Source organism: Molossus molossus, unplaced genomic scaffold (assembly GCF_014108415.1).
Source record: "Molossus molossus isolate mMolMol1 unplaced genomic scaffold, mMolMol1.p scaffold_m16_p_13, whole genome shotgun sequence".
Taxonomy (NCBI): Eukaryota; Metazoa; Chordata; class Mammalia; order Chiroptera; family Molossidae; genus Molossus; species Molossus molossus.
The window spans coordinates 85564223-85708401 of NW_023425348.1; the positions used below are offsets into that span (position 1 = coordinate 85564223).

The 144179-nt window shown below is 42.5% G+C and overlaps 3 protein-coding genes across 3 annotated transcripts; 1 reads left to right on the forward strand and 2 right to left on the reverse strand.

Annotated features, from left to right (window-relative positions):
* The first annotated feature begins 8018 nt into the window (after positions 1-8018).
* Positions 8019-59691, forward strand: CTNND1 (catenin delta 1). Its single transcript, XM_036258346.1, has 21 exons — positions 8019-8233; positions 32344-32465; positions 33692-33981; positions 36001-36072; positions 37055-37207; positions 38636-39171; positions 42786-43249; positions 44564-44747; positions 45618-45735; positions 46199-46352; positions 46779-46796; positions 47233-47301; positions 48295-48422; positions 48518-48668; positions 50177-50369; positions 50727-50841; positions 51339-51426; positions 54621-54683; positions 55857-55960; positions 56379-56465; positions 56751-59691. The coding sequence occupies exons 3-21, from the start codon at positions 33787-33789 to the stop codon at positions 56760-56762; spliced, it is 2904 nt and encodes a 967-aa protein (XP_036114239.1). The 5' UTR covers positions 8019-8233; positions 32344-32465; positions 33692-33786; the 3' UTR covers positions 56763-59691.
* A 13147-nt stretch (positions 59692-72838) lies between these two features.
* On the reverse strand, positions 72839-73798 carry LOC118627537 (olfactory receptor 1052-like). Its single transcript, XM_036257755.1, has one exon. It carries the CDS (start codon positions 73796-73798, stop codon positions 72839-72841), a length of 960 nt encoding a protein of 319 aa, XP_036113648.1.
* Positions 73799-106238: 32440 nt separating this feature from the next.
* On the reverse strand, positions 106239-108898 carry LOC118627507 (olfactory receptor 8U9-like). Its single transcript, XM_036257684.1, has 3 exons — positions 108840-108898; positions 108505-108513; positions 106239-107184 (listed from the first exon to the last, which is right to left on the reverse strand). Exons 1-3 carry the CDS (start codon positions 108896-108898, stop codon positions 106239-106241), a joined length of 1014 nt encoding a protein of 337 aa, XP_036113577.1.
* Between the last annotated feature and the right edge of the window lie 35281 nt (positions 108899-144179).

Below are 144179 nucleotides of genomic sequence, written 5' to 3' on the forward strand. Positions count from 1 at the left end.
GCCAGGATACGTCATCCCCATTGGCCAAAGGCTCCTGGGACAGCCAATCACAGGAGGAGGAGCGCTTTGGGCGGGAGGCTGGCTCGAGGCTCCTGAAAGCTGAGGGGAGAAGGTCGGCCGGCCGGCCGCGAGAGGTGGGGTCCGGGAGGCGTTCCGATGGCAGTGGGCTTCCCCCTCAGCACTGGGTGAAAAAACTCCGTCCGAAGACAGGGCCAGGACTCTCCAGTGGGGCAGGCGGCAAGGCATTTAAAGGACACCTCCGTTTCTCTTTGAGGAGGCTGCAAATGGCGGCAGCCCTGCCAGGAGAACTCTAGCTTAATGGAGGAAAGCGTCTGAGGATGGCTCTCCTCGCACCTCGTCCCCCGGTCTGTCCTTCAGACAAAGCCTAGGGCCAGGAACGTTCCGGAACAAGGCCACGGGGCTCGTTTCTGAATTCAGGCCTTTCCCAGATTCCACTCGAGCCCCAGATCTTGGCGGGCTGGGGACGAGCGGGGGTGGTTGCAGGACTTCCCGTCTGGAGTGTTGTGCGGTCTTTCCAGGGATGGTTTGTTTAGAGCACTTCCCGACCGGAAACAGCTGTTTTCGGGGATGATATGAAAAATTAAATGACCCCGAGATCGTACACTTTTAGCGAGAATGCCAACCCACGTTATCAGTGCGGACAGCGGGTCGTGCCCCTGTGTCGCAGGCCCAGGGTCCCTGGCTTCGGTTAGAGCCGCCTGATGTCCAGACCCGGCCGAGCCCACGGCCGCGGTGACCGAGTGTGCTGAGGTGAAACCGGCCGCCCCCGCTGGGGCCCCCTGGAGGCAGGAAAGAAGCCCAAGAAGGGGACCCTGCAAAGGGACAAGAGGTGGAGGGGTGAGTAATACAGTACACTCAAATATGTGTTGGTTTTAAAAAATCCTCACCCGCGGATAGTTTTCCACTTACTTCAGAGAGAGTGGGAGGAAGGGGGAGAGAGAGGGAGAGAAACGTCGACTTAAGAGGGACACGTGGACTGGTTGTCCCCCACACGCCCCGACCAGGGCTGGGGGCCAGCCACAGCCGAGGTGCATGCCCGTGACTGGATCGAACCCGTGGCTCTTGGGTCTGAGGGCCTTCACGTCAACTGCCAAGCCAGACCGGCCAGGGCTTCAATACTCTTCATTGGTATCTAATACTTTCTCAAAAAAGGATTCGAGGTAGTTGATTGAACTACGGGTGGGATGTTGAGCATTTTCAAGTCAGGAAATATTTTCCCTAGTTTGAGGCCTGTGCTCCTTTAAAAAACATTAAAAAAAGTTTTTTTCCTTGATTGATTTTAGAGAGAGAGGACAGGAGAGGGAGAGAGAGAGAGAAACATCGATGAGAGAGAACATCGATTGGCCGCCTCCTGCACGCCCCTCCCTGGGGATCGGGCCCACAACCTGGGCATGTGCCCTGAGGGAATCGAACTGGCGACCTCTTGGTGCAGGGGTGGACGCTCAACCACTGAGCCACACCGGCGGGGCAAGGCCTGTGCTCTTATGACAGAAAAAGAAAGGAGAGCCCTGGCCGCTTTTGCTCAGCAGTTGGAGCATCAGCCTGTGGACCAGAGAGTCCCGGGTTCGGTTCCTGCTAGGGGCACGTACCCCCCCAAAAAAAAGTGAAAGAAAAAGAAAGGAGAACAGGAGACATTTTCCGGTGCAGTTGTCATATTTTGAAGAGGAAGCAATTTGTGAAAGGACATAAAACAACAGAAGGACATATTTTAGATATTGTTCTGCACAAGAAAAGCAAACAAGTGCGTGCACGCACACACACACATACACACAAAGACAATACAGAACAATTCTTGTTTATGGCATCTGTTAGTGTGGAATCAGGATGGGATTAGGCAGTGGGGTACCAGTACACTTATAGGTGATTCTGTGGAGTTTTTTTTTTTTTAAACCCGAGGACATTTTTCCATTTTCTATTCAGATAGAGTGGGGGGGAGAGAGAGGAAGAGAGAGAGAAAAACATTGACGTGAAAGTGACACATCAAGTGGCTGCCACCTGCACAACCCAACCAGGGCCAGGGACAAACTGCAACCGAGGTACGTGCCCTTAGTGGAAACCGAACCCGGGTCTCTCTGGACTGCAGGCAGGCCGACACTCTAACACCCAAACTGGCCAGGGCAATTCTATGGAGTTTTATAACAAATATATAAATATTATATCCCCTCATGAATATATTGTTATCAGGATTAGTAGAGAGGACTCACTTCTTGTTTATTTTTTAAATCCAATATCATTTTAGTTAAATCTTGTATTCATAGAATATCTAAAGAGAATGTTAAATGGCCATTCTAACTAGGGCTTCAAAAATGTCAAACTTTGGATGGTAATGTGTAGCCACAAGAGGGTAGAAAGGGGTAACAATATTTTGTTTTCCTCTGTATAGATAGCCAGTGTTTTCTTGGAATTGATTTTTTTTTCATTTCTTCTTGACATTTATACTTTTAGTCTGTTTTAGAAGTAGAGTCATCACAGCACAGCACTCTGCCCCATATAAGAATTTAATACTTCTTTTTTTAAAAAAATATTAGGTGTTTACAACTTTAATCCTCACCCGAGGATATTTTTCTATTTATCATCAGATAGAGTGGGAGTGAAAGAGAGGGAGAGCAAGGGGGAGAGAGAGAAACATCGATGCCAGAGAAATACATCACTGGTTGCCTCCTGCATGACCCAGACCAGGGCCAGAGACGAACCGCAACTGAGGTACATACCCTTGGCCTGAATCGAACCCGCAATTCATTGGTTCTCAGGTGACACTCTACTGCTGAGCCAAACTGGCCATGGCACGACGTTTTTATTTTATTTTTTTAAATATGTTTTTTAATTGATTTTTTAGAGGGAAAGGAAGGGAGAGAGAGAGAGAGGGAAACATCGATGTGAGGGAGAAACATTGATCTACCGCCTCCAGCATGACCCCCACTAAAGATCGAGCCCTCAACCTGGGCATGTGCCCTGACCAGGAATTGAACTGGGACCTCTCAGTCCATAGGACGATGCTTAATCCACTGAGTCATGCTGGCCGTTCTAATGTTTCTTTTAAAAATAATATTATTTTGCCCAGCTGGTGTGGCTCAGTGGATTGAGGGTTGTTCCAGGAACTGAGAGGTCCTGGTTCAGTTCCCGGTCAGGGCACTTGTCCAGGTTGTGGGCTTGATCCCAGTGTGTGTGGGGGGTGTGTGTGCTAGAGGCAGTCGATCCATGTTTCTCTCTCACATTGATGTTTCTCTCTCTCTCTCTCTCTCTCCCTTCCTCTTTCTCTAAAAAAATCAATGAAAACATTTAAAAAATAAAATAAAATAAATACATTATTTCCCAGGTCTTCTCTAATCTTTCACCATTTAATGTTATCTTGTTTTTCTTTGTGTGTAAATTGTGATGAATATGAGTGGGAAAGTTAAACTTAGAGTTGTAAAACTGACCACTGAATAATATTTCATGCATAAAAAAAAAAAAGGAAAGAAGGAAGGACAAAATTCCTACAAACAAACAAACAAACAAACAAAAAACACAACACAAATCTAAACTGTCCGCAATTAATTGACTTCTCTCCATTTTTACTGCTACCACTGTAGTGAACTGTTTATCACCATCACTTGACCTTCAAACTAAATTTCCTCGCTTTCACTTTTTTTCCTTCTTTAATCCATAGTTAGCCTGATCTCTTAAAAATGTGAGTTAGAACACATCATTATGCTGTTTAAAACCCTCACAGGCTTTCCCCTACCTAAGAATAAAATCAGACTCCTTTCTCTAACCTTAGAACCCTTTGTATTCTGATTCCTGCCTATCCCTCCTTCCTCATTTGCAACAGCTCTGCTGGATCCAGTGTGTTTCAACCCCACACTTGAGAGCTTTGGCATTAGTAGTTACCATGGCTCATATCTTCTCATGGTTGGCTGCTTGTTACCATTCAGATTTCAACTTAAATGTCACTTCTACAGGGAGTTTTCCCCTAATATCCAATCTAAAACAGATCACAAGTCATTCTCATCACTCTGTTTTAAATCTCTGCATAGTCCTCCATCGGACATCTTATTTATAAATCCTCCCCTTGCTAGAATGTAAGCTTTTTGAGAACAGGAAACGTGTCTAACTCATTCTTCTTTTTTTTTTTTTAATCCTTACCCGAGGACATCTTTCCATTTTTTGTTCAGATAGAGTGGGAGGGAGAGAGAGGAAGAGAGAGAGAGAAACATCGATGTGAAAGGGACACATCGAGTGGCTGCCTCCCGAACGACCCAACCAGGGCCAGGGACAAACTGCAACCAAGGTACATGCCCTTAGCGGGAACCGAACCTGAGTCTCTCTGGACTGCAGGCTGGTGCTCTAACCACTGAGTCAAACCTCATTATTCTTGGACTATCTCATTATTCTTGACACTTTACTGGCTCACAGTAGGTGCTTAAAATAACCCAAGTATTACTAGCCTTTCTATTTTTTATTAATTGAGTGTAAACAGTTTTTCCCTAGTGCATACTAATCCTTGAGATGCTTTATTTGAAGATAGCTGTTTCAGATGATTTTATTTTTTTATTTTTATTTTTATTTTTTTTGTATCCTCACCTGAGGACATTTTTCCATTTTTTGTTCAGACAGAGCGGGAGGGAGAGAGAGGAAGAGAGAGAGAAACATCAATGTGAAAGGGACACATTGAGTGGCTGCCACCCGCACGACCAACCAGGGCCGGGGACAAACTGCAACCGAGGTATGTGCCCTTAGCAGGAACTGAACCCGGGTCTCTCTGGACCGCAGGCCGACGCTCTAACCGCTGAGCCAAACCGGCCAGGGCTGATTTTAAAATTTAACAACTTTTTCACCACTATCTCTTTTTATTTGTCTATAATTTTATTTTGAATGTAATCTACAAATTCATTACTGTTGAATGACTTGTCCAGGATTACATAACTAGTAAGCCAAGAGACTTTATTCACTCCATGTGTTGATATAAGGCTGAGCTTTTGGGATATACCAGAACTAGAAAGACACTGTGCATGCCTTCATGGAACTTATCTTCTGGTGGGGGAGACAGGAGAAAAAACACACACACCTACACACAATGGAAGGCAAAACACTTGCATGTTGTCAGTGGTGGTGTGAGGGAAATAAGACCAATCCACTTCTAGAAAAATCATACAATATTTAAATACGTTTTTGTTGATTTTTTTTTAGATAGAAACATCTATGTGAGAAACATTCATCAGCTGCCTCCTGCACGCCCCCTGCTGGGGATTGAGTCTGAAACCCAGGCATGTACCCTGACCAGGAATCCAACTGGGACCTCTCAGTCCATGATGCTCAATCCACTGAACCACACCAGTTGGGCTTAAAAAGTATACGATATTTAGCGTATGGCTCTGAACTAGGAACCAGTGAAGTCAACAAACATTTCTGTGTTGATTGTTTTCCTTTGGCAATCATTTTTGGCTTTTGAACTTGCTATGGAGGAGCAGGAATAGATGAAAGTAGAGGTAGAAGATGTGATGAGGTAATAGGAGATGATTCTTTTTATTATTTAAAAAACATTTTTTCCCTTTATTGATTTTTAGGGAGAGAGGAAGGGAGAGGGAGAGAGAGATAGAAACATCGATGAGAGAGAACATTGATCGGCCACCTCCTGTATGCCCCACACTGAGGTTCTGGCCTACAACCTGGGCATGTGCCCTGACCAGGAATTGAACTGCTGACCTCTTGGTGCATGGGTCGACACTCAACGAGTGAGCCACACCAGCCGGGCAGGAGATGATTCTTAGATAATGAGAGTTAAAGTCTGTTCATTTCTGTTACATGTATTCATTTCCCATTCTAGTTTGTTTAAAGCCTGTGAAACAAGTGCTGTGATGCCTGTTTGGTCTTCCAGCACTTCTGAGGGAGTCTTTTTTGGACACTTTAGAGCAAACATGAGGGCGTGAATAATGGCTAGATCAGCCTGATTAGAAGGGCACATTCATGCTGAGGAGGAGTGGAATTGGAATTCCAGTTTAGATAATAAGGAAAGGTCAGATTAGGGTTAATAAGTGTTACTTTAATGTTTTAAATGAATAAGTGTGGCACCTTTAAAGCAGATGAGGAACTGGCCTTTTTTCACAGTGTAAGGCGTTGGGAAGAGCATGCATGGGCTTTGGAGTCAGACTGATGAGGGGTTCACTTCTTAGCTGGGTGAGCTCAGGCAAGTTTCTTAATCTTGCTGAGCCTTGATTTCCTCATCTGTAAAATGGTGGTAATAGTATCTCTACTGTGGCGTTTTAGAAGTTACAGATCATGAGTGCAAAGTGCTTCTTCATCATTGGTCGCTATTATTGGGCAATGGTGAGCTAATGAAGGTTTCTTGGCAGGGTAGATACTGATAATAAAAACCCATTCTTAGTGAGTTTATATGATGCCATGCATTGCCTTAAGAACTTTATGTGTATTTTAATTCAATAGTCCTATGACAGAGACATAGTTATGATCTCTCTCTTTTTTTGGTACGTGCCCCTAGCGGGAACTGAACCCGGGACTCTCCGATGCTCCAACCGCTGAGCCAAACCGGCCAGGGCTGATCTCTCTTTTCTAGTTAAGGAAACTGAGGCACTTGGAGATGATATAATTTGTCCAAGGTCACATTGTCATACATTTACTTGAGTAAGTGTACTGAGAAGGTTTGAAGCCAGGTAGTCTGAAAACTTTATGAAGATTCATTTGGCAGCAGTCTACAGGATAGATCTTAGATTCTTCAGTAAGATAGAAAAAGGAAAATTTCAGTTTATCATCATCATCTTTGTTTAGTAACCAATGAAATACTAGTCTTTGTCAAGCATTTTTTAAAAAATCCAATCTCTGTCCTTTATGGCCTAACCTAAGAACATATTAAGATAACTCTTAATTTAGAAAAAGAATACCTGTATAATCTTTTTTTTTATCCTCACCCGAGGGCATTTTTGCATTTATCTTTAGATAGAGCGGGGGGGGGGGGGGGGGAAAGAAAGAGAGAGAGAGAGAGAGAGAGAAACATCAATGTGAGAGAGACACATCGACTGGTTGCCACCCACACGACCCCAACAGGGGTCGGGGATGAACTGCAACCAAGGTACGTGCCCTTAATTGGAACCGAACCCGGAACTCTTTGGTCCTCGGGCTGATGTTCTAACTGCTGAGCTAACAGGGATTATTATTATTATTATTTTTTAGGACAAGTGTAAAAAGAGGGTTTATGAGCTAGATCATCTTAAGCTTGAAGTTCACAAAGCTAATTTTCTTGATGTGAGAATTACTTTTTCTTACACATGCTATCTCTTATAAATATATTGCTTGTTTATTGGATTCCATATGTTCTGCCCCTCAAAACCACATTATTTTAATTTGGGGACAAATGGGAAGACAGTGATTTTCCTCAACAGCCCAGTGGATTCAGTTTCCTTCTAGTTGAAAGTATAGACACTAAGAATTGTTAAGTCCAGGCATTTATTTTTTCTAATTGGCTCTAATGCAGTTAAACCAAAACAATGAAACTCAGAGTTTATCTCAGATATCCTCTATCATCCCAATCAACACATTTATAGTCCTATTTTTGGATTTCTCTCTCCCTCCCTGTCTTTCTTTGGGAAAATGCTTTGGGGTAGAAAGCAATAAATCTAATAGCAGCAGGCAAATAAAATCAGCCCCTTTCTCTTTCCCCACCCAGAAAGCAAGGGAGAGGGAGCAAGAACCCCACCATCAGAGAACCCACTCTTAGGCATGCCATTCGAAAAAGCCCTGTTCCTTCGGGCCCCCGGAGCTCTGCGGTAATTCCTGAGAGATTGTACGGTCTCCACTTTAAATATAAATATATATATAAAACTTCCCTGTCTCTCTCCTCCTCTCTCTCCTTTTCTTTTTTTTTTAATTTCCTATAATAAAGTTTCCTATTGGATAAAATCTGCTCCCTGATTTATGCCTGGCTCCTATTGGAAGTTCTCAGGGGCTGACATCACTTAGGAAAGCGAGGGGGTAGGGCTGCCAGATCAGTTTGTCACCACCCAGGCTCCCTAGCCTTTGGCTGGGTGCAACTTCCATTTTAGGTGCTGGATCTGAGAGAAAAAAAAGAGGGAGAGAGACAGAAGACCAGGAAAGATCCTGAAAGGAGGAAGAGGTGGCGAAAAAATCAACTACCTTGCTGGATTTATCTGTCTCAACACATTGACGAAGCCTTGGGTTTCTTTCTTAAAGGACTGGTTTATAGAAGTCCACATTTGAGGTGTGTGCCTTTTTAAAAAATGTGTATTCAGACGGGTAAAGGAGGATAACCCAAGTCGAATTTTTGTCTTACGGTAACCAGAGGGAATTTAAAAACTAGAGAGTCTGCTATGTTGATGGGTGACTTTTAAGCAATTAATAATTTTTCTTTCTACTTACTTTGGGGTATTTTATTACATTAAAAAAGGTAAAATATTCAAGACCCAGAAACAAACTTCTAGGTCTCTGTAGTAGAGGGAGATGAATAGATTCAGAAGGGTGAGAGCAATTCCATAAATTTACATTTTGGTGTGTTCTTTGATTTTATATATTTTTCTGGACTAAGCTAACAAACTTGTGTTTTCAGAGCCCAAACCAAAGGTTGTTTTGTTTTTTTTTGGCATTTTGCGGTTGGGTTGGGAAAGGAATTTGTCCCAGTCGGAAGCTGGTTATACATATGGTTCTTCATATGTTTCAAAACTTTATTCCCCCTTTTATCATTAGATTTGTGGAAGTAGAAAGTTGCAGGGAGCTTTGCAGCTTAAACAGTGGTGTTTTTCCTCCCCAGAGAGTTTGAACGGCCCAGATCGGTTTCAGCTCTGCTATTCCTGGGTGGATCCCTCTTTTACTTTCCAGGTGTGGTGGGTGGGAGCCTCATTCTCCTGCTAGACGTTGCCTCCCTGATTTGCCTTATAAAAGAAAACAGATGGGTTGGACCATGATGTTAACTGAATTGTAATCCCCATTTCTTCTAAAACTTCATTTGATAGCAAAGATTTGTGGAGGTGTTGTATGTTCAGTCTATAAATACTATAACATTTGGTTTGTGTGCTGAAAGGGATAAGGAAATTCTAATCATGCTTTTTAGTTAACTGAGTAAAGTGGCAACACACCTGAAAATATTTTCAGCTTTGTGCTCTCTTAAAGGGCCATGGATTAAATAAAAAAACACTCATACAAACTTTAGTATTTATAGAAGCACAAGGGGAATTCTAATTTTAAACCACATTGAAAGTTCTTTTTTGAAGGTGAGTTTTTGTTTGCTGTGAAATCAGAAATCCGAAAGAGACGAAGGCCCATGACTGTGCTTTCATATCTTACATTTAATCTTAATATTTGTTTTGTTTTTGCAAATATGTTCTTGCAAAAATACTGATTCTAGATAATTATATAGCCAACTCATCAGTAGCTGAAAACCGAGTGTTCTCTTCCTTCTCCCTTTGAAAATGAGAATCAGTCTGAAAATTATAGCTGGATTAGATACTGCCCTAATTGTAACAAGATGGGCCGTAATATGTAAACTGTTCATTAGCTTTAAACTGATATGTGTCTATAATCTCTGATTTTTGTGGCCCCCCCCCCAATTCTTTTAGACTAGACTACTTCCTTGTATTTCTTTTCTAGAACTGAGAGTATTTCTTGTAAGATGATTTTTATACTTATGAGGTTGTGGCTTCATAGGAAGGAAATAACTTTGTTCCTCCTTTTAATAACATCTGTGCAAGGGCTACAGTAAGATTTTTAATATCTGGATCTCATAGCAAGTGCAATTAAAAAGAAAGAAAAAAGACAACTTGTATAGTCTGTTGGGCTGTAGTTCTTATTTAATATTTTCCAGTTTTTCTTTAAAATGTTCTCTGTCTTGACTCCAACCTAGGGAGGTTTCTTGGTGGATCTTTGAAGGGTTGGTCATGTTGCTGCCAGAGTGTCGGTTTCCCACTCAACCTTTAGGGGGAGGGATGAGGGAATCTGAAGAAGGAGTACAAAGGCAGTTTGAAAATAGGTTCTGGATGACTGAATGGTGGTGATTTGGGTCCAGCTTTAAATACTGGGCTTTGTGTAGCAGCAGTGAACATCTTAGTTAACTATCGTCCAGGACTATTTCTACGAACTGAGGCATTGTTTTGACTGGTATGTACTAAGAGCTTTTTGGATGATAAAATGGAAGATTGTCTTTTACCCCACCTCTACTAGTTCTCTCAGGAAATATAATAAGGGGTGTGAATCAGTAAATCTTTAAATTTTTGTTTTGCTCCTCATTTTGATTTTGGGATAAAAAAATGACAAGTAAGTATGAGTTGTGCACATTTTTCTTTCTTGTTTGACTCCTATACACTGTTGGTTTCTTTGTTATATGACTAAGGTATGGTCTGTGTTCCAGGTGGGGGTCTCTTGTGGGTGGTTAGAGTTGTAGTGCCTTTCTTAGGGTTCCAATTATGGAGAGTCAGAGGGGCTAGAACATGCTCTTTCAGCTAGTATAAAAATTGGGACTATTGGAAATCTTAAAAAAAAAAGAAAAAAAAAGGGAAAGAAAAGCTCCTAGTAATTGCAATTCATCCTTAGGTTTATGAGGTAGTTGCTCTCTAGGGATGGGTGCAAATATATTAAGCATAGATCACTATTCAGTTGGAATAACAAAAATGATTAGCTCTGTATAATTTATTGCTTTCTATTTTGCTACCTGATGGTCCCGTTACCAACTGCCAGCCCCTCTCCCTTTTTTCTCAGTATGCTAAGCATTTTGCATAAACTACTTAATTTCCCACAAGTTTTTTTTTTTGGTTTGTTTGTTTGTTTGTTTTTAAGGAATTTGAGCCTCAGAAGCTGAGGTTTGCTGAAAATATCACTGCCCATAAGAGGCCAAGGCCAGTATTGAACCCTGGTCTGAGTATGTACCAAATCCACAGACTTAACCACTAATACTGCCATTCTCCAGAGAGAATAGAAAAAAGAGCCAGAACTAAAATAAGCCATTGCTAGAGGCAAGGGTGTTTCATCTTGCAGAGGGTTGGTCAGCCCTCACTTAGATTTCCAACCCCCTCCCCGTTGGAATAACCTATGTAAAAAAATCCGTTTTCCATAAAGCCATGGTGGAGCTGGGTATGCTAGAATGGGTATTATTTCAATCTTTAGAACAGGGATCTTTCCATATGCACACCATTGCTGCCCCAATTTCTTAAACTTACTGGAAATGCCTCAAACTTCCTTTGACTATCAGTGAAATTTTTTCCAGAGAATTTTCAGGCACTTGGTTTGGAATGATATTGCCCATTTGCAGGGCAGAGGCTTATAGCGGGTAGTTAGAATGTTTATCACACTGTATTGAAATTGTCTATTTATTTTTGTCTTTCCCTCCAGAGTGTGAGCTGCTTGAGTGTAGGTACTGTCTTATCTCTATATTCTCTTTCCAACTACCTTAGTGTCTGATATATATGGAGGTGCTCAGTAATCTTTGGTTAAATAAGGTACTTGATGGAATGAGTGAGGGACCTTTGTGGGGAAGGCTGAAAGGAAATTGAGATAGGAAGCAATACCACCTAGATTAATAAAATTGCAATGTAATTTTGAAACTTTTACTGTATTCTGTAGTTTCAACCTTTGACGCATCTCCCACATTCCATTTTTAAGTCAAGTTTCTGAAAATATTGAAGATTTAAAATTTTAATTTTTCTTTAATAACGTGTTTCCTTTCTGGGCTAGCAGTCCAAAGAATAGTATAAAAAAATAAGGGTCATTTCAGTTCATTTCATAATGGAGTCAACTTTAACTTCAACCACAGAAATCTTAATGTAGCCATTTCTAGAGAAGAAGAACTGGTTACCTTAAACATATTAGGGTGGCACCAGGGAAGTATTGCTTTTGGCAGAAGTGAGTGGTTTGTATACTTGTTAATAAAAACATAAAAAGCTTGCGATGATAGTTTGAACATCAGTGTTTCAATGAAAGTGTGTTCTGATATCACTGGATATCACTGCTTCCTCCAGGAGATTTTGTTCACGTGTGTGTATTGGGCAGTTTATGAGTTTAAGAACTCAAATTTTCATGGATAATTTAGAATAGTAACTCCTGGCCGTTTTTCTCAGTAGTTAGAGCATTGGCCCTTGGACCAAAGAGTCTTGGGTTTGATTCTGGTCAAGGGCACATACCTTGGTTGCGGTTTGGTCCTCGGCCCTGGTCCAGGTCCTGTGGGAGGCAACCAGTTGGTGTATCACTATCTGTAGGTAAATGGAAAAATATCCTCAGGTGAGGATTTAAAAAAATAATAGTAACAAGAAACTTGCCTAAAGGAATGAATCTTAGGTAATCAGTGTGTGATTTCATGTTCTCTTTCCTCTCAAAAGGGATTAAGTGCCTGAGAAGCTGAAATAGGGATTGCTCTGCCTAAATGCAGCTGCCTTCAAGGTTTCCAATAGAGAGCATTGAGGTAGCCTGGCAGGGAGATTATTAGGATGGAAAAACAACTGTTCTGGTTAGAACTAACAAGGGGAAATAAGTATGGATTGATTTGTATTTCGTTATATTGTATAATGTATTTTTGGAAGAAATTTTTCTCTCTAATTTTACTTCGAATTGCATGTTGTTGATTATAAAATATTAAGCATTGAAAACAGGGCCAACATTTACTATTCTGGTTCAGGGACAGTGTTCCCCATTTTTAGGGCCACTTCTGCTCCAGTGAGCCCTTCAGTCTGACTTAAATGATATGGCCAATTTAGATCAGGCATGTAGTGGGGACATTATAAGGGTTCAGAGTTTTCTTTTTTAAAAGCTGCCTTTGCTGGCCAACAGGTAATATGGTCATTACTTTCACAAAACATGTCCCATTCTATGATGATAAAAGCAACTTTTAACTTTTAATTTAGAAAATTTTTAAACTTAAAGTTGCAAGAATAGTGCAATAATTCATTTACACACCAGTTAACATTTGGAACAGATGTTCTTTATTTTTTTATCAGTATGCTGACCACACAGGATTTTCCAATCTGAGAGTTCCATAAATATGGAGAGGCAAGACAGCATAGCATGGCAGTTAAGAGCATTGATGCTGGAGCCAGATTGCCAGGGTTCAAATGTTGCTCTGCCACTTACTAGCCGTGTAATCTTGGGTAAAGTGTTTAATTGCTCTATGCCTTGGTCTCCTTGTCTGTAAAATGAGGACAATAATATTAACCATTTCATAGGATTGTTGTGACGATTAAGTGATTTAATATATTTAAAATCTATAGAACAGTGCCCAGCTGATGGTAATACCTTGTAAGTGCCTCCTATTAGAATGGATGCTTTAAATGAACTCAAATGTCATTTGTCTGTTGGAATAAATGCCCTTTAAGGTCTCTTAAAACCTGGGGCTTGCCCGGCAGGTGTGACTCAGTTGTTAAGCGTTGACCCATGCACCCAAGAGGTCACTGGTTTGAAACCCAGTCAGGGCACATGCTCAGATTGTGGGCCAAATTCCTAGTGGGGGGCATTCAGGAGGTGGCTAGTCAGTTTTCTCTCTCATCAATGTTTCTCTCTCTCTCTCTCCCTCTTCCTTCTTCCCTGTCTAAAATCAATACAGAAAAAAACACAAAAAACCGAGGTTCTGTGGTGTATATGGATACTTATATTACAGAATAAATGGGCTTCCTGGATAGATAAGCTAACTTTTTTTTTTAATGGGAAAACAAGTATCTTTAGTAATAGGCAAGTTTGGGGAGCTGTGTGGGTGTGGTTGTCCAAAATAAGGGTGCTGTGGGGATGGATGGATAACTTTTAATAGAGTGCGGTATGAGTGGGGAAAGAACAGGTGGCAAAGCTTGAATATCTTGCAGTGATTTCTTCAGAGATTTGGATGCTTTAGGAAAAAAACAGCAATACAAGTTTCTCTCATCTTTTTGTATCTGTAAGAGACAACTCTAGCATCCTAGGGTAAACTTTAATTTTGGCAGAGAATGGATTGATAAAGCTTAGTTTGGGTTTATTACTTTTGACTTTGAACCAGATTCTTTACCTTGAAGTCTCACTTGTTCAACCAGGATTTTGTAGGATAACATTTCATTATGAGTGGTTGTACAGGAAACAATTACATAGAAATGAAGGCAGGCTTTTACTATCCCTTTTCTTGAAATAAAGCTTTCTCTTTTATGTTCAGGAAACATTATCTATTTCAATCCTTATTTATGGAATTTGTAAAACTGAGACATGTGGAAATTTCATCAGTGCTTCCTGTAAGAAGTGTGCTTCTAAGGAAGAGGTCTGCTTTTGCCCAGCCAGTGTGGCTCAGTGGATTGAGCATCGTCCCATGGACTGAGGGGTCCCCGTTCGATTTGGGGTGCCCAGATTGTGGGCTTGATCCCCAGTAGGGGGCGCTCAGGAGGCAGTCAATCAATATTTCTCACATCGATGTTTCTCTCCCTTCCTCTCTAAAAAATCAATAAAAAGAGAGAGAGATCTGCTCTCCCAACCTGTGGCCTGTGGGAAATATATATGTGTTAAATGTAGCCTTGCTTAGAAACTTCTCGGTTTCTTCCAGCCCTGTTTTTTTTCCTTTTCCTCATACTAAATAACCCATGAAACTAGAATTCCAAATAGTATTTAACCTAATTTCTACTGGCACTTCATAGCTTCCTGTCATAACTCCCCCACCCAACTCTCCACATTTTTTAACCCACATTTCCCTCTACTGATTTTCCTATGTTTTCTCCACTTTGTTTGCTTGCCCATTCTCTGGTGTCTGGTGTCTCCCTTTGCCTGCCCTATCTTTTTTTCCCCTTAGGTTGTTGATCTTTATGGTTGTTACTTTGCCTCACTAACACTTAATATGGAAAAAGTTTCTGATTTTTATTACAGAATAAATTGTACTCGTGCCAAAGGTACAAATATTAGGATACTGCTTCTGGTTTATTTTAATTTGATCTAGATTAGGATTAATTATTGTGATCTAAGAAGGTTGATCTCTGTCAGTAATTCAGATTCACTTTTATCTTTGATTTTTCAGATTTCATCCACGTTTGCTATTAATTACTCATTTTGGTTCATTTGACAGTAGAGCAAATGAAATTTACTTTTCCCAGAGTAAATACCAGTATGTGCATGCTTCCCATGTTCTACATTGGAACACAGTAGCACATTGAGAGTTCTTTGTGGAGTGAAAAGATTTTTGTTTTAGGGAGCTTGTATTTTAAGAAACCGAAATATATTCTGATGGTTGTGGACATAGGACATTGTTATAGAAACTAGGTCAACTTTTCAATACCTTTATCAAAGCACCTACAGTTCATTGCAAGTGAAATAAATCTCATTGAAATAAAGTAGCTGGTGTATATTCAGCACACTTTTAAAATAGAGTAGTCTATTTTAAAGGAGCAGTTGATGCCAATCTGATTTCTTTCCACTGTTTCTTTGTTGGAATGGGAGTTCTGTAACCCCTCTGCTGTTCTACTTTGTTAAATCAGGGCAGAGTTGGTTATTTGAATATCTACCCTCCTGAAGGTCAGCCAAATCTGCAGGTGAAGCTACAGGAGACCCCATTTGATGGGCCTAAGATAACAATTAGGAAAGAGTGTTATAGCAACAAAAATGGAGTAAAGTTGATATATTTTTCTAAAATTTAACTATTTGTTTTCATTAACAAAGTAAAACATCTTTATTCATTCAAAAGAAATTTGAGAGTTTGCTGTATGCCATGCACTAGAATAAACAGTATATGTACCAAAAGACCTCATGGAGCTTACATTCCAGTTGAAAGAGACAAATAAATAAGCAACAAATACACAGTATGTTATTGAGAAAAAAATAAAGCAGAATATGTAAGTTGGTGAATAAGCTCAAAGAGGGAATGTGGTCAGGGAAGGCTTCACTTAAAGGTATGTTTGAGAGAGACCTAAAGGAAATTAGGGCGAAGTCACATATATGAGTAGAAAGTACAAAGGCCCTGAGGCTGGTTTTTACCAGAGAGCAAGAGCTGTGGGAAGTAGACTTAATTCAGAGAGGTCCATTGGGTTTGTGTTGGGGGAGGAAAGGGTAGGATAAAATAGGACCTCATCATGCACTATACAGTACAAAGAAAATTGTTTTCTCACTTCAGACCTTGTAGACAGTAGCTGTTAACTTTTGTGTACTTGTAAGGAATTGAAGCAACATCTGACCTAGCTGCCATCTTTGTCCCATTGCAGAAGTTCATGTGAGTATAGTCAGCTAATAATTTGCAGAGTAGCAGATTTTGCATAGGTTGATGACCCTTGTCTTGGAGAATAATAGTAGGGCAATTACTTAAAATAAGCAGTTACTTAGAATAATGTATTTGGGAAGTGGGGTCAAAATTTTCTTCCCTAGAGAAATGTATTTCTCCATCTTCTTATTTACGTAGATTTCTGTGAATAGGAGAAGTAACAACCTAGATCCGGTACAGTTCCCTTTTGGATTGTTGTTGGTGTGGTTATGTGCTTTTAACCAAATATTATGCCTGCTCTACTTATCTGCTGTTTTTCCTTTGCTTATTTGACCAAAAGACTCCTGGTTCCCCCAAAGCCCTAATCACTGGGATATAATGACTTTCAGGGAGCGCTTTATTTATTCATTCATTCATTCATTTATTCATTCATTCATTCTGTAAGATGGCAAGGAGTCAGGGAGCACTTTATAGGTCACCACATCCATATTTCTGTCTTACACATTGGGGGAGATGGTCATTCCTGATAACTGTCTTTTTTTCCCTTTCCATATGTATGTTCAAGCAATAAAGGTTAATAAGCATATACTGAACTACTTGGCCTGGTTGACTTTGGTAGGATTAAGGAAGAAGCACCAACTAGTGATGTTTTGTGATAACCCCATATGAGAAAGTAAAAGGATTTTTTATTACCAGAGTACTTGTGTCTTTTTTTTTTTTAATCCTCATCTGAGGACATTTTTTCGTTTTGTTGTTGTTGTTCAGATAGAGTGGGAGGGAGAGAGAGGAAGAGAGGGAGAGGGAGAGAAACAGCGACATGAAAGAGACACATCGAGTGGTTGCCACCCGCACGACTCAACCAGGGCTAGGGACAAACTGCAATTAAGGTACGTGCCCTTAGTGGGAACTGAACCCCGGGTCTCTCTGGACCGCAGGCCGACGCTCTAACTGCTGAGCCAAACTGTCCAGGGCCAGAGTACTTGTGTCTTGAATCATCCATTTTTACTTTCCCTCTAGATTTCTGATTTAGCTAGTCGATCCCTCAGTAAAGGGGAGGTGAAGGAGTCTTCCTGTCTCCCTTTCTCTCTCTTGTTTAGAATTTAGCTCTGGAACTTGACCTTGTTTACCCTCTGTGCTTCCCTTTAATTATACCTATCTAGTTGTCGTCCTGTTACTTAATATCATCCTTGGGAGATGACCTCAATCATGAAACTACCCCCCCCCCCCTTCCATTTCCTTTGGTCAGGTAACTGTTATCATCTTGCATAGGAAATATTCTAGGCAATCACAGATTCCCCCAAATTTTGAAATTGCTTTAAAGTAACTGCTCGATATGTATTACATGACATATGTATTACATATGTCAACATTTATAGATGTTTTTAGTTGTCTTAAAGTATCTTATTCAGTGCCATTCTTCTCTCCTAAATCTTTTCTTTTCTTTTTTTTTTTAACAAATAATTAATTAATTTTTTGGTACATGCTCCTAGCAGGAACCGAACCCGGGACTCTCTGGTCTGCAGGCCGACGCTCCAACCACTGAGCCAAACCGGCCAGGACTTCTTTCCTAAATCTTTAGTGACACAGATGCATGCTACCTTGTAGGAAATATTTCTCTTTATGGTTTTTCTAAGAACAGTTTGATACTTACTTAATCTTACTCAAACCAGAAGTTAAAATGAATTGCTTGGATAAGTATCAAGGGTAACATTTGAATCCAGAGATTTTGGTTATTTCTATTATGTTGTCAGCTGGGCTAGAATTATCTAGGATCTTAAATGCTAGATTTAGAACTTTTGGACTTCTTTTGAGATGGAATATCAAATCAATCTTTCAAAAAGTAGTACAGCTCTTTGTTCCTTGGAGGAAAGTAAAACAGAGTGGTTTAAAAAACAATCTTTTTGCCCAATCTGCAATGTAAGTAGGGTTATCTTCCAGTATAGCAACTCAGGATTCCAAAGAAGGGAGGCAGTTTTTCTTTCTAGATTCTGAGTCTAGAATATAGGGTTTAGAATTGTGTCATTCCATCTATCCTTATATTTAAATCCATGCTTTCAAAGAGCCTCTAATTCAGATTTAATAATGACCTGAGCTGTCTGGTGAACACTAAAGCAGGCCCAAATAATGTATTTTATAACCATTGCCCTTTTTGCAAGAGGAATGTGGTAGTCAGAGGGTTGTCAGGGATAGGCCAGTATAGTGGTTCCCGACAGGTGACTATCAGAATCACTTTGAGGGCATTTAAAAAATATGAATTTCTGCCCTGGCTCAGCGGTTAGAGCGTTGGCTCACGGTCCAGAGAGACCCGGATTCAGTTCCCGCTGAGGGCACGTACCTCGGTTGCAGTTAGTCCCCGGCCCTGGTTGGGGTTGTGTGGGAGGCGGCCACTCTATGTGTTCCTTTTGAGTCAATGTTTCTCTCTCTCTCTTCCTCTCTTTCCCACTCTGTCTGAGCAAAACGGAAAAATGTCCTCAGGTGAGGATAAAAAAAAAAATATATATATATATATATAAATTTCCAGGCATTCTCTTTAGGTATTGAGGTATGGGGGATGGAAAGGTAGATTTGGGAGAGTTATTTATTTAATAAAATTTTTTTTTTTCTTTATTGATTTTAGAGAGAGAGGAAGGGAAAGGGAGAGAGAGATAGAAACATCTATGAGCGAGAACATCGATAGGCTGCCTCCTGCATGTCCCCCTACGGGGATCCGGCCCATAACCTGGGCATGTGCCCTGACTGAGAATTGAACTGGTGACCTCTTGGTGTATGGGTCGATGCTCAACCACTGAGCCACACCAGCCGGACGAGAGTTATTTATTTTTTTAAAAGCTTTCCAGGTGAGTTTTATTCAGGTTTGAAGACCACAAAACATAAACATTTGAGTTAAGCTACATATCTATGTGATTTCTTAGGTGGGTGGTCATTTTATTAGTATGAGGAGTAAAGAATAGCTTGTGGTAGTGGACATGGTGAGCAGGTAGCTAATTTTAAGTGTTCTATCACGGCATCCTGTGTTGTTTGGAATTACAGATGTTACCACCTGACTTGGGGGTTATGCCAGCACTTAGCATGGTATGGAGGACTTGCCTATTAGGGGGAAGGGAAACTTTTAGATATCTTATTTCCCCTCTCCATTTTGAAATTGTGGAACAAATTCAGGAGAGGATGTTAACATTGAAACTCAACTGGACAATTTGTTTAAAACTCAACAGGAAGGGCTAATGTTACTTCCTGTCTGTAAAGGAAGTTCTGGCTTCCTTCCCTTCCTCCTTGGCTAACTGGTCAACTTAGAATGTAGGTGGGGAGGGGCTGATCGAGTTAATACTTTTAACTGGCCACCCATGTTTTGAGAAATTGGGTTATCATTAATGTTCAAGTGTGGAAACATAATGTTTCCTCCCTTCTTTCCTTACTTGAAACGGGGAGAAGGGTGCTCTGTGAGCTCCTGTCTCCTTGCCCTTAAGTGGGAGCTCTGTACTAGGTTTGGCTGTTGCAGTCCAGGAAGCCTTCCAATCTCTCAGATATTATTTTACATTCAAACTTATACCTCCCTTGTATTTTCTGACATTTGAAAATAGATCAGGGAGTTGTAGAGAAGAAACTGAAATCCATTTGACACTGAGGGGTAGGTTGTGGAAAGGAGAACATAATTGGGCAGAGGGGAGTGGATGACAAAGGTTTCTTATTTTTAAATTGAGCCAAGAAAGCATTCCTTCTAAGTGGGGCCAGTTGGCACTCTTCCTGCTATTTTAGTCCAGGCTTCTCTTTCCTACTGGCCCGTCAATTGTATTAAGTGTTTGATGTGAGTTTGAACTGTGGTCTCTGGAGTTGGGGGGAGGGATAGTGGTGGAAACAGCTGGTGCCTTCATCAAGCTATCTCAATTACTCTTCTTTTCAGAGTGTGGCGGGTGGGGGATGGCGGGTGGCAGATAGTTTGGATGTGTGTTAGCAGAGTCCCAGCAACTCTCATATAGTGGGATTGGATTCTCAGGCACTCTTAATTCTATGCGAGATGTTGGCTAGTTGGAATGTAGCTAAACCTTTCCCAATAACATTCTTTTCTCTGCTTCCCCTCCCCCCAGTTCTTTCAGCTTTGGACCTAATTTGGTGAGAAAGGGGTATGTGGAAAGTTAGCAAAACAGATTCATGCTTTTCCAACCATTGAGTATTCAGCTTAAGTCTTTGGGCCCCTCCATTGACTTTCTTCTTACCCATTCATTATTCCTTTGGTGGGTTTTCCCAAATGTCTGCTAACACCTAGAGATACAATTAGAACCAGAACCTCTGGTGAAGTCATGCTGAATTGTAGTCAGTTGGCTGTACTGGGCTCCTTTCTCTCTCATACCCTGGGGTGACTGTGTTTCTGAGTCAGCACTCCTTTTCTGTCTCACCTGCTCAATTTGAGGCAGAGAACCTGTCAAGCATCCTTTTGGAGCAGCAACATTGATCTAGGTGTGTCTAGTTCTATATTTCTGGGGTGTGTCTTTTACATCTCTCTCTCTCTTTAAATATCTCAGAAAGCTCTCCTACTAGACTCTACTATTTTTATCTGCTTTTGTGTATCCACCTCCCATTATAGTATTAATTGACTGATTTATTTGGCCTGCTTTGAATGAGGGAGAATCTGATAAGAATACTAACAGTTGTAACTAATTTTTCAGTTGTTCTTGAGAGAAATAGGGAATTAGTCTGATTCAATGCCAAGTAAGAGATCTTAAACTATTGCTTTTGTGTGCTTCATTGATAAAGTTTGCAGTAGCTAGGACCTACTGTTGAAATTCTGTTCTAAAACATAGTGTTGCTAAATATTCTCTTTTCTATCTAGCCTTAGAATGGCTGACTCTTGTGTTATGTTCCTGTCCTATTTCTTTCTGCCTAGCTATATGAGATCCAGACATGGACTAATTTCTTCTAAGTTGTGCTGTTTTAGACTTAGTTCCTTTTGATCATGTACTGTCTAAGTCAGGGTTTAGTCCAAAGTACTTTTAATAGATCCAAGAAGGGGAAGGAATCTAGGAGAAAGGGAGGAGAAAAGATGATAGTGTATTACTAATCAGGTGCCTGGAATATCCCTCTGGTTGGAGAACTCTGCTGAGCCTTGTGCTGTGCTTTATGCCAAGGGAATTGAGCCTTTGGGCAAAGGATGTTATTTTGGATTTTAAGAGTCTCTGGCTGTCTGGTAGGTGTGGCTCAGTAGTTGAGCATCTACCCATCACCATGAGGTCACTGGTTGGATTCCCAGTCAGGACACGTGCCCAGGTTGTGGGCCCAATCCCCGGGGGCGGGGGCATGCAGGAGGCAGCCAGTCGATGTTCTCTCTCATCGATGTTTCTATCTCTCCCTTTCCCTTCCCCTCTCTAAAATCAACAAAGGAGGGGAAAAAATTTAAAAAATAAAAAGAATCTCTGGCTAACAGAATTTGACTTCTGTCTGTATCTTTGCATCTGGGGTTTTAGGGCTAACGTCCTTTGGGCTTGTACAAGATAATGGAAAAATGTATCATTTATCCCATTCTTGGAAGCAGCTGAGGACCCTTATTAGGAAGGGAGGCTTTCTTTTCTGGCTAGGTTCCGAATCTATGGCCCTTGACCCATTGTGGGGGAGTGGTGAGCAAAAAAAGCTCAAGTTGCCGTCTTGACCTCTTTGTTGCCAGGGCTACTGTGCAATTCTTAGTGGTCCTCTCATTCCCTAGGGGAGTAGGGAACTTTGCTCCTAGCACCTGCTGGTACCTATATATCCTGCCTCTTTGTAGGGTGGAGACTGCTGCCTTTGTTTATTCTTTGTGGGGCCTCTTAGGAATCAGCTTTATGTTTGTAGGAAAAAGTGTTTGAAAGATTTTGAAAACAGTGGAATTGGGTGATGGAGAAGGTGACAGAGGATGTGTCCTAAAGTAGTTCTCCAGGTGGGAATATTCCATTGACTGAATCCAGGTTGGAGATCAGATTGTCATGATGAAGCTTTCTTTGGGAGATATTACATGTAGCTGAGCTGAGTATAATAGCAGCAGTAGCTTTAAAATCCCCAGTGCAGTGCCTCCAAAGTGAAGAAACTTGCCAAGTAGGAATCTTAAAAATCCCCTCACCCCCTCCAAACCCTAGATCCATACACAATATCTTTCTGCTGATTCTTAAAGGCCTGAGCTTTGTCCTGTGCAGTGCTGGCTTGGGGCAGGGAGGAGGGTTGTTTTCCCGAACATGATAAGGAACTGAGCAGGGCAAAGTGGGAGCTCTGGCTGGTGATTGGTAGACAGGATGCCCTGGAATGCGGTTGGCCTGTAGCCCAGAATCCAGCACTTTGTATTTGTTTGTTTCTGGGAGACTGTGGTCTGGTGCTACTGTGACAGGAAGTGAGAAAGCTGGGAGTGGGGAAATGGAGAGGGGCGATGTCTTTGTGGTTCTCCTGTGAAATCTCTTTGTCCCTGGAGAGGAGCTCTGCTGCAGGACTCTACTGAGAAGAGAGCAGCCTTTGTGTGTCTAATGGGTCTCAGAGCATCTAGCTACTCTGAGGGATTAGGGAGTGTGAATTCTGACTGTGGCCTTTTGCATTTTAGCACTTGAGTTACATAAATGTCCTCCATCTCTTAGCATTGGGGATCTCACTGAGTTTTTGTGTGTGCTACTATTATTTATAGATCTCTAGGATTTAATTAAGAAAGGAATTCTAGAAGGAGATAGATGTTCATATAATTTTTAAACTGTATATGTTGCAGATAACTTTGTTGGGTCTGAAAGGCTTTGCTAGGGCCCTACGTTTTAGGGTCTCATCTTTTCAGTTGGCACCCTACTACATTCGGATCTGGAGAATCCTATCCATTCTTTGATTTCAGTATTGAGAGGTACTGGCAAGTCTCTGCACATAACTAGGGAATGGTTGGTAGTTTTCTGGGACTTTCTCCCCCACTGTCTAGATTGAAATAGCACCTGTAGCACTTCTCTGTTCCCCTCCTCCTTCCTTTTTTTCCCCTTGTTTTGTCTTTTCTCTTGCCCTCTATTCCAGCTGTGAAATGGGCATCTCTTCTCACCGTGGATTGGGTGGCTGAGTCCTTAAACTTCTTGCCAAGCTGGCTAGCCCCAGAGCACACACATACAAACCAGCCTTTGATTGCTGGGGAGGACAGCTGCCCTAGAGGCAGATTGCTAACATACCACCAGAACAATCCCTCCCCTCTGTTCGTTCTGATGCTGGCTAGCACAATCTTCCCTGCTTCTAGTTCCTTCTGTTTTCCATCTCAACTCTGATCTCTGTGTTTGGTTTAGTGAGATGTCACATTAAATATGAGAATAGGGATGTTTGTGATTAGATTTTCTTTTAGGGAATATGTCATGTAGCTAGATTTCTAGAACAGGACTTCCAGGAGAAAGTTAAGTGATTTTGTCCAAATTTTGTATCTGTACAAAGTAGTACTACTTTTGTCCCTCCCACCATCCCTCCTGAGTTCTTGTTCCTTATAAAATAGGAAATCTGAGGTAGATTGCAAGCTATTCTTCCCCAGAATTGAGAAAGGTCTTGCTTTTTATTTCTTTTATTTTTTCTATTTTTATGGGAGGGAGAGAGGGAGGAAGAGAGAGAGAGAAACATTGATGTGAGAGACATCGAGTGGTTGCCACCCATACAACCCTAACCAGAGCCAGGAACAAACTGAAACCGAGGTTTGTGCCCTTATGGGAACCAAACCTGGGTCTCTCTGGTCCATGGGCTGACGCTCTAACTGCTGAGCCAAACCAGCTAGGGCAGGTCTTGCTTTTTAAAGTGAAGGTAAGACCAAAGGTCTAGCTGCCTCCACCCCATCGTTTCTCACCTCCCTCTCCTCCTGTCTCAGGTTTACTTTTGGTCAATGCTGTTGGAGTTAGAGTGACTTAATCACAAGAAGCATAGAAAGTTCATACTCCTTTCACTCTGTCCAGGAGAAGGAACATGGACTTGGAATAGAACAGATTTTTTCCCAACACTTACTGCTATATGGCCTTGGGCAGGATACTGAATACTTCTGATATATAGTTTAAAAAGGGACCAATTAAAAAAAAAAAATAGCCCTAGCTGAGTAGGTCAGTTGGTTGGAGTGTTGTTCCATACACCAAAAGGTCACAGGTTCAATTCTCAGTCAGGGCACGTACCTAGGTTGCAGGTTCGATCCCCACTCTGGGTACATACAGGAAGCAACCAATGTTTTTCACATTGCTGTTTCTTTCTCTCTCTCTCTCTCTCTCTCCCCTCCCCCTTCCTCTCTCTAAAAATAAATAAATAAATAAATAAATAAATAAATAAATAAAAAAGGGGGGGCCAATATCACCTCAGAAGTTGCTGAGAAGATTATATATGATAACTTATAGGGAGAGATTAATAATTGCAACTCACAAGTTTTCTTCCCCTGTAAGGTCAGATTTTTTTATTTAAAGATACTGAGGCCCTGGCCGGTTTGGCTCAGCGGTTAGAGCGTCGGCCTGCGGTCCTGAGAGACCCAGTTCGGTTCCCGCTAAGGGCGCGTACCTCGGTTGCAGTTTGTACCCGGCTCTGGTTGGGTCGTGCGGGTGGCAGCCACTCGATGTGTTCCTTTCGCATCGATGTTTCTCTCTCTCTCTGTTCCTCTCTCTCCCTCCCACTCTACCTGAACAAAAAATAGAAAAATGTCCTCGGGTGAGGATTAAAAAAAAAAAACAAAAAACAAAGATACTGAGAAACATTTCCTTCAGCTCTCTGTCCTACAGATGAAATAGTACCTTCACACTTCCTCTGATTTCCTTTTAGACTAACACCTTCTTTCTCTTTGTTACTTGTCTCAGAAGGGAGCTGTATTCTACACCTGATAGTAGGGGTATCTTCTTGCTCTTTTCAAAGGGCTTTGAGGAAGCAGGACTATGTAAATATGACTCAGTTACATGCTTCTAACTTTTCCAAGTGATCATCAAATGATGGGCAAAGAGATGGTGGGAATGCCATAGATAGAAAGTAAAGTGGTTGGTGAGAATCTGCCTCTTTAAAAAAGGAATATGAGCTCACTCGAGTGATCTCTCTAGTAAAAACCCTAAGGTTAAGTTTTTGTTTTTTTTTCCATGAAAAATTTTTTTCTCCGCTAGGGTAGGGAAGGATATAAGGTGTCCTAGTTAATTTTAGGGTTTCTCTTTTATGACACAAGAGTCAAATAAATACCTTTCCATTTTGATTAGACTTTTTCTCATTGCCCATTGTGTTCCTGATCTCCCTCTTTTTCTCCTAGTAGGAGGGGAAAGGCAATTGGCCTTTCCCCTTCCTCCAGTCTGACACCTCCCTCTGTTTTTGCCCCTCCCTCTTATCTTTGTTTTCTTATCGGCCTCTCCCTAATGCTCTGCTTTCTCCTTATAAGGATAAGTGAGGCGCCTTTGGCAGGGTTGCAACAGGGATCCAGGTAAGTAATTTAGTGTGTCTCAGACTCTCAGGATTGAGAGAAAATTCTGTGTAATCTGCCCCAGTGGTGGGCCTTGGAGAGGCACGTGGGTAATGGGGGAGGAGAAGGAGGAGGCCTGGCCTGAGAGATCAGAGGACTTGTTAGACCAGTCCTGTGTGTGTCATACATGCTCTAGAGAGAAGCAGGTTTTGTTTCTTTTCCATACCCTTTCGGTCCTGGGCCCCCTCACTAGGTGAGAGCCACACCCTTCCTTTGCTTCAAAGCCAGTCCAGCATTTAGCCATTTTAGTATGTTACAGTTTGGGGGGTTCCCCGAATACTTGGGAGGCGGAAAGAGAGAAAGAGGAATATACCATCTGGTTTCCGAATTTAGGGTTAAGATGATTTTTTTTTTTAAGTCAGTAGTAAAACTTTAAATCCTGACAAGGTAACTTTGGGCCAGCTCAACCTCTTTAACAAGTAGTAGTTTAAAAACTTTTATGTATGGCTCTGGCTGGTTTGGCTCAGGGGTTGGAGCATGGGCCTGCGGACCAAAGAGACCTGGGTTTGGTTTCCGCTAGGGGCATGTACCAAAAAAACAAAACAAAACAAAACACTTTTATGTATGTATTTTCCTTCTTTTCTTTGAAACTACAATCAGATATAATGTATCACTCTTTGCCAGATGTCCTTACTCATCAAAGACACAGTGAGATCTTTGTAAGAGTGAAACTCCTTCAGTCAACCTTTTGGGTGCCCTTACCGGGAGAAGCAGGGCATGAAAGATCCACAAGGAAGTGCAGAAATTGCTAACATCCAAACAAGGCCATTTCCAGACTATCATTTTAGTAACTCTGAGAAGTGCTCAGTTGAAATGAGTTTGTACAGTGAGCAGAGTTTCCTTTAGTCTTAATGCAAATCATGCCAGGTTTTTAGGGTCAGTGCCGGAGTGAGACTTCCCAGCCAAGGGAGAAATACTAGAATTGTCTGACTGAGCTTCTGATGGTACAAGATCAGATGGTGGTGGTGAGGGGGTTACTTAGGCTTTGGACTGTGGTACAAGCACTCCTTGTGATAAGAAGCCATGGAAAAACTATTGACAAAATATATTTTATTTTAAGAGTGAAATGGCATTTTTCTCTGCGTGGTTGAACAAGAATAATTGCATTGAATTTTGGGGCAAATGCCAGTTAAGGCAAATTAATACTTTTTAGGTATCTAGAAGACCTACCTTTCTTGGCTTGAATGTTATGTAATACAGTTCTGTAGTATTACAGGTGCTATATTGGTCAATGTTCTTCAGTAGGAGGGGATCATTATGCTTTAAAAAATAAAACAATGCCCTGGCTGGTTTGGCTCAGCGGTTGAAGCATTGGCCTGCGGACCAGAGAGTCCCGGGTTTGGTTCCCACTAGGGGCACGTACCAAAAAAACCCCCCAAAAAACAAAACATTTAAAATCTCTAGGATGGCCCTGGCTGGTTTGGCTCAGTGGTTAGAGGTTACAGCGTGAGCTTGTGGACCAGAGAGTCCTGGGTTTGGTTCCCGCTAAGGGCACGTACCTGGGTTGCAGTTTGTCCTCTGCCTCGGTTGGGGTTGTGTGGGTGGCAACCAGTCGATGTGTCTCTCTCACATCGATGTTTCTCTCTCTCTCTCTCTTCCTCCCTCCTTGAATGAGGATTAAAAAAAAATAGTCATAAAATCCCTAGGATGACATGGAAGAGGAGTTTTGCTTATCATTGCTTTTAGAGGGAGAACATAACTTTGTGACATTGGTTTTGATTTCATAATGAATGAATAGGAAGAAAAGAGGAAAGCTGATTTTGGGGCTGGCTATGGAAGATAACATTTCTTGCCTAAGAACCCAAAGACTATTTTGTGGGGTTTAGAATTCTCAGGACAAATAATTTTTCCTCTTTTCTCAGTGGCTTGCTTGCCTAATTCTGGTCATGTCTTTGGATATACTTATCTGAATTGTATGGCGGTACAGAGAGGTTCAGAGTCATCCAGCCTAAAGTGTTATATGTATTAGCCTCAACTCTGGCTTTATATGTAAACCTCAACTCTGGAAAGTAATAGAAATGGAAGCTTACAGGAGTTATAACTTCTCTGTGTTCTCACAGCTAATTTTTGGCAGAGTCAATACTTGAACTCAGGTCTTTTGACCCCTTAGTCTGGAGTTTGATTTTGTTTTTCCCTTTGCATTTTTTTTATCCTCACCCGAGGATATTTTTCCACTTTTTGTTCAGATAGAGTGGGAGGGGGAGAGAGGAAGAGAGAGAGAGAGAAATATTGACGTGAAAGGGACACATCGAGTGGCTGCCACCCACACGACCAGCCTGGGCCGGGGACAAACTGCAACTGAGGTACATGCCCTTAGCGGGAACCAAACCTGGGTCTCTCTGGACCGCAGGCCGATGCTCTAACTGCCGAGCCAAGCCGGCCAGGGCCCTTTGCATTTTTTTTTAAATTCCTCACCTGAGAATATTTTTCTATTTATTATCAGATAGGGAGGGAAGGAGGGGGAGAGAGAGAGAGAAACATACATTGATGTAATAGAGCCACATTGACTGGTTGCCTCCTGCACGACCCCACCAGGCTGGGGACAAACCGAAACTGAGGTAGCTGCCCTTGACCAGAATTGAACCCGTGACTCATTGGTCCAAGGGCCGATGCTCTAACCGCTGAGCCAAACCGGCCAGGGCTTGTTTTTCCCTTTGAGAGTATAAAGAATTCCTGCAGTTCGGCCAGTATGGCTCAGTGGTTGAGCATCGACCCATGCACCAAGAGGTCACTGGTTTGATTCCCGGTCAGGACACATGCCCAGGTTGTGGGCCTGATCCCCAGTGAGGGGCATGCAGGAGGTGGCCAGTTGATGTTCTATCTCATCGATGTTTCTATCTTTCTCTCCCTCTCACTTCCTCTCTCTAAAATCAATAAAGGAACCCTGGCCGGTTTGGCTCAGTGGTTAGAGTGTGAACCTGCAGTCCAGAGAGACCTGGGTTTGGTTCCCGCTAAGAGGCATGTACCTCGGTTGCAGTTTGTCCCTGGCCCTGGTTGGGTCGTGCGGATGGCAGCCACTCGATGTGTCCCTTTCACGTCGATGTTTCTCTCTCTCTCTCTTCCTCTCTCTCCTTCCCACTGTATCTGAACAAAAAATGAAAAAATATCCTCGGGAGAGGATTAAATAAATAAATAAATAAAATCAATAAAGGGAAAAAAAATTAAAAAAAAAAAAGAATTCCTGCAGTTTACAGGACTACTGTAGATGGGAGAGTGGAGCATGTGGAGATGTGTTGTTTATTCAAAAGCCCTACCAACACCACCAAAACTTGAGTCCCTTGTGTTGCTATTCATAGTACTGTTTGTATTAGTAACAACACTAATAGCTTTCTGTGTGTCAGGACATTTTTCTTCGTACTTTATATGGATTGTCGCATTTAATTTTTACAACTACCCTATGTGTTATATTTCTCTCATTTTACAAAAAAAGAAACCTGAAGCTTAGATTGTGGTACTTTGCCCAAAGTCATATAACTAAAAAGCAATGGAGCTGGGGTTTGAACCCAGTCAGTTTGATTCCAAAGTCCATATGTTTTCTTTTTTATATGTTTTTATTGATTTTTTTTTTAAGAGAGAGAGGAAGGGAGAGAAAGATATCAATTGGCTGTCTCCTACATGCCCCCCACTGGGGATTAAGCCCACAACCTAGGCATGTGCCTTGACCGGAAATGGAGCCAAGACCTCTCAGTCCATGGGATGACACTCAATCTACTGAGCCACATTGGCCAGGCCAAAGTCTATATTCTTAATTGCTAAGAACTGTAATTCCAAATGACATTTCTACAGCCAGTTTATAGTAGAACAAATTATTACAGGGACGGTGCTACTGGCAAGTAATTTTTTTTTTTTTCTCTGCTACCTGATTGGCATTGTCCAACTGTTTGGTCTATCTGGGTACTTGAACTATTTTTGGTTTGGAATTCTTATAGAAGGGACTGAATTTTTACTATTGTCATTGCTTAAATGCTGGAGCCTCATAGGACCTATGACTTGTTAAGAATAAAACCAGTTATTCTCAGAAAATGTAGTCTTAAAGGAATAGCAAGCTTCACTTTATGTGCCCTGTCCCCCTTCACTATGGGAGTTAACCTTGGTGGGGTTTTTTTTTTTTTAGTGAGAGCAAGAATAATCTACTTGAAAATATTAAGTGGCAAACCTGGAAAGTGGTGTGTTGGTCTGGATTCATAAGACCTTCCTCACTCTAACCTCTGACTACCAAAGTCAGGTAATGGTTTGCAAATGTTGTTCTATAGTATATATCTGTATCTAGCTATAGCATATATATTTGATGTATATGACATGGAGAAGAATCTTTCCTTAAGTCTCTGAGCTATGAGTTACTTATATCTTGCCTAATTCCTTCATTCTCTTCCCCCAAGTATGCTTTCTTTTTCCCCCATTTATTTTCATTCTCACACTTATATCTTTTATGTAGACATGTGGATGATTCTTTAATCTGAAGATAAGTGGAAGCCTTTTCTATTTTTTCTGTGATGTTGGTAGAAAATCCTCTCAAGGGTTGTAGGGGAGAGGGGCTGGACTGTCCATCTTATGCTGGACTTATGTTTTTTGGACTTGACAGCATGCAGTAGAAAGAGAACACAGACTGTGCAATATAATAGATCTGGGATTAAATTAAAAAATTGCTTATTACTGAGACCTTGGGTAATTTCTTCACCTACAACCTGTTTTCTCATTTGCAATAAAACTTCATTAGGGTTGTTGTAAGGATTGCCAGGAAAATAAACATTCAGTCATTGTTAATTCTTTGCACCTTAACTTTCTCCTTGGTAATAAACTGCAAAGGCCTCAAATAAGAATTCAAGAACTTACAGTAAAAGTGTAAATGATGATGACTGCCAGGCCCTAGAGAAGCACCCTATGTCCCAGAAACACTGGTCTAGGTGGGACCTCCTGGTAAATAGAGTTGGAGTAGGGAAACCAGCTCATCCACTCCTTAGAACCCAGTTATGCTCTTGATTCAGTTAATTTCTTCTACTAGTTCACAAAATAGTTTTGGGCTGAGGCATTACCATTAAGTAATGTAATTGGAAGATAGAAACTACTTCTTGAAATAACTTAATATCTCATATTTGTATAACACTCATTATCTCATCTGATCCTTACAACAACTCTGAGTTAGACTGGGCTGGTGGTATTGGCATCTTATGGATGAGAACATGGCAGTGACTTACTGCCATTGTTGGCCAGTGGCAGAGCCAGCACTGGGACCAGATTTTTGAGTCCTATTCTTTTCCTACATAGCCTCTGCTTCTACCCTCTTCCAGGCAGAAAATCTTCCCATGTTTTTGACCTAGGAATCTGATCTCTTTCTACTTAACTGTGCTGTCATCTTCTCCAAATAAGAACCAAGTGGTCAGCTTTTAAAGCCATGAAGATAGGAAAAGAGACTGCTTCCTGACCTAGAGTCCTGGATAGTTTTCCTACTATTTTTCCTAACTCTTTATTGAGTTCAAGTTGTGAGGGCAAAAAGTGGCCATTTATGGCGGGGTGACAGATGATTTCTCGGTGCAGCGGGGAGTGTTGTCACTGTATGCCCCATAGTAGTGGTAGTTTGAGCTTTTATTAGCAAAGAAAATTACAGGGTGGAGGCTACCAGAGTGGTAACTGCAGTACAGGCCCTGTTGAAAACCAGAACTGGAAGAATGAATCTCTCCTGAACTCTGAACTCAGAGTCTTCTTGGTGTGGAAGGTTCATAGGTCATTGTACATAGTGGATATATGGCAAGGGCTTAACATGAAGAAATGAAGATGAAACAGGAGCAAAATTAGAAAAAAATAAGGATGCTTAGTAAAGACATTTGAGTATCCTGTTGGGATGTAGGGTGGGAATATGAGAAAGTAACAATGGGCTTTGGACTGAAAGGAAGGACAGGAGTGATAAGTGATTGTGGGAGCGCAGAGCTGGAGGTAAGGGGAATTTAGAAAAGGGCTACCACATACTTGGATTTAAGGACTGGATCCACTGGAAAGAGTCTTAGTGATGGAAAATTAATTAGGGAGTTTATTGGGCACCCATTTATCACTCTGGATACTCTTGTTTGCCGAATGCTCCATATACAGGTATACCTCATTTTATTGCACTTCACAGATGTGTTTTTTCACAAATTGAAGGCAAGACCCTCAACCAGCAAAAAGATTACAACTTGCTTTATTGCAGTGATCTGGAACTGAACCACAGTATCTCGGAGGTATGCCTGTATTCTAAGGCAAAGAGGCCCAAATGTGCTTGGTGGGGCTCTGGGGAGCGTGGGAAAGGGAACTGAAGCAAAGCCTAGGCTAGTCTCCACATGTCTTCCCCACTACACTATTGCACTGGTTTCTCAATATCTTTGTGGGCATGCTGGGACTGGGCTTTGAGGTTTCTGCCTTAGGGGTGGAAAGGAGGGGGAAGGGCGTTCCAACAGCATTTTTTCCCTCTTTCCAATTTGGTTGCTGAGAACAGGGGGTAACAGTATTTCTATTCATATTATAACCTGCTCCTGGTTCTGTATATAAGTACAAGTAGAATAACCTCTGATATGACAGTAGAATCCAGGTTTTAATGAAAGCTGCATTCAAGGACCAGGTATCTGAAAACAGAGCAAAGTCCAAAGGACATTTGTCATATTAAGCAATTCCAAATCATATTTTCAGTTATTCCCTTCCATTCCCAGATTGTCTTTCTCCCAATACCTGCCCTCACTCTTCTTATTTTTTAATGTATTGGGTATATTTATTTTTTCTCTCATTTCCATTTTTCGTCCAAATATTTCTGCAGCTCTCTCCTTCCTGCTTCCTCCTTGCTGTGGTGGTGGCTGGGATGCTTCTCCCATGACTTTTCGAATCTAGACTGGGCTGTTCTCTGTGTTAAAACAATCAATTACGACCTTCTCTTAACAGGTGTGTATGGAAATATGTTTATTAAGAATAAAAAAACTAAGTGTCTTTTTTCTTGAGGGGTTGATGAGAGGGTGGGGGATAAGGGAGAGGGTTTATTCTAAAACCTGCCTTTCAGCTTGATATATTTTGAACTGGCCATAAAGTCAGCCATAGCTGGTATTCAAGAGAGAAACCCCATTAAATCTAACAGTGTGACTACAATGACCCTCCCCTTTATTAGCCAACTTGCAGTTTATATAATAATGATATGGGGAGCTCTTCATTTCTATTTAACTGTCATTTATTGTATTAGTAGTGCATATAAACCTTGTAGGTATTTTGATATTACCCCAAGTTAGAATAAGAGGTAAAAATATAGTTGGTTTAGGGCTTCTGCAGGATAACAGAGGTGTAGGAAATTCTAGGGATTGATTGGAGGTTACAATATGAACTACTCTGAGGGACAGTTTCATAGTTTGAATCTAATGTTTCTTTTCATATTCCACAAAGAACTGAGGGACACTGAAAATTGTACCTTTTTACCCATAGAGGGTTTTTCTTTTGGTGTGGCTCTCTTGCTTCCTTATCTCTTTAGCCAAGGCACACATTTTATTCCCCAATACTGTAGTATAGTTTTGAGAAGTGGAAAGACCCCCTCATAAATATGTTAAATATGAGGGCCATAATTTTGTTTCCTGCCTTTTTTGGTAGGAAGTTTTTTTTTACTACTACCACTTCTATTGGTATTTTAATTAGCATATTAATTTAGCATGTTTTGCCACTAGTTGAACACTTTTAGTGTTCAGATTTGGGACAGATGTTAAGTAAGGTCTATAACTGTCCCTTTATCTTTAGAAGTGGCTTGCCCCTGCAGGATAGTAAGGGCTTGTTTGTACTACTCTGATCAAGTTGATGCCAGCAAAATTTTCCAGGGAAAAAGAATTTTAATCTCATGTCATGACTGCAGCCCTTAGCCACATTCTTCCTCTCCTACCTGCAGTGTAGAGACTTGAATCTAGTTGTACCTTTCCTTTCAGTAGTTATTTTTGGAGGAGTGTTAAAGAGGATAATGGGCAAAGGACCCTGCTTGAGCAAATATTGGTGATGGGTTCTCAGGCTTGGTGGTGGCTTGCTTTCTGCACCGCAATAAAACCACAAGAGGCCATCTTTGGCCCTGGAATGAATAATTCATCTGTCTTCTCTGACCTGTGATCTTTTCTCTCCTCTCTCTTACCTTCTCCCGGTAGTGTGAAGTGAGGGGGGCCTTCTCCCTCCTTCCTCCTTCCTCTGTGAGCCACCTTCCTTTTTACCCTGCCCTGCGGCGACTCTGCCCCTTACCTTCATGGACGACTCAGAGGTGGAGTCGACCGCCAGCATCTTGGCCTCTGTGAAGGAACAAGAGGCCCAGTTTGAGAAGCTGACCCGGGCGCTGGAGGAGGAACGGCGCCACGTCTCGGCGCAACTGGAACGCGTCCGGGTCTCACCACAAGATGCCAACCCACTCATGGCCAACGGCACCCTCACCCGCCGGCATCAGGTAACCCCTCTCTCCATCAGACCTGCAGGTAGGACTTTGGCATGGTCATAGAGAGGCTATGATTCTTCTTGGGAAACTACTATCCTCATGGTGATGGGCTTTCCAGAACCCATGCTTTATGATGAAAGTTTACAAGGGTAATAAATACTGATTAAGAGGGAATGTTGTCACTGTGCTGGGTTGGGTGGACTTGTCTCTAGAAGCATCCATCTGACTTCCTGTTTTGCTGTAGTGGGATTTCTGGGTTGGTACACAATTCTAGTAATGGTAAATCATATAGTTTGAAGCTGTACTCAAGTTACTCTTGTTTTCTCTGATTTTTTTCCCCCGGTATCAGAAATTCAGCAAAGCAAATGCCTGCTTGTGGTTGAGGAAGGTGGGCACCTTGTACTCTCAACTCCAGTTCAGTTTCCTTCAGGGAACAGCCTGTACTCAGGATGTGTGGCGGTGTCCATAGATTGTGGGTTCTTCCTCCATATTGTTCTTGTGTACTCTTTTAGTTGGCTGTACAAATCATGTCTTGGAGGAAGGGGAGGTAATTGTTAATTCTGTTGGTTAGAGTTGGAGAGGGAGCATCGCCCTGCTATTTAACCCAAATAACCACAGGAGCCAGTGGTCTCTGGGTTGGCTGACTCTGTGATGTGACTTGGGAGAATTGGTGTTAGAAATAAGAAGTATCTTGTGTTTCCTATGGTTTCTCTAGTCTGATTTTGCTATGATGTAATCTGTCTGAGGTTTTGTGTGTGTGTGTGTGTGTGTGTGTGTGTGTGTGTATGTAATCTCCCTCTAAGTATTGCCTGATAGACTGCATTATAAGAGATCTCTGGTGGGAACTAAGAACAGTGCTCATGCTTCAGTAGCCCTTTTTACTGATTTCTTAATTACTTTTAAGACAGAGACTGTCCCTCATGCTGAGGAACCTGTTCGGTGAGAGGACAGAATTCCATTTGGGGGATGATTAGGAATTTGGAGGCAGTGTGTTTGCAATGTTCCTAGGATTTTTATAGAAACCAGAATGGTGGGTTAGGGATGAGAGAGAGGTATATATTGAAAGGGGAGATCAAGATTGCTCAGGCTTGGAGGAGGTGGGGAATTCCAGGATTGATAACTACATGGTCTCTCTCTTTTATTTTTAACTTCTGCTCAGCAGTGAAACCACACCCTTCCTTCTTCCTGAAAATAATGTTTAACTTCCTCTCCCTGCAGCATTACACTCTCTATGCAATGGGAGTAGGGTTGGGGAGGAGTCTCCCAAGGTGGCTGGATCTCACTGTATTCTATTGGAAGAGGAGCAGTCATATGTATTTTTATGTAGTATACTGTCTTTAGTATATATCCCACTGTTTAAGACAGAACAACGTCAGGGTGACATTTTTTATTGTGTTCTGTGGCTTTAATAAGTGATGATGAAGATGCTGAGACATCTGTTTGCTTGAAGGGAGTTGGGGGTACTTATTTTCTTCCTACTTGGAAAGGGAGACTCATAGCTCTTGCTTTTTTCTTTAAAAAGCTGCCTGGTATGGGAGTTTCCAGTGGTAGTAGAGCATGAAGATGTGTGGAACAATAAAGAAGGCTTTTGGAAACTCCCCAACCCAGCCTTTCCAACTTTCCTTATGTTCTTATGGCTTTCCAAAAAGATTGTGTGCTGGGGAACTTATCCTTGCTATTTACTCGGCAAGTTGTTTTTGAGTGCCTATTATGTGCCAGGCACTGTTCATGCTACAAGAGGATATATCATTGAACAAACTGACTGCTCCACCAAAAACCACCTGCCCTCATGGAGCTTGTATTCTTATGTTCCAGAGACCAGTCTGCCAGAGTTCCAGGTCCGATTCCAGTTTTGATAAAGTGCTAAGACTAAGGAGTGATGTGGTTCTTTTATGAGTACTGACAGAGGGACTCCAGGCCACAAATATCTTCTTGAAAGCCCTTTTCCTGTTTGGAAAAAAAGATCATTTATGTTTGCTAGAGCAAAGGAAGGCCACAAAATGAATTGTCTTCTTGTGGGCTATGTTTCAGAACGGCCGGTTTGTGGGCGATGCTGACCTTGAGCGACAGAAGTTTTCAGATCTGAAACTCAACGGACCCCAGGTAAGTCTTTTGGCTTCAGATCTGGGTTGCATCATGCATATCTTCATACTTCCCCAGCCTACAGGAGCATATTGGTGTCTTGTAAAGTGTCTGGCACATTGTAAGTACCCAATAATTAGTTTCTTTTATTTAGGAAAATATAAGAGTGGAGCTTCAAAGAATATATATAGTTTTTATTTTGGAATGAATATTGATCCAGTATTTGAACCCTCAGTTACTGTATTCCCTTTCCAGAATGGATGTGTGTCTACTTGGTAGAAAATCCTACCTAAAATCAGGCTGGTCTTAAGCCTTGGGCAGAACCTGAAGGATAACACAGAACTAGTCAGAAGATGGCTTATTGGGATTTTCTGATTCATCTTAAAAGTTCTTTTTTTGGGTAAACTTTTTTTTTATCCTCACCCGAGGACATTTTTTTCATTTTTTTGTTCAGGTAGAGTGGGAGGGAGAGAGAGAGGAAGATAGAGAGAAACATAGATGTGAAAGGGACATATCCAGTGACTGCCACCTGCACGACCAACCAGGGCCGGGGACAAACTGCAACCAAGGTACATGCCCTTAGCGGGAACCGAATCCGGGCCTCTCGGGACCGCAGGTCGATGCTCTAACCGCTGAGCCAAACCGGCCAGGGCAGGGTAAACTTTTTTGAAGGATCACTCAGATGTAGATGTAGCTGCACTTAACACAGTTCATATTCACTTAAATGACCAGAAACGGGAAGTTAAATCTGCTGTCTCTGTCACTTGGTTGCTGACAGAGGTATAGTTAACTCAGTTCATATTTATTAGAACTGGGAAATTGTATCTTCTGCCTTTTTACATAAGTTAAAAATATGGGGACAGCCACCCCTCTAAAATCCTGGGGTCCATAGAAGACGCATGAGGAGTCTCTGTCTTTAGAGTGATAGTGTTCCTCATTGGGATAGATTGTTACTATATATGGCTTAATATTAACTCTTTTCTTTTTTCTCTTTTCCATATAGGATCACAGTCACCTTCTCTATAGCACCATCCCCAGGATGCAAGAGCCAGGGCAGATTGTAGAGACCTACACCGAGGAAGACCCTGAGGGAGCCATGTCTGTTGTCTCTGTGGAGACCTCGGATGATGGAACCACTCGCCGCACAGAGACCACAGTAAGCTTTGTATAAGGTCTGGGATGATGGAGGAGGTTTTCCTATGGTTTCTGTTAGGGGAGGGAGTTAAGCACTTAAGGTGGATGAAGGGCCACTGATCTATAGTGAGAGCATAAAGAAAGTAATCTTTGTCCAGACAGAGAAGATAGAAGAGATATGGGAAGATGTATTAGAATGCAGAAAAGAGAAGGTATATCAAGGTCTATAGTAGCTTTCCTTATAGGCATATTTACTGCAAGGTCAGTTGGCCTATCTGGGGACTTCCTATAAGGTGGAGAGAAAGGTAAATGATAGATTGTAAGATATTTCTGTGTAAAGTGAACTGGAGGTAGGGGTTTCTTTCTTTTCTTTTAAAAGATGTTTTATTGATTTTTTTTAGAGAAGCAGGTAGAGGGAGAGAGAGATAGAAACATTGATGAGAGAGAATCATTGATTGGCTGCTTCCTATACATCCCCTACTGGGGATTGAGCCTGCAACCTTGGGCATGTGCCCTGACTGGGAATTGAACCAGTGACCTCTTGGTCCATGGGTCCATGCTCAACCACTGAGCCACAACGGCTGGGCTCTTTTTTTTTTAATCCTCACCAAGGACATTTTTTCCTCCATTTATCTTTAGAGTGGGAGTGAGAGAAAGAGAGAGAGAGAGAAACATTAACATGAGAGAGACACATCGACCAGCTGCCTCTCTCCCAACTCTTAGCAGGATTGGGGATGAACCACAACCGAGGTACGTGCCCTTGTCCGGTATCGAACCTGCGACTCGGGTATGCGGGCTGACTCTGTAACTGCTGAGCCAAACTGGCTGGGGCGGTTTCTTTCTTTTGTTAGAGTGGTCTAGAATTTAAGTTTATATTGTATACTTCATTAATTTTTCTTTTTTTTTTAAACCTTCACCCGAGAACACTTTTTTTTTTTTTTTTTAAATTTTTTTTTTTTTTATCCTTATCCGAGGACATTTTTCCATTTTTTATTCAGATAGAGTGGGAGGGAGAGAGAGAGAGAAACATCAATGTGAAAGGGACACATCGAGTGGCTGCCATCCGCATGACCCAAGCAGAGCTGGGGACAAACTACAACCGAGGTACATGCCCTTAGCGGGAACTGAACCTGGGTCTCTCAGGACCGCAGACCGACACTCTAACCGCTGAGCCAAACCGGCTAGGGCCCGAGAACACTTTTTCTTTCTTTCTTTTTTTTTTTTAGAGAGAGAGAAGGGAGAGAGAAACATCGATATGAAAGATGAACACTGATTGGTTGCCTCTCAAACACGCCACAACCTGGGCTGGGGATCAAATCAGAAACCTGGGCATGTGCCCTGACTGGGAATTGAAACCGCAACCTTTCAGTGTACGGGACGACACTCCTACCAGCTGAGCTACACCGACCAGGGCTTTATTAATTTTTATTTTCTCTTGCCTTACTTGAAGGTCAAGAAAGTAGTGAAGACTGTGACAACACGGACTGTACAGCCAGTCCCTATGGGACCAGACGGGCTGCCTGTGGATGCCTCATCGGTTTCTAACAACTATATCCAGACTCTGGGCCGTGACTTCCGTAAGAATGGCAATGGGGGACCTGGTCCCTACGTGGGGCAAGCAGGCACTGCCACCCTTCCCAGGAACTTCCACTACCCTCCTGATGGATACAGCCGACACTATGAAGATGGGTATCCAAGTAGCAGTGATAACTATGGCAGCCTATCCAGGGTGACCCGCATTGAGGAACGGTATAGGCCAAGCATGGAAGGTTACCGAGCACCTAGTAGACAGGATGTCTACGGGCCCCAGCCTCAGGTCCGGGTAGGTGGGAGTAGTGTGGATCTGCATCGCTTTCATCCAGAGCCTTATGGTCTAGAAGATGACCAACGTAGCATGGGCTACGATGACCTGGATTATGGCATGATGTCCGATTATGGCACTGCCCGTCGGACTGGGACACCCTCTGACCCTCGCCGACGCCTCAGGTAGGCAAGAGAAAGATCTTTCCAAGATATGAAAAGTGATAGCTTTTCCTTCTAAGTGCTTTTTTGGGATTAAAGACACTTATGACCTCCTCTCCTTTTTTTTTTTTTTTTTAGAAGTTCACCCTGTTCTTTCCTTTTCTGATTTTACTAAGTACCAACTTGCTTTTTTGTCTTTTTTTTAAATTGTAGAAGTCATATATTCTAATTATAGAAAATGACTTGTGATGGTTATTGGTCTGTGTTCTACTAAACAGTGGTCTTGGCTTGCCAAGAGTTTTCTGGTTTTTTCTGCCTAATAGCAGACCCCCTTTTGGTGATAGGGAGCACTACAGGGGGCTTGGTACTTTGGGCTATGGAATAGTCATTCACTTGTTTCTGTGAATTTCGTCAGCTTCTGGTTTGGTATTAAGAACAGAGTTAAGGATTTTAGGCTTTCAGAGTCAGAATAGACAGATACAAGAACCCTTCCTGTCGAGGTTTTAATTTCAGGTTAAAAACAAACCTTGATCTCACAAAAGCCTTGACACTTTGCACTTAGGTTCTTGCATTTGCTTCTAAAGTGAAACCAGGAGTGGCATCCTTATAGGGTGGTACATTATTGACACTCTGAGAGGTCAGAAAGCAGCTGTCTCTTCTGACTTTCCTACTCATCCCTGTGGGATTCTTTGGTGATGTGAAAAAAGGTGTGATTGCTTTTTGGACTGGTAGGTAGATGGTTTGCCTTGAGAGAATGTGGGTTGGCAAACCTTTTCTCAAAAGGACCAGATAGAACTATTTTAGCCTTTGTAGGTCCTTTATAATTTTTGTTGTATATTATTGTGGTGGTGGTCTTTTTTTTTCACGTCTTTGTTTCATTTTAACCAATAAAATGTTGTTATTCCTTTGGAAACTGGTCCCAGAGCAGTGGCCTAGCTTCTTTTGTCAGGATTTTGGTTCCAGCACACGATACAATGGCTCTTGATATAGATATTAGTACTATAAATCCTGAAAAGTGTGGTGGTGTTCTTTATACGACCTTTTAAAAATATAAAAACCATCTGACCCGTGTGGCTTAGTGGTTAAGCATTGACCCATGCACCAAGAGGTCGCCAGTTAGATTCCCGATCACGATACATGCCTGGGTTGTGGGCCTGATCCCCATTGGGGAGCATGCAGGAGGGGACCAATTGATGATTTCTCTCATTGATGTTTCTGTCGCTCTCTCTAAAAATCAATCAATAAAGGAAAAAAAAAAAATATATATATATATATATAAAAAAATAAACTATTTGTAGTTCTGGGGCTGTACAAAAACAGATTTGGCCCATGAGCTGCCAGCCCTGCTTTAGAATAAATCAGAGATGATGTTTTCCAGTTAAAGAGAAATAAGAAGTAAAGGAGATTTATGGATGTCTTGATGGTAAGTATAGCCTAGCAGCTGTTGCTGAATTTCTGTATGAGGTCATAACCTTCTAAAAAATGCCTTGGTGCTCACTTTCCTCATATTAGGTAGCTCTGGCTAACAGTGAACTGGGTTGGGCCCAGGAGTATAGGCCCCATTATCTAAGCCTGAGTCACTCCCCTTTCAGGTAACTTTTGGACATCTAATTCAACTCCCATGTGACTCACCTTATATTCTTGGGTGTGAGGGTGGGGTAAGGATAGGGATAGGGGGTGAGGCAGCAGACCTCAGCTGGTACTACTTGGAGCAATGGTCTATAACAACTATCACCTAAGAAGACTGCCCAGGGTGTGGGCTCCTTCTGCTTACTGACAAGTCTGCTTTTTCTGACTTCCTTGTTAGTAGAGTGATTGGGCCTAACTGGGTGTGGGTGGCCAGATCATTCTCTGCTGTCTGTCGCTGTGGCAGTTGACATAGAGTTTTGGGCCTGGTTCTTGGGTTTGTTCCAGGGTGGCACTGGACTTGGAAACCTGCTTGACTAGAAAGAACATTTGCAACTTCCTGTTCCGGGCCTAGGAGAGTAATACAAGGTCAAACAAAAACAGTAAAGCATAATGATTAGTGGGAAAAGCAGTGAACCAGAAGATCTTAGTTCTAGTTGTGCCTTTGACACTGTCTGTATAGGCTCCAGCAAGTCATTTAAGTTTTCTGGGCACAGCTTTGTTATTTGTAAAACAAAGGAAGGAATGTCATGATCCACTGCTTCTAAGAACCTGTTTTTTTTTTTTTTTTAAAGGACCTGTTTCTTGAATGACCAAACTCTTGGTTATTGTAATTGATTATATAAAATAATAATAAAAGTTAAACATGCTCACTCTAAAATGAGAAAAACCCAGAAAAGCATACCATCCATTAATAAAGAACTACTGTTAACACTTCAGTGCATTTTTCCTTTGAGTTCTTTTTCCTGTGCATGTAAATGGACTCTTGACTTCATTTTTCTTCTACTAAAATGGAATCTTACTAATATACTATTTAGTATATTTCAGAATTTAGCTATATAAGCTTCATTTTGTTTCAGTGATATTAAAAACTGGTGATTTTTTACTAAATGCTTTGTTCATCTAAATCACTGTAGAGTGGTTGATGTTGACAGCTATGAGGCCAGCCCTCTGCTTAGGCTAACCTTGAGGGTTCGGCGACAGGGGGAGGGTTTTATGGAACAAACAACAGGCTTATTTGGAGGGTTCCACACAATAGATTCTCCTTTCTCCTGTGGGAGCCACAGAGTGAGATGAGCTCACAGATAATGGGGTCTGTTCCTTCCTGGTGGTTATGAATAAATGATAGTGTGACAGACTCACCCTCTAGTGGTTGTTGGTAGTACTGAAATAGGAATAATAATCTACCTTCAATTGCTTTGTCTGTGTTCCTTTTCTTAGTGACTGGCTATCTAAAATATAGCAGTGATCAATAATCTCTGTTTTGACAGAATTGGAGGTATTGTCTTTAGAACTTGGGGGCTGGAAATCATATTTCCAACCTATTTGTTGAGTAGTAGAGATGACCTTGGGATGAACTGTGAACATTAATGTTCAAACATATACCTCATTAGTTCTATAGCCAGGTCCTCATATGATGTAGAAATTCCTGTACTGTTTTTATTCTATCGTCTCCTCTTTTATAATTTCCAAAATAGGGTAAGGAGAGGCTTAACTATGAAGTGAGTTTAAGTGTCTTATCCCACCAGCTGTTTCCTGTGTGTAAATGCCTCATTTCCTGTTTAGCTATGGGCTTATAAGAACTGTTCTCAGACATTGTTTGCTGACTTCTCTGTAGTATTGGGTCAGTTGCTTTGGTTAACTATGCTGTCTGAAGGTTCATTTCAGTCTCTATCCAGAGAAATTAATAGCTGTCAGGTATCATTCATTGCTAAGTAGGATTTGTTTCTTTTGTGTGATTAATGTCTCTGAATGCTTGTTACTCTCCTCCAAGCTAGTAAACTTCACAGAAAAAAGTAATTTTAATCTAGTGCAGATGCCTTTAAAATTATTACTTTATCTCATTAAGAAAAATTGATCAACATATCATTTATGCAAACAGAGATAAAATCTAGGATCTAGTGTCCTAGAACTGGGGTTACTCCTACCATAAAGATGAGGGAGTAATGGGAGCTCTCCAGGAAACCAGCTCGATACATTCCTATTTCCTCTTGGTTCTTCCAACACTGCAGGAGCTATGAAGACATGATTGGTGAAGAGGTGCCATCAGACCAGTATTATTGGGCTCCTTTGGCCCAGCATGAGCGGGGAAGTTTAGCAAGCTTGGATAGCCTGCGCAAGGGAGGTCCCCCACCCCCCAATTGGAGACAACCGGAGCTGCCGGAGGTGATAGCCATGCTAGGATTCCGCCTGGATGCTGTCAAGTCCAATGCAGCTGCATACTTGCAACATTTGTGTTATCGCAATGACAAGGTGAAGACTGACGTCCGGAAGCTCAAGGGTATCCCAGTACTGGTGGGATTGTTAGACCACCCCAAAAAGGAAGTGCACCTTGGAGCCTGTGGGGCCCTCAAGAATATCTCTTTTGGACGTGACCAGGATAACAAGATTGCCATAAAAAACTGTGATGGTGTTCCTGCCCTTGTGCGATTGCTCCGAAAGGCTCGTGATGTGGACCTCACTGAAGTCATTACAGGTAAGCTGTAGGCCTAAGGGAAACTGCTAGGTTAGGGTCACTGTTACCTCGGAGATGTTGAGAGCCAGAAGGATTTTCAGTCCTTTTACTTTTTAAAAAATTTTCTTTTTTTCTTTATTAATATTAGAGAGAGGAGGGAGAGGGAGAGAGAGAGAAACATTGATGAGAGAGAACATCGACTGGCCTCCTCTAGCATGCCCCCCACTGGGGATCAGGCCCACAACCTGGGCATGTGCCCTGACTGGGAATAATCGAACTGGCGACCTCTTGGTGCATGGGTCAATGCTCAACCACTGAGCTACACCGGCTGGGCTCAGTCCTTTTACAGTACTTTTAATTAAAGGTTTTGAACTGGTGGCCTTAGGGTTAAATTGATCTCACAGTTTGCTTGGGTCATGCAGGGCTTTCAGAGTTTTAAAGAATTTGTTGCTAATGTTTAAAATTCAGAAGATTTCACTTACGATTCCCAAATTCTTGGCTTCTATTAAAAATGTGCAAGGACTGGTATCATTAGATCTGTTTTGCTTCCTGACAGTAGTTGACTGAGATGCGTGTTCTCCAGTTAACAATAGTTCCCGACACATTCTGTTGTTCTAACCAACTACTGCCATAAGATGTCACACAAACATTGAAGCTGAGTGTCATTGCCATTTGTCCATGTTCTTACAATATTTTTTAACTAGCTGGTTGTCCTTACTCACTTTCCTGGCATGTAGTCTTTTCTTTAGAAGAGTGGTTTTTCAGATTGTGGGTTGTGATTTGTTAGTGTGTATTGAACACAGTTTTGTGGACCACAATCAGCATTCCAAGAGAAAGGAAAGAAGGAAGAAAGGAAATTGCAATAATGATTGATTTTCAGTTGGGGACAATCTTGCACCCTTGAGGACATTTGCAATGTCTGAAGATGTTTTTGGTTATCATAACTGGTAGTGGGGTGGAGGTGGGGAGTGTTAATGAGTAATGGCCAGAGATACTACTAAATATCTAATAATGGACAGGACAGCTCCCCACAACAAAGAATTATCTGGTCCCCAAATTCAGTGGTACGGTGGTTGAGAAACTGGTGTAGATAGCTCAGAAAGCATTGCTTAAAATAAGTATTTTTATTAAACTGTTTCATGATATGTGTGTTTGTATTGAGCCATAATGTAAAATATGTTTCTAACTGTGGGTTACAAACAAAAGCTTGACTAGCATTCATTACAAGGTATTTAGTCATTGGGGAAGACTGAGAAATGAAAAGGGGATTCTCTTTGGCATTCTTCAAACATGTTTTGGGTACTGAAGAGCTGTCTGACGAATTGTCTCTGCCAGGAACCCTGTGGAATCTCTCATCCCATGACTCAATCAAAATGGAGATTGTGGATCATGCCCTGCATGCCTTGACAGATGAAGTGATCATTCCACATTCTGGCTGGGAGCGGGAACCGAATGAAGATTGTAAGCCACGCCATATTGAGTGGGAGTCAGTGCTCACCAACACAGCTGGCTGCCTTAGGTAACACAGGGGCTTTGAGAGTATGAAGATTGAGTTTTTGAGGACTAATTTAAATTTTTTTATAAAGAAACTTTAAATTCTTTAGCCTGTCATTTAGCCTCCATTCTATCTATATTGCAGGCTATGACTCCAACCTGTCTTTCTACCTTTGTTGCTACTTCCTTGTGTTCCGTGTACACCCATGATGTTGATTTACTTCTGTTCTCCACATATCCTCCTCACTTCTGTGCCTCTTTGACTTTGTTAATTTAATTTGGTAAACATTTGTTCAGAACCTACCACATGTAAGGCACGTCTACTTCTGAATTTTTGTCCCTGCTCTCAATATCTGTATTTCTGGTCAGGCTGTGACCAACACAACAAAAAGAATACAGAGTCCTAGAAGGGTGGGGGTGGGGTAAGGAAGATCTGTTTTTTTCTGTCTGAAATGCCCTTCTCTCCTTATTTATCTTTCAAGGCTGAACTCAAGCGTCTTTATTTCTTGAAGTTTTTCCTGATTTTTTTCTTACGTCCTATAATTGGTATAATATGTTCTTTCTCTCTTTGGGATATACTCCTATATATCCTATATTCTCTGCTTCATTCTTTATTTGTACCTCTACACAAGAAGTATCTGTTCCATCTTAAGTTATTGTGGTTGATATACTTTATTTACACCCTCCCCACCCCCTGCCCCTGACCTGGTTATAAATGTCCTGAAAACAGGGACTATCTTATTCAACTTCAGTTGCAGTGCCTTGCTTATTATGGGTATTCACTATTCGTTATTGTGAATAAAAAAGGTAGTGAGGAGGCTTCTAGATGTTGAGGGATCTTAAGGCGAAGATTTCTGGATTCGAATCATCTCAATGCCTCTTCCTTTCCCCTTAGGAATGTCAGCTCAGAGAGGAGTGAAGCTCGCCGGAAACTTCGGGAATGTGACGGTTTGGTGGATGCCCTCATTTTCATTGTTCAGGCTGAGATTGGGCAGAAGGATTCAGACAGCAAAGTAAGTTAATGGCTGAGTGAATTCCATTTATAACAACCATGAGGTACCTGAAGTGCAGACCTATCACCCCAGGCCTTTAAATAACATTAGATATGTAAACCAGCCCCTACTTCCTAAAATGGGTATTCACCTTAGAAAAACTATTTTTTTTAGAATTTCCTTCACCTTTCTACCTTAAAGCTCTTTAGCCATACTTCCAAGGTTGTCCATTTTATTAAGTAGGAAAAAGTAAAAAGCTTATGAGTGGAAAAAGACGCTAGGTTTTTGTGTCATCTACCAAATGGTAGTGACCTTCCATTAGCCTGGGGCTATAAGGATTTTGAGAAAGCTTGGGCACTTAGAGGCACTGTGAGAGAGGATGGATTGGACTGTGCTTTTTGGATCAGTATTTTACTATCTGAATTATAGGAACATGTACCTGCTTTCTCTTCTCTCACTGAGCCTTTTCTGTTATGTTCCCAAGCTTGTGGAGAACTGTGTTTGTCTTCTTCGGAACTTGTCGTATCAAGTTCATCGGGAAATCCCGCAGGCAGAGCGTTATCAAGAGGCACCACCCAATGTTGCCAACAATACTGGACCCCATGCTGCCAGTTGCTTTGGGGCCAAGAAGGGCAAAGGTAAGTCTTACTTTCTTCTTTCTTGCTTCTTAATGTAGGACCAGGAAAGAAGAGAACACTTTTAGCCTTAGGTGTGAAATACTTGCTGAGTGGTATAGGAGTTTGCCTAGTCAAGTATGTCCTTTTGCTGTGCTGCTGCCTCCCCTGTGTTGTGTGCTTCATTCAAGGTTGTGGTGGTGGTGGTGGTATGGTGGTGGTGGTATGGTGGTGGTGGTAGTGGTAGAGGTATCAATTATCGGGGCAGTGAAGGACGAGAACTCAACTAATCTGGGGCCTTCTCCCCATTCCTCCTTTGTGTTTCCTGTGTTTTTCTTTTCCTCTCTGCTTTTCTGCTTATTTGCTCATGATCCTGATGACATCTCTCTCCTGCATTTTTCTTCCTTCATTTCTCTCCTCTGCTTTACACCTTGGGTGACGTACTTGAAGATGAGTGGTTCTCCAGAGGTGAGTGGAATCTTTTAAGGCGCTTATCTACTTCTAATTTGCATGTTTTGGTTTTAGCTTCCCTAGTATTTCCTTGCCTAACCCTTCCCTGTGGATGCATGTAGGAAAATTCAGTTGAGGAAGACCATTGAAACAAGTGTAACTCTTCTGAGCTAATGGCCCATGGCATGCTATTTCTGGACAGCAGTTCCCAGTTACCAGAACTTAGAACAACAGCAACAACTGTGGTTATCCTTATCTTACCTCTTTGCTGCCTGTTTTCTGTCCTTGTTTCTGCATAACCCCCTGCTGGGACAAGCTGGGGGCCCGGATATCCCCCCCGCTCCCTGATTCATATCTGATTCAAAGATTTTGATTAAAGAATTAAAATACACCAGGTAGACTTTTTTCTTTCTTAGACTTTTTACTCCTCCCCTTCTTTTTTTAATTTCTAAAGGGAAAAAACCCACAGAAGACCCAGCAAACGACACAGTGGATTTCCCTAAAAGAACTAGTCCCGCTCGAGGTAAGTTATTTTTTTCTTTTCAGTCTCCAAGGATCTCATAAACATAGTCCAAAGATAAATATTTGGTAGCCTAATACTAGACTATACAATATGTTCACTGTTCTGTCATCTCCGATTTATGGATTTAAAGTGATGGTGAATGCCTTGGCCAGTTTGGCTCAGCGGTTGAGCGTCGGCCTGAGGACCAGAGAGTCCCAGGTTTGGTTCCTGCTAGGGGCACGTACCACCAAAAATAAATAAATAAATAAACCCTCACATAATTAAAAAAAAAAAAAAAAAAGTGATGGTGAAAGTAGTGGGAAACTATAGTATTATAGTAGTAACTTAGAAAGCACTGCTTGTTATGGCAACTCTTCACATTATTGAGGATAGGAGAAGGTTCTAATGGTAGTCTAGACTAGAAACTCTGGTACCCTAAGTAGCCACAGTAGTTCTTGGGTCTTATAATAGGTAAAGTTTAAGAAGACTCTCTATTGGAGTTTGGATCTTTATATTCATCTATACAGTGAGTCCAAAATTCCCAACTTTCCATGGATATAAAAATTTTAGATATTGTTAAATCTATGATAGACTCTTTTACTTAGTCACATTGAAGGTGGGCAGAATGACTTAGTTAAGTTAGAAATAATTTGTTTGCGATGAGGAATCTATAAACCTGAGTGCTATCAATGAGCAGATGAATCCCCTGAGTACCTATGCTTGGTTTACCAAGACCAAAGTAAACTGTGGGAGAGAAGAGGCCAGGAAGGAGGAGAGAGACATTGCATAGGATGAATTGATATCTGTTCTGCTCTTACCATAGACTAATTATTCTTAAGGAGGCATGAAATCAAGCCCCTGGGTTTGCTGTTGGGTGGGTGGTAGAGTGAGGGAGCCTAATGGTATAGGAGCATAAGCCTATCAATCCAGAGTAAAGGCTGGACTTCAACCAGCTCCAGCCTGGTTCGTAGCTACTGATTAGCATCTTCTGCTTTCTTGTCCTTTCCTGTGCAGGCTATGAGCTTTTATTTCAGCCAGAGGTGGTTCGGATATACATCTCACTCCTCAAGGAGAGCAAGACTCCTGCCATCCTAGAAGCCTCAGCTGGAGCTATCCAGAACTTATGTGCTGGGCGTTGGACAGTGAGTACCTTTTAGAAAATGGATTTGGAGGTGGGAGAACTTAGCTAACTAGTTTGCTGTCATTTGTAATCTGTTCCACCTCCATGTGCTTCTAGTATGGTCGATATATCCGCTCTGCTCTGCGTCAAGAGAAGGCTCTTTCTGCCATTGCTGACCTCCTGACCAGTGAACATGAGCGGGTAGTGAAAGCTGCATCTGGGGCACTGAGAAATCTGGCTGTGGACGCTCGCAACAAAGAATTAATCGGTGAGGATGTTAACCATTACCTCAGAATCTAATACAGTACTTTAATCTGCAGGTGCTAAATAATTTATTGATTGAAATGGTTGAGAGGAAGGATCCTAGCCCTCCATAGTTGTGAATGCAAGGGTAGGAGAGGGTTATACAGTTGACCGTGAACAGCGTGGGGCACTCACCCCCATACAGTCAAAGCCATGTATAACTTTTGACTCCCCAAAAACTTGATGACTAAATAGCCTTTTTTTTTTTTAAAATCCTCACCAGAGGATATTTTTCCATTGATTGGAAGGGAGGGAAGGAGGATAGGGGTGGGGCGCCAGAGAGAGAGAGACAGAGAAACATCGATGTGAGAGACACATCAATTGGTTGCCTCCCCATGACCCCAACTGGGGTGGGGGATCGAACCTGCAACCCAGGTATGTGCCCTTGACTGGAATCGAACCTGAGACCCTTCAGTCTTTAGGCCAATGCTCTAACCACTGAACAAACCAGCCAGGGCCTAAATAGCCTTTTTTTGACCGAAAGCCTTAGTGATAATATAAGCAGTTGATTAACACATGTTTTGTATGTTATATGTGTTATATACTATATTCTCACAATAAGGTAAGCTAGAAGAAAGAAAATGTTATTAAGAAAATCATAAGGAATGGCAAATACATTTACAGTATTTATTGAAAAAAATCTACGTGTAAGTGGATCTGCACAGTTCAAACCTTGTGTTTTTCGGGTCAACTGTAGTTGAATGCTCTTGGAAAAACAAGAAGTGATGACTCTGAAAAAACAGGACAGTAATAGGTGTTATTTATTTATTTTTTAATCCTCACCTGAGGGTGTGTTTATTGATTTTAGAGAGGAAGAGAGCGAAAGACAGAGAGCGAGAGAAAGAGAGAAACATCGATAGGTTGCCTCCTATATGTTCTCCAACTGGGAATTGAACCTACAACCTTTTGGTGTATGGGACAACACTCCTACTAACTGAGCCACCTGGCCTGGGTGATAACCTGGCTTTTTTTAAGCACTTACTTTGTTAGTAGGCTTTGTTAAGCAATTCTGTATGTTCTCATTTAATTGTCATTATTTTATAGGAAAAGGAGACTCAAGGTCAGGTAAATCAAGTAATTTGCTCAAAGTTAATATACCCTGTAAGTGGCAGAGCCCAGATTTTTTTTTTTAATTCATAATGACTTTATTTTATTGAATTATTATAATATTAAATGTACTGTTTTCATTAGAATATCTGAAAGAACTTTGTAGTACTTTTGATATAAGTATTCACATTATTTCATTGTGACTAAAAAAGGAAAGAATAAATAAAGGAATAGTAAGGGCAATAAATTCTTGGCTATTCCAGGTTCTTTGCTTTCTTGATATGAGAATCCTGTAGGCGAATGAAGTAGATTCAGAGGGATAGTGCCCATACTTTATATGATGAGTGCAATTAAGAACAGTGTTAGGCTCCTCATAACCTAACTCAGCTTGTTCTTCCAGCATACATTCCTTTGTCTTTGCTACAGGTAAACATGCTATTCCTAACTTGGTAAAGAATCTGCCAGGTGGGCAACAGAGCTCTTCCCAGAATTTCTCAGAGGACACTGTGGTCTCTATTTTGAACACCATCAATGAGGTCATTGCTGAGAACTTGGAGGCTGCTAAAAAGCTTCGAGAGACACAGGGTATTGAGAAGCTGGTGTTGATCAACAAATCAGGGTGAGCTTAACACGTAAAATGATAACTGGAAGAATTTAAGTATAGAGGGGAGTTGCTAGGAAGGAGCCTTTCCTTTTTGCTTCTAAGGTTATTTTTCCTTTTTGTTTCTGAGGTTATTACTTTGTAAAGTGTGAAGAGGTATTATTCTGTTCTCTCTCTTAATGTTGATTCATAAATTGATTACAGACTTTTTCATCAAACATGTTTGTGCGTCACTATTTAGGATAGAATGCAGGACTTGATCTTACCCATTTTGGCATTTATGTTCATATGTTACATTATGTTAGAGAGAACAGGTTCTCAGCTTCTTCCCTGGTCTGACATCCAAATTCCATGTGGTGTTACTTTTCTCAAAAGGAACCGCTCAGAAAAAGAAGTTCGAGCAGCAGCACTTGTATTACAGACAATCTGGGGATATAAGGAACTGCGGAAGCCACTGGAAAAAGAAGGATGGAAGAAATCAGACTTTCAGGTAGAGAATTCTTGGGACTGAGATATTTACCTTTTTTTCTTGGTCTCAGGTAATGCTTCTGTGTTTGGTTTCTTCTCTTTCACAGTCACATCAAGTCCAGTTTTAGGTTTACTCTTCCCTACAAGTGAATGGCGCTAACAGTTCAGTTGCTGTCAAAACAGCTTGGTTTTCCTCTGTGTCATGGTGTACTGTACACTGGTGGCAACAAAGGATGGGGGCCTTTTTGACTTAACTCAAATCTGCAACAGCACTTTGATGGAGTTTGACATTTTCTGAGACTAGGTCTCTTTCTGATAGTATGAGTGTTTGGTACCTTTGTAATCTGTTCGGGAACACAAATAGAAGCCATAATATCCTAATACTATGTAGGTATTACTTATTTACTTTTGGTAAGAGTTGTATTTGGGAATAGGAGCCTAAAGATTGGTGCCCATTAGGGAATAAGAGGTGGGTAAATTCAGTACTCTGACATTATTCCATTTTATGTTTGCCTCCAGGTGAATCTAAACAATGCTTCTCGAAGCCAGAGCAGTCATTCATATGATGATAGCACTCTTCCCCTCATTGACCGGAACCAGAAATCAGGTCCAGTATCCAGGGGGCACACCCTCAGCTTTTATTCCTCCTCTGCTGTTCTTTAGTGGGCTTACTATCTAAGAAATAGGATATATATTTATTTTTTACTGAGTCAGTTTTTGGTGGAGGGTAATAATACTTCTCTTCAGGATTGTCAGAAGTTGGTAGGCCTGAGCATTAGACAATCAAACAAAACAGGCAGTTGGCCCAAGTGTGATCCCTTGTCTTTGCCAATGGACTTAAAATGATTGGAAACTGAACCCTAGTCTTTCCATTTTCTCTATTTGAGAGGTAATTGACATATAACATTGTATAAATGTAAGGCGTACAACATGATTTGATATATGTATATATTGCAAAATAATTTTTTTCATTTTGTATTTCCATATAATACCAAGTAATGCATGTTTACTATTGTAAAATTAGAAAATACAGACAACCAGAAAAACAACAACATCAAATCACTCATTTCTGTTACCCAGAGATACCACTGCTATTTTGGGTTATACGTATCTTTTTTATCTTCAGATGGGGGTGGGTGGAGAGAGAGAGAGAAACATCTTGGCTGGAATTGAACCTGCAACTCATTGGTCAGCAGGCCGATGCTCCAACTACTGAGCCAAACTGGCCAGGGCTTGGGTTATATCTTTTAAACACTTTTGTCATGTGAGCAAATACATTTTCCTCCCAAAGGTTAATCATATATTTTGTTTTGAAAAAGTATTCTTTTTCACGTAAGTGTATATTATGACCCTCATATATATATATATTTTTTTTTATCCTCACAGGAGGACATTTTCCCATTTTTTGTTCAGGTAGAGTGGGAGGGAGAGAGAGGAAGAGAGAGAGAGAAACATCAATGTGAAAGGGGCACATCGAGTGGCTGCCACCCACACGACCAACCAGGGCCAGGGACAAACTGCAACCAAGGTACATGCCCTTAGCAGGAACCGAACCCGGGTCTCTCTGGACCGCAGGTCGACGCTCTAACCACTGAGTAAAACCGGCCAGAGCTCTTTTTTTTTAAATGTTTTTATTGATTTTTTTTTTTTAATCCTCACCCAAGGATATTTTCCCATTTATCTTCAGATAGAGTGAGAGGCGGGGGGTGGGGGAGGTGAGCTCTGATGTGAGAAAGACACCTCAACTGGTTGCCTCTTATATGACCCCAGCCAGGACTGGTTGCCTCTTATATGACCCCAACCAGGGCCAGGAACTGAACCACAACGAGATATGTGCCCTTGATTAGAATTGAACCCAAAACCCTTAGGTCCATGGGCCAACACTAACCTCTGAGCAAAACCAGCCAGGGCACAAGTACAAGATGTTTTAAAGTCATGCATGGATAATTGATCCATTCAGGATAGAAGATAGAAAAATGGACTTTAACTTAACAGAGTATAAAGAGATCATTAGTTTGGAATCAGAGACCACATTGCTGCTAACCTTAAAGATACTCTACTTGTCAATTATTAGTATACTCTCAAAGAATATCCAAAATTATCTGAAAAGACTATTCTCCTTTTTCCAGCTTCTTATCTATGTAAGGCTGGATTTTCTTCATATACTTCAATCCAAATAACATCACAACAGATTGAATGCAGAAGCAGATACGAGAATTCTCCTTCTGTTAAGCCAAACTTTAGAGATGTGCAGAAATGTAAAACAATCTTTTTAAAAAATTGTTATTTATGCCCTGGATAGTGTGGCTCAGTTGATTGGGTGTTGTCCTATGCACTGAAAGATTACTGGTTCAGTTCCCAGTCAGGGCATGTGCCTGAGCTTTGGGCTTGATCCCTGGTAAGTGGGTATGCAGGAGGTAGCTGATTAATGTTTCTCTCTCTCTCTCTCTCTCTCTCCCTCTCTCCCTCCCTCCCTCCCTCCCTCCCTCCTTCCCTCCCTCCCTCCTTCTCCCCTGCCCCCTTTCCCTTCCTCACTCTTTTTTTTGTTTGTTTTCTTTTATCTTCACCTGAGGACACTTTTGCATTCATCTTCAGATAGAATGGGAGGGAGGAGAGGGAAGAAGAGAGAGAGAGAAACATCAATGTGAGAGAGACACATCAAGTGGTCGCCACCCACATGATCCCAACCGGGGCCAGGGACAAACTGAAACCAAGGTACGTGCCCTTAGCGGGAACCAAACCCGGGACTCTCTGGTCCATGGGTTCAAACCGCTGAGCCAAACTGGCCAGGGCTTTAAGAGATAAACCACAGAACTTATATGCATGTACGTATAACCAATGGACATGGACAACAAAGCTGGGGATGGGGGATGGGGAGGAGGGTGTCAATAGAATAAAAAGGAGAAACATCTGTAACAAAAATAAAATAAAAGAACTATATGAATATAAAATAAAAAAAGGCACTGTGTATAGGTATAAATGCTAATAAAATTATTATTTTATAAAAAAAATTTTTTAAACCTTTTTTTTCTTTATTGATTTTTAGAGAGAGAGGAAGGGAGTGGGGGAGAGAGATAGAAACATCGATGAGAGAGAACAACCTGAGCATGTGCCCTGACCAGGAATTGAACCAGCGACCTCTTGGTGCATGGGTCAATGCTCAACCACTGAGCCACATCGGCCGGGTATAAAAATCTTTTTAAAAAATTATTATTTATGTTAACATAGAATAAGTTTAAATTAAAAAGTATTTTTTTTCTTTATTGATTTTAGAGAGAGACAAAGGGAGAGGGAGAGATAGAAACATTGATGAGAGAGAACATTGGTTGGCTGCCTCTTGCATGTCCCCCACTGGGGATTGGGCCCACAACCTGGGCGTGTGCCCTGACAGGGAATCAAACCAGCGACCTCTTGGTGCATGGGTCGACGCTCAACCACTGAGCCACACTGGCCCGGTGGTTTAGTGTTACTTTTAAGTGAAAGAAATATTTGAAATTTCTCAGTACAGTAAATATTAATACATATAAACACATCAATGATAGTTCTTTGGATCCTCATAATTTTTAAGACCAAATAATTAAAAATTGCTGGCTTAAAGTGAATGGTTTCTTATATTAGGAGTCTGTTGGGAAGAGATCTCGTTAAGTCCTTTTGGTCTTAGTCTAGTGCCTGACATATAGTGGGTGCTCAGTAAAAATTTGGTGAGAGGGCAGGAGGACAGACTAGAGAGCAATTTTCATGATGAGTATAGATTTTGAAGACTCTGATTTTTGACTTGGATAACTTTCTGTCTTCATGTAGATAAGAAACCTGATCGGGAAGAAATACAGATGAGCAATATGGGATCAAACTCAAGATCATTAGGTAGGTCATTAATTTCTGGCTAAGGATATGGAGTATTGTTTGATTGGGATGAGGAGAACTGTCTGGCTACGAGTGTTTTCTAGCACACTAACCACTTACGATTCTGGAAGAGCATTGGCTGGACGTTTCCATTTGGAAAGTTGTGAGGAAATTTAGTGAAACTTGATCCATCTACTTTTACATTCCCACTTGCTCAAAGGCTTTAAAAAAAAACTTCATATGCATCCCTCATTACTACAGAACCAAGTTTGTGTCTCTGAACTGTTCCTCACAGCCGTGCATAGTCGGACGTTGGGCTCCTTCTCTCCATGTGCTCTGTTTCAGCCCACCTGTCTAATTTGCTATTCTAGTTCTTCACACTACAGTTTTTTATTTTGCTCATGTGATACCTCTTACTGAAATGTCCTTCCCATTTGCTTTTCTAAATGCTTCTCATTCCCAAAGCCTTAGCCAAAGTCCTGTCTCCTTTGTTAGGTCCTTACTGACTATGGCAGCACACCTCACTCTTTCTTAATCCTTTATTAATCTCTCTCTTAATCCTTTCTTAATCTCTTCCATTTAGCTTTATTAACATAAAGGATGGGGCAAAAGTAGGTTCACGGTTTTGAGTACCCAAAAACAGAGTTTATTCTTGTATTATTTATTTTATTTTATTTGTTAATACTCACCTGAGGATATTTTTCCATTTATTTTTAGAGAGAGTGGAAGGGAGGGAGGGAGGTTAGGAGGAGGGGGAGAGAAAGAAACATCTGTTGGTTGTCTCCTGCACAAGCCTGACCCGGGATGGGGATTAACCTGCAACCCAAGTTTGTGCCTTTGACCGGAATCAAACCCACGACCCTTTGGTCTGTGAGCCAGTGCTTGAACCACTGAGCCAAACAGGGCAGGGCTTGTATTATTATTTATTAATTATTGTATTGTTTTCCATACGAACAGCTGTAAACCTACTTTGCCCCCCACCCCTCCATATGTCATGCTCTGCATATTTCACATACATTGTCTTCCCAGTTAGATTCAAGTTCTCTTTAAGTCAGGGCCCCAGAATATAATGCCTTTCTGGAGCATTTGGCCAAGTTCAGCTCCTAACAGAGGTATCTAACTCACACTTAATCTGTTTAACATATATTATACACTAGAAGGGGATATCATATTTCTGTGTGCTGTTTTCTTTAGATAACAACTATTCCACACTGAATGAGAGAGGGGACCACAACAGAACACTGGATCGATCCGGGAATCTAGGCGAAATGGAGCCATTGAAGGGAACACCCCTGATGGTAAATTCTCTATGTACTGTTGTCCTTCTATGGCTGGCTGATTCTGTTTTGAAGCCTGCATGTTTGTGAAATAGGACAAAGTACCTAGTGAGAGATGGTATCCTCTTCTGGTGGGGGCTTTCGGGAAATGTAGGAGTTTTGACTCTTGTTGGGGTCTCTTGGGCCATTATGCTGCACTGGCCAGCTGAGATGGGGAAAGGAAGACTACAGACACATTACTGGCATGGCTGACACTAACTGGTCTGTTCTTGCACATGACTCTCTTCCTATCTCTGTGTTTTCTCGAAATCTTTCCTTTCTCTTACTATTACCCTGTTTTGTTTGAGTTTACAAATTTGGGCATTTCCCTAGATCTGGCACATACTTACAAGGTTCCTATTTCCTTACTCTCCTACTAACAAATTGCATGTGTTCACAGCAGGACGAGGGACAGGAATCTCTGGAGGAAGAGTTGGATGTATTGGTTTTGGATGAGGAGGGGGACCAAGTGTCTCCCCCCACCATGGTATGTCCTTCAGCCACCCCCAAGATCATCACTGAGGAAGGAGGCCCCTGTGTGCCAGCAGTTTGCCAATCATGCTGATCTAATCAGTCCAGAGACACTAGTCTCAGCCACATGGTGCTTGGGGTGCTGTTGTGTGATTATTACCTCTTAAGAGGCTGGAACATGCCTCTGGTGAACTGATTCTCTGTTATGTGCTACTTTTTTCCCCTCCAGATTTGTTCAACTGTCTTCTGGATCTCCTTATTCCCAACCCTATTAACACCTCTTTCTCTTTTTTCCTTACAGCAGAAGATTTAGCACCATGATCTCCACTACATCTGGGCATATAATATATGTACTTTTATTTTTTGGTGGTGAAGTGGACTGATGATTTTCCCCTTTCTTCGCTGGACTATTGTGCCAACTGCCAGGCTGCCTGCCTCCTGCCCTTATAGCCCCAAGTGGCTGCCTTCTTTCCATCGACTCCTAATTTCTTCCAATGAAGTTTAATTGTCCCTCCTCCCTACTCCAGATCCTCTCCAGTTGCTCCCAGGAACCCTGACTCAGTTATATGCATATCTTGAGAAACTGCTGCAGATTAGCTCTTTCTTCCAGCTCTCCCTGGAACTCTTGGCCTATGTGGAGGGAGGGAGAGAGAGTGGGAGTCTTCACTGGACGCTGTGGGAAGAATTGGAAGCCACGTGCTATATATGCATTATACAGCAATTTGATAAACTGATGATTCTTAATCAAGATTTTTTTTCCTGGTGGGGAAGGGACTTTTTGTTGGTATTGTGTTTTTGTTTTTTTTTTTAAATGGGAAGTGTGAGCTCTTCCCTTATTCCTGATGACTATTTTTGAAGCAAAGAAGGCTGGCAAAATTGGCACATACCATCTGGCAAGGGCCCTTGAGTAAGTGAAGGTCTCCCAGAACTGAGTTAAGAAACCTGGCTTTCATCTCCAGGGCAGGGACCATCAAGGACTCACAGACTCCCATCTCTTCTCCAAGCCTCATGCCAACCCTGGGGTGCTGCCACTGCCCCTTACTGAGGCCGTCCTTAATCCTCCTCTTCCATCCTGTGATAATGTCTGCTGACTTGGCTTTGCCATTTGCAAGAGGCTGTAGAAAGAGGAGAATGTGTCAAGGAAGACTTTTTGGGTGAGAAGGAGCAGAAAGATGTCTTCTGGGGTGGAGAAGGAACCTCTAGGAGGATCTGGTAGGAATGTACATGAATCAGTTAGTCTGAAACTGGCAGGAAGTTCAAAGCTGGCTTTCCCTTGCCCTATTTCTTTATTTCCCACCTTTATAACCCTGTCCTTCCTGCTTGCTCCCTGGATTGGTTGGCTGACTAAAGGACTTGATGTACATACTTCTGCCCCCTTTACCCTAAAAGGTGGGGGTCGCCCCTGGCTTTGCCTCTTCTTTGTGCCTTTGGCCTGGGGTGCATCTCCTCCTTCCTTTCCATGTGCCTTTCTTTGCCTCTGCAGTCTCATTTGTCATGATTTTTCAAATTATATTTTGTTGATTCGTACCCACTATTGGCCCTAAATAGCAGAAAGAAGAGGAGAGGTGACCTAGAGACCCTCAGATTTTCCAGTGGGAATTGGTATAGCCTCTAATTTCAGCCATAGCATGCTTTTGCTCAACAGTGTATAGATGGGGTTTGCAAAAATCCTGTTCTGATGAATCTCTGTACCACAGGCCGACGCTCTAACCGCTGAGCCAAACCGGCCAGGGCCTGTTCTGATGAATCTCAAAATGAGGTTGGTAGAAGGAGTGAGTGGCATGACTCTTACTCCTTAGTTGCCCAGAGTGTACCATCATCTCCAAAGGGGCTGCAGGGGAGTCATGCCTGCCCTCCACCCCGACACCTCCTTTCACTTTGGTATATACTAGCTGGCTGGGCTAGAGGAATCAGCTGCTGTGCTGGTTGGGTTTTTTTTGTTTTTTTTTAGTCCTTTTTCTTACTTGCCTTTGACTCCTCCGGTTAATCTAAAAGCTCTGTTCAATGCAAACTGGAAATCTTCATCCTTCTCCTCTCTCCCCTCCCCTTATATATGGAGGCTGTGGGGGTAAGAGAAAAGTACACAACCCACTGGCCTCCCCCCTTCCCTATGCATTAACATTTCCTATTTACCCTTTTCTGTCTTCCCATTTCTTCCCACTCCTTTTCTGGCAAAAAGGAGCCTTTTCCTCTCTGACCCTAAGAGCATACTGCACAGGGGAAACTGCCCCTATCTGAACCGGGCCCACTCTTGGTTTCTCTTGTCCTCTCTGCTCTTTTGCTGGTGCTCTTTTTCTTGGTGGGGTGTGGGTAATAGAACAGCCATGGGCTTTTTGGGGACCTTTAACTGTCTTGTTGTTTTTTTTTTTTTCATTTATAGAAACACTAAACATTCAATTCCAGAGAACCAAAAATTGCACCTTCCCACCGAACACTACTAAGGGGCATGTCTTCTGCTCCATACCTTTTCTGTTTTTCTTTCTCTTGTTAATGCTTTTAAAAACAAATGAGTTTTTTATATAAATAAAGTTTTTAAAGTGTGTATGTAGGGGGTCTGTGTCATTTCTTCACTTCAAGCTGTCTCTCTTCCCTCCTTTCAGCTTGGTTACTTTTTTATATACTAATGTTCTTTTTCTCCCCAGAGCACCAAGAAGGGGGTTGTACCAGGGTGGATTTATTTTGAAATCAATCTCAACTTTATCAAGCAACATTCTTTTTAATTATATATGGTACATTATTCTTCTGAAGATTCTTAAAAACTAAATGTGATTAAGTAGAGCATGGGAAGCTTATTGCTAACTTAGAGATATGAAAATGAAGAATAAAGAATTAATGGCTTCCTTAGTCACTGGGATTTTGCAACATTGAATAAAGCCCATTGCAATACAAGGTCCTCTTGAACATAACATTTATGAGTAGAAGATTAGAAGCTACCACTGCCCTTCTAATACGAAAATGTAGAATAAAAAGGCTCATGTATAGAAGTACTAAAAATTGGGCCATACTGTTGCTTCTCAGGCAATCTGCAACCCCTTAGTAGGGAGACATGGGACCGGCCTGTGGCTTTCTTTTGTCCTAACAAATATGTGGGTGGGTAGCAAGTACTTGCTGGATCATCAGGGATTGTTTTACTGCAGAGATCAGGGATTAAGGCCCATGGAAAGAGACTTTTTTTCTGGGGCCCATATTTCCTGTTCTATAATAAAAAGACTCGAGAATTTATGTAAAATGTTTCTGTATGCCCAATCTTTAGATTAAAAATATATAGCTGCTGCTTATGATGGTCATGTCTCAATTTTGTTGAATAGGTGTTGGGTATGAAAACTTTCTTGGGCTAGTGAGTAAGACCAGGAAATTTAAGCATAATAACTAATACCATTTAAAGTTTGAGTTTAGTTTTAGGCTAGAAGGATGAAGCACAGAGCCAAAAAAACTTGCTTTCCAAAGAGGTTTGGTTGCCCTACCTGAGATAGTTTTTAAAAATCTATAAATACATGGCAGCTGGTGAATACAATAGACTTCTATTATTTAAAATTTTTTTCTTTATTATATTAGAGGACTGGAGAGAGAGAGAGAGAGAGAAACATTGATGAGAGAGAACATCGATTGGCTGCTTCCTGCATGCCCCTCACTGGGGATTTGGCCCACATCATGGGTGTGTGCCCTGACCAGGAGTCGAATCCATGACCTCTTGGTGCATGTGGCTCAACCACCAAGCCACACCAGCTGGGCTCTATTATATTCTTTATTACCCACTGGCATTGAGCTATATACATACCTTACTCCTCTCACTGGGTTGGTTCATCTGTTTTATCTCATTCACTCAACAAATATTTATTGATTATATTATATTATTGTCTTTATGCTAGCCATTATTGTGGATGTTTTTTTTTTCTTTTTTAATTTTTTTTTGTTACAGATGTTTCTCCTTTTTTACCCCATTGGCACCCCCCTCCCCATACCCCCCCTCCCCACCCTGTCCCCGGCTTTGTTGTCCATGTCCATTGGTTATGCATACATTGCATATAAGTTCTGTGGTTTATCTCTTCCCACCCCCCCTCCCCCTCTTCTGAGAGATGTCAGTCTGTGCCCTACTTCCATGTTTCTGGGTCTACCATATTCCTCAGACTGTTATGTTCATTATATTCCGTGTATAAATGAGATCATGTGGTATTTGTCTTTTTCTGCTTGGCTTATTTCACTTAGGATAATACTTTCCAGGTCCCTCCAGGTCGTCTCAAAGGATAAGAGATCTTTCTTACAGCTGCATAGTACTCCACTGTGTATGTGTACCACTGCTTTTTTATCCATTTGTCTACTGATGGACCCTTGGGCTGTTTCCAGATCTTAGCTATTGTAAATAGTGCTGCTTTGAACATGGGGGTACATATATTCTTCCTGATTGGTGTTTCAGGCTTCTTAGGGTATATTCCTAGAAGCGGGATCACTGGGTCAAATGGAAGTTCAACTTTTAATTTTTTGAGGTAACACCATATTGTTTTCCATAGTGGCTGCACCGGTCTGTATTCCCACCAGCAGTGTACTAGAGTCCCCTTTTCTCCACACCCTCACCAACACTTGTTTGATGATTTGTTGATGGCAGCCATTCTGACAGGTGTGAGGTGATACCTTATTGTTATTTTAATTTGCATCTCTCTGATGATTAGTGATGATGAGCATTTCTTCATATGTCTCTTCGCCTGGATGTTTGATTTTAGAGAATGACACATGGAATCTGCCCTGGCTGGTTTGGCTCGGCGGTTAGAGTGTTGGCCTGTGGTCCAGAGAGACCCGGGTTTGGATTCTGCTAAGGGCACGGACCTCAGTTGCAGTTATCCCCCGGCCCTTGTTGGGTCGTGTGGGTGGCAACCACTCTATGTGTCCCTTTCACATCGATGTTTTTCTCTCTCTTTCTTGCTCTCCCTCCCACTCTATCTGAACAAAAAATGGAAAAAATGTCCTCGGGTGAGAATAAAAAAAAAAAAAGAAACATGGAATCTTTCTCATATATTGCATTCTATAAGAATTCTACATAGCTAAGATCTATGATCTTTTTTTCGGGGGGCGGGTGGTTAATCGTCACCCGAGGATATTTTTTCCATTGGTTTTTAGAGAGAGTGGAAGGGAAGGATAAAGGGAAGAGAAAAAGAAACATTGATGTGAAAGAGATACATTGATTGGTTGCCTCCCGCACGACCAGAGCTGGGGATCAAACCTGCAACCCAGGTATGTGCCCTTGACCAGAATCGAACCCCTGACCCTTCTTCATTCTGCGGGCTGACACTCTAACCACTGAGCCACATTGGCCAGGGCAGATCTGTAATCTTTTAAAACTATTTCTCTCCTCTGCCCTTATTATTATTATTATTTTTTAATCCTCACCCGAGGACATTTTTCCATTTTTTATTCAGATAGAGTGGGAGGGAGAGAGAGGAAGAGAGAGAAACAGCATGAAAGGGACACATCGAGTGGCCACCACCTGCATGACCCAACCAGGGCCGGGGACAAACTGCAGCCAAGGTACATGCCCTTAGCGGGAACCGAACCCCGGTCTCTGTGGGCCGCAGGCTGACGCTCTAACCGCTGAGCCAAACCGGCCAGGGTTCCTCTGCCCTTACTTAAAATACAGTGTTAAACAGAATGATCCGTCAAATCCCTATATCCTTAAGTTTCTTGACAATAATGTTTCTGAAGCCACTTGGTATCTCTTACAGCAATTCTAGGAATCAATCCTACAGATTTTGTCAAGAAACAAGAAACTGCCAGTGTACACCCTGATCCTTTAGTGCCTGAGTTGTTTTTCTGGAAGTGGTTATAGAGTATGCACAACCACTCTTCTGCCTCAATATGTTTTTTTTTTTTGTGAACACATTTGTGAAATAACTAGCTGTAATGAGTTTTGCTGTGACATACTTTCTGATGGAGCTCAAAGCTATGGCTTCACTTGTCCACATGTTCTTTCTTGCCGAACCAGTGCACTTGTTACAAACTGGAAACATTTCACCCAGGAAGAACATATGGTTCTCATATGGTCTATCTTTATATCTGAAGTATAGGATAATAAAGTTTCATCTTGTTATTGGCATAGTTATAGACCAACTAGATACAGATTTATAGATGAGAAGTGCACAAGACTTACCAGATTCCCCATGTTTTATTTCCAAAAATTGACTCCATAGATAGGACTCAGGTTTCTGAAATCTTTTATTTATTTTTAATTTTTGTTAATCCTCACCAGAGGATATTTTCTCATTGATTTCTAGAGAGAGTGGAAGGGAGGAAAGGAAAGGGAGAGAGAGAGAAACATCAACGTGAGAGACACACAATTGGTTACCTCCTGCACAACACATCAATTGGTTACCTCCTGCACAATCCCGACTGGAGCTGGGGATTGAATCTGCAACCCAGTTATGTGCCTTTGACTGGGAATCGAACCCACGACCCTTTGGTGCATGGGCCAATGCTCTAACCACTGATCCTCACCGGCCAGGGTGGATTTTGAAATCTTGATAAGTCACCTAGTTTATTCTAATATCTGGTCCGTTGGCACTGGAGACTAGCAACTTGCTTAAGATTCCAGCCTCTAACAAATCCAGGATTACTGGCTCCAACTCTACTGGCAGTGGTATTACTTTCATGGCGTTGTGGTTATAACCAAGTAAGGAAGACTTCTAGAGGGAAGACTGTCTCAAAGGAATGAGTTGCTTACTGTAGAATTTGGGATAATAGTGATAGGCTGATGTTTATCTTGTGGGTTGGAGAAACTTCTTATCTTGCAAACCATTATCATCTAGGTAATGACCAGGCTGCTGAGAGGTGACACTAGTTCTTGATATGGGACCCTCTGTGGCAGAGACTCCCCCGAAGCTGCTGACTTGGACTAAAGTGTCACTCTGGCTACAAAGGGCATCTCAACTAGACAAGTGGCCAAGGAGGTGTGTCAGAAACTTAGTCACTCCTGAGGGACAACCTACCTCAAGAAAGAGTACAAAAAAGTAAGAAAAGATGTTGTAGGAGCTAATTCTTTTCTAAAAAATGTTTTATTGATTTTTTTTTTTAAAGAGAGGAAGGGGGAGATAGAAACATCAATGTGAGAGAGAAACATTGATTGGCTGCCTCCTGCATGCTCCCTACTGGGGATTGAGCCCGCAACCCAGGCATGTGCCAGGACCAAGAGTGGGACCAGCAACCTCTTGGTCTATGGGTCGATGCTCATTCACTGAGCCACACCAGGTGAATGGAGCTAATCCCTTTTTATAACCTTATGACCTCTTGACTTTCCTGTTGTCTGTCTCACTGAAAGTGTTAGTTCTTTGGCAGATCTACCCAGAATTTAGGGGCAGACATGAATGGAGAGAAAGGCTGGAGGAAGTAAGGTAGGGAAAGCATGAGTGAAAATAATGATTTTAGTCTGTCCACATTATTGTTGACACAAGAACGATCTCACCTGAGAAAGTTTTTATAAAAATTTATTTGAGCCAAACAGGATATACCTGGAAGCAAGGTACCAACAGATAGAAAAATGCTTCCTAGACTGACAGTTTGCAGTTTTGGATTTAAGGAGGGAACCTAAGGAATATTAAATGAAGGTTGAAGAAAGCAAGGTAGAGGATTGGGTTATGGGTTCCCTGGAGGGTAGTTGTACCTCCCAGGGGTCTGATAAAGGATTCCTCTGGCATTTCAAAGGTGTGTTAACCTAGATGCACAAGAACAATGGTCAGGGCTTGCTCAAGGCAAAGATAAACCCTTTACTAAAGTTATAGGCCTGAGGCATGACTACCCATCATGACCTCCCCTGACTTATATTTTTCTCCTTTTATGTAGGATCAGGTGACCAGGTCTAGCTACCTACAAATGGATTGAGTTCAGAGTTTTATACCTGTTAGTAGTAGGAGCCATAAGTATTATTGTTAAGTACATGGCAACTAGGTTTTTTGGTTTCATTTTAACTGTGGAAAAAGTGCTACATTTCTCTCATGTACAAGTCCATTTTCAAAAAGAACAGGTTCTTCCACTTTATTGAGGATACAGAAGGGACTACTATTTTGCTGCTTTTCTCCAGACATCTCTAGTGCTAATGGACAAAGAGTCTGAAGGCCATAAGACATTTGTGCCGAGGAAAAGAAAGAGAAATATGGGATATCTACGGGGACGTGCCAGGCACATTCTGCTCATCTTCCCTTCAGTCCTCTCTTCACTTCAGTGCAAGATTAGCCTTGGTCTTCTGCACACTTTGGACTTTGGGCCTTTTTACAACCCACTCTATTACCATAACCAAGGGTGGGGGCAGTGTAGTATGTACAGTGGGGCTCATTCAGGCTTCTGTTCTTGGCATTGTTGTGGCGAGTCCTTTCAGCAGAAACAAGATGCTGAGTCAAATACATTTATAAAAGAAACTTATGAGCACATTGCTGAGTAAACAAAAGTAAGGAATCCACAGATCTTCAAAATGAAGTGAAAACTGGACTAAGAAGTAAGCAACGCCTAAACTCAGCAGTTTTGCCAAACTCAGCGGACTTGAAGCATTTACTTCAGTGACTACACAGGGAATGGGAAACAGGAAATAAGGAATCTAGCAGATAACTCCAGGTAAAACTGGTATACCATACCCTTCGTGTTAAAGGTGAACAAGAAATAAACTACAGAAGGAGCAGCAGGGAACATACTTGTCTCAACCTTGGTGCTAGCTGGAAGGAGAAATAAAGTATCTTCCCTGAGAATTAACCAAAGAACTTACATGCATATATTTTGGTAAAAGTAAGTAAGCATGAACTGTAAAAGACAGTATGTACTTTGTGGAAAGAGAATTAAAATACTGGAAAACAGTAGCAGGTAAGCTATGATTAGAACACTGACATTCATGTTCTTATATTCAGGAGGAAATTAAAGATATTGAATAACTTAAGATGTTTGTGACACTAAATATACATAACCACTAAAGAACAGGGCATTCCTGCCCTGGCCAAGTGGCTCGGTTGTTGGAGCATCATCCTGATGTGCCAGGGTTGCGGGCTCAATCCACTGTCAGGGCATATGTAAGAATCAATCAGTTGCCCTGGCTGGTTTGGCTCAGCAGTTAGAGAGTCGGCCTGCGGACCATAGAGTCCTGGATTCGGTTCTGCTAAGGGCATGTACCTCGGTTTCAGTTTGTCCCCAACCCTGGTTGGGGTCGTGTGGGTAGCAACCACTCGATGTGTCTCTCTTACGTCAATGTTTCTCTCTCTTCCTTCCTCTCTCCCTCCAGCTCTATCTGAAGATAAATGCAAAAAAAACAAAAAAACAATCAACTAGTGAATGCATAAATGGGTGGGGCAACATGTTAATGTTTCTCTCTCCACCCCCTTCCTCTCTGTCTAAAAAAAAGAATAGAGCATTCTGAACAAGTAGAAAAGGAAGAAGGCACGAGGTGGGGAAAGGATTTAGAACGGTGCTGCCTCTGATAAACCAGGCTAGGTTCCCAGGGCACCAGTTGCAGGACATGAAGAGTCTGCTTCTATGTCAATCCCACCCTTTATGTACTAAGAACTAAAGAAAACAGTGCTTACAGAAGTCAAAGAAGATATGCTGATGACAGTGTCTTAACATGTAGATAATATCAATAAAGGGAAAGTATGAAAAGAATCAAAAGGAATGTGTGAAGTTCAAAACTACGTAATTGAAATGAAAGATGTACTAGAGAGGCTCACAGTCAAGTTGACCTGGTAAAAGAAAGAATTAGTGAACTTTAAGATAGATCAATATTGGACTTTGTCAAAATGAAAATCTTTACCTGTGTTGCAGGTTTGATTCCCAGTCTCAGTTGGATTCGTATAAGAGGCAACTAATTGATGTGTCTCTCTCGCATTGATGTTTCTCTCCCCTCCTCCCTCCCTTCCACTCTCTCTAAAAATCAGTTAAAAAATATCCTCAGGTGAGGATTAACAAAAACCAAAAAACAGCCTGGCCGATGTGGCTCAGAGGATTGAGTGTCACCCCATGGGTTGAGAGGTGCCCGTTCAATTCCCAGTCAGGACACATGCCCATTTTGCAGGCTTGATCTCCAGTAAGGGGCGTGCAGGAAGCAGCTGATCACTGTTTCTCTCTCACATCAATGTTTCTATCTCTCCCTTCCCCTCTTTCTAAAAAAAATCAATAAAATATTTTAAACAAAAACAAAAAATTTGGACATCAAAGGACATTATCAAAAGAATAAAAAGAACTTATTGAATGAAAGAAATATTTATAAATTATACTATAATTTAAAATAATATGTTAAAGTACTTGTATCTAAAATGTATGAAGGACACAACTCAATAATAAAAAACAACCCCCTCAATGATAGGCAGTCAATGTGAATATACATTTTTCTCTAAAGAAGGTGTACAAATGATCAATAAGCACATGAAAAAAATGCTTGAATTTTTTAGTCATCAGGAAAATGCAAATCAAAACCACAATGAGGATTTTCACCAGAGAGATAACAAAAGGCAGATAATAAGTGTTGGTGATAAGGCGCAAAATTTGAAATCCTCATATACTGCTTGTGGGAATGTAAAATGACTCCATCATTTTGGAAAGTGTAGCAATTCCTCAAAAGGTTAAACAGAGTTTCTGTATGACTCAGCAATTCCACTCCTACAGAACTGAAAATATAATTTTATACAAAACTTGCACATGAACGATGATAGCATTATTCATCATAGCTAAAAGGTGGAAATAATCTAAATGTCTACCAACTGATAAAAGGATAGCAGGAGGTGGTATATACATACAATGGGATAGATGCAGCCATAAAAAGGAATGAAGTACTAATGAATTTTGAAAACATTATGCTAAGTGAAAAAAATGACCACATATTTTATGATCCCATTTTTAGGAAATGTCCAGACATATCTATTAAGACAGAAAGCATATTAATAATTGTCAAGGGCAGAAAAACATGGAGGGATTGGAGGATGAAGGCTAAATGATACAGGGGTTTTTTTGGGGGGCGATGAAAATGTTCTAAGCTTAATTGTGGTCATGGTTGCACAACTCTGCAAAGAAATAAAATTATTGAATAGTGCACCTCAAATGGGTGACGTGAAATAATAGATAACAATATATGTGTCCATCTCTACTCCTGGTTACTGGCACAGGGACCTGAAACCCTTATAATTTCCTAAGGGATAAGAGCACTAAGAGCATTGTTTGTTTTAATATTTTATCTTTCACCCTGGTTCCTGACACAGAGCTGCTAAATCCTTTGCAATTTCCTGAGTGATAGCAGTGTCTTTTGTTCTAAGGAGGCGTCTCTTGGTGAGCTCCTGGAGGGGGTTGGTCACCAGAAAGATCAAACCCTGATCAGAAGCTTGGAATTTTCAGCTCCATTGCCCATTCTCCAGAGAGGGGAGAGGGGCTAGAAGTGGAATTAGTAATTGACCATGCCTATATGACAAAGCCTTCATAAAAATCTCAATAGTATGAGGCTTAGAGAACTTCAGGTTGGTGAAAACATCTCCATGCTGGGAGGGTGGCACACCCCAACTCCATGGGCACAGAAGCTCCTGTACTTAGAAACTTACTGGACCTTGGCCTAAGTACTCTTCATCTGGTTGCTTATCTGTATCCTTTATTATGCCCTGTATTTTATAATAAACTTATAAACGTAAGTGTTTTCCTGAGTTCTGTGAGCTCTCCCAGCAAATGATCAAGTCCAAGGGTGTGTGTAGGGGATCATGAGAACTTCCTATTTGTTCTCAAGTTTGGGGATTTGGGGACCTATCACCTGTCATTGACATTTGAGTGGGCGGGGGGCAGTCTCGTGGGACTGAGCTCTTACCTGTGGGGTCTGTGCTAACGTTGACTATTGTCTGAATTGACTTGAACTGTAGGACAACCAGTTAGTATTGCCGAGAATTGTTCAGTGTGGGAAAACCCTACACATCTGATTATAGGAGAAACATACAGGAACAGAGTTTTTTTGTTTTTTGTTTTCCTACTTCAGCGAATTGTAGGGTATGTGAGTTACATATCAATAAAGCTCTTACAAATATAATTGTTATCATTGTTTATACTTAGAGATGTAAAGGCAGATGAGATAACAAAAAATTAAGAAATTAAAATCATTAATTTTTATACAACTGGTCCTTTTATTGATTATACGGCCACACCTCTAAACTTCCTTCTTATTCATTTGACTTTCATTTCAATAGACAAGTAAGTATTTTAAGTTACCTCCTGGTACTGCTGTCTGCTGCCAGAAGTGTTATGGTAGGAGTGTTACTTCTAAATACGGTAATGTTTGTGTAGTTACTTGAACATTTTATTGCACATTTGCCCTTATTTATAAAAGCATAGCAGAAATAAACAATACAGTGCTGATGTTAATGATTTTACAGTTGAGACAAAAGAAGATATCATTTGGTCTGCCAAAAACAGTGAATTTGATGCTTACTGAATTTAAGCAAGTCTGACAACTGTGTTCAATTATAAAGGAAAACGACAAAATTTAAAACACATGTACAAAATGCTGTAAAGATCTTGCAGAACTTTGTAGCTGAGAGATAAGGTGTCATGGTGTTGCCAATATGTGGATCTTTACAGTCATGTGTAGTAGAATCTTATTCTGATACATTGGTTTTTTTTCCTGGTAATTTATTTTTTAACCCAGGGTTGCTTGCACCTCTTGGCAGCCATGCCTCGGGTGGGGTTGTTGCAGCATAGTGCAAATACCAAAGAAATATCAATCCCTGGCCGTGGAGGTTTAAAATATGTCTTGGAAACTCAAAACAGAAATAAAAGTTTTGTGATTAAAAAGTTTTGAACTTTAAGAACTAGAAACATGTACCTGGCCAGGTAGCTCAGTTGGTTAGAGCATTGTCCCTATACACTAAGGTTGTGTGTTTGATTCCTGGTCAGGGCACATACAAGAATCAACCAATGAATGCGTAAATAAGTAGAACAACAAATCTCCCCCCCCCACCGCCCTCCCTCTTAAATAAATTTTTGAAAAGTTGCTCTTGTTAAAATGAAGATACAGTGTCAGTAGGTCTGGGGTGGACATCCATATTCTACCTTTCTCAAAAGCTCCGAGGAAAACAAGCGTGAACATGCCCATTCATTTAATTGAACATGTTCATCTAGCACCTACAATGTGCCGGGTGCTGTTCTGGACTTGAAGGTACAACAGTGAATGGGACAGGTTAATAATAGAAAGCTTTATGTAGTGGAGGTGAATAGCAACTGATAGTCTATTAATTAAAATGTCGCTGTAGAATCATCTCATACGCACATTTAACTTTTGTATTTTTTTCTGACTTTCATGTTTCTAAAACACTTTCCTTTTTGTGCGTGTGTGGTTTCTTATTCTTCTTTCAGGAGCAGATATGTTTGTGTACCAACTCTTGGGCAATACATCACAGGGTTTCAACTCGAGCAAACACGACTATGTTGTGCATTGTTTAGTTTTAAAATGAGGTTAACTATGACCTCCGATGTCAGGCAACTGTCAAATACCTGATCTCAGAGTTAGTTTTGCTGCTTGTAGTAGCACCGTGCAACTTAGGTATATGATTTGAAAAGCACCCCACAGAGATCGTTCAGCACAGGTAAGGGAAGTTTTACAATTTCACCCAAAGAAACGGCCCACTTCAGTTATGCAGAAACGTGCGTTAACCAGCGCCTTATTTCTGCCTTAGTCTAGTGATGTTTTAGAATCCCTTACTTACGATGGTCTAACCAACTGCCCAATTGGCCAGTGACAGACACTAAGCTATGTATTTACTAAGTCTCATTTAGTTGTTTTTTCTCTAAGTAAAAAAGACAAGGCTCTGTTTCCCAGCCTCCTTTGCAATTCTGTTGAAGTGGTAAGACTGCCTTCAGGCTAATAGCATGAGGGTTGATGCGATGGGAACCAACCTCAGGCCAGGTCATTAAAAACACTCTCTTGCCTGGCTCGTGCGTCTCAGTGGATTGAGTGTCCTCCCGAGGACTGAGAGGTCTCGGTTCGATTTTCAGTCAGGGCACATGCCTGGGTTGCAGGTTCGATCCCCACTAGGGGGGTGCAGGAGGCAGCCGATCCATGTTTCTCACATGGATGTTTCTCTCTCTTTCTTCTCTTTCTTTCTAAATAATAAAAACATTAAAACAAACACTCTCTATGACCTTGATCATTTCCCCCACCGTTAAAATCTCAGAGGGCACAAGTTGAGATGGCGGCATTGTGAGAGGAAAGTTGGCATGCTGATGGATGGATGAAAGTTGCCCTGGAGAGTCACCTGATCACTCTCAAATTTAACTTACTGAGGTTTATTTGTTACTATAGCATAAGCTATCTGATCAATACATGGTCTGACTACTCATCTAGGCAGGGACCACCACAATGTGTTGCACCTAATTGCTTCATAAATATTTTTACAGATGAGTGAATTAGATTAATTTTTTACCAGCCTGGACCTCACTTGTATAAACTTAGTTTATACGTTAAAGGACTATGGAGCATAGGAGGAAGTGAGTAAATATTGGCTGAATAAAAGACAACAAAAGGGAGAAATTTTCACACTCAGCTTCCTGGAGAGAATGTCTTTAATTAATTGATTTTAGAATAAAGTATCAAAATTAAACATGACATTGGAAAAGTTTTGAAATAATTTTGAGAAAAATAGAAAAACATTTCCCTGTGGTGCCACCACTCTAATACAACCATTATTTACATTTTTGCATGTTCTTCCAGGTTTTTCTTGGTCACATGGTTGCAGTCACACTCTAGATGTTCAGGATGCTGTTTTCCATGTTACCATGTAAACAAGCATAGTTTTTAGTCGTTCCATCATCATCCATCTGGGGGGTGAACCATTTAATCTTTTTCCACCTTTGAATAGTTAGGTTGTCTCTAATTTTTTTGTTTTCAAAAATGGTTCTGTGGCAAACTTGCTTTTGTTGTAAGATTTTCTGCATTTAGAATAATTTCCTTTTGATCTGAGAAAAGGCTTTTGAATGATCCAAAGCTCTCAGGGTGAATCTGACTCAGTTCAGTTGGGACTTTGCATTAATTTAAGAGTATGGCGTCCAGTCCAGTGTTCAATCCTGAATTACGTCAAGTTCAGCTTCTTCATTTATGTGATTCTCTTTTCTTTCTTTTTTTTTTTTATCCTCACCCGAGGACATTTTTCCATTTTTTTTTGTTTAGATAGAGTGATAGGGAGAGAGAGGAAGAGAGAGAGAGAACATCGATGTGAAAGGGACACATCGAGTGGCCGCCACCTGCACGACCAACCAGGGCCAGGGACAAACTGCAACCGAAGTACATGCCCTTAGCGGGAACCGAACCCGGGTCTCTCTGGACCGCAGGCTGACGCTCTAACTGCTGAGCCAAACCGACCAGGGCCATTTATGTGATTCTCTAAAACACATATACTTACCATATTTCATATATATATTTAAAGATGTTCACGCCAAATATCATTTTTTGAATGTCTCCTAAGCAGTGTCTTATATAATGCGCTAACTGCCCAAATCTCCCTCTCTTCCTCTCTCTCGCCCTGTCACACACACCCCTGAAAATTATGAGACACGTTCATACATCAGGCTAGAAAACATCTGTGTATAAGGAAAGATCTCTCTTGATCCGGAGGTTTTATTAAATGGAACAGCTTGGCAGAATATAGCAGCAATGAGAAATAAAGATAGTTATATTCTGATCATCTTTCTTTTTGGAACAGGAATGAACCCCACTTCACTCAGCACAAAACAGAAAACACTGTGCTGGCCCCTATCTGATATTTCTTTAAAAAAACTTTTTTTTTTTCTTTATTGACTTTTAAGAGAGAGGAAGTGAGAGGAAGAGAGAGAGATAGAAACATCGATGAGAGAGAATATTGATTGGCTGCCTCCTGCAAGCCCCACACTGGGGATCGGGCCCACAACCTGGGCATGTGCCCTGACCAGGAATCGAATTGGCGACCTCTTGGTGCATGGGTCGACGCTCAACCACTGAGCCAAACCAGCCAGACTGCCTAATATTTCTTGAAATTTATGGTGAGCTGCCAATAAAAGACTTGACTTGTGGCTGTGGTGTAATTGACATCTCCCTGGTTTTGGTGTGGAAGTCCTGATGCTAGAGACTTACTCTCCACTAACTGTACGACTTCCGGTAATTAATTTTTTTTCAATGGGTCAAGCATCCTTCATTTGTAAGATGTGATCATCAAGAACAACACTACCTTCCAATATGGTGGCAAAGATTCATATGAAAATAGATGTAAAGATGCTTTAAAAACTGCAGTGCTCTGTAAAGAGTATGATCTCTGCTGTTTCTTCCCTACTTCTTCCACCTCCTTCAAAACCAGGGCTGCTCTTGGTTGGGTCAACTCATAACGTGATTTGGAAGATGTTATGCCTTTCTCATGCCAACAAACAACCGTGCAGGGCTCAGCAGGGACGGATGTTGACCTGGAGCTTCCTCTGCAGGGCATCCTTCACCTCCTTGTTTCGGAGGCTATAGATAAATGGGTTAAGCATGGGAATTACGATGGTATAGAAGACGGACACTACTTGGCCACTGGTATCATTAGTGAATCCATGAGGCTGAACATACATGAAAACCAGAGTGCCATAGAAAATGGTAATGGCCAGGAAGTGGGAGGCACAGGTGGAGAAGGCCTTCTCCCTCCCAGCTGCTGAGCGCATCCTCCCAATGGCCATCAAGACCAAGCTGTAGGAGGCGAGAATGACTGCAGCAGGCACAAGGGTAACTAGAGCAGACAGGAAATATTGGACCACTTTCGCTGTGGCTGTGTTGGCACACGCCAGGCGGAGAAGGGGTGGGACGTCACAGAAGTAGTGTGTTACCTGGTTGGGTCCACAGAAAGGCAGGGCGAAGACATTCCCAGTCTGGAGAGCAGAGTTAGCTCCCCCGAATACATAGGAAGCAGCCACCAGCTGGAGACAGGTCCCCTTGGTCATAATGAAACTATAATGGAGGGGCAGGCAGATGGCCACGAAGCGGTCATAGGCCATGGAGGCTAGCAGGAAGCTCTCAGCTGTGACGTGTACTACAAAAAAGGTCAACTGGACCACACAGCCCTCGAAAGAGATGGACTTGTCAGAAGCCAGAAAGTTGACCAACATCTTGGGTGTGACCACAGAAGAGTAACAAATATCAAGAAGAGAGAGGACACCGAGGAAGAAATACATGGGGCTATGGAGACGGGCGTCTGTGAGGATGAGTGCCGTCATTCCCAGGTTGCCTAACACTGTCGTGGCATAGATGAGCAGGAAGGCTCCAAAAAGAAGCTCCTGGAGGTCTGGATAATTGGAGAATCCCAGCAGGATGAACTGGGTAACGGGGGTGTGATTTCCACTGGCAAGGGCTAGTTCTCCAGGTGTCATCTGCAAAGGTGACAATTGATAATCACCCAAACAGTATTACTTGAACATGCCCACCATTGTGCAAGCTGAAATGAGGGAGAACAGCAAGCAAGTATAAGACTTCTTCTGCAAGAAGCTGATGGAATGTATCATGACATAGTGGGGAGAACATGGGCTGTAAAGCCAGGCAGACCAGAGTCTTAATTCTGACTGTGGCACGAACTGGTTGTGTATCCTTGCATAAGTTATCTCTATGAGTCTTAGTTTTCTCATTTGTGAAATGAAGAAAACATGCCTACTTCTCAGGCTTGTTGTGTGGCCTCAATAAAAACGTGAATGTATAATATTTTAATGTCTGGGACACAGCAGGTGATCAATAAATGGAAGGCTTTCCCCCCAATATCTTGTGCCTGTATCAATAAATTTGCTTATGACTCTATTTGACAATTCATTCTGTCCCTTTTTTTTTTTTTAATTCTTACCTGAGGATATTTTTACATTTATCATCAGATAGAGTGGGAGAGAGGGAGAGAGAGAAACATGGATGTGAGAGACACATCAACTGGTTGCCTCCTGCACGACCTGACCAGGGGATGAACCAAAACAGAGGTATATGCCCTTGACTGAAATTGAACCCAAGGTTCATTGGTCCACAGGCCGATGCTCTAACAGCTGAGCCAAACTGGCCAGGGCAATTCATTCTGTCTTTTAAAAAATCAAGATATAATTCACATACCATAAAATTTAATATTTAAAAATGTATCATTTAGCCCAGCTGGTGTGGCTCAGTGGTAGAGTGTCGACCCATGCACTAAAAAGTCGCCGGTTTGATTCCCAGTCAGGGCACATGCTCAGGTTGTGGGCCAAAACCCCAGTGGGGGGCATGCAGGAGGCGGTCAATCCATGTTCTCTCTCATCGATGTTTCTATCTCTCTTTCCCTCTCCCTTCCTCTTTAAAAAAAAAAAAACAATGAAAAATAAAAATAAAAATGTACAATTTAGTGGTCTTTAGTATATTCACAAGATGTGCCACCATCCCCACTGTTTAACTGCAGAACATTTTTATTACCCAAAAAAGAAAACCCCATAGTTATCAGTAGTCACTCCTCATTCTCTACTTCCCCAGCCCCTGGCAACCATTAATCTGCTTTCTGTTTCTATGGATTTGCTAATTCTGGATATTTCACATAAATAGATTCATACAATAAAATTAGCTTTGTTACCTTGGGAAATCCTCTCTCTGGTCTTCTCCATCCTCATTGGCAAAGTCAAGGCTTGGTATGGAAGATGCCTGAGGTCACATCTGGTCCTGACACCCTGACAGTGAGTGAGTGCATCTTCCCTGAATGTCCTGACTGGGTGTCAATGTCATCCTGTTTGTGTCAATGTTGTCCTGTCTGGGTGTCAATGTAGTCCCAGGCAACACACGAAGAATCCATGTAAGTTTGTCTAGTAAAAGGAAATTCTGTACCTGATTGTAACAGGCAAGTTCAGGAAGGTCTGTCCAGCTCACAAGGACCTATAAGAGTACCTTGGCCACTCAAATATTTTGTCCATAAAGTAGGAAGGTCTAAGAAAAATTGTTAACAGAAATGAATAGATGGGACTATAAGGAGTTTTGTTATGATAATACCATTAGATTCATTGAACTCCTTGTTAGTTAATGCCAAGAATTATTTTTAATGCTCTATTATCAGTCAATCTGAAAAGATCCTCCCTCCATTTTGTTGAAAGAAATAAGGATTTTACAGGCAGTTATTAAAGTAATTTACTTTTTCAACACCTATTTATGAAATTATCTCTCTGTGGGAGCCTGGAAGTTTTGTCGGCTGGTGAAATGACATACTGAGATTCAAGATAGGTTAGAAAGAAGCACACATTTCTTTTCAAAATAAAAGAAGAACAATTATTAAAGGGAAGATGATAAAGGATATAGAACCCCCATTCCAGATGCACTCTCAAGAACACTGGTTTTTCTCAGTAGACACTGAGGTTCTGAAAATTGCTTCCTTTAAAATTGTTTTTCCCATGAACTCCTTGAAAAGTCTTCATTTACCGTCAGGGGTACACAACCCCATTGTGAAGACTGTGGCCTCATAAACACCAGTCAGTTTCAGGATGCTATCTCTGTTCGGCTGCCTCTCCTTCCTTCCAGAGCTGGGCTTGTGACCATGGGACTGTTTATTGTAAAGGTTAGAATACGCAACCCTAAAAAAAGTCAGGGTCCTGGTGGGGTGGCACAATCCTCTCACATGACTCAGTCTTGAAGTTTAATCTAGCAAAGTCAACTTCTGGCCCTGTATGCCAGCTTTTCCACCCAGATGCCCATGTTTCTTTGGTGTTTACTCTTTCTTTTCTAACTTATTCTTAGGAGTTTAGTTCTTGCCCACACATCTTTGGTCTATGAATACCAATGAATACCAATGTTTTCCTTATTCTCTGACAGGATGCAGCTCAACTCCCTACACACACACACACACACACACACACACACACACACACAGAGTCACTGTCAGCATTGTATTTAGGCTGAGCTCCTGCATCCACCTCTCCAGTAAACAAGGTTTCCTGTCCTCCTCCCCATCTCCCCACCCCTCACCATGGTCCAGACTGCATTGCCTCCTAATCCTCTACTTCCATTCAGCTCCCAGCTGGTTCAACTCTCAGTAAGTCTCAACTGAGGTGACTTTGACCAACAGCCTCTAAGGTTCTTAGTTTGCAAAGAACCTCTGAGCTTCCTCCATAAATCCTGTGATGTCTTTCGGGTCAGCCTTCCCTTTCCAGCTGAATTCTCTTTGTGGCAGTTGAATTTTACTCACACAGATATATTGAGGATCGTTTAACAGGGCTTTGTCAATATGCCTAAGTCTTTCTTTCCTCCTACTGGATTGTTTTGCTTCCCTTTCACATTACGACGTTTGAAAACAGAGGCTGTTCTAACTTTCAAATCCAGTGAACTGCAAATATTTGAGCAACTACTGGTATCCAAAAGCATTTGAACAATCGTGGTTGCCCAAAAGTATTTAAACAATCACAGTTGTTCTTAGTATTTAAACAATGACTTTCGAAATAGCATGAGCCCTAGCTTTGGCCATTTTGGATCTTGAAGTTCTGTGGAGAGACCACCTCACTTTCATGACACAAGAGTGAAGGTGGTTGGTGCCCACTCTGCAGTCGGAACCCACGGCTGCATCTGGGAAGGCTCCAGGGAGAGGAGGTGCAGGGCTGGGCCTGGAGGAATGAGGAAGGCGGGGCTCTGTGGAGGAGACGAGGGAGCACAGCTGCTTCCAGTGAGAATTAATCTTCGTTATTCATGAGGCAAAAGGTGCGTTGGAAAAAAGCCAGGAAACCTGGTAGAGTTACTCAACCTCTTCAAGCTTCATTTTCCTCAGTTTCTTTGAGGGCTAAAAGACAATGTGTGTCAACGTACCTAGCACACTGCTGGGAAAAGCGTAGGCACTTGATACAGTAGTTCCCCCATATTCGCGGAAGATATGTTCCCAGACCCCCAGTGGATGCCTGAAACCATTAGCACTGAACCCTACAAACACATTGTTCATTCCTATACATATATACATATGATAAAGTTTAATTTACAATTTAGGCAATTTAATGTATAGAAGATTCATTCTTACCAGAGATGTTAGCAACCTCAGCATGTGACTTTTTGCTTACCTAATTAGATCGAGAACTTTCACCTTTTCACTTAGAGGAGGCACCTCACGGCCTCTCTCTGACAGATCGGAATCGCCAGCACCATTACCCTTGCGTTTTGGGGCCATGATTAAGTAAAATAAGGGTGACCCGAGCACAAGCACTGTGATACCATGATAGTCTGGAAACCTAGACGGCTACTAAGTGACTAATGGGCGGGGAGCGTATACAGTGTGGGGACTCTGGACAGAGAGATGATTCATGTCCCAGGTGAGACAGAGAAGAGATGAGGTGAGATTTCATCACACCACTCAGAGCACTACTCACCCTAAAACTGGTAAATTGTTTATTTCTGAAATTTTTCATTTAATATGCTTGGCCTACTGTTGTTCACAGGTAATTAAAACCATGAAAAGAGCAACCATGGATCAGAGCGACTGCTGTGCACATTCGCTTTCATCCTACCTCAGGCTGGAGCATGAGCATGGTGGATGGGGAGCTGGAAGAGATTGCTCAGGACCCCTGAAGGCAGGACGGTCTCAGGAAACGCCTAAAGGCTGACAGAGTAGGGGGTAGGATGGGGTGGGTGTGGAGAAGAGAACAGGCAACCTGCGCTTTCTGAATCAGCTCTGGAGGAATTCAGTAGACTTTCTAATAGACAAATACCAACCTTAGCAGGTGGTGCTTCCCACTTGTCACAGCTGTAGCAGGGACTCAGGAGCCTCACAACCAGCTATGGTGGGGGGACTCTGGGACTCACTTTCACTCTAGCCCATATCTTTCAGGTTCTCCTCCTTAGAACATCCAGATTCAATGGCAGGGTACACAGGATAACAGAAAGCGACACTCAGGACCAAAGCTGTGGACATGCCTCAGTCCTGTAGGTTTATAAAGCAGCTATGTGCTCTCCTGATCCCAGGTGGCTTTGGAGGCTCAGAGCTCTGGGGAGCGCCTCCATCACCCCCACCCCAGTATCCTCTCCAGGGGTGCTGGAAGGTTCAGACCTCAGGGAAGAAGAGATTGCCTCCTATAGATTTTCGTCACTTGCTTTGGCCTTGAGGCGAGGGAGGCTAGGGTCTCCCTGAGGAGCCGAACTCTTGGTCCCAGCCTTGCCAGCAGGAACAGGTCGTCTTCCCCTCTCTTTCCAGGAGTCTGAAGTTTGGATGAAGAAAAGGCAGCTTTGCCTTGGAGCTTGCAGAGACCTGAGAGACCCAGGGGGACTTCTCTGCTGGACACTAGGGCCTGTTCTGGGCTCTAATGCAGGTCAAATTGGTGACACCGAGCTCCACAAAGTGTGAGTTTAGGGCTAGATAGGTTAGGCTGAGTTCCTTGTCTTGTGTCCGGGCAGTGGTGGAGGACCAGGGGAGGTGGAGGCACCTGGGGCAGGGATTCTGGGGTCTGACCCTTTCTAGGAAGCGCTCCTGGCTTTGTTGTTAGGGAGTCATCTGAGGAGGCACTCGGGGCCTTGTTAACAGAATGGGTAGTTTATTTATGTTAGCAATTAAAAAAAGTTAACTTTTTAACAATGAAGCCAACTTCTAAGCACAGGAAATGCCAATGGCATAAGGAGGGGCCAAGGGAATTGTTCACCAGGAGCAGAGTTGTCACTTTTTCCCTCCTTTTCCTCTGACTGCACTTGGCCCGAGGGGGACAGCTTCCTCCCTATCTGCTTGTCTGCTGACACCTCTGCTGAGACTGCGTCACGCTGGGCCCAGCTGAGGCCACTGCAGCAGGGGTGGCTGTGGGCCGGGAGTCACAGATGTCGAAGCTACCGAGAGAGTTACAGAGAGAGAATTACAGAGCATCTAGCCCAGTGGGCCCTCAGCTGAGCTGTGACGGTACCGCATTACCCCACGGGAAGACCAAGAGAGCCCAGGGCACCGGCAAAGTATCTGCATTAGTCAAGGGACATAGTTGGACATTTAAAAAAAGTACCAGAAAATGATAGGATTTCAGGATTTGCTGGAAAACAATCTGGGTGGGTGCATGGGGAAAAATATAAAGGACATTTTGGAGATAACGGACAAGCTCTGAATATGAACTGTGGATGACATATAGTACTATAACACTGCAAACTGTCCCAATTTTGAGAACTATACTGGCTACATAAGAGAATCACCTACTCTTAAGAACTACTCACTGAAGTGTTTCGTGTTTGAAAAAAATTTCACACACACATATATATATGTCCATGATATGTATATATTATATACATATATATAATAATGGAATAAAATATAAACAATTCATGACTGGATAAAGGGTATACAGAGTTCCTGGATTATTCTTACAACTTTAAAAATTACATTAAAATACATTAGAAATACAAAATATATTAAATTTATCTCAAAATCAAAAGGTAAAAATAAATATAAAAAAACAAGTGATAAGGGTAGAAATGAAGCAACAACGGGCTATAGAAGTTGATCATTGTTAAAACTGGACGATAGGTACCTGGGAGTTAATTTGTCATCCTGTTTACCTTGTATATATTTGAACCTTTTAGTAATAGCTTTAAAAATGATTGAAGCATTCTAGAAAAATCAAAACAGGGGGACACAATTTATTCCATACCACAGGAACTCAAACAGATTCGTGTACACCAATGTCCCTAGCAGTCTTAGTCACAATAATCAAAAGGTAGAAACAACCCAGATGTTCATGGAAAGATGAACGAGTAAACCAAAGGTGGAATATACATACAGTGGGACCTTATTCAGCCAGAGAAAGAAATGAAATTCTGATACTTGGTATAACTTCAGGCAAATTCATAGATATGGGAAGAATAGAGGTTGCCATGGATTTGAAGGAGGGAGCAGAAGCTGTTGTTTCACGAGGACAGAGTTTCTGGCTGGGATGATGGGAAGTTCTGGAACTGAACAGAGGTGATGGTTGCACCACATTCTGAACGTACTCAGGGCCACTGAGGTGCACCCTTCAAAATGGTCAAAGTGTTACATTTTACGTTATGCTTCTACCACCACAATAAAGATGGAGATGGAAGGGTAATTAAATTACTCTTACTGTGAAAATTAAATAATGTGTAATTTGTGAAAGCACCTCCTGGGGCACATAGCCATGCTCAGTAAATTGTAGCTGCTACTTGTTTCTCCCTCTTCTTTTCTCCCATTTCCTTCATCATCTTCTGATTTGTGTCAATTTTTCTTTCTTTCTTTCTTTTTTTTTTTTAATCCTCACTCGAGGACATTTTTTTTTTTTCTTTATCCTCACCCGAGGACACTTTTTCATTCTTTGTTCAGATAGAGCAGGAGGGAGAGAGAGAGAGAGAAACATCGATGTGAAAGGGACACATCGAGTGGCTGCCACCCGCACGACCAACCAGGGCCGGGGACAAACTGCAACCGAGGCACATGCCCTTAGCGGGAACCAAACCAGGGTCTCTCAGGACCGCAGGCTGACGCTCTAACCGCTGAGCCAAACCGGCCAGGTCTGATTTGTGTTAATTTTTAAGTCCAGGGCCTATATGGACTAAATTGTGTGCCCCCACCAAATCATATGTTGAAGCCCTTACCCCTGATTTGACTGTATTTAGATACAGTACCTTTAGGGAGGTAATTAAAGTTAAGTGAAGTCATAAAGGTGGGGCCCTAATCTGATAGGACTGGGACTCTTTTAAGAAGAGGAAGAGACCGGTGTGGCTCAGTGGTTGAGTGTCCACCCATGCAACAAGAGGTCACCGGTTTGATTCCTGGTCAGGGTACATGCCCAGGTTGTGGGCCTAATCCCCAGTGGGGAGCATGCAGGAGGCAGCCAACCAATGTTCTCTCTCATCGATGTTTCTGTCTCTCTCTAAAATCAATAAAGAAAAAATATTTTAGAAGAGGAAGAGAGCCCTGGCCGGTTTGGCTCAGCAGTTACAGCCTTGGCCCGCAGACCAATGAATCGCGGGTTCGATTCTGGTCAAGGGCATGTACCTCGGTTGCGGTTCGCCCCTGGCCCTGGTTGGGTCGTGTGGGAGGCAACCAGTTGATGTGTCCCTCTCACATTGATGTTTCTCTTCCTCCCTCCCACTCTATCTGATGATAAATAGAAAAATATCCTCGGGTGAGGATTAATAAAAAAGAGAAGAAGAAGAGATTCTAGAGCATTCTCTCTCTCTTTCTCTCTCTCTCTCATTCTGTCTCTCTCTCTTGCACGCGCGTGCACACACACGAGGCCACATGAGGTAACAGTGAGAAATGTGGCTGTCTACAAGTTAGGAAGAGCGGTCTCACCAGAAACCAACCCTGATGCCATCTGGATCTTAGACACACAGCCTCCAAAATTGTGAGAAGATGAATTTCTCTTGTTTTAGCTTCTCAATCTGCACAGTAGCCCCAGTAGACTAGTCAGATTCTGAGGACATGGCCGTATGGCCAACTTTCCACTATCCATATAAACATTGTTTCTAACCTACCAGAGGTTACCTTTCTCAGCTTGGGGATTTTTTATCCTGTCATTACTGGGTGAGTATTTACAAAGTTCAAATGTATCTTAGTGTGAGCCTGAGGAAAACATGATTAGAAGGAAAATCTGCTGTAAAACAAATTACTCTGTGGACTTCTGAGACAAATATGAGTTATGTTTGGAATGTCTGTGTAACTGCTCTCTCCCCAGGGATACTGACAACCAAGTATTGACTGTAAGTAATACAAATAGAGATATAGAAATAAAGGTGCATGTGTGGGTTGTGTAGAATGTTAAAATAGCATAAGCCCGAAGGAACTAATTTACATGGAAGTGAGAGTAGGTGAGAGAGAATGAAGTAGAAAGAACATGGCCTTTGCAATATATACATTAAGACAAACTGACTTCATCACTCTTCAAATGGTATCGCTTTAGTTAAGTCAGCTCACTTGAGTTTTTTCCTTTAAAAAATGGGGGTAAAATCCTTACCCCAAAGTCGGATTATAAAGATTCACATGCAACAATGTTTGCAAAGCATGGATAAACTCAAATTGCCTTCTTTCTCTGTTTTGAAATAGAATTAATCAAGCAGATGTTTTCTTAGAGATCCACAGACTGCAATTTAGTGAAGAGGAAAGACCAATATCTTTTTTAGGGGGTAAAGACAGCAGAAAGAGAACATGTGAGGGATGGCAAAATTAGAGAAAGGTGAGAAGATAATAGGACTTAGTTCTTAGCAGTGCCTAAAAACAAAATCTGGTAAGTTAAATGAAATTATTAGATAAGAATATTACATTTGTCCAGCTACAGGTAACAGAAAACTTAAGAAAGCTGCCACAAGTGATAAGGTTATTCATTCTTTATTTAATACTGTTTGGTGGTAACCTTCTTTTAATTAGCGGACAAATATCTTGCCCAGAAATCAGGTAGCTAATTTTTCCTGGAGGCTTGTTGGCAGGAAGTTGATCATGTGGTCACTTCTAACCACAAAGGTAGCTGGGAAAGAAAGTGCCTGGCTTATTATGCCTCTATAATTTGAGGCAGGCAAGGGAGAAGGAGTAGAGATGATTGCTGGGTCTGCAACACTGGGCCTAGATTGGAAAAGGAGGCAGGTGACTACTTAATCCACTGATGTTAGCAGAGGATCAAGAAGTGTGAGCTGGCCCTGGCTGGTTTAGCTCAGCGGTTAGAGTTTCGGCCCATGGACCAGAGAGACCCTGGTTCGGTTCCTGCTAAGGGCACATATCTTGGTTGTAAATTGTCCCCGACCCCAGTTGGGGTCATGTGTGTGGCAACCAGTTGGTATATCTCTCTCATGTTGATGTTTCTCTCTCTCTCTTACCTTCCTCTCTCCCCCTTGCTCTATCTGAAGATAAATGCAAAAATGTCCTTGGGTGAGGATAACAAGAAAAGAGAAAAAAAGAAGCATGAGTTGGATGGATTTGGTGTCTATATAGTGCTTCTTCTATGAAGGAGAAATGTAAACTTCCTCTTATCCCACTTTGAATATCTTCTTCCTTACATGTTTAAATTCTACTTACATATAATACTGTTCACTCACTCATGCATGTGTGTAGGCATTACTCTATTAATTAATTTATTTAGTAGATATGAATTGAATACCTACCATGTACAAGGGACCATGCATGGTTCCTTTGCCTGAGATAAGTCCTTTGTCTTAGACACCTAAAGGAGCAGGAGTAGGAATCTGGCAGGAGCTAAACACAGAGGACTCTAGGAATGCACCAAATTAACACGTATGGTTCCATGACCTGAAAGATTCATCAAACGTGAAACTTGCAATTTTGCTGAGAAATGAATTCAAACAACCTGCACAATCCTGCTGGTGTTTGGAGAGAGTCACTTTCCTAGTAAGTGAATCTAGCTGAGCCGCGACCAACATTTGCATTGCAGCGTGCCTTTGTTGGATGTGTATTTTATAAGGGAATTACATGCTACAGTGACATTTCCAAGACTGAGGATTGGATACATTTTCAGAAATATCATTTAGCAATATAAAAAAGTCTAGCCTAGTGCTATGTTTTCTAAAAGTCAGTTGTGATGTTTGTTAAATGTATATGCTACTCGTAATATTTATTTAATATTAAATATTTACTTAATATTTTAAAAAGCAACTCATTAAGAAAATGAACTCAATATAGCTCTACTTTAAGAAGAAAACATCCATAAAATCCATGGATTTAATATAACAGCTGCATTTTAATGCATATTAAAAACAGAACATTAAAATACATTTATTAACTTGTGTTTCACCTAAAATCTTGGGTCCACATTAACATGGCCTTGGAAATCACTTAAACAAGGTTTAACTCCTGATTTTGATATTTATTAGTGGTGTAGCCTAAGTAAATTACGTAATATTATGACTAGGAGGTTCCTCATCTGTAAAGTGGGTTGAAAATCCCTGCCTCATAAGGAATGCTGAGAGAAGCAAATGAAATACAGCACATAGAGGATGTAGATCAGCATAGTCCCAGCACACAGTAAGTTTCCAGTTAATGACAGCTTATATTGACTATGCCTTGCAACTTAGATTTACTAATTACCGAATATAGCTTTGTCCTCCTGGAAATAAAGACAAAAAGAGCAACCTATTTGATTTCATCCTGGTGAAGTAGGTATTCCTTGGGGTGCTAAATGTCGGCATTGCAAACGTGACAGAAATGCATTAAGAGTCCACTGAAGGTTGGTGAATGGCTGTGATTGGTAAACGGTCATTGGGATGAAGAAGAGAAAGGTAATTTTGAGGAAGAATTGGAACAAGATTAGTCTCATCTCCGAGTGGCCAAAGGGAAGAGCAAGCCTGGGGGGGAGTGCTGCTGTCCACTCACGAGGGTGCTGAAACGGCGCAGCGCCGAGACGCCAAGTTACAAGCACGTGACTTGTCTGAACACGTCTCTGCTTCCTAAAAATCACATCTCCAGTACGTCTCCGCTTTTCCACCTTTCTTACAGTCGTTCACCTCAAACTTCCACCGAAATCTACCTTTCTTTCTTATCCCACCCCATCTTCTCTTCTAGCTGGCTGATTTCTCACCTGCCTGCAAATAACGGCCCCTGCTGCCAGCACAGGCTTCATTCCTAGGACTGCGCCGAGTGTGGGAAGTGTCTGGAAGGAGCCTCTCCGAGAGCTGATGACTTCAAAATGTGTTCACCCTCAGTCATAAATAGCCCTCAGTGTTAATGTGGCTGGACTACAGCCTCAAGGACTGAAGAGGCTGAGGATGACAGCTTCCAGAAACATGGTTATAGCTGCCTCTTACTCTGTGCTAAACCCTTCAGGCATGGACGACCCCTGGGCTCCACGCAGTCAGGGCTTTGCGTGTAATGCCCAGCTCTGATTCCTGCTTTGTTCTTCAAGCTTATGATGCCTTCTTTCTTCCTTAATCAAAATTTATCTCTCTCTGAGTTCAATAACCAATTTAAACTTTCCCTTATCCAGATCATCCTAACTGAAAGCAATATTCATTTCTTCTAAAATCCGACAGCGTTTTCACCTTGAACAAGTCACTTAGTCCTGGGTTATAAAGTGCCCTAAACTCACGTCGATTACTCAACATATGGCAGTTTTGCCTCTCCAGTCAAAATATAGGCCCTTTGGAGGGCAGAGATGGAGCTTTTTGCAAGTTCTGTATTCCATATAGTTTCAAACATATAGCAGGATATGCAGTGGTGCTCAATACATATTTGTTGGTTGAATAATAGAAGGAAATGACTTTGGGGGAAATGAAAGAAACAGAAAAGTGAACTGAAAATTGACTAATAGCAACTCAGAAAGGGCACAGGAAAAGAGAATCTGGTAGGTTGGTACTTCGCCCCCAATTATGTCCAAAAGAATGATTGGGGATGGGACGTGGTTGGATCTGGGACAGAGCAGACTACAAGAGGATTTGTAAATACAGACTCAGGTGTGTCTAAGCCTAAAATCTGAGAGTTGCAGGACATTAAATTCAATCTGACCTGAATACATTGTCATAGAAGTGTAGAATCATGGACTTGGAATGGACATCAGGTGTCACTCTAAAAGGCATTGGTTGATGCATAATTCACTTTTTCAGCACCCTCACTGAGGGAGCATCAAACCTCCACTCAGACCCTTTAGTACTGGGAATTTCCTAGCCAGAGAGACAATAAATTCAATGGAATGCATTTCAGTTTGTCTCAGTTCAATAATTAAAAAAATTTGAGAACCTAAGATATGTATATATCTGGCATTGTGGTATATGCTCCTGCTGGGAAGGTACAGATGACCTATGCATCTGCATTTTTGTGGATGCTTGGAGGGTGTGTGGGGGGTGTTTCTACAACATTTTGCCAGGTTCATTTCTAGTTTTCTGCCTTATCCAATCCTTCTCTCTCTAGTTAATTCATCCCACAACTTTGTTTTTGTCCTCTCATCCCCCCCATGTATATTTACCCTGATTTAGGTTTTCTGGGAGCATTCAGTTCCTGGGGTGGGTTTCTTGGCAATAATGAGGGCAAAGAAAATTATTATTCTCTATACTAAGAAATATGTCAAATATGGAAGAAACCTTCACAATTATATATTCAACTCTGTCATGTAAAAGGAGACACTAAGGGCCAGAGTGGAAAATTGTTTCACCTCTGATCACCTAATCAAGTGGAGAGTGAGGGTGAGTGAAAGTAGCAGTCAATATTTTCACACAGTAGATCCCATGTGAATATTCTCAGTAACCAGCACTCAGGTATGTAAAATAAAAGGACTGTAATCATTTGAGCTGGAATGGATATCACATTTGCATATCATTTCTATACACCTACATCAACTCCCTGCAGTCTCTTCTCGGTTATTTCTCAAGTGAGAATGTATCATTGTGTCCCTTGTTTTCATTTCTAGTTTTTCATTTCTCTGTTTTTCTTACCCACTCAGAGTCTTTGGCCCAGATTCCTGCAATATGCAAAGGGAGAAAGTACTCACAGCACATTAAAATAAAACTTCAGGCAACTGTGTTCCTCTGACCATCTGATCCCTTCTAGAACAACCACTTCTCAAAGGCAGGGACTCTTGACCTCAGTATTTTTTTTTTTTTTAATCCTCACCCATGGACATTTTTTTGATATTTTGTTCAGATAGAGTGGGAGGGAGAAAGAGAGAGAGAAACATCGACATGAAAGGGACACATCGAGTGGTTGCCACCCACACGACCCAACCAGGACCAGGGACAAACGGCAACCGAGGTACGTGCCCTTAGCAGGAACTGAACCCGGGTCTTTCCAGACTGCAGGCCGACACTCTAACCATTGAACCAAACCGGTCAGGGCTCTTGACCTCAGTATTTTATCCAGTGCCCAGGAAAGGGGGATGTTCAGTAAGTAGGCGCAGGTTGGAAAGGTGAATGGTGACAGGCAGAGCCACCCAGAGATGGTTGGGACACATAGTCTGACAAAGATTTTAAAGCAAGACTGTATATTCCTGGAAGGCAGGGACTTCCTTATTCATCAGACTATCTCCAGCATGAGGTACAAAGTAGTAGACCATCTACATTTGTTGAATGTATGAAAGTATAAAGTTATATGAAAAGTGCTATACCCTTCTGTAAGGGTGTAAAAGCCAAACATCGGTTGCTTATCTACTGAAGGAATTACCTCTAGAGAACACAGTATTTCATGTTTTTGGAAACTGCCCAGCCAGTCTCCTACTTGATCTTCACTGCAGATTTCTGGAGTAAGTATCCACTGGGAAAAGCCATGTGAAGTCCTAACTGCTATACAAGTGCAAAGTTGTTATTTTGACACAATTAATGGATTTATTAATGTTTGGAACAAATATTTCCAGCCTTAGATGAGGTTCCTGGGAGGCTGACTTACAAAATTTATCCCCAGAGCTTATTAGTGACAGGTAAATGCTTAATAAACACGTGTGAATGCAACACTGAGGAATCCAATTTGAGTCAGCTTAAACTAAAGAGGATAATTTATCTAAGGTTACTGAGGTATCTCATGGCCTTGGTGGTGGCTTTGAAATATGTCCTCAAAGTCACTGATGCACCTTGGCTGGTTTGGCTCAGCAGTTAGAGCATCAGCCCACGGACCAGAGAGACCCAGGTTTGGTTCCCGCTAAGGGCACATATCTTGGTTGCAGTTTGTCCCCAGCCTCAGTTGGGGTTGTGTGGGTGGCAGTCAGTTGATGTGTCCATTGATGTTTCTCTCTCTTCCTCCCTTTCTCCCTCTCACTCTATCTGAAGATGAATCCAAAAATGTCCTCGGGTGAGGATAAAAGAAAAACAAATTCACTGACGGTCCTCCTTTCAAGAGGTGGAGCTTAATTTCTCTCCCCTAAAGCATGGGCTGAACTTAATGATTCAGTCCTCATGGATGCAATCTGGAAGTGACAATGTGTGACTTCTGAGACTTGGTCATTACATTAGTTTTCTCTTGTTAAAAAAAAGTATATTTTAAATGAATTTTTAGAGAGAAAGGAAGGGAGAGAGAGATAGAAACATCAATGGACTACCTCCTGCAAGCCCCCTACTGGGGATTGAGCCTGCAGCCCTGGCATGTGCCCTGACCAGGAATCAAACTGCAACCTCTCAGTCCATGGGACGATGCTCAATTCACCGAGCCACACCGGCCAGGCTTTACACTAATTTTCTAGAGCTGCTGCCACAAAGTACCACAAACTGGATGACTTAACAGACATGCATTGTCTCTCAGTTCTGGAGGCAAGGAGTCTGAGATCAAAGTGTTGGTAGGGTTGTTTCCTATTGGGAACTGGGAGGGAGAATCTGTCTCTTTCCCAGCTTCTGGTGCTTTGTCTTTATAAGAACATCAGTCACATTGGATTAAGGCCCACCATAATGACCTCATTTGAAGGTTCAAATGACTTCTGTGAAGACCTTATCTCCAAACAAGGTCACATTCTGAGGTACTGAGGGTTAGGACTTCAACGTGTGAATTTGGGGGAGGGCACAATTCAAACCAAAGCAATCATAAAAGTCCTGTGGCCTCCCCCCTGCTCTCTCCTTGGCTCACTTACTCTGGAATGTTGGGAGCAGACTCAAGAGGACCCACGGCGAGGTTCACTTGGCAGGGAACTGAGGCCTCTTGCTACCAACCAGGTGAATGAACCACACGGAAATCAGCTCCTCCAGCCCCAGCTGAGCTTTGAGGTGACTGCAGCTCTCGCTGACATCTCCCCCCAGCTTTATTGAGGGTATAATTGACAAGTAAAAATTGTATATATGCAAGGTACACAACTTGATGACACACTGTGAATTAATCACTATGGTTCAAATAACCATCACTTCACACAGTTACTGATGGTAAGAACACTTAAGATGTACTCTCAGCAAATTTCAGGCATGAAAACACAGTATTGATAACTATAGTCATAGTGTTGTACATGAGATCTCCAGAATTTATTCATTTTGCAAGACAGAAACTTCGTGCCTCTTGATTAACATCTTCTATTTGCCCCTCCCCCCAGCCCCTGGTAGCCACCATTCTCCTCTCTGCTTCCATGAGTTTGACTTCTTTAGATTTCACATGTGAGACCATGAATATTTGTCCTTCTGTGATGACTTATCTTACTTAGCATAATGCCCCCCAGGTTCACCCATGTTGTCACAATGGCAGGATTTCCTACTTTTTAAAGGCTGAATAATATTCATATATGTATCTCACACTTTAAAAATCCATTCATCTGTTAGGTTGTCTCCATTTTCCATGTCTTGGCTATTGTGAATAATGTTGCAATGAACATGGGAGTGAAGATATCTTTCTGAGATTTTGATTTCATTTCCTTTGGCTATATACCCAGAAGTGAGACTGTTGAATCAGAAGGTAGTTCTATTTTTAAAATTTTGACGAACCTCCATACTGCTTTCCATAATGACTATACCAATGAATATTTCCACCAACAGGGTGCAGGGTTCTGGCTGGCAGCTTGGCTGCAACCTCATGCAGCAGTGGATAACTAAAACAGAACCCACCGGATGGAGGAGGCAGGGAACAGTATGTCAGCGTTCCTCAGAGAGACACGTGGTGACCTCATGGTTCCTGAATTTATGTTACAGTTTCAGTGACATAGAAACTTTAATTCCAGTTTTCTGAGCGAGAGAATATGAGGTCCCTCTTGGGCCAGTTGTGGCAGGGGGATAGGTTTAGGGACAAATCCAAGTTATGTGGGACTTGAAGATTATATCATTTTGGGGGAAAAGCTCGTTAAGAAAAGAAATGAATGCAAGATTACATTAAAAAAAATGATGACTTGATCCTGGCTGGTTTGGCTCAGAGGTCAGAACATTGGCCCGCGGACCAGAGAGACCCGGGTTCGGTTCCCGCTAAGGGCACGTACCTTGGTTGCAGTTTGTCCCCGGCCCTGGTTGGGGTCATGTGGGTGGCGACCACTTGATGTGTCTCTCTAGCATGGATGTTTCTCTCTCTCTCTTCCCCCCTATCTCCTTCCCACTCTATCTGAAGATAAATGCAAAAAAAAATGTCCTCGGATGAGGATAAAAAACAAAATTGATGACTTGGAATGAATGAGAAAATAAATCGCAACAAATTAAAAATGTTTTAAAGCTGACCAAAATATTAAAAAAAATTTAAAAATGCAAAATCTTTCTGTCAACATGGCAGCATAGGTAAATGTGGTCTCGCTTCTTCCCACAACCACATCAAAATTACAACTAAACTACAAACTGCGAAAGTCCTACAACTGTGAAATTAAAGAAGCGGCCACTTGAGACTGGTAGGAGGGGTGGGGGCGGACGGGCTGGTTCCACACCCACGTGTGGTGGATAAAAATCAGGAGGACACCTTGGCTGGGAAGGTCCTCCCTGAGGACTGAGGGGTTCCTGTCCCACACCAGATGCCTAGCTAAGGCTCCAGTGTCAGGAAGAGAAGTCCCCATAACATCTGGCTGTAAAAACCAGAGGGGCCCTGGCCGGTTTGGCTCAGCGGTTAGAGCGTCGGCCTGCGGTCCGGAGAGACCCGGGTTCGGTTCCCGCTAAGGGCACGTACTTCGGTTGCAGTTTGTCCCCGGCCCTGGTTGGTCGTGCGGGTGGCAGCCACTCGATGTGTCCCTTCACATCGATGTTTCTCTCTCTCTCTCCCTTCTTCTCTCTCCCTCCCACTCTATCTGTACAAAAAATGGAAAAATATCCTCGGGTGAGGATAAAAATAAAAAAAAATAAAAAAAAACCCAGAGGGAACGGAGGCTGAGAGAGGCTAAAGCTGCTGGAGCCCCAGGAAGTTCCTCTTAAAGGGCCTGCACACAGACTTACTTGGACTCACACCCTACAGGCTCCAGCCTAGGGGAGGCATCAGGGTGAGGACTGGAGGGGCAGCATTCTTCTGGACAGACGTGCTGGTGGAGGCTGTTGTTTCTTTGGTGAGCCCTCCCCCAGACAGGGCAGGCAGACTGGCGCCATATCTGGGACTCCAGCAACCTGGCTCATACTGTTTGCCCCACCCAGGTGATTTCCTGAGGCCCTGCCCCACCCAACTTTCAGGCTCACCCAAGCTGTTTCCAGTGGCTTTACCATAGCATTGGCTTGTTTTGGCTCCTGCTTCAGATTTTCCTAAATCCTCTCAAACAAGCAGCATCTGGTTTCAGTGAGCCCCATACCGCTCACTAAGTGGCACTAGAAGCAGCCAGCCTTGGTTCACAGCTTGGCTTTGCCTGGACACCTCCAAGTCCAGCACAAGAAGCAGTCATCAGCAGATCACAGCCATCAGCAGATCACTTTGTAGCTTATGCCTGGTGGCCCCAGGTAGAACACAGGCAGTGGCTGACCTGGCCCCAGAGCCAGCACACCCCGTGGACAGCTTCAGACCTCTTCAAAGCACCACCACCCAACCACTTCTACAAGTGACACACTCAAGGAATGGATGAAGAGGGTACCAGAGCCCTGCTGAAGTAACTTTTGCTCTGTGTGGTGGGCCCCTGCATAGCTGATCATCCAAGGGAATCAGAGGTTGGTGCTTAGTGGTCACAACCAGTTCTATCAACTGATCAGCCTGAGTAAATTTCTTCCATTGACATGCCAACAGCAATCAAGACTCAATTACAGCAGACGGGTATAAAGTCCACATAAGTGGTGCACCTTGAGGGCCCAGCTGGGTGATCAGGGAGGCTGAGCCACTGGACCCTACAGGATACCAACTACAACAGGCCACCCTAGGAAGCCTAGGAGACATAGCAACTCTACCTAATATATAGAAACAAACACAGGGAGACCTGGCTGGTTTGGCTCAGCGGTTAGAGCATTGGCCCATGGACCAGAGAGTCCCAGGTTTGGTTCCTGCTAAGGGCATGTACCTTGGTTGTGGTTCGTCCCCAGCCGGGTTGCGGTTGTGCGGACAGCAGCCAGTCAATGTGTCTCTCTCAGGTCGATGTTTCTCTCTCTCTCTTCCTCCCTTTCTCCCTCCTGTTCTATCTGAAGATAAATGCAAAAGTGTCCTTGGGTGAGGATGAACAAATAATAATAATAATAATAATAATAATAATAATAAAGAAAAGAACCCTGGCCAGTTTGGCTCAGTGGATTGAGCTTCAGCTTGCGGACCAGAGAGTCTCGGGTTTGGTTCCCGGGGCACATACCAAAAAAAAAAAAAAAAAAAAAAAGAAACACTGGGAGGCAGCCAAAATGAGGAGACAAAGAAACATGCCCCCAGTGAAAGAACAGAACTCAACTCCAGGAAAATAACTAAGTGAAATGGAGATAAGCAATCTAACAGATGCAGAGTTCAAAACACTGCTTATAAGGACACCTAATGAACTTAGTGAGGGCCTCAAGAGCATAATAAAGTACCAGTCAGAAATGAAGGATTCACTAACTGAAATAAATAATAATTTACAGGGAATCAATAGTGTAATAGATGAAGCCAAGAAGCAGACCATTGATTTGGAATATAAGGAAGCAAAAAAAAAAAAAAAACCACCCAATCAAAACAGCAAAAAGAAAAAAAGAATCCAAAAAAATGAAGATAGTATAAGGAGCCTGTGGGATAACTTCAAGCATGCCAACATTCGCATCATGGGAGTTCCAGAAGCAGAAGAGAGCAAGAAATTGAAAACCTATTTAAAAAACATAATCACAGAAAACTTTCCTAAGTTGGTGAAGGAAACAGACATACAAGTCTAGAAAGCTCAGAGAGTACCAAACAAGATGAACCCAAAGAGGTCCATACCAAGACCACATCATCATCAAAATGCAAAAGGTTAAAGGCAAAGAGAGAATCTTAAAAGCAGCAAGAGAAAAGCAGTTCGTTACCTACAACTGAGCTCCTGTCAGCCGATTTCTCAAAAGAAACTTTGCAGGCCAGGAGGGAGTGGCAGGAAATATTTAAAGTAATGAAAAGCAAGGACCTACAACCAAGATTACTCTGTCCTGCAAAGCTATCATTTAGAATCGATGGACATATCAAGAGCTTCCCAGACAAGAAAAAGTTAAGGGAGTTCATCACACCTAACCAGTATTATATAAAATGTTAACGAGTCTTCTTAAAGAAGAAGATAAAAAAAGGTATGAACAGCCTTGGCCAGTTTGGCTCACTGGTTAGAGCATTGGCCCGCTGACCAGAGAGTTCTGAGTTCAGTTCCCGGGCACGTACCTTGGTTGCAGTTTATCCCCAGCTCTGTTTGGGGTTGTGTAGGTGGCAGCCACTCAATGTGTCTCTCTTACATTGATGTTTCTCTCTCTCTCTCTCTTCCTCCTGCTCTATCTAAAGATAAATGTTATAAAAAAGGTCCTTGGGTGAGGATATAAAAAAAGAACAATAAAAATATATCTATCAAAAATAGAATCTACAAACAAAATGAGCAAGCAGAACAGAAACAGACTCATAGATACAGAGAACTTTTTGTTGGTTGCCAGATGGGAGGGGAGTTGGGTAAAAAAGATGAAGGGATTAACAAATTGGTTGTTAGACTAATGAATCTCAAGGGGAAGGAGCAAGGTGGGGCTGGAAGAGAAAAACCAAAGAACTTATATGCATATATGCATAACCAATGGACACAGACAATAGTGTGGGGCAGGCAGGAGGGGGATGGGATTGGGGAGGACATGGTCAAGGGGGGAAAAAAGAGGGACATCTGTAATACATTCAACAATAAAGATACGTTTAAAAAAATTGCATAATTGCCTTGGTGTAATCATTCGGTTGGGCGCCATCCTTTGCACCAAAAGGCTTTCAGTTTGATTCCTGGTCAGGGCACAGGCCCCGTTTGTGGGCTTGATCCCTGGTACGGGGTGTGCAGGAGACAGCTGATCGATGTTTTTCTCTCACATCAATGTTTTTTCCTCTCTCCCATTCCCTTCTTCCTTCTCTAAAAATAAATACTTAAATAAATAAAGGGCAAATTGTTTAGAAAAAGAAAAATAATTGCATGATATTTGTATTATTTTACTCTGATAGTTGGAAATGGTTTCCGTAGGCTATCTTCTGGCTTTGTACATCTCAAACCCAGCGCCTCCGAGTCTGTGGGCACATGAGTGCAGTGGTCCGCGTTCTGGCTCTGCCCTTTCATGATTGATGCTGGGTGAGTCAGTACAGTGTTCCTGGAAGCCCTTCTCTGCTGGGATGACAACCAATAACTTAACTACATGCAAAAAATATTTACAAATCATCCAGCTCTGTGCAGCAAGCCCAAATGTAGCTCATGTCTATCTCAACCACCCCTTAGCTGGCCCCCACAGTGCCGGCAGCCACTCTGAAGCTGTAGGAGGGAAAGTGTGAGGGAGAGAAATCGAGGTGGAAAGGCGCAGTGTTTTTAACCAAGTGTGACTAAAATATTTTCTTTTTAAGGTTGTACAAAAAAAACCACATGGCCTTCCCAGGGCCTTGGAATGGTCGGGGCAGGTAAGGAGCCCTGAGGTCTACATTTGCCAAACTTCATGGAAAAGTTACCTCTGGTAGGGTTTGGTAGAACCAAATGGTTGCTGGGGACTGAGCTGGGTGGGCGAGGTCAGTGTTCCCTGAAGAAATGAAGAAAAAAGCTGTGGTGGTAGATAACTGCAGGATACTGCGAGAAGAGGTTTGGGTGGACTAAGAGCAGACATGTAGAAGTTAGGGAATGCTTGCCGTGGAAAATGACACCTTGGGTGAATCATACAGGTTGTGGTGGTGGGGAGAATGTCCTAGGCCGATAGGCAGCATATGTAGATGGAGGAGGTGTAAGAGACCACGGATGACTTGGGGGCACAGCCCATATCTTAGTGACGCTGGAATGAAGGGCATGAGCATGAGCTTGCTGAGAAACAGCCCAGGAAATCACCCTGGGCCAGATCCCGAGGGGCCTGGTATGTCATGTAGGCTCTTTGAACTCTCCCCTGAAGGACATGGGACTCCGTGAAGGGTTTGGAGCAGGGAACTTAGATAATCAGATTTGCACTATCAGTACGACACTTTCAGTCAGTATGGGAGACTCAGCGGTGTTAAAACAAAATTCCCCTAGAAAATCTGGTGGTTGAGTAGGCTTTTATTCAGCAAATCGTGGATCGGGCAGCATTCAATCTAGCGGATGAAAGGGAGCTCCAAAGAGCTGTACAAGAGAGATTTTTATAAATCAAGTGAGCAGAAAAAAAAAGAAGTCATACTGGACCTCTGCTGATTGTCTAGATCAGGCTTACTTTCCTTACTCGGACTAAAAGAAAGTCTTGGAGCAGGGTTGGGTATGTGCTGAGCAGGTTTTCCTTTCCTGAACATAGAGACTTAGTCAAGTTTCGATTTGCTGATTTGGGGCTTAGCATGAGCTACTCCTTCTTGGGCCTGATGTGGTTACTTGAACAACAGAAAATGAAACGTCTTTCCATCTCAAAAACAGAAATGCAGAACAAAGATTAATAACAAAATAAGTTGTAATCACTACGTTGTACCCCTGACACTAATATAATACTGTATGTCAACTGTAATTGAAAAATAAAAGAAATTAAAACAATAGAAAGATATGATTGAGCTCAAATCCAAGGAAAGAAAATACCCAAGAGCCAGAACTGAAGAAGCTTCTAAACCCAGAAAAGTGGAACTTGAACAGTGGCCCCAAGGGAAAGGGGACAGGATCCAGGTTTTTCCAGTTGGGACCGGGCTTTTGTGGCCACACAGGGAGGGGAGTACGGCCCACAGGCCTGGCACAGGCAGGATGCTGGAGCTGACTTAGGAGACATACACCTGGCTATCTATCTCCCCAGGCCTCTGCAGATAAAGGGTTAGGACTGGAAAACTGCAGATAAGGTGTCATACCTTCGTGTCATACCTTCCTGAGCTTCCAACAGGGAGACCTCTCAGGACCCCTTCCCTCCCAGGGTATGCGCTGTGTTTGGCACCTACAACAAATCCATGCATGTATTCATTGAAATCCTACTATGTGCCAGGTCTCACTAGAGTACTAGAGATGTAATTTTCTTTTGAAAGCTGCTGAATAATTACCTGGGAACACATTCTAGTGAGAAAAAATTAGAAAAATTTGGAATTCCTTCCCCTTCGCTCTTTCCAGCCTTAGCATCTTTTCTTTCCCATCCAAACCCCTGCAGGGTCTTGCTTTGAGGCAGGATGAGTTGATTTTAGGGTGAGCACCCTGACAGAACAAAGAAAGGTGAGGGTTCCAGCCACAATGAGAAGCGATGAATCTCCATCAAGGGCCTCAATCCTACGTCTGGTGCCTTAACTAGGAATCTGTCCACCAGACATGGGACTTTATCCATCGAAGGGCGTCACTCAGCTCAACTGAACGTGGTCTGTACCCACCAGGAAGTAGAGCCGGGCGAAAGGTTAGTGACCTGATAAGGGCGCACAAGGCAGGGCCCACAAGGCCTCCAGGATCTGCCGTCTTCCTCAGGCCAGCAGTGAGCAAACAGCCCCGGGGCAGCAGCAGGGTGTGTACAGCCAGGTGCAAGTACCTGACTCCCGGAAGAAAGTCTAAGTAGAGGGTGGGGTTAGGCAATCTGCACCCTAAGGATTTATAACTTTCTTCCTGATAAGGGCCGTGGAGTACAACAGGTGAGGTCTTAGTGTCTGAAAAGAGCCAGGGAGACAACCCTCAGGCTTCTGTGTTCATCTGCCTGAGAGGGTTTCATGATTTTGGATGGACAGGGGCCACTTGGAGTGGGTGTCTTGTTTTCTGAATTACAAATACCTTACTGAACAGATTGTCTCACTGTGTCGTGGAGGTCTTGGCCTGCGGAAGCCCCTGGTGCTGGGAGGGGGCAGGTGTCAATCTCACTCTGTCTAAGGCAGAGGTTCTCAACCTGTGGATCACGACCCCTTTGGGGGTCGAATGACCCTTTCACAGGGGTCGCCTAAGACCACATATTTCCGATGGTCTTAGGAACCATCCTCTATCCGTCTCCAGGCAGGTCCACCCACATGCTGATACGCCCACATACAACACGAGGAACTGTAATAAAGGGTCGTGGTATTAGGAAGATTGAGAACCTCTGCTCTAAGGGAACCCTAGCCCTGCCCTGTCCAATATGGTAGACCCTGCCCAAGCATGGCCGCTGAGCGCTTGAAGTGTAGCCGGTCCAAAATGAGATACATTGTGAGTGAAGATACACTTCAGATGTTAACTACTTGGTATGAAAAAAAGAATGTAAAACCTCATGAGTAGTTTTAAAATATTGATTACATGTTGAAGTGACCTATATTTTTGATATATGGGTTAAATAAAATATATTATTGAAAGTAATTTCACCTGTTGTTTTAAATAAAAAAAATGCAATCATTAAAAAATTTAAATACATTTAAATGCACGTTGCCTGTATTTGTGCCTTGCACTGTGTTTCTGTTGGGCAGTGCTGTCTCAGTCCATCAGGACTTTTGGTTATCACAGGACAGGGACTCCTAGGTCTCTTCCTGGTCTTCCTTCCCCCTCTATACCCTGGAAACTCACTTTTCCAGGATCATTACTACTCCTCACCCACTATCCTGAAAACAGGAACAGTCAAGCCCTGATGCATTTAGAACCTGAGGGATAACCTTCAGGAATTGTTAGGAAGAGGCAACAGCAAAAGGGGAGATAAGAAAGGGTGAGACCCCACCCGTCTTCTGCATAAGAAAGGGGTAAAGAGTCAGCAAGGCCTCCAAGGTCTCAACCAGGTTGATTCCTCCCCACCCCCAGGGGACTCAGCAATGTCTGGAATTGGGTATGGGGCAGATGTTTCAGGCATTTTAGGTAGAGGCCAGGGATGCTGCTGAACATTCACAATGCATAGGACAGCGTGCCAGAACAGACAGTTATTCAGCTCCAAATGTTAATAGTGTCGAGGTTGAAAGACCCTGGCCTGGGCCTAGGAAATGTTATCCGAAAGGGACTGGCTGGAGTGGGTCTTCCTTGGGCTGGCCTGTAGTGTGTGGGTTCTTGACTTTGTGCAGGAAAGATTTCACAATTCGACTCCAGGTGATTTTGAGAATGTATTTACCAAAGCTAGGGACAGTGAGACAGGGCTGTGGAGTAAAATAGGTGAGGTCTTAGTGTCTGAAAAGAGCCAGAGAGACAACCCTCAGGCTTCTGTGTTCATCTGCCTGAGAGGGTTTCATGATTTTGGATGGACAGGAGCCACTTGGAGTGGGCTTAGGGTAGAAGAAGCAACAGGAGAGAGCTTAGGTGGGGCTGCTGTCAGCTCACTGAGAGGTCAGAGAAAAGGAGGCCTTGGAGACAGATTCAGTGGGGTTAACCTGGGACAAGCTGCCACTGCCCATTGCTCCCCTGGTTGCAAGTCTCGTGGGGTCCCTTAGAGTTTAGCAGATGCACGCCTGTGGGGGAAGAAGAGGTGGAAGGGAAAGGTGTGGGCATACTAACTGGAGGGAGAACATGCACTGGGTCCTTCGGTCTGGAGAGTTTTAAAGGCTGGGAGTTTAGGGGAGGTCTTAGGGAAGGATCTCAACAGAATATTCACCAGCTTTTCCATGTTTTGCTGCTTTTCATGGCTTGGAGCTGAAATACAACTGAGGCCTAGATTTTATCTCTAGGGAGGAAAGGTCAGGGGGGGTCTAAACCCCATGACCCATGATATGAAAGGTCATGGTTTCTAAACTGCATGGACAGCGATATTCCAGTGGATGAAAAGCAACCCTGGGGACGAGGTATGGAGCTTATTTTGCCCATTGCTAGGAACCTGGGACGTTCCACTCTGGTGACCTTCTATATCTGGCTGTAAATTTCTTGGCAAACTTGTTCAGCTATCTGTTTCAGTTTCCCCATGCCACTTGCCAAGGAATTTCCTAGCTTCTTACTATCCTGCTTCAGAAAGTCCTTGGGTGTCCTTCAACATGGGTCAGGAAGGAGGTCATGGACAGTGACACAGCAAGGAGCCTGCTCTGTCCTCTCACATTCCCTGGCTTTCGTGATCATTGGTGACTCATGGCCCTTGCCCTGCATGCCTGGGCCTAAATGAACTCATCCTGATGGAGAGACAAGGCATTCTCCTCCCCAGGGGTGACTCACATGCCCCATCCCCCACATGAACCTCTCCCTGCTGGAGATAAGCTTTCTAGGAGAGAGGTCTAGAGAGGAGTTGGTCCAGAGGGGTTGTGGTTAGTTGCCCATTCATTGTCTTCCCCTTGCCTCACCTATCAGTAGTAGGTAGTTAGACAGACATAAGCAGAGTAGAAACAATAAGCCAGGCGCAGAAGTTCACCAGAATGGGAAGTCTCAGGTGCCCAGCAATGGACAATAGTAAGGGGGGACCTCACCCCCAGGGTGACTTTTCCTTCCCTAGCATATCACTAGTCATGTGGTTTGGATCCTCCCTGACCTTTCCTCCCCTGGCATGTTGCTAGTCATGTGGTAGACCCCTTTAGAGAAGGAACAAGGGGGCTAGAAAAAAGATTTATATGACTCCCACATAAGCCCTTGCACAACCACTTCCATAAGCATTAAGCCCTCAAGACAATGAGGTTCTGACCACCATCAGATAATATTAAGAACAAAGCCTGAGGTCTGTTGACCACAGAGACAGAGTTTTGGTCAAACTAGAGATAACATCTAGGCCTCGGTTGTATTTCAGCTCCAGCTCAGAAAAGCAGCAAGGTCAAGCATGGCAATGCCATGGCTGACATCAAAACCAGCTGTGATGACTAATAATCCCCTGACTTGTTGATCAGTGGAGACCACGACTCTGAGGGGACACACCTAGAACGCTGGTGAATATTCTATTGAGATCTTCCCCTGAGACTTCCAGATAAAAGCCCTTAAGAGAAAGGACCCAGCATGCTCTCTCTCTCTCTCTCTCTCTTGCACACCCATGCCTTTCCCCACCCACTTCTTTCCCCAGGTGTACTCCCTCTGGAGGACAGGTGTCTTTTCCCCTCCCCTTCCCCCAGGTGCATTTTCTTTGCCTTTCTTTCTTTTAAGCTCCAAAAGCCCTTCTCTACCTCTGTAACTTGTTTCCTGAGCTCAGGAAGCCCAGCTGGCTCACTTCTTCTTCCTTTGTGACTTTCTAAATAAACTTTTGCTTGTATTTGAGTGTTGGCTTTAAATTCTTTCTTAGCCAAAACTCAAGGTCCGAGGTCTAACATCTGGTGCTGCTCTACTGTTAACATATCTTTTTTTCCTCCTGTTTCCCACTTCCTCTGCATTTGCCTTGAAGCTCACAAGAAGCTCCTGGTTCTAATGACTCTACCAGAATTGTTGGGCAGATATCAGCCCCTGGGGAGGAAGCTGGTGGAAGCTGACAGAGAGGGAACAAAAACTGTAAACTTGCCTCCAATTTCTTGCAGAAACCCAGGCCTCCAGGGTCTGCAGTTGGGGAGCAGTGCTGTTGGTGTTTGGACAGGTTCATTCTGAGCCTGCATACTTAAAATAATTACAAACAGCTTCAAATGGGACTCAGTGGTAGCCAAGGCTTTAAAGGAGCAGAGAACTAGGGTTCAGAGTGATGATGGGGCTGCCCAGAGCTATGGAAAGAGCCTGCCCTCTGGGTCTCTGCAGGCTGATGCTACAATATTCTAACTGCATGACCTTCTCCATGAAATAATGGCAACAATAAAACCTAGGATTAAATGAGACTCTAAACTGCTTCCTGCTTCCACTCCCCTCACCCAGCTGATACCTTCACTTTTTCCCAAGGAAGACTGCTGGGTGTTTCTAGATTACTGTCTCTGTGGGAAAATGGCTCCCATGTGTGGCTTGCTGGTTCGGAGGTGGGGGTATTAATTCCTCACAGGGAAGAAGCAGCCCGGTAACCTGGTAGCAGTTATACTGGGCTTTAGCTAGAAGCATCCCTCCCTGTTCTTGAGAGAAGGGTTCCTGCCCATTATTTGGCCCCATGTGTCCCTCTGACAAGAGCTATAATTTGCTGAGCATCTGTTATGTACCAGACACTGTGTTAAGCACTTTGCTGCATTATCTTATTTCAATCAAGTAACAAGCAATGGTTGAACATTCTCCCTGTATCCAACACTGAGCCAGGCACTGAGTGACTGGGACACAAGAGTAAAAAGAAAGATAGAACACTTGAGGCACTCGTGTCTAATGGGGGAGAAAAACAGAACTTGGCATCTGTGGTGTGAGTGCTGATGTGGAAGTAAGTAATCAGCCCTGACTTTGTCTCCTGACCTGCTGACGAGGTACACTGCACTTGGTGACTTCCTCCTGATTCGGGCACCTCATGTACCTGCCAAGGCAGCTGGATGCCACAACCCAGGCCTGAGCCAGGTATCACGTGTGCATGCAGAAGACCACTTCCAAGCAAGCCGGGTAGTCTCTAATTAAAAAACCCAGGAGTCCGCTGGGCCAGGTCCTGGTCTGGTTTATTAGCCCAGGTCACTACGCATTTGTTAGGGCACAGGGACTGACCACCTTAGCCCCAAGCTTTTCAAAGTGGGATTTTCACCTCCTGGGACACAGATGCTGTGCTAGGGACACACAGAGCCACAGCACCTATCTCTAGCTGGAACTTTACCTAGGCTGACGGTAAGCAGTTTGTGACATTTTTTAATATTAAGAGCACAATACAAAATTTGCAGGAACTTTTCAGAAATGTTGGGATTGTGAGAGGCTCTTTAGATTATGCCCTAAAACCAGCAGTTTCCCAACCTTAGCACTGGTAACACTTTGGGCCAGATCATCCTTTGCTGTGGTGGTGGTGGGGGCGGGGGCTGTCGCCTGCATTGTAAAAGGTTAGAAACAGCCCTGGCCTCTAAGTGCTAGCCCTGCATATGTATACACATGTACCTGTGACCACCAAAATTGTCTCCAACAATGCCAAATGCTCTCTGGGGTGCAAAATCACCCCTAGTTGGGAACCATAGTAATTAAATACTGTGAACAGTGCCTGGGTAAAAAATTTGCATTTGGTAAAAACTTTAGAGAGACACGAACCCTGCTATACTTCAAAAGACTGATGCAAAGAATTCAAAGTGGAGTTGCATTGCATACTTAATTTCATCTAAATGCACTTAACTTTTTTTTTAAAATCTTTTTTTCCTTATTGATTTTGGAGAGAGAGGAAGGGAGAGGGAGAGAGAGAAACATCAATGAGAGAGAACATTAATTGGCAGCCTCCTGCATGCCCCCCTCTGGGGATCGAGCCCACAACCTGGGCATGTGCCCTGACTGGGAATCAAACCGGCGACCTCTTGAGCCACACGGGCCGGGCTGCATTTACCTTCTTAAAAAAAAAAAAAGCATCGTCAGAACAAAACCAAAACCAAAGACAAAGCCGATGCCAGCAGCCAGGCACTAACACCCGGGGCTTTGCTTTCCTGACTCCAGGAAGGGATAGTTCCTGGTTGTGTGGCTTTAGAAAATGACCCCATTTCTCCTTCCCCATCTTCAAATCCGAAGCTTTTCCAGATTGTGCTGGATTGGGCTTCCTGCTTGAAAATAACTCTCCCCGCCCCCCACTCAGCACCCAATCTTTGATTTGTGAGAGTTAAAAATTTTTTCTTTAACAAAGGCAAAACAGAGCACAGAGGAAGGAATGATGAATTCTATCTGTGAGAGTCAGAAAAGTTTCCTAGAAGAGATTATATTTAGGCTGGGACTGGAACATAATGAAGAGATTTTTCAGGCTGACGAAGGGATGGTGGAAAGATGCTCCGGGCTCTGGGGACGATGTGGCCCGAGGAAGAGCTACCTATAAACACACGACCTGTTCAGGCGGCCAGGTCACTGGCCGTGGCTGCAGAGTAGGTATTTGGTGGGAACTGTGGGATGATCCCTGGAGAGTGAGGTTGAGATATGACAGAGGAGTTGAGAATTTTCTCCCTGGGCCAAGGGTTGCAAATTCGAATGCCTACAATGGCCCCTCAGATACCTTAAAGGAATGGAAAAGGTAATTTTTTTTTTCTAAATAGGCACACTTTTTTTTCACACCGATAAGGATATTCTGCACATCCAAAGAATAAATATTATATTCACTCATCCCAAGAGCATTGTCTGAGAATCTTCTGGGCGCTAGGCATTGTTCTAGGCACTGGTTATTTGTCTTGAAATGTAGACCTCTAGGGCCATGTTCTCTCCTCCCCCACAACTTTTGCTAGAGATGTGAATAGGATAAAATGTCTCTACTATTAGGAAAAGCTGAGGGCATGGTTACAAGACAACAGACTCTTTAAAAAGAGTGGTGGGGAAAACGGGTGGGGAGGAGAGCTGGAAAGCCTGCGTCTGGTCTGAAAGGACACCTTCGACGCCACACCAGATGACTATGCTGAGAATAAAACTGGTGGAGTAATCATTTCAATTTCTCTTCCCAGGGAAACTGGGAATATGGAGTTTAAAAATGTAATCTCATCAAATTTTTATGTTGGCTAAAAAATATAAATCTGGTCTGCTGTCCACATGCAGCCTGTTGGCAGGGTGTGACAGGGGTGTGGATAAACCACCGTTTCTCTGCCATTCTCTGCTCTAGGCAGGAAGGTGTGGCCAGGACCGCTGGATTCCTGTCTGCTATTCATTGCCCCCTGCTTTCGTAAAAGCAGATTCCCAAGATAGTCAAGGTGGCAGAGTGCCCAGCCAATAACCATGTTTCCCAGCCTTTATTACAGACATGTGAGTCCCAGCTGACTAAGTTCTGGCCAATGAAAGGCAAATGGCTGTGATTGGCTGTTGCTGGAAAGGCTACCGAAAGAGATAGACAGCGGGCAATCTCCTCCATTGCTTTTCTTTTAAAAAATAGTTTATTGATTTTTACAGAGAAAGGAAAGGAGAAAAGAAAAACCTCTATGTGAAACACAGATCCAGCCCACAACCTGGGCTTGAGCCCTGACTGGGAATGGAATCCGCAACCTTTCAGTGCACTTGACGCCGCCCAACCAGCTGAGCCACGCTGGCCGGGGCAACTCCCCCCATTTCTGCAGCTTTCACCTTCAGACGTTGAACTGATGGCTAGCATGTCAGCAGGCATATTGGGCCGAGAGTAGCCTTGAGGGTAGGAGCCGAATCAGTCTGCTCAGGCTGCCATGATAAAATACCGCAGAGGGACCAGACAACAAACACTGATTCTCTCCCAGTTGTGGAGACTGGAAGGCAAAGATCAATGTGTCGGCAGGTTAGGTTTCCTCTGTGGACTCTCTCCTTTGAGGATGACTGCCTCCTTACTGTGTCCTCATATGGTCATTCCTCTTCCTGTGAGCATCCCTGGTGTCTCTGTGTGTCCAAACTTTCTCTTCCAAAGACATCTGTCAGATGTATTTGGGCCCACTGTAATGGCTGGACTTTATTTAATCACTGCTTTAAAGGCCCTGTCTCTAAATACAGTTTAATTCTGAAGTATGGAGGAGGGAGCATGGGGAGTTAGCCTTCATATATGAATTTTGGGGGATACAATTCAGCCCATAACAGAAGTGAGGCACTACAGATGCTGGGGCAGAAAGATAAGAAGGAAACCAAGTCTCCATTGCCTTTGTGGAGGCTCCATACCAGTCTGAACAATTCCTAGCCTTAAAAATGTGTAGACATCTAGATATAATTCCATCACGGTTCAGGACACACAAGGAGGACTTCTTCCTGACCCCTTTGTCAGCGTGAACAATCTTTATCATTCCTTAGCTTAAATGTAATCTCTTCTGGGAAACTTTGGCGACTCCTCCAGGCAGAATCCGCCAGAATAAACCTTAGGAGTTTAAACTACTATTGTCAGATCTCAGTTGCTAGCAGTGAAAAGCAATTCCTAGCAAATTCACAGGGCTCCCAGGAAGAGGTGGGATCTAGCCCACTGTGTGTTTTCAAGAGGTTTGGGGCAGGCAGGGGGCATTGGAAGGCAAGGAAGAACCTCTCGGAAGAAAGAAAATGGGGAAGCCAAGGAGGTAAAATTGCTCTAGCCAGTGTGCAGTGAAGATCAAATAAAAGAATGCATGTGGACATTTAAAAAAAAAAAATGAATCTATATCAGTGTTTCTAAAGTCATTCGTTGACCTGCTTTGTGATATTTGCCTTGTGTATCACCTGTATTGTAATTTTTCTAAAAATTGGACTATTCTGAATTGCTTACTTAAAAAACACTTTTTATCAGAATCACAATAAAAAGTGACATAATAATCAATAAAACAAAAGCAACATAAACATTATTAAATGTTAGCTAATTACTGTTAAGTGCTAAGACTTGCTCTCCCCATTAAAAAAGATAAACTGGATTAAGGAAGGTTTAAAGACAAACCAGTACCAAGTAGAGATTTCAATTTTGACATAACGAGAAGAGTTAAAAATAGAGAATTGGAAATTCAGGTAAATGCTATTTATTATCTGTTACATGATATGGTCTCACTCTTACAAAACATTGACATATAAGAGTATTTGGTTCTATGGAGAGGTTTCCCCAGGGAGGGATGGAAACCAATGGTTTGTGAATAACTGTTTGTGCCAGACCCTATGTGTGCCCCCTTTACTGTCAAGGGAACCTTATAATAACCAGTTGAGATGAGTGTTAAGGCCTGTTTTCATTTGGTAAATCAAGGATCGGGGGTGGTATACCTGGACTTGACATCACACAGATGCCGAGAAAGAGAGTTACTCAGAGGCTGCATGAACTCAGGTACACTGGCTCCAAAGCCCACGGTCCCTCCCATACCACTTTATAATTCCGTGACCCGATTCCTTCTTCTGATATATGGGATTTAAGAAACACAGCGCCCAGGGTCTGTTTGTGAGACACAGTCATCAGAAAGAGGCAATATAGTGTATTGTTTGAGAACACGGTCTCTGGAGCAAGACTGCCTGAATTCAAATTCTGGCTCTGCCTCTTATTAGCTGTGTGATCTTGGGCCAGTTATTCAGCCTCTCTGTGCCTCAGATTCCTGAGGGATAATAATAACACTCATTTTGTATGGCTGTTGTGAAGATTAAATGTGTTGACATGTGTAAAGCATTTGAAACAGTGCTGGCACATAGCTCACTCTATCTATGTGCTAATGTTGTCCATACTTTATGTTGTGGCTATCATGCAATGGCTTGGGATAGAATGTTCCACACTTGGTTAAGAAGGCAGCTTACCAAGGTATCTTCTCTTTAAAGCAGATTTCACATCTTTATTCCTCAGGCTGTAGATCAGAGGGTTCAGCAGGGGGATGACCACAGTGTAGAAGACAGACACAAACTTGTTCTGTTCCATGAAACTGAGAGAGCTCGGCTGAGCATACATGAAGATGATGGTGCCATACCAAAGGCAGATGATGGTGAGGTGGGAGGTACAGGTAGAGAGTGCTTTTTTCTGAGCCTCCGGGGAATGCATTCTGCAGATGGTCACCAGGACGTAGGCATAGGAGACCAGGTTGATGGTAATGGTAAAGAAGAAAATCAAGGCAGAAGATGAAGAGATGATGGCTTCAACCTCAGCGGTGTCTGCACAGGCAAGTTGAAGCACTGGGGGGATGTCACAGAAATAGTGGTTAATGACATTGGGGCCACAGTAGGGCAGCTTGAAGATGTACCCAGTTAGCAAAGCTGAGTTGGCAACAGAAGCTGTATAGATGGCTGCCACCAGCTGGACACACAGACGTTGGGAAATGATGGCGTGGTAGAGGAGAGGGTGGCAGATGGCGACAAATCGATCATAGGCCATGATGGCCAGGAGCAGACATTCAGCAATTCCATGGAGAGTCATGAGGGCCATCTGGACCACACAGCCTGCAAAAGAGATGGACTGGCCTGAGGTGAGGAAGTTCTCCAGCAGCCTGGGGGTGTCCACTGTGGAGAAGGAGGCATCCATGAAGGCGAGAACACTCAGGAAGAAGTACATGGGCGTGTGGAGCTGTGGCTCTGTGTGGATCAGTATAATCATGCCCAAGTTGCCCATGAGAGTGACTAAGTAGATGAACAAGAAGAATACAAAGAGGGTGCCCTTGAGCTCTTCCTGCTCTGTGAGCCCCAGCAGGAGGAACCAGGTGACCTGGGTACAGTTCTCAACTGAGGAGCACATGTCACTGCAGAGAGAGCAAATAAGACATGCTTGTACTTCAGAGGCAGAACTGGGGTCAGCTCCCGAACCTTTCCAATACCCCCAGATTAGGCAGTGTGGGGGAGCCAGGGAGGGAACACTGTGATGAGTCATGTGTTAATTCATTTCCTAGCCAGCTATTGAAACTTCATACGTATCTTCTCATTTACGTATTGTGCCCACTTAGATTTGGTGAGATTATCAACCTGCCCAAGGTAAGAGAGCTAGTACATTAAGAAAGTGGGATTAGACCCCAGTCCATTCTAATAATCATATGCTTTTTATAGTTATAATTTCTGTCCACAAATTTCCTGTTCCATGGGGAACTGGCATTGTTAGTGGGTGTGGTGGTCTGGCATGTCTGCCCAGACAGGGAATAAATGAAAATATCAATTTTGACTATATTTGGGAACAAAGGCTCCAACCGTGTCAGTCCCTGAGGCAGGGACACAGGACTAACATCATCACAGTGGAATGTGACTCAGTAGAGCAGTCATCTCTCCCAGTGTTGTGGGTTGAATTGTTTCTCCCAAAAAGATATGCTGAAGTCGTAACCCCGGTACCTGAGAATGAGACCTTATTTGGAAATATGCTCTTTACGGAAGTAATCAAGTTAAAATGACGTCATACTCAATTAGGTTGGGCTCTTTTTTTTTTTTTTAATCCTTACCTGGGGATATTTTTACATTTATCTTCAGACAGAGTGGGAGGGAGGGGGAGAGAGAGAGAGAGAGAGAGAGAGAGAGAGAGAGAGAGAGAGAGAGAGAGAGAGAGATGTGAGAGAGACACATCGACTGGTTGCCACTCACATGACCCCAACCGGGGCCAGGGACCAACTGCAACCAAGGTAATGTGCCCTTGGCTGGAACCGAACCCAGGACTCTTTGGTCTGCAAGCCGACACTCTAACCTCTGAGCCAAACCAGCCAGGGCAGGTTGGGCTCTTAATCCAACATGATTGCTGTCCTTGTAAGAAGAGAAAGTGGAGATACAGGAAGGAGAATGCCATGTGAAGATACAGACCTGGGGCGAAGGTGGTCATGTGAGGATCGGAGGCAGAGACTGAAGTTATGAGGACACAAGCCAAGGAATGCGGGGGGCTTCCAGAGCTGGAGAGGTTTCGGAGCGAGCATGGCCCTGCCAACAGCTTGATTTTGGACTTTGAGGGAGTACATTTCTCTTGTTTTAAGTCAGTTTGTGGTGCTTTGTACAGCAGCCCTGTGGCACTAATATACCCAGTTGGAGGTGCTTCTGACATAGAGGCTCAGATGCTTTGAGGGGGGCCTCCTAAGCAGTTGTCAGGAGACCGGGCTTTCCTGATCTCTCTCAATTGACAGAGCTGATAATCCAGGGAGAGAAAATGAAATAAAACAAACTAAAATAAAGCCTGTGTTATTATTTACTACCAACTAAGGAAATAATTTGTCTTGGGAACAGGAAGCTAGTAAACATGAAAACTCCAGCTCAGCAAATCTATAACTGAAGAACCAGGGTCTTATGTTTTAGCTGCCAACAACCGGAGGCAGTAGAACACTCCAGATTTGTGGCTCTGGGGTCCCAGGCAGGATCCCATTTGCAGTCAGAACTGGAGGTGAGGTCTCTCTCTAACCAGACAGCACAGGTCAGAGATCCACACGTCTACCTCCTTAAGCTCCCCAGCAGGGTTCTCATGCTTATGGAAGCTCGCTCAGCTGTTGTCATGCTCAAGTGAGTTTGCCTCTGGGGATGCTCACCCTCTAGGTTTTCAAATAACCAAGTTGGCTATTCAGATGAAACACTCTTGGATGGGATCCCAGCCAGCGTCCGCTCAGATTGGTCAGACATCGTTATGATGTAGGCGCTGATGTGGAGTTTAGAGTTTAGAGGGGGAGACAAGTTTTGATAAGGTCATTACGCAAGTTACTGAAAAATTTCAACTGGAATAACAGCTCCACATAGAGGTTCTGAATGCTGTAAGCTAAAAACGTTGACTCAGGGAGGTCAAGGAGGATTTTCTCTGGGAAGAGTTTTCCAGCAGAGAGAAGAAGGAGGCAGTCTATGTGAGGGTCCTGGGGTCTGAGAAGGGGAGCCTAGTGAAGGGGAGGAGCTGAATGAAGGCCAGAGTGGGCAGAGGGCAAAGGGAGAGTGTGTGAGCCGAGGCCAGAGGCAGGCAGTGCTATACATTTACTGAGTGCTTGCTCTGTTGGGCACTGTTCCAAATACCTTAAATGTCATGTAATCCTCTCAACAATCTTATAAAATGCCAACTGAAATCTTCAGTTTTCATATGAGGAAATCAAGGCAGGATTTGGTGATGGATCGACAATGCCAGTTTAAGGAGGAGAGCAAGCAGGCAGGGTGAACTCCAAGGTTTCTGGTGCACAAAACAAAGCTGATTGTTGATGCTAAGAGAGGGTAGGATGTACTGGGGAGAGTGTGAACTCTAAAAGACATTAGGCCCCAGGTAGAACCCTAAGGAAATCAATTTCAAACTTATTGCACACTGTTTCAATGCTCTGACCCCACCCCCCTTACCTCCCTTCACCTTGGTGCTGGGGCTGATGACCAGATCTTAAGGGTTTGAGCATGATTTATGAGGAAAGGGGGAATAAAGGAGTCTAAACCTTATTGGTAATAGGATTTCACCCCGCAGCCCACTTACCTGTGGTTGAGCAGAGTCCTGCCATCCATGAGCCTTGTTTTTGGAGATCTCTTAGAGGTGTTTCTTTTCCCTTTTCATTGACTGCCTCCAACAACTTTCTCAAGAGAACTTCTCAGACAGTTGTGAACCAAGCTTAGAGAGTCTTGATTGCTGGAAAGTCTCCTGTCTTAAGATTCATCTGGCTTTTTCCATCCTTTCCCCTAGAGTTCAGAAATGAGCCAGTGGGAATTCGTGACTGGTTCTCCCAAGAGCAGACCTGGACCTGCTGATTGTGTCTAAGGGATGCTGGAGAGTTCTTGCTGACGGTTGCTTGGGAGCCTCTGGGGAGCAGGGAGTCTCCACCAACTACCTGGACAGACCCTCTTCATTTACAGTGGCTATCCCTTGTGGGCCTCTCTTTTTTTCTCCATATTATTGAGACTCAAAGGCTCTCAAGGCCAAGATGTACCCAGGGACACCTGCCAACATAATCTCCAGGTCTCACAGGAAGTGACTGAAAGTGCTGATGATATCAACACTGAAGGTCTAATGTGGCTTCCTGAATTATTATTTCCTTTGATCTTCAAAATATCCTTGGGAAACATGCTCGATGGTATTATTATTATTATTTGCTATATATAGACAATAATAGAATTCTACCATAATTGCTTTATTCACTTAACAATATTGGAAATACATCTTTCCACCTCAAAAACAACATAATTCCTCTCCACTAAAAAATAGCTTTATTGTTTTTGTAAAAATGATACTGGTTGTTAAAGATTTAAGCAACACAGAAAAGGGCCAAGAAGAAAGTGAAATGTCACCTGAAATACTTCCCCACAAAAATGGAAATTGGGGAGCATTCTTGTTAGAAATCTCTCAATGCCCTCATAAACAGAATCATACTATACAAGCTATCCTGTCATTTGCTTTCTCACTTGTGAGATGCCATGGACATTTTGACATATCATTTAATAAGTAATAAATAGCCTACGTCATTGTATTTCCTGGCTGCGTACTGTTTTGTTGTGTATGTGTGCCATCATTTACTTAATCAGTCCCCCTTGGTTGACAAGAGAGTATTTTCGGCTTTTCACTGTTATAAACAAGTCTGATGGACAGCCCCACGTGTGGGGCCCGGAGGACCAATGCCAGTGAGAATGGGGTGTAGAGAGACTGCTTTTCTAGGCCAGGAAAGAAGAAATTGGCTCTCTTCTTGGGCAGCCTGGCACCTTGGGTTCCACAATCCCAGGAGAAATCACCATGCAAAGCAAAGCAGTGGGCTTTGTCAGGGAAATGGCTTGTTTGGGTAAAAGAAATTCAGTCCCTAGACAACTGATCTGGGAGAGAGTCTCAGCAGGTGAGAGAAATCGCTCATGGTTCCTGCAGGTGAAAGAGGGTTTAGTCACCTGGGAGAGACCTGCTGAATCTTGCCTGGAGCAGTGAAACAGTGCCGAGTCCCGTGACGTTCCCCATTGCATTCCAACCTGCACAGGTTGATGCAAACACCCCCTTGTGTCAGTCCTCTGCTTATGAACATGCAATGGCCTACTCTCTTTTGAGAACGGAAGCCCAATCTTCTACACGCACATACCTTAGTTACTGGGACTGAGAACAGAGACTTCCTACGGCAACGTGACTTAACAGATTGTTCCAGGAAGTTCAGGCCTAGGAAGATATGACTGTAAACCAATAAATAACTTCACTGTTTGCCTCATGAAATTCCTGCAAGGCAATCTATCTGATTAAACAGTTGCTCCTCTGCACAAACAGCTCTCCTATCAGGACAACAGATTACTCACCTGGACAAACAATTTTCTCAACAAACAATAGTTTACTTATCAAGATTTACTTTCAGGCTCTTTCCTCTCTGTATCTGCCAAACCTAAACCGTAACATCACAGACTTTGTCCAATCCTGGTCTGCTCCCTGATTTGAAAGACCCACCTTAAACCACTTACGTCGAAACCCCCAAACCCTATAACTCCCTTCCATTGATTTCCTCCTTCTGAGATGTTACTGAGATCTGCATTCTTCTTTGCTACAGTAGATCTAATCAAGTGAGCTTTGATTGAGAAAGGTTTTCTGGTGGTCTGTAAAAGAGTTATCAGTTGACAATCTATTCCTTTTTTAAAAATTTGTAAATTTTCAAAATTAAATTTATTGGGGTAATACGATTTTATTAAATTTAGTGGGGTAAATAACATTGTTTAATAAGATCATATAGGTTTCGAGTACACATTTCTATGATACATGATCTGTATATTGCCTTGTGTGCCCACCACCCAAAGTCAAATCAGCTTCTGTCATCATATATTTGGCCCCTTTCATCCTTTACTACCCCGCCCCCAGCTCCCTTCCCTCGGCTAACGAGCTTACTGTTGTCTGTGTCTTTGAGTTTCAGTTTTATATTCTTTCCCCAGGATTACCGAGGGCATTTTGCTTCCTGTATTGGCTACCTTTTGTTACCTCATCAGCGTATCTTTTATTAGTATATAGGTTTACTCATATTTCAACTGAATGTCAGTATAACATGCATCTTACGAAGATCATCTTTTTTGGCTACTTGAAGCAGTATCACTTCTTTTCCAAGCTCCAATTTTTAAAATTTGATCAGTGAATCATTACTTGTCCACTATTTTTTTTTTAAATTAAAAAAAAAAATTTAATTCAGTCCGTAGACAACTGATCTGGGAGAGAGTCTCAGCAGATGAGAGAAATTGCTCATGGTTTCTGTAGGTGAAAGAGGGTTTGGTCACCTGGGAGAGACCTGCTGAATTATTCTGTATTAGTTTCAGGTGCACAGCATGGTGGTTAGAGAATTATATACTTTACAAAGTGTTCTCCCTGATATTTCCAGTCCCCACCTGGCACCACACATAGTTATTACAACATTGACTATATTCCCTATGCTGTATTTTACATCCCCATAGCTATGTTGTAACCACCAATTTGTATTTTTTTTTTTTTTGTGGTCAATCCTCACCTGAGGATACTTTTCAACTAATTCTTAGATAGAGTGGAAGGAAGGAAAGGAGGGGGAGAAAGAGAGAGAGACAGAAACATTGATGTGAGAGAGACATCTATTGGCTTTCTTCCACATGACCCTGACTGGGGCTGGGGACCAAGCCTCTAACAGGTATGTGTCCTTGACTGGGAATTGAACCTGTGACCCTTTGGTGGGTGGGCTGATGCTCTAACCCCTGAAAAAAACTGGCCAGGGCCCAATTTGTATTTTTTAAATCCTTCACTTTTTCACCCAGTCACCCGACCCCCTCCTTTCTGGCAACCATCAGTCTGTTTTTTGTATCTGTGAGTCTGTTTGTTCATTTATCTTGTTTTAGATTCCACATAAGTAAAATCATATGGTATTTCTCCTTCTTTGATTGACTTAGCATAATACTGTCTAGATCCATCTATGCTGTTGCAGATAGTAAGATTTTATTCTTTTTTATGGCCAAGTAATATTCCATTGTATATAAGCACCACAACTTTTTATCCACTATTGATGGGTACATGGGTTGCTTCCATATCTTGGTTATTAGAAATAACCATGCAATGAACATAGGGGTGCATACATTCTTTCAAAATAGTGTTTTGGATTTCTTCAAATACATATCTAGAAGTGGAATCACTGGGTCATGAAGCAGTTCCATTTTTAATTTTTTTGAGGACTCTCCATATTGTTTTCCATAGTGGCTGCACCAATCTGCATTCCCACCAACAGTGCATGAAGGTTCCTTTTTCTCCACATCCTCACCAGCACTTATTTTACTGGTGAGAGCCATTCTGACAGGTATGAGGTGATATCTCATTATGGTTTTAATTTGCATTTCTATGATAATTAGTGGCACTGAGCATCTTTTCATATGTCTCTGGGCCATCTGAATGTCCTCTTTGGAGGAATGTCTATTCAGGTCCTCTGCCCATTTTTATTTTTATTTATTTATTTTATCATTATTATTTTTTGGGTGTTGAACTGTGTGAGTTCTTTATTTTGGATATTAACCCCTTATCAGATGTATCATTGGTGAACATCTTCTTCCATTCAGTAGGTTGTCTTTTTGTTTTGTTGATGGTTTCCTTTGCTGTGCAAAACCTTTTTAGCTTCATGTAGTTCCATTTGTTTATTTATTTATTTTTGTTTTCCTTGCCTGAGGACATATAGCAGAAAAAATACTGCTAAGAGAGGTGGTCAGAAATTTTACTGACTGTGTTTCCTTCTAGTTTTATGGTTTTGAGTCTTACATTTAAGTCTTTAATCAATTTTGAGTATATACTTGTGTATGGCGAAAGAAGGTGGTCTCTTGAAACCAGCCTGGTGCCTTGGAGTAAGAAGTGGATTTTTTATTTGTTGTGGCTCACAAAGCGAACTCCATGCTGGTCACAAGATGGGACCCAGGAAGGAGTCAAAGGAGAGGTCATTGGCTTAGGAAATTGGGGCTTTCTTTGGTGGCAAGAGGTGTGGGGCCAATGCAGTGACACCAGGAACGCTTTCATTTCCTAATTTTTTTCTGCCCCTTCTATTCTATTTTCTTTTTCCTATTCCAAGTTGCTCTTTCTTTGCTCTGTAGAAACGGGAAACTCTTGAGTAAAGACCCGATGGGGTTAGTAGAAAGCTGGACCATGGTGGGACATATGGGAGTAGCTCTTCAGATGCTTTGGAAACATTACAAATGTACACTTGTTGCATACTCTTCTGAAAGAGATTTTAGGCACTAGAGTAGAGCATAGGCTTTGGAATCAGCTGGACCCTCCATACTGCCAATTATAAGCTGTATATGGTCTCAGACAAGTTAATTTTTGGATTTTTATTTCCCCCATATGTGAAATATGTACAATCTACTCATAGAGTTGTTATGAGGGTTAAATGAGATAGTGTAGACCACGCACCTCCTAGAATGCCTAGCACGTAATACACATTCAATAAATATTGGTTGTAAATTATCATTATTGGGAAATGCCTTCCTCAGGGATCAGTGGTGTTCAATTAACATTCTGAGCCTTATAGAGTAACAACAACTGATATTCTTTTTATAACTTGGTGTTAAAAAGCCTAAAATCCAAAGAAGAGGTGAAATATATATAAATAAATATGCCTTCAGCCATGGTTAAGTAACCAGGACTGTGGTAAGCTCAGCAAGGGATGAAATGAAGTGTGAGATTAGGTTCCTCTCTCAGGGAGTAAAGGAACTGCACTCTCAACTGAACTGGGAAACCCTCAGTTTAGCTGGGGAGTTGACACGTAGCCAGATAACAATGGTGAGCAGAGTCTGTAAGAATTAAACTCTAGAAATAATTCAGCACTGTCCCAGTGACAAATGTGCCTGTGTCTACATGCTGTTTCTGGGAGTGGAGATCTCAAGGAAAAACAGAGACTGGCGAGGAAACAGGTACTGGAAAAGAGTATACCTACTTCACTGCAGCCTCGGAGGGTGCTGTCTTTGGCCACTGTCTCTCATCTGATGCAACAGAGATGTGAAGAGAGGTCAATGTCAGGCCAGGAGAAGAGAGGTCTTAAAAAAAAGCGTAACTTCAAATAAATTTTGTGCATCAGCAGCAGTATGGAGGGATCTTGAAACACCCCTTTACTCTGAGTCTGGCTTGTCATGAGTCAGTCTTGACTTCCAGTGGCCTCAAGGACAAGAAATCAATATTTTTCTTGCCTCTCAAGGGCATCATCTATTAGTTTAACTTCATGTCTGACCCTGATTTAATTCATGATGCTGCTTTTCTTATCTTGAACTCTTATCCTTCTTTTCCTGGTATGTGGCCCTTGGTTTAGAGTCAACACTCCTCTCCAGGATCACACAGCTTGTCTTGGCTCCGCCCTGCTACAGGACTGCAGGGTGTAGCTCATCACCTTGAGAATGTGAGAGCTTGGCTGAGTGTCTATTAACACGATGATGCCATGGAAGAGGGAGATGATGGTTAGAAGAAAGACATGGATGGAGAGAGCTTTGCTTAGGGCTTTCAGGGAATGCCTCATTCGGAAGGTGACCAGGATGACAGTGATGGTGAAGAGGGGAAGCAGAACAAAAGGAGGCAATGACCTCAGCCTTGGCAATGTCAGCACAAGCAAGTTGGTAGTTGGGCAGAGGGTCACATGTCATAGAAGTGGTGATTAATGATGCTTGGGCCACAGAAAGGCAAAATGTTGTCATTCTGCATGACCAGTAGCCTGTTCCCCTTTAATGCCCAGAATGGACAATGCTGGGGAAAGTGGAGAAACTGGTATCAAATAAGCATCTACTATAACCCGTGCTCTATGCTAGCCTTCTTTAGCACAGACATATTTAGGGGCATGTGATGTCTCAGTGACTCCTGGACCTGGGAAAAAGGAGATGAGGGCCTGGCATGGCTCAGTGAGGGACTTAGAAAGGCCAGCCAGCTACCTCCCTGTATTTCTCAGGCCCAGGAGTCTTTCTTCCTAAAGAACTATGGTTCATTGGGGGTGGGCCCTGCCATTCTTACTGTCATGAGATTTGTGGCTTTATTAGACGTTCTCCATTTGATAGAAATAATAAAGGAGATAAAATAATAGAATAACATAGGCTAGAGAAATTATTCAGTGTAAGGATGACTAATAACAGCTAATAGGTGCTGAACATCAATTAAGGATCTAGCACTATTCTAAGCGCTTTATAGACATTAAATCTAATCTTCACAAACCATCTTATGAGGTTATTAATACTGACATACTCAGTTTTCAGATAAAGAGGCCTTGGTCATGCAGCTTTGTGTGACAGAGCTGGAATCCAGTCCCAGGTCCGGCTGTCTCCAAATCCCATGCTCTGAACCTCAAGTATGCACCTAAGGAGGAGGAGGAGTGAACCTGCACAAGACTGCCCAGGAATGGACTCCAAGCTTGATGGAGACATCACAACAGACCCCACAAGGTTCTGGGGACTAACTTATTCTTTTTTAAAAAAAAATATATATATTTTTATTGATTTGAGAGAGAGAAGAAGGGAGAGGGAGAGAGAGATAGAAACATCTATGAAAGAGAACATCGGTTGGCTGCCTCCTGCACACCCCCCACTGGGGATTTGGCCCACAACCTGGGCATGTGTCCTGACCAGGAATTGAACCAGCAACCTCTTGGTGCATGGGTTGATGCTCAACCAGTGAGCCACACCGGCTGGGCTCTGGGGACTAATTTCAAAGTAATTCAAGAATGATCCATTAGGGAAGTGACATGACCAGTCCAAGGTAAGTGACAGAATCAGGACCAAAGCCAGGATCTTCTGGCCTTTGATCTTTGCTTCCTCCCACAGCTCCTAGCCTTTAGGCATTCAGTCATCTTGGGGTTACATCTAGACTGACTACTGCTCTAGTCTAGAGAAATAATCCAAAATGTTTTGCAGGAGAGGCATAAGCGTATTCAACATCATAATCTGTGCCACAGTACCATGTCCTTGAAGAGTAGATTTTGATAACAGAATTTCTATTATTTTCCCTCCAGGCTGTGTCCCCTGCAAGACGGGAGCCTGTTGCTGAGTCCCAAAGGGGTGGCTGCAGCCTGGCTTCCAAACATCATTTTCCTCTCTGGGTCTTCTCTGCCTGCATTTCTCTTCATTTTCCTATCCACTCTGGCCCAGTATTATCTTTCACAACTGTGGGGGACCTCATTCACACTGCATTCTTTGTGAATGTCACCTCTTGGAGCACTTCAGTGATACTGACAGCTTGTCTCAACTTAGACCTGTCATTATCGCAGGCTTTGGATGCTCTCCTGTGTGGTAGCCTTTCATTCTTGCAGCAGCTGCTACTGAATCTGCCCCCCCCCCCCCCCGAGATATCTCACCTTTTCCTCCCTGTGAATTTCTGTTACTTCAATTCCTGTTTCTTTCTGTTTGGCTGCAGGTATCTGGGTCATACCCGAGTGGCTCTGAAATGTGACAGTTCTTTACTTTATCTTAAGGATCAAGTTGAACATCCGTCTGAAAGAGGAACCAGTAATGTGTGTTTAGTTCATTATATTCCGGAAATAAGTGAGATCATGTGATATTTATCTTTCTCTGCCTGGCTTGTTTCGCTTAGGATAATACTTTCCAGGTCCCTCCATGTCGTCTCAGAGGATAAGAGATCTTTCTTTCTTACCGCTGCATAGTACTCCATTGTGTATATGTACCACAGATTTTTTTATTCACTTGTCTACTGATGGGCACTTGGGCTGTTTCCAGATCTTAGCTATTGTAAATAGTGCTTCTATGAACATGGGGGTACATATATTCTTTCTGATTGGTGTTTCAGGCTTCTTAGGGTATATTCCTAGAAGTGGAATCACTGGGTCAAATGGCAGTTCAATTTTTAATTTTTCGAGGTAGAATTATATTGTTTTCCATAGTGGCTGCACCAGTCTGCATTCCCATCAGCAGTGTACTACGGTCCCCTTTTCTCCACACCCTCGCCAGCACTTGTTGTTTGGTTATTCGTTGATGGCGGTCATTCTGACGGGTGTGAGGTGATACCTCATTGTTGTTTTAATTTGCATCTCTCTGATGATCAGTGATGAGCATTTTTTCATATGTCTCTTGGCCATTTGTATGTCCTATTTGGAGAGGTGTTTCTTTAGGTCCTCTTGTGTTTGTATTTTAAAAGATTGATTCTAACATAGAGAATAAGAGAAACTAAATGTAGAGGGAGGGAGCTTGTGAGAAAGGATGTAGAGAATATGTGTGATGAATATTTATAGAAAAACATGAAAGTACCAAGAAGTAGCACATACTCATGAAGCACTCAGTTCATGGGGTCTTAAACTGGCACCCTTGGGAGATGCCCATTTTTGGCCCTACTTGATCTATGCCCAAGACATGTGGATAAAAGGCATGGTTACTTAGCAAGTTACTGAAGAGCTATAGCTCTTGGCGAGACATACCTCCTCCTGTACCGTTCTGGTGGAATACCTGTTGGCTCCAGGCACCTTCTTTTCTCTGACACTGATATTGATTCCAACTCAATGTTCTCATGACCATATGTCAGTAGGGAAGCTGATATGGGAACGAAAGACAGAGAGAAAGCAACAGAGTGAGGGATGGGATTGCGTGCGCACGCACACGCACACATGCTGTGCAACACAGGGCACTCCAGGTAGTGTGGTTCTTCCACCCTGTTTGAATTGTTTCCTAAATGTGTCTTTTTCCCTCTTGGCTTCCCCCTGTATTTTTGTTACTGATTTAATAAACCATTTGATTTGAGCATCTTATTTTGGTCCACGAGCCTTTCTCAAACCACCCCGGGAGGCTGCCAGGGCACCAAGGTAATTTCCCACATGGCAAGTCCACTTTAATTCCATTTTATGAGCCATAGCTGGTTCTGTCTCACTAGTGGTTTTGTGCGATGGCACGGAGGTGAGGCGCTTGGCAAAGGAGGCACACGGAGGAAATTGCAGGGAGGTGAGATCCAGGTCAGAAATGAATCCTGGGCTCTCTGCACCACGTTTGTCTGTGGGGCAGTGTTGTCCTGGCTGCTGAGTGTCTCTCTGTGGGCTCTCTGCCTGGATTCTTCAGTTTCTCCGTCTACCTTTAGCCCAGTGCTCAGAATCTCAGCATCTTCTCCTTCTACTGAAATCTCTGCTCTGAATCTGAGAAACCTGTTTCTTTCTCTGTATTGGGTTCTCTGAGGCAGAATCTGAGGACTGGAAGAACAAACAAGAATGGACAGTAAGTGAGATGCTGCTCCAAGTTGAAGGCATAAAGGGTGGGCTCCTCACCTAAGCAGTAGGAGACCCTTAGTCTCCTGTTCCACTGGGATATTATTTTGCAGAACAGAGTTTTGTTAGGCAGATAGCATGCTTGTGTGAAGGAAACCCAATCTCTAGTCGCCTGAAGCTGGGCTGGAGCCCTGGGGTAGAGAGATGTGGAGAGGGCCTGGAGAAGGTAGTGGATGGGCTCTGGAGAGAGCCACAGGCTGGAGTCTGGTGTGTCCTGTGGATCTTGACTCTCCTACCTACCATCAGATTTCACACTCATCTCCCTCAGATCCCATTTGTTGTCACATTCTACTGCACATCCACATACAACGGCTCCCTGAAATTTTACCAAATAACCTGAACAGGCTAAGAAACATGAAACAGATTTATTTTTCTTCCAGTCATGACCTTCAACCTACTCTGACGGAATTTTCTTCCCACTCCTTGATGCTATCTTGGTTATGTATCACCACTTTCAGGTATAAAAGCAAGGACTCAAAGTAGACTAATTATTGGCTTCAATTCCTCACCTCGGAATCCATTTCCTTTTCTAGGAGGCATTTAAGCCAACTGTGAGATTAGCCAACTATGTAGTTAGAGGGTACAGTCTCCACACAAAACTGCCCAAGACTTCTGACACCAACTACAAGGCGTTAGGGTCCAATTACAGAGTTAGAGGGAGGAGTCCATACAAGACCACTCTCACTTCTGACACCAACTCCAAATTTAAGGAGGCTTTCCAAACCACCCTCAGACTACACAATTCTCTAGACGGACTCAGAGCTCACTGAATACTTATACTCAAGGTTATGGTATATTACATAAAAAAGGATACAAATTAAGATTGGCCAAAAGAAGAGATGAATAGACCAGGGCTTGGAGGGTTCCAAATGCAAAGCTTCTGGGATCCTGAGGACGCGTTACTGTCGGCACTGATGTGTGACGAGAGTATTGCCAACCAAGGGAGCTCACCTGGGCTTCGTTGTTCAGAGTTATAATTGGAGCTTTATTTTATTTTTTTTTATCCTCACCCGAGGATATTTTTCCATTTTTTGTACAGATAGAGTGGGAGGGAGAGAGAGGAAGGAGAGAGAAACATCGACGTGAAGGGACACATCGAGTGGCTGCCACCCGCACGACCAACCAGGGCCGGGGACAAACTGCAACCGAAGTACGTGCCCTTAGCGGGAACCGAACCCGGGTCTCTCCGGACCGCAGGCCGACGCTCTAACCGCTGAGCCAAACTGGCCAGGGCATAATTGGAGCTTTAAATGCAGGTAGGAATAATTGATTGTTTGCCCAGATGGCTGAACTCAATCTCCAGATTGACTCATATCTCATGGTCCAAAATCCCTACCTGAAGACACACGGTTGGTCTTTCTGGTGGGGCCAGCCCTCACTCTAAGACTGTCAGGTACGGCAGCCTCACGTAAACAGACACTGCTACCACGTATCTCTCTCTCACCCAGGTGATCATATAGTTTTCAAGTTATATTCTGAAAATGTGGTAAATTACTTTGATTGACTTTCACATGTTAAATAAATCTTGTTTGTATTCCCAGAACATATACAGAAATTAATTCAGAAATACAACATTGAACCCTGGCCAGTTTGGCTCAGCGGTTGAGCATCAGCCTGCGGACCAGAGAGTCCTGGGTTCGGTTCCCGCTAGGGGCATGTACCACAAAAAAAAAAAGAAAAGAAAAATAAAAAAAAGAAATACAACATTGAGATGCATAACCCTTCTTAGATATGACTGGGCTTAATTTGGTAACATTTTTCTCAAGGATATTTGCATCTATTATTATGAGGGAGATTGACCTATAATTTACTTTTCTTATATGTTCTTGGGATATTATAAATTTGGGTTATGCTGGTGTTACAAAAGAGTTGGAAAATGATCCTTTTTATTGCTTCTTTAATGTTTGGAAATTTCACTTGTGAAAACCTTCTGAGCCCGGAGTTTGCTTTGTGGGAAGGTGTTTCATATGAATTCAATTTCTTCATGAGTTATAGGACTATATATGTACTTACCCTTCTTATATCAGCTTTGGAAGTTTGGTAGATGGCAGAGTTGCTGAAGTAAAGTCCACATGGCCTTCATTTCTACATCTTTGGGTGGAAGGTGCCCTAGAAGCAGGTGAGAAATCCCGGATGTGACTAACAGACCAGGTCAGTGTTTTGATGGTGAATGGCAGAAAGTTATAATGAGTGGGAAAGGGGGCAAGGATATATAACTGTGTATTTGCGATGAAACTAAGTTTTACCTCTACATGCATCAAAATTGTTCCAGTAGCTCTGTGTCTCTAAGATTAGCAAACAATAATACTAATCATTCAGCTTATTTTATATTTTTGGAGCCACAATGGGACAACCTGGTGTTTTAACAATATTTTAAAAATTTCTGCTTTTCAGTGGTGGCATAAGCTCGTATCAGTTTGGCCATACAGAAATAAGATATTCTTTGGAATGTTTTTAGGTTTACATCTCTATGAAGATAACTTCTTGAGTCAGCAAGTAAAACCCTATTGGAGATTTAGGTGAAAGGCTACATGGCATTGGATAGAGGAAATTTGTGACCCAAGGTCTGAGTCCAAATATTTTCAATATAGGGCAAAGGAAATCATTTTAGAATTCTTTGAGTTACTACAACTGATTGAAAGAGCTGTAGAGGTAAAGGTAAAGAATTTAACCTTTTGGGGGTTGGTGGATATTCAGAGGGGACTGGTTCACTAGCCAGTTTTTGTAATTTCTAGGGAGAAACAGAAGAAGTGATCATGGGACAAGGAGTTGAGGGTATATGGAAAAAAGTGATGGTAATGATTGAACATAGAATCTGAGCTGAGTAAGGAGGATGCGAGACCATGAGAAGGTTGAGAGACCTTCAATGTGGTAGTATCAATGAGCTGTAGGTCCCAAGGAGTTCCTAGAGTTGGGATAGTAGAAAGTATAGGCTGGAAAGATGAAAAGTTTTGGCTAGAATGTTGAAGGCTTAAGATTGAAATTGCAGAGGGATTGTTACTGATAGTGTCAAAGTTTATGGCATACTCATAAGACGCTGATAATTCAGGGAAGTTTACTGTATAATCATAGCAATGAGTGGCTGAGAAGGATGTCAGGAGCTGAGAATTCAGGGTATTAGAAGGATCAGTGTAACACTGTTCTCAATCTTGGCTGCCTGTTTATAATCACCGAGGGAGTTTAAAAGGAAATATTAATGGCGTAGTTCTTCTTGGACCAAATTAAACAGAATCTCTATGGATTAGATTCTAATACATGCATTTTTGTTTTAAACCTTCCTAGGTGATTCTAATATGTAGTGAGGATTAAGTATCTCTGAGTTTCAGTGATATCAGAATCACCAGAGATGTGATCTTAAGCCAGGAGCTACAATCTTTCCAAAATGAGGGGAGAGACTGGGGGCTGCAGAAGACAGTTACAGGATGACGGGTGGATGGTAGGGTGATAACATGAGTACTTAAGACGTTTTTTTAACGTCTGTGGGAGTTGTGGGAGGGAAAATGTGTTGGACGTATTTCTTTGCCTGAAATCTACCAGTGGGCCCCCATCTCACTCGAATGAAAGGCAAGGCTTTTACCATGGTCTACGAGGTAGCACTTGATCACTTGTGTCACTCATCCCACGTGGTTTCTTGTGCCTCCCTCTTGCCCATTCCTCTCCAGCTACCCTTTTCCTGGTCTGACTAAATCCCAGGTGTCTGCTCAAATGTCATCTTATTAGAAAGACGTTTTTCGATCTTATTTAAATAGCAATATCCAACTCCCTATTCTCCTTCTCTCTCTCTTTTAATTTTAATTTTTAAAAATCCTCACCTGAGGATATTTTTCCATTTATCTTCAGATAGAGCAGGAGGGAGAGAGGAGAGAAGACAGAGAGTGAGAATGAGAAAAACACTGATGTGAGAGAGACACATCAATTGGTTGTCACCCGCACGACCCCAACCAGGGCTGGGGATGAACTGCAACCGAGATTTGTGCCCTTAGCTGGAATCGAACCCGGGACTCTTTGGTCTGTGGGCTGATGTTCTAACTGCTGAGCCAAACCGGCCAGGGCTCTCTCTCCTTTTTGTTAGCACTCATTATAATCTGTAATATCATAGCCCAGCTGGTGTGGTTCAGTGGACTGAGCATTGTGCCCTGGACTGAGAAGTCCCAGTTCAATTCCTGGTCAGGGCACATGCCCAATTGTGGGCTCCATCCTCATTAGGAATTGTGCAGGAGGCAGCCAATCGATGTATCTCTCTCATATCGATGTTTCTATCTCTCTCCCTTCCTCTCTAAAAAATCAATAAAGGCATAAAAATATGTATGTACATATACAATCTGCAATAGCATATGCTTACTGTCTTCTCCACAGGATGTAAGCTCCATGAGGGCAGAAATTGTCTGCTTTGTTCACTGATGTGTTCCCAGGGCCTAGAGGACACTGAAACAGAATAGATGCTCAATAAATGTGAGGAATGAATGAATATATGAAAATATAAAAACACAAGTTATAACCAGATGTCCAATACAATCCTGTGTATATGTGTGGGCATGAATGATATATACCTAAAGGTTCGTAAGGATACATGCCAAAATGTTAAAGATGGTTATCTCAGTGCAGGGAACTAGGGGTGGGACTTTCTCTTTATACATTTTTGTATGTCTGAATTTTTTCAGCTATCATGTGTGTCACCCTTTTACTCTGCTCCCCTCAACCCCAACAATAAATAGAACAAAAAGCATAAAGACCATCTGATTTCAGTAGAGGAGAAGGAGGTGATTGTTGAAAACTTGGAGAAAATATTGGCAATGTCTGGTTTGAATCCAGGTGCATTTCTGAACTGGAGGCTACCAAATATGAATAGAAAAAATATTCGGGGCTGCCGGTTCCGAGGACCAAGGTAAATCTGTGCATGTAGTTTATTTATTTCCTGAAGGGTCAAATCAGTAGTTGAGATGGTATAAAATATCACATTATCCATGGGAAAAAGCGATGTCAATTCTGCAAGAAAAAGCAAAGACATAGAGGTACTATAAATAGGGATTTCTGAATTGAATGCCTTTAAGATCATAAATTGTGAATTTGGGTGAGCAAGGTTCCCATTCTCTGACTGAAAGTGAAATTAATCGGGTCAAGTGTATCTGTCTGGGGAAGATGCTGTAGTGAAAGGGTTAATGAAAAATACAAGATCCAGGGATTACAGACACAACTTGTTTTAAACAAACAACTAAATTGTTCAGCTGGGAGAATGGGACGTATTGTACACAGTTTGGAGAAATTTTAAATGGGTATGTGGGTCCACACTAGTCCTGGTATTCAAGTTTGGTTATTTGTACAAAGGATTAATTTACCTTTGAATGTGTTGTTGTCTTCCTGTGGTGTCTGCTAGCCAACTGGGAGTTAATTTGTTTCTAAAACAGTACAAGGTTTTTGGGTTTCACCTAGGAGAGTGAATGGGTCTCTGTCTTTCAAGGTTGCACATTTTTCTGCATTTCGGTCTGGGCAGAGATAAGACCTCCAGGACTGCAGAATACAATAGGCTATTCTTGTACCTCAGATGTGACTGGGCTCGAGGAGTAGCCTCTGTTCTTGACCCTACACCCACCTTGAAGTGGGAACTTTGTTATGGTTTCCCAGACAGCAAATCCAACACAACAAAGGATTAATGAATAAGGACAATTTTACTGAAAATGTCTTGGGGAGACTGAAAAGCTCCGTGAGTCCTGGGGAGATAGTTTTGATCTATGACAAAACTTAATAAAAATTTCCATTAGTCACATATGTTTTCCTTCCAAAGGAGAAGGTTCCACATTCCCTTCATTTCTTTCCTCTGTGTTTTTAAGCGAAACAACAGAATCCCTTTCAAAGTCTCCAGTCTCTCATCCTCCCATCTACCCCTCTGTCTGGAAAAGAAAGAACCCTCTGTAGGGTCCACTCGCCTTAGAAAAGAGATGGGGTGTGGGGACTGTAACTGGTAATCCACCCCAGGCGTCTGATTGTCCAACCCACTCCCAGCAGGACCACAGAGTGAAGAAAAAGGGACTCTTTGTGGCACCCTCTACCTTCCCAGAAGGGGGTCCCAGGGGCTCAGGCCCCTTTTGGTCACTGTGTTCTAGCTCACCCCTTCTATGTACTGTGTGTGTTGCAAGAAAGGACCTGTACTTGGAGATTCGTTGGGTCTTACCTGATAGCTTTATGGTTTAAAAGGAATAAAAGAAAGGCTGAAATTTCCAGTTTGGACCCTCTGCTGATTCCTTCCCCCTCTGGGTTTGTCTTCCAAACTCCCCAGAGGGGCACCTTTGGGTGAATTCTCCAATTCTTCTCACCTTTTTTTTCAGGTGAAGACCCGTGGGCCTTGCCTTAGACACACAAACCATAACAAAGCACCCCCGCCACACCCCTGGCACTGTTACATTTCATTGGAGTTTCTCCCCTCCCCCCTAGCTGACTCTTCTCCACACTAGTTTTGAATTCAACTGAAAAATAGTCACACAGACACAATTACCAAGTATTGTAGTTTGTATCTTTAATATATCTTCATGGACTGTTTATAGAGTGACTGCTTTTTTTTGTTGTTGTTGCCATTAACTGTCTTTATCTCTCTTCAGTGATACAAAATTTTGCCACTGAATTGTCATTTGTTCGTTCGTTCATTCATTCATTCATTCATTCATTGCTGGAGCATTTATTATGGGCCAGGCAGTGTTCTGGGCTCTGGGGATAGAGGGACAGACAAGAATGAGAGGATTCCTGTTCTCATGGCTCCTACATTATGATGGGGGAGGCAAACATAAACAAACAAACAAGAACGTATCAGATGGTGATATAGTCTTTGAACAAAACTGACAAAAAATGACAGACAGGGCTGTGTTAGGGGCTCCTGGCACTGAGTGAACACCTCTTTATGATGAGGTGACGTTTGCTGATGTAACTCTTTAAATTCATGAGATAAATTTGCAACTTCCCTCTTACCCCTTCCTCTCAGAGTCTGAATCGCCGGGTCAGTGTTCTGGTGTAGACTGGACAACTCCCACTTCCCAGGTGAATATCAGTGGAGGCCAGGCATCAGCAAAGTTTCTTCTGTAAAGGGCCAGATCGTGAATACTTTTTGCTTTATTGGCCACAGGATCTTGGTCGCAACTAGCAACTCGGTGCGGTTTGTGGCACAAGAGCAGCCACAGGCAATACGGAAATAAACGGGGCTGTGTTCTGATACAGCCTATTTACAAAGACAGGTCGGGGGAGGCCCCATTTGGCCCACCCTCTGTAGTTCTCTGACCTCTGACCTCCACGACACTTGCCTCTATTTACTTCAAAGTGGGGCCAGCAGACCTCCATTAAACAGTCCTTTGCTTTAATTTTCTTCACTAGAAAAACAACAACAAATCAAGATAGATTAACTCAGAAATTTGATACAATACACAAGAAAAAGTAGAAAAAAGTGAGAGCCTTCACTTTACCTTCGTACACCTAAGAAGAACCATTGTTCAGCTCTTCTATAAGTGTGTACACACATAATCAGTGGATACATATAGACATATAAATAAAGGTTTTTTTTTTCATTTTTGTCTTTCATTTCCTTTCCTTTTCTACCTACCTTTCTTTCCCTCTCTTTTCCTCCCCTTTACCCTGATACGATAATTTTGCCACTGGATTGCAGTTTGTTTGCTCATTAGTTTGTTCTCCTCCCCTGCTCCCCCGTTCCTCTCCATCCCTCCTTTCTTTCTAACACAGGTGGGATCATTCTGAAACACGGATCCACATTTTGCTTCTTTCAGCCTCCATTGCATCACGGTACCCTCTCTGGATCGGAGAGGCACGCATTCCACAGTTGGCGTCCTGTTATTGCCAACCGACATGACGTGAGTGTCGAATTATTTTTGGTGAATGGTGCTGGGAGCAGGTGGTGGTGGGGGCATTCGACGTCCCCTCCCACACAGCCTCGCTGCTGCTGGAGTGTTGGTGTGAGAGCCAGTCTCAGGCCAAATGCCAGCAGCCGACAGCCCTGTCTTGGCGAGCAGGCACGAACAGCCGGTCTGGACTGTGGACAGGACTCTGTCTTGGTCATCAGGCACACTGGCCAGCACTGGCTAGACTGGCTTGCTCCAAAGCAGGTACTTTTTACAACAGGGTTGCCAGACTACTTTCTCCACACAGTGCAGAGAAATGGGTCCAAGGGGACTTGGAGTTCAAGCACCCCTCCCCGCATGTGGACGGATGGAATTGCCTTATTTTTTTTATTACTTTATTCATAGAAAGATCATGAGTCCTGCTATATGATTTCAAGCGAATCAGATTCCCCTACTTCTCATGTACACAAATGAAAGAATAATGTAAGAAATCATATATCCTTAACTCAGAGTCACAATAACGTTTTCCCACATTTGCCTTTTCTATTTTTTCCCTCTAAAACATATACACACACTCACACATACATATAAAAAGTATAAACACATACAAATATATCCAAAAATTTTTATTTTTAATTGTGGTTCCAAAATAAATCACCTGTCACGTATCCCAAATCACAGCTCTAATTTCTCCAGTTAAGCTATTTCTAATCTCCCTTATGCCAATTAGTTAGCCCTAAGGGGCTGAATAAAATAAACTTTTCTCAAGTAAGTTTCTGTCTTCAGCTGCTCAGAAATGTCAAACTTGAGGCCCACGGAATTCTTCCTGCTTCTCTGCACATTGCGAGAGGTTTGCACCACAAGGGCAAGCAAGGGTCTCTGTTTTGTTATTGCCGCTTCTTGGTGGCTTGGAAGAGTGCTGGGCACAGAGCAAATGCACATGAACTGAATGTTTGCTGAGTAGCTTGTTGTGGCTCCAGCTATGACTGAAGAGCTACAGGCAGCAGAAAAGTGGACAAGATGCAAAAGGAGAACCTCTCTGTCAAGAAAATAAACATTCCTGGGAAATCCATAGCCAATGAATTAAAACCCATAGCTCAATCCATTTGAGCTGCATTGGCTAGAGCCCAGGGCTACCCACAGAGATGTAAAGTTTTCAGTTTGGCACATTACTGCCACCCACACAAAAATATTCGTTTCTTTTTTCTTTTTGTAAGTCAGAAAGAAGAGAAAATAGATATTGAGCAATAATAAGAACGTTTTCGCTGGACCTTAGCACATGCGTGTCCATGCAAGACCCTGACTGGAAGGTGTGAGATTTGCTAGGCAGAGAGAGAGCAAGTGGTCAGGCCCCAGGGAAGGAAACCGGAGCACCTGCTTCTCAGAAAACTGATCAGAATCAGCAGAGAAACAGCCTGATAGTGAACTTGTGACTGCTTTTCTGTGTGTGACTCAGATGTCTCATTGGAACCCAGACGAACGAAACTGATGGGTCACGCAGTTCCTGAGCTTCACTACTGGTCAATACTAGACTGAGAAGATAGTGAGCTGTTTACATCATTCTTCTTTCCTTATGACGTTTGTGACTTTTGCCCTTATACACCTTGCTCTTGTTGTGGGTTGGAGAGACTGTCTTCCCGGGGTCCCTGTACCTTGTGCATAGGAGCAGGGTCCCTGTACCTCTGAGCATGAAGTCCCTGTGTGGTTGCACAGTTCACGTGCCCATGCAGCTGGCTTGCTGTGTACCTTTGTGTGATGCAAGTCTCAAGGTTTGGACTAATTGTCTCTGAAGTGTTTTTTTGAGAGTTAATCTGAAGACCCCATCACTCAGGGCCGAATCTTTCTCTGTTGAATCCGATTTTCCCACTTTCCCTGGCAGTGATCTCAGAATCAGAAATCGTTATTTTTATTTTGTCAGAAGCAATTAGAAGTGGCTGCCACAAAGGAATTATTCTGGTTAAACCTGGGGCATTGAAATATGCTTTTATATGTGTTTTCTTTCCTGACATCATTAAAATGTCAGCAAAAGGAAAGAAAAGAAAGAGAAGAAAAGAAAAGAAAAGCATGAATGCATAAGGACAGAGAGAACATGAAACGAGAGCAGAGAAGTTGAGTGGTTAAGAAAGTTAATTTTAAGCCCCTTCAAAGGGACAGGGAGAAGCTAACAAGACATAAATTGAGTCTCACTGTTGAAGTCCCTAAAGACTCAGAAGCTGGGAACACAAGGTATCTCTAAGGGCAGGGATAGGATGGGGCTAAAAATAGGAAGGCAAAGGAAAGTTCAAATGAAGAAGGGCTGTACCCCAGATTCCTTTCCTTGCTCCAGTAAAAGGTTGAGGGCAACTTTTGGATTTGGGCATACCAGGTACAGTTGAGGGCAGTAGTCAGGTGCCAGGTTGAAAATGATAATTAATGAAAATCTACAAAAGGTTCCTTAGCCTGCTTACCCCCATTTGTCTCCCAGAATGCTGATGGCTACTAGATTCATAGCTACCAGCAGTGATGCAGAGAAGTCCTGTCTGGGGAGACCACCAACTAGGAGAAGAGTGCTACCCTTATCCCCCACCCCAAAGGCCAGCGCCCCTCAACTTCTCTTTGCTGATGCCTAGGAGCCAAGAAGCCCTGCCCAGACATGCCAAGTGAGGCCTCACTCTTTTTTTTTTTAATCCTAACCCAAGGATATCTTTTTGCATTTATCTTCAGATGGAGCAGGAGGGAGAGAGTAAGGAAGAGAGAGAGAGAAGCATCAATGTGAGAGAGACGCATTGACTGGTTGCCACCCTTACAACCCCACTGGGGCAGGGGAAGAACCACAACCGAAGTACGTGCCCTTAGCGGGAACCAAACCCGGGCCTCTCTGGTCCTTGGGCCGATGCTCTAACTGCTGAGCCAAACCAGCCAGGGCTTGGCCTCACTCTTAAACATGAGTGGACAGCCAAGCTTTTTGGGGAAAGACATTAGAATGAAAGACAAGATTGAAGTCAACAAATAGAAAAGGAACTTGAAGGATACAGAACAGAGATTAGATGTCAACTTCAAAACACTATAATTAATATCATTTGAGCAGTGAGAGAGGGGGTGTGAAAGAGCTACTCCCCATCATTTTCGATTTCCAACCCTTGTTTAAATATATTTTTTTGTAGCATCATCACATTTGATATTATATAATATATCTCTTAGCTGTTTACTCTCTGTTATTTCCAGTTGAATGTAAGCTGTATGAGAGCAGCGACTGTCTTCTTTACTTATCACGACTAGCACAAGGTAGATGCTCAACAAATATTATTAATAAAAAAATGGATAAAAACTATATTCTTAAACAAGAACAGTGTACTATAAAAGAGGAAAGACACTGTAAAGATCAGAAAAGACATTGTAATATTAATAGTGTGATAATAAAATTTAAAAATTCAGTAAGAAATTTGAAAAATAAAATTGAGAAAATATCCTCAGAATATAAAATAAAACAATGGAAAATAATAAAGCGTGCAATAACATTATATCTAAAAAACAATGTACATTCCTTCCTTAGTCAAAACACTTTATTGCTAGAAATGCTTAAGACAGAAAACGTTAAAGAAAAACGAAGAAAAGCAGAATATCAGACAAAGAGTTTTAACATCTAGTTAGTAGAAATTCCAGAAAGAAAGAACAGAAAAGTTGGAGGGGCAAAGATTATTAAAGAAAAAATAAAGAACAATTTCCAGAACTAAAAGATATGAGTTTCCAGAATTCAGAAGTGCACAGGGTGTCTAGGAAAATAAACGACAGCAGAATTGTCTTAAGGCACATAATCATGAAATTTTAGATCGCAGAGATAATGAGAAAATTCGATAAGTCTTCTGGAGAGACAAGAAGAGACCCCAAACGAAGATGAGCACCAGAAGGGCACTGGCTTTTTCAATAGCAACATTGAAGACACAAGTAACACTTAAAAAAAAAAAAAATAGACTAAGCGATCTCTAACCTTGAACTCTATACTTAAACAAATGTGATGATAAAATAAAAAATTGCTCAGATATGCTAAGTCATAAAAATACCTCTCATGCATCCTGTCTCAGGAAGCTACAGAGAAAGTGGCAAAGTTAGGAAATTAACCAAGAAAGAGAAAGATGTAGGATCCAGCAAACAGAATCCAGAGAGGAGAGTGGAGAAAGGAATTCCCATCCTGACGGTGGTCCTGGGATAACAGTCGTGCATCCGGTCAGAAAGGCCACCAGTCCAGAGAGGAGCAGGGGTGGGCAGGGTCCTAGGAGAGGTGTCTCTGGTAAATTCACCAAATGAATAACTTCCCCGGGTATTTGTGTGGAGAAGGGGTTTTAGTTCTGTTTGGAAATAGTATGAGCACAGTTTGAGTATGGATCAATCATAGGTACATAAAAAACTGAGCAAGTGAAAAACGAAGGCAATTATTAATTCATGAAAAACAAAAAGTTATACAATAAAGGGTATGTGATAGAACATATTAAATGGCTCAGCTGTGAATTCTATTTTTTTCTTTGTTGTTAATCCTCACCCAAGGGTATTTTTTCCATTGAGTTTTAGAGAGAGCAGAAGGGAGGAGGTGAGTAGGAGAGAGGAGGAGGAGAGAGAGAGAGAGAAACACTAATGTGAAGGAGGCACACTGATTGGTTGCCTCCTACACACACCCTGACCCAGGCCAGGGATCAAACCTGCAACCCAGTAGAGCCGGAATAGAACTCATTACCCTTTCGGGTGCAGGCCGACTGTCTAACCACGGAGCCATGCTGGCCAACGCTGAATTCTATTTTTATAGTCAATAATGTAAGCGCTGCCCTGGCCGGTTTGGCTCAGCGGTTAGAGCGTCGGCCTGCGGTCCTGAGAGACCCGGGTTCGGTTCCCGCTAAGGGCGCGTACCTCGGTTGCAGTTTGTCCCCGGCCCTGGTCGGTTGTGCGGTTGTGCGGGTGGCAGCCACTCGATGTGTTCCTTTCATATCGATGTTTCTCTCTCTCTCTCTGTTCCTCTCTCTCCCTCCCACTCTATCTGAACAAAAAATAGAAAAAATGTCCTCGGGTGAGGATAAAAAATAATAATAATAATAAAAAAATAATGTAAGCGCTAAATATCAGTTTAACAAAAAAATCTTGATATAACTTTACTGAGAGAATGATATAGAAGTGATAAAGGGCTACGGGTGTGGTGTGTGGGTTAAAAGAACTAAATTTTTGTTTCCCATCTCTTGAAGTCAAAAATGAAGATCTTGAAACACAAGACTGTAAGCATGTGACCTGGAGATATGACAGGAGACACCATAAGAAACAAACGACGGCTTTGGGCGTGGAGCCTGGGTGCAGGCAGGGGTGGAACAGGGAATCGTTTCCTTGTGCGGAGCCTCGTGGTACTGCTGGACTCTTTAAACTGCATAATGACATCCTTTGATAACAAAAAGAATCATCAAATAAAAAGCAGCCTGCTATTGAAATGATGGTCCTCGGTACCACCTCATCTGTAACCGATTGGACTCATGGTGTGGTGTGAACAGCGAGGGCTTGGAGACAGCTCATCACTGGGGGTTAGTCATGCGAATGTGGTATCTTCTTTGAAGTCATCACGAGTTTATCATGGTCTTTTACTCTCCGTGGGAATGGAAGGTCTGGGAACCAAGGGATGGTAGCAGGCATGGAGTCACGCTCATTTAAGGACAAACGAACATGCACACAGCACATAAGCATTTGGTTAGCTGAAGAAAACCCAAACCTTCTTTTGACCCCAGTTCCCTTCCAGCTACTGCCTCATTTTTCTCTGCATCAGTTTACAGACACATTTCTCTAAATAGTTGTCCATACTCATTGCCTTTAATTCTTCTTCCATTCTCCCTTGACCCTATTCTAATAAGCATTGACTCCCACTACTCTACTGAAAACAGCCCCCGGCACCCCAAGATCTTTAATGGCCTCTGTATCACTAAACCCAATGAGGAATTCAATTTAGATCTTAACATACTGGCAGCGTTTGACACAGTTGAAATATTGGGTCACTCTCTCCCCTTGGCACCCACATAGCAGGCTCTCCTGGTTTCTTTTTACTGTGGCTTGTTTCTCCTCTGTTGTGGGTTCCTCCTCATCTCCCAGCCTCGTGATGCAGAAGTGCCCAGGGTACAGTTCTTGGATGCTTTCTCCTAATCCACGCCTCCCTCGGCATGCTCATTGCTTTAACTATGCTCTATAAACGGAAGACTTGCAGATGTTCTATCTCCAGCTCAGAGCGCGCCTCTGAACTTCAGGCTTAGTCATCCAGTTTCCTTTTTCATCTCTCTACTTAGATATGTCTACAAGGACATTGTTTTTAGGTCCCAAACTGAACTCTGGTCTTCTCCCCAGCAAGCATGCTCTTCCCACACCTTTGATCACCTGTTAGCGGCTAACCCGTCCTTCTAGTGGGTCAGGTCAAACCTTGGTGTTGTCTTTCTCCCTTCTCTTTCCCTTGAACCTCACATCCCATCAAGCAAAACTTCCTGTTGTCTGTATTTTCAAATGTATCTAGCACTCAACCACTTGCCATCCCCTCTACTGCTCCTTCTCTGGTCCAAGCCACTGTGATTGTCCATCTGGGTTACTGCAACGGTATCCTAACTCGTCTTGTTTCTGTCTTTGCCTTTTTCAGTCTATTTTTAAGAAATTCATCAACTAGAACAATCATTTAAAAACTCCAGTCCATGCCTCCCTACTCGACCTCTTCACTGGCTTCCCATCTGACTCTCCCTTCAGGAGTGCCATTTTTCTTTACATTTTAAAACAACTTTCTTTATAAAGTTTTGAATTATTGTGCTTAAACTCATACGGTACCATGACATATCTTCCTGGTGGGGTGTACTGTTACTTAACATAAATGATATTGGATGCTGTTTGGGGGGCTTCAGTTCTGCCTTATTAAATGAATATTGCCATAATGCTTCTCTTTCAATATGTTTTTCTTCTGTTATTGTCAGGGCAGCTTCAGCTATGCTGCAGTAACAAATAGATCCCCAGGACCTGTTTTCACACAGCACAGTTTTGTTTCTTGCTCATGTTAGGTATCCAGAGCCAGTTGGTGAGAGGGACTCAGGCTAAGTGATGCTTCTGGTTCCGTGTCAGAAGAGGAGAGAAGCTGACAGGTCATGTAGGGGCTTCTACTGCTTCGGCCTAGATGTGACAGACATCTCTTTCCCTCACGTTTTATTGGCCAGAACCAGTCTTACATGTCCCCTGAAAGGAGGAAAATAAATGGGATTTGGTGAACAAAAAACAATCACTTTTTAGGATGCATGTGTCTGAATGTCAAAGGGACTATATGTACCACCATGAAATTGCACCTATATTTTGGTTATGACATACGCTTTATTATGAAAACATCTCACGTAATTCTCTAAATCAGCTCTTTTCTTGCCTCTTGCTTCTGAGTTAGGGTGTGTGGGGCCCTGAGGCTACTCAACTGGAGAGCTCAGCAACTCTTCCAAGTCTTTCAACCTTTGATATCCTTGAGACCTAATTATCTTCATCTTAGAGAATGGGAAATGTAGACCAGAGAGGTTATGTGCCTTATCTGAGGTCACACAGCAAGTAAGTGGCTTAGCCAGGATACCAGTGTGAAGGTCCTGATTCCTGGCTTGGTTTTATAACTAAATTAGGGGACCGGCTATCAGCAACGAAGGCTCACCTTCCCATCTAGCCCCATAGCTCTTTGCTGCCCTCTCCTGACTTCCTACTTACGGTACTGTGAGAAGTTCCTGCTGCAATGAACACTCAGTTTCCGGCAGTCTCTGAGGTTACAATCCGTGTCTTCTCTGCTTGATATTTTATACCTCTATGCCCTCTGCTCTCCAGGTGCTGAATATATAGTAGGGACTAATAAATATTCTTACTGATTACTATCTAAGAGCAGCGACTCTGGTGGAGGTGTTAGAGTACCTTAATAAATTTCTGCTGTATGCTGATCACTGTACATACGTAATCCCACGGACTCCTCATAGCAACTTCATAGGGAGAGCTATTAAGTCTCTATTACAAAAAGAAAACTGAGGTACAGAGAGGACGTATGAATCTGCGCAGGGTTATCTACTTGTTAGCATTTATTCTACATACTGTTGAAGACCATTTATTATCTGCCAAATCCTGTGCTAGGTGTTGGGATAACATTAATCAAGGTCTCTGATTTAATCAATTAATCAGAAATGTATTAAACTGACTAAAAAGTGTATCTGGGGTTGGAACCCAGATTATTCTGATTTTAATTATTTTTTTCTTTTTAATGAAACAAAACCATGATGCCTATATTCTTTCAAGAATTTTTCCAATTGCTTTCTTCATGATGTTTTCTCCGAGTCTTCCTTTCTCCCTCTCCTATCAGACGTAGAGCACAGTTACAGTCTTGGTTCCGGGGAGCCTCTAGGGTTACAAGAGCACAGATGGTGCTCTCTCTGCCTGGTGGTCCTGGCAGCGAAGGCCTGGATGGCCTCTTCTAGGGATGGCAAACGTATGAAACTTGTGAGTCACTGCCTCGGCTTGAGCTCCGATCAGTTGTAACATCCTTTCCAAGGCTCAGCCTGGGAATCCTTCTCTCTGCTTTCCTGCTCGTCAGTCTGGAGTTTCTGTAAGACCATGTTGAACACCAGGCTCTGCTCTAGTGCAATGTGGGGTTATGGGTGGGACAGTCTGGTTGCATCTCGGTGGGGAAAGCCTGGGTGAGCATGAATGTCAGAGGAGGGGAAGAAGGACATCACATCCCTCTGGCCACAGTAGCTGACCTGCCTCCTTTGGAGTCGGTGAGGTTCTTCTGTCTTGTGACTTAGACTGTGGGAGAGATGTGCTCTCTTTCCCACTGGCCTCACACGCCAGTCACCTGCCACCAAGTGGAGAAGGCTCCTTGAGAGTGAAGCCAAAACGGAAGACAGAACAGAAGGGTGGAGAAAGTTGACCTTGAGAGCCTTGTTTACATCCCTGGGACTCTTCATATAGAAGCCCTTCAGCTGGAGTTTCTTTTGTTGTTGTTGTTGTTGTTGTTGTTAATCCTCACCAGAGGATATTTTTCCATTGATGTTTTAGATAGAGAGGAAGGGAGGGAGGGAGGGAGAAAAGGAGGGGGAGGGGGAGAGAGAGAGAAACATTGATGTAAGAGAGATACACTGATTGGTTGCCTCCTACACAAACCCGACTGGGGCCAGGGATTGAACCTGCAACCAGGTGAGTGCCCCTGACTAGGAATCGAACCTGTGACCCTTGAACCAAACCGGCCAGGGCTAAAGTGGAATTCTTGATTAAGTGAGCTTGAATTGGTTTTTCTGTTATTTGCAACTGACATAATTCTGATAGACAGGATTTTATTTTATTAATACAGAATATGAGGACCAGAGAACGGGAAGTGATGTCCTGGTGGCACAGGTATAGCGAGTGGCATTCATCCACTCAGCCTCTCATCTGCACTGAACCTCAGAGTTGGGAACCAACTGCATTCTGAGTACATGGGGGTTACACAGCCCTGTAATCTACGTAGTTTTTTTTTTTTATCCTCACCCGAGGACATTTTTCCATTTTTTTGTACAGATAGAGTGGAAGGGAGAGAGAGAGAGAGAGAAACATCGATGTGAAAGAGACACATCGAGTGGCCGCCACCCGCACAACCAACCAGGGCCGGGGACAAACTGCAACCGAGGTACATACCCTTAGCGGGAACCGAACCCAGGTCTCTGCAGACCGCAGGCCTATGCTCTAACCGCTGAGCCAAACCAGACAGGGCTACGTAGTTTGGTTTTGAATCCCTTCATAACTAGTTTTAAGCCTGTTGTCACATTTTCCTTTCCTAGTACTTCTAAGAATATCTGAAATGCAGGTCAAGCATTCTTACCATAGAAGTGAATTATTATGTTTATTTGACAGAGTATTATAATACACACACACACACACACACACACACACACACACCCCATTTCATCGGTGATGCTTTACTCATGTGTGAACTCCTATGGGGTGGCCTTCCTGATGATGCAGACTTCAATATTCTCCTGCTTAAAGGGATGTCCTTGAATGCTCCTACTCGAATCCTCTGCATGGCCAATGTTGGACACACATTTATTTGGTCTGATTGTCTCCTTTGTGCATTCAAGTTTCACTGAATCTTGAGGGCTGAGAGAATATGTCTTCTGCTGACTTGCTACTTCTCTGTATCCACAACATAAATTCATTCTCACAAGTGCAAGTACTGGGATCCACTACCGCAGCCCCTATCTGAGTACCTTTAGTCTATCCCACGGTTATGAAATACTCACTCCGACCTAGGCAGAAAGCAATGGACAACACAGATAAATCCCAACCCTCATGAAATATACAAATATATTCCAGAGGGTGTAGAAATAGGTTGTCTTCCTGGTAGCTTTTCTGGATTTACAAAGCCTGTGCTTTTATGCTAACAATTCCTTGTTTATTGTGTCCAGGGCAAAGGTTAATGGAAGAGAAAAACTTCATTTTATTGGTGATAGTCATCTTTTTCTGTTTTTAATCCTTTCCCCCGTTGGCTGGAGAGTCATTTCCTGTTCTCTTTTGTTTCTCTCTTCCTGTTGATTCTCAAAAGAACCTCTATACCCACTGGATCCTCTGGCCCCTGTGGAATGTATTCTAATACCAGGTGCATCCTAATCAACTTAAGACATGCTCGACCGTGTACTCAGTGTCCTACACAAACCACTCATTTAATCCTCCCCACAACCCTGTGGATTCTACACTTGTGTGTCACAGGGAAAGATTTTTCTAAAATGAATTAACTTCAATTCTTTATTTCTATTCCACTCAATTCTACTCTATTATTGTTTGAATTCTAAATATTCAGAATATGTTCAGTTAATATTTAGCTTGATTGCCTCTTGTATGTTTGATGCTTCAGTAAGCAACAAATGGAGACAAAATTCAGCCTGGCTGAGGTGGCATTCAGTACCACTGCTGACCTGGTCCGGCCACTTTGGGCATCAGAATTTTGACCACAATTGAGATTTATACAGTCTAACTATCTAGTTTTAAAGATCACTTCTTGACAGCCAGATCGAAGTGGAGCTCATGCTTGGAGAATACTCTCTGCTTCACAAACATAGCAGGGGAAACAAAAAGGGGAAACAGAAGAAGGCATAGTCAGGCTCACATGCAAGACAAGCATCTTTGAAGATCTAAGCTGGCACAGAAACACAAACAGTGATCCGGGCTGAAGGGTGGGTAGACTTACTGGGTTTGGAGGCAGAGGTAGTCAGTGGTGACAAATGAATCACAAGTGTTCCCTGTGAGGTGGGGAAGCAGAGGCAGGTCATTGACTGAAGTCCAGGGCGAGGGTGGTAGTTGTTTCTCATACCCCACCCTCATGAGAGGAGACAAGAAATAAAGGTTGAAAGAGGAGTGGCTCCTATCCAGCTCCAGATGGGAGACAAGGATGAGACACCACCTTGTGACCAAGAGCTGAGTCAACCTTCCCCTTGATCCAGCCTGGATCTGCCACAGCCCAGTGGTTCTGCAGGACGGCCATTCTAAGTGCCCTTACTGGACCTGGATCTGAATTGGGTACCCCCAAAGCTGCTCAACAAGAAAGTTTTCCTTTGAGACGAAATGGAGGGACTTGGAAAGTATTATGCTAAGTGAAGTAAGCCAGTCAGAGAAAGACAAATACCACATGATCTCAGTTATTTGTAGAAGATAATGAATAAAATAAGCTGATGAACAAAATAGACCCAGAGACATGGAAGTAGGGATCAGACTGACAAACCTCAGAGGGAAGGGGGGTGGAAGGGTGGGAAGAGATAAACCAAATAACTTGTATGCATATATGCATAACCAATAGATACAGACAAGAGTATGGTGAAGGGGCGGGGCGGGGGGAGGAGCGGGAGGAGGGTATCAATGGGGGAAAAAGGATGGACATCTGTAACAAAATAAACAAATAAATAAATTACAAAAAAGTAAAAAGGAATGTTGAATACAGGGGCCAAACAAGGGGAGAAGAGAAAATGGAAAAAAGCAAAGCACCTCATGTTCCAAATGAGACTGTAAACCAAATGAAAACTGATGAATAAAAGCAAATACTAAGAAAGACAGTTCACAAACCAACAATCAGAACATGAATTCACCTCAGATGAAACTGACTTTACAGAATGATCAGACCGGCTTTAGAGTAAACATATTGGTTATTTCATAGAAGTAAATGAAATAAACATTTACAATAAAATAATAAAAATTATGGAAAAAACCTGCCTGAAAACAGGTGTGAAGAAATAAGAGAAAAGACCAACTGGAATATTTGAACATAAACAAATATAGTAATTGAAATAAAAAAAAAAATGTGGGGCTTGGAGTTACAATGGCTGTTTGGTTATGTTTACCTAATTTCACTGCCTTTTAAAAGCACAGTAAAGAGCCTGGCTGGTGTGGCTCATTGGTTAAGCATCGACCCATGCACCAAGAGGTCACCGGTTTGATTCTCGGTCAAGGCACATGCCCAGGTTGTGGGCCCATTCCCTAGTGGGGGGCATGCAGGAGGCAGCCAATCGATGTTCTCTCTCAATGATATTTCTAGCTTTCTCTCTCTAAAATCAATAAAGAAAAAAAGTAAATAAAAGCACAGTAAAGACATGAAAGAAAGAAAAAACCCCAAACCAACAAGAATGAGGAGTATAGGTGAAGAGACAATGGCAACAGTATTTGGAATTTGGAAAGGAGATGAATAAGTAATAAGTGATTAGCAAACCTGAGACAGCTAGACCTTTATGTCATCATGGTCTGAGAAAGCTGAAGAAAAAATAAACCCAGTTTATGCTGAAAAGCCTCTAAGTCTCAGGAACGAGCAATTCCAAAACCTATGGACCTGGAGCAAAAGTAGAGGCTAAACCAAAAGGACTGGGCGAAGGCTGCTTGAGAAGCAGTTACACACCTCCGGGTCTTCTTTCCCACTCACAGTGCTAGACAACTGTCTCTCCCACTTCCCAGGAATAATGTAAAGGTTTATCCCTGAAAATGGTAAAACAGAGTGCATATGGACAGGAGTACCTCAAGCACAGTGAAGGGTGGGGCTACCACATTAAAAGTAAGAGTATTAAGCGACCATATGCATGAAGAATACTAAATGATGAGACACCCAGGCTCTTTCCTCTTGGCTCTCAGAATGCTAACGCTGGTGGCCCAAAACTCTACCCTCAAGAAAGAGTTTGGAAGATTCTTCCATGCAGAATAGGATTAGTCGAAGAGGGAAGTCCTGAAGATATAGACATTGGGCTTCCCCAAGAAATGGCTTACTTAGATCACCATGGATGAGACTCCTAACTGACAAGTCACACCCCTCTCCTCAGAACGTCCAAACTGCTTTTAAATCCCTTTTACTCTTAATCCTGAAGAGAAATTACCAAAAATGTGAGGAAAGCCTCCAATGTGAAACACAGGAAACACAATAAACAGACAAAAAAGCAACTTGAAGGAAGCAGAGACTATATGGGGGGATAAAAAAGAAAACAAGCAAAAAAACCCCAAAACAAAACAAAACATTATTATCATTAGCAATATAAAAAATATTGTATCTATGAAACAATTTTTATTTTATTTATTTATTTTTTATTTTTTGCTATTCTTTTTTTTTATTAATTAATTTTTGTTACAGATGTTTCTCCTTTTCCCCCCCACTGATTCCCCCCCTCCCTGCCCTTTCCCCAGTTTGTTGTCCATGTCCACTGTTCATGCATACATGCATATAAATTCTGTGGTTTATCTCTCCCCCACCACCCCCTCTTCTGGGGATTTACAGTCTGTACCCCACTTCCACGTCTCTGGGACTACCCCATTCCTCAGACTGTTATGTTCATTATATTCCACAAATAAGTGAGATCATATGAAACTTGTCTTTTTCTGTCTGGCTTGTTTCACTTAGGATGATACTTTCCAGGTCCCTCCATGTAGTCTCAAAGGATGAGAGTTCCTATGAAACAATTTTTAAAAAATTCACAGAAATATATATTTTTTTTATCCTCACCCGAGGATATTTTTCCATTTTTTTGTACAGATAGAGTGGGAGGGAGAGAGAGGAAGGGAGAGAGAGAGAGAAACATCGACGTGAAGGGACACATCGAGTGGCTGCCACCCGCACGACCAACCAGGGCCGGGGACAAACTGCAACCGAAGCACATGCCCTTAGCGGGAACCGAACCCGGGTCTCTCCGGACCGCAGGCCGACGCTCTAACCGCTGAGCCAAACGGGCCAGGGCACAGAAATATTTTTAAAACAACATTTGGAAATTAAAAACATGATGGCAGAAATGAAAAAAACTCAGCAAAAGTGCTGGAAGATGAAGATAAGAAATTTGCCTAGAAATTAGAATACAAATATATGGAGAAAAAAAATAGTAAAATTTGGAGGACCAGGTTAGAAAATTTAGCATATAAATCACATAGATTTTAGAGGTAGAGAGCAGAAAAAAATAGATGGAAAAAAAAATAGTTCAGCAAAATTTCCCAGATTAAAGGACATGTATTTGGACAGTAAGAGGATTCACCAAATGTCCAGTAGACTGAGTGGAAGGCAGAAATAAAAACGTAACTTCTCATTGTTTACCTTTGTGCAATCTTTGGATTTGAATCATATAATTGTACTACTTATTAAAAAAAAAAAACATTAAAAAATGTAATGAATAGAATGAACTCTGGACCAGATAGAGAAAAAGAAAGAATTAGAGAAATGGAAAATAGAATATAGGAACTTACTCAGAATTCAGTACAGAAAGCAGAGAGATAAAAGGTGCAAAAGGAGTTATGTACTGAGGAATGACAGACTGACAGCAAACTTCATTAATAACAATAGACATGGGAAGATAATAGAATAATAACTTTCAAGTGCTAAAGGAAAAAATTATCAACCTAGAATTTTACAACCAGCTAAAATGTGTTTAAGAGGGAAGGTTGTACAAAAACATTTTTAGATACACAAATACTAAATACATTACTACACACAGATCCTTACTAAAGACTATTAAAATGTGTTTCTGAAATAACAATAATAATAAAAAAACAGAAGGAAGATGTGGAATACAAGAAGCAGGCTTCCTCTAAACAGCTCTTCTTCTCATCTACTTATAAACCAAATGAGTTGGTGTAGTGAGCACAGAGACTGTTAAAATATGTTGAAATTTTAAATTATGGTTAGAGTTTAAAAATCATATTTTTTAAAATAAAATAATAACAAGGTAGGACAGCTCATTAAGGATTTATTGAAGTTGAGAGAAATTAAATAACTGTAGACCTGTCAGAAAATTTGTAGTTAAGTATGTATGTTAAAAAATTTAGAGTACCCATCAGAATTAGACTTATGGTTTTCAAATAAGAAATAAACGTTCTCAAACAAAAAAGAAAGATGGAAAAGAAAAAAATAAGCAAAGAATGGTAAACAGAAAATACAGAACAAATTAATATAATTAAGTCCAAACTATTAAATTACAAAATGTATAAGTGGATTAGACTAATCTGTTAAAAGGTAAAGGAAATCATATAGATAAAAAATAAAAGCACCTTTATGCTTCCTACAAGACAACACAATGAACACACACACACACACACACACACACACACACATACATATACATATACACAGAGACACAAACACAGGCACACAGGCTGAAAATAAAAGAATGAAAAAAGATGTGGAACATAATTACTATCAAAAAGGTTAGTGCAGCAAAATCAACATAAGACAAAATAGATCTTAAGACAAGAAACCTTAATAAGGATTAAGAGAGAAAAAACAAAATAAAACATAAACTACATGCCAAGAAGATATAACAATTATAAAATAACATGCTCCTAATACAATTTCATATATTATAACATAACAAATAAACACTGATAAATATAAGAAGAAAGTCAGAAAATACACAGTAGAGGATTGACACAACTCATAAATCAAGCAGAAAAATAGGAAGGATATAGCATCTTTGAATAGTAAAATTAGCAAGTATGATCTGATTGAAAAATTAATTTAAAATAGAATATAATAAAGAAACACTTGAAAGATTATAAAACAAACAAACTTTGGGATGCTCTGTATTAGTGGAAAACCCTATTTCAGCTCTAGACTAATTTGACCCAATCTGACAGATTCTGACTCCCAGTAGTACAAAGCAAAAAACCCTCTTCGGCACCAGTGAAAAGTGATCAGGAAGACCACCACGCCAGTGAACCAAGAGCACTCAGGAAGAAACAAGAACCTGGAGAGCCAGGGAAACACAAGCCTCCCCGAAACCTCCGCTCTCAAACCCGGTCCTCTCCTCTCACCTTCCAGAACATTGTCTTTCTCTTGGGCCTGGAAGACTCTGCCTTTGTCCTGTAAACCCATCCAGCCTTACAAGTGTCTTAAGTGTTGTCACCCTATCTGTTGTCCCAGTTTTACACCACAGACGTCCAGAACTGAGCAATCTGAAGGCGGAATTCTCCTCTGTGAGTGACCGTCATGAAAGAGGCTTTGAATGATCATATTCCTTTTATTGTCCTCTTGCCCGAGGAATCGAATATCCCAAGCCCGAAACCGGGACACACACAGGAGGGTCACAGAACCAACACTGTGACAAACGAGGGAGGCACAGACTAGATTGAAATGCTGAGGGCGTTCACCACTCTCCGAAAGGGATTTGAAATCACGTCTTGTACTTAGAACTTTTGTCCCTCATTCCGGAATGGTAGTTATTTGTTCTTTTGCTGGTGGGCATTAATGGTAGAGAGTTCTCACTCCACAGTAGAGGCTCAGTCTCCTCCAAATGATGTTTTTCAGCCTTGAAACAGAAGCAAAGTCTAATCTGGTATTTTTGC

Bases quoted from the DNA above. Each gene is read 5' to 3' on its own strand.
- CTNND1 (XM_036258346.1), top strand. From the start codon at position 33,787: ATGGACGACTCAGAGGTGGAGTCGACCGCCAGCATCTTGGCCTCTGTG. The intron at 39,172-42,785 runs GTAGGCAAGAGA...CCAACACTGCAG, and splicing joins GACCCTCGCCGACGCCTCAG to GAGCTATGAAGACATGATTG. The intron at 44,748-45,617 runs GTAACACAGGGG...CTTTCCCCTTAG, and splicing joins AACACAGCTGGCTGCCTTAG to GAATGTCAGCTCAGAGAGGA.
- LOC118627537 (XM_036257755.1), bottom strand. From the start codon at position 73,798: ATGACACCTGGAGAACTAGCCCTTGCCAGTGGAAATCACACCCCCGTT.
- LOC118627507 (XM_036257684.1), bottom strand. From the start codon at position 108,898: ATGACAACAGCTGAGCGAGCTTCCATAAGCATGAGAACCCTGCTGGGG.